At 39.0% G+C, this 140811-nt stretch overlaps 11 protein-coding genes and 1 long non-coding RNA gene across 22 annotated transcripts; 4 read left to right on the forward strand and 8 right to left on the reverse strand.

The window, feature by feature from the left end:
• Nucleotides 1-21777: 21777 nt before the first annotated feature.
• LOC121959500 (uncharacterized) lies at nucleotides 21778-27138 on the reverse strand. Of its 2 annotated transcripts, XR_015775245.1 has the most exons (6): nucleotides 26892-27138; nucleotides 26592-26794; nucleotides 25387-25496; nucleotides 25202-25304; nucleotides 24237-24347; nucleotides 21778-23827 (listed from the first exon to the last, which is right to left on the reverse strand). It is a non-coding gene; the product is annotated as an uncharacterized LOC121959500 (long non-coding RNA). The 2 variants fall into 2 exon arrangements; XR_015775246.1 differs by lacking the exon at nucleotides 25202-25304 and having other exon boundaries at nucleotides 26892-27133.
• A 6616-nt stretch (nucleotides 27139-33754) lies between these two features.
• Nucleotides 33755-38414, reverse strand: LOC121959649 (growth arrest and DNA damage-inducible protein GADD45 gamma-like). The gene is made up of 3 exons (XM_042509075.2): nucleotides 35054-38414; nucleotides 34743-34950; nucleotides 33755-34632 (listed from the first exon to the last, which is right to left on the reverse strand). Exons 1-3 carry the CDS (start codon nucleotides 35152-35154, stop codon nucleotides 34519-34521), a joined length of 423 nt encoding a protein of 140 aa, XP_042365009.2. The 5' UTR covers nucleotides 35155-38414; the 3' UTR covers nucleotides 33755-34518.
• A 30-nt stretch (nucleotides 38415-38444) lies between these two features.
• gadd45gb.1 (growth arrest and DNA-damage-inducible, gamma b, tandem duplicate 1) lies at nucleotides 38445-42205 on the forward strand. Its single transcript, XM_088071365.1, has 3 exons — nucleotides 38445-39959; nucleotides 40070-40277; nucleotides 40388-42205. The coding sequence occupies exons 1-3, from the start codon at nucleotides 39817-39819 to the stop codon at nucleotides 40499-40501; spliced, it is 465 nt and encodes a 154-aa protein (XP_087927491.1). The 5' UTR covers nucleotides 38445-39816; the 3' UTR covers nucleotides 40502-42205.
• Nucleotides 42206-42640: 435 nt separating this feature from the next.
• Nucleotides 42641-47641, reverse strand: nim1kb (NIM1 serine/threonine protein kinase). 3 transcript variants are annotated; one of them, XM_042509901.2, is made up of 4 exons: nucleotides 47525-47641; nucleotides 46420-46721; nucleotides 45026-45294; nucleotides 42641-43989 (listed from the first exon to the last, which is right to left on the reverse strand). In XM_042509901.2, the coding sequence occupies exons 2-4, from the start codon at nucleotides 46691-46693 to the stop codon at nucleotides 43228-43230; spliced, it is 1305 nt and encodes a 434-aa protein (XP_042365835.1). In that variant the 5' UTR covers nucleotides 46694-46721; nucleotides 47525-47641; the 3' UTR covers nucleotides 42641-43227. The 3 variants fall into 3 exon arrangements, with proteins under 3 accessions (XP_042365835.1, XP_087927489.1, XP_087927490.1); XM_088071363.1 differs by having other exon boundaries at nucleotides 47404-47558; XM_088071364.1 differs by having other exon boundaries at nucleotides 46420-46705; nucleotides 47404-47531.
• On the reverse strand, nucleotides 46708-55762 carry ccdc152 (coiled-coil domain containing 152). 4 transcript variants are annotated; one of them, XR_015775237.1, is made up of 10 exons: nucleotides 55520-55762; nucleotides 55179-55284; nucleotides 53701-53769; nucleotides 53329-53393; nucleotides 52313-52448; nucleotides 51888-52015; nucleotides 50974-51078; nucleotides 49633-49824; nucleotides 47525-47642; nucleotides 46708-46721 (listed from the first exon to the last, which is right to left on the reverse strand). XR_015775237.1 is itself a non-coding variant. In XM_042508756.2 (8 exons), the coding sequence occupies exons 1-8, from the start codon at nucleotides 55580-55582 to the stop codon at nucleotides 49696-49698; spliced, it is 801 nt and encodes a 266-aa protein (XP_042364690.2). In that variant the 5' UTR covers nucleotides 55583-55762; the 3' UTR covers nucleotides 49152-49695. The 4 variants fall into 4 exon arrangements, 1 of the variants encoding a protein (XP_042364690.2); XR_015775236.1 differs by lacking the exon at nucleotides 46708-46721 and having other exon boundaries at nucleotides 47615-47752; nucleotides 55520-55761; XR_015775238.1 differs by lacking the exons at nucleotides 46708-46721; nucleotides 47525-47642 and adding an exon at nucleotides 47763-48167.
• A 308-nt stretch (nucleotides 55763-56070) lies between these two features.
• Nucleotides 56071-75373, reverse strand: ghrb (growth hormone receptor b). Of its 2 annotated transcripts, XM_042509169.2 has the most exons (9): nucleotides 75140-75373; nucleotides 71382-71466; nucleotides 64927-65062; nucleotides 62659-62837; nucleotides 61134-61312; nucleotides 60834-60978; nucleotides 59619-59709; nucleotides 59261-59330; nucleotides 56071-57937 (listed from the first exon to the last, which is right to left on the reverse strand). In XM_042509169.2, exons 2-9 carry the CDS (start codon nucleotides 71455-71457, stop codon nucleotides 57080-57082), a joined length of 1734 nt encoding a protein of 577 aa, XP_042365103.2. In that variant the 5' UTR covers nucleotides 71458-71466; nucleotides 75140-75373; the 3' UTR covers nucleotides 56071-57079. The 2 variants fall into 2 exon arrangements, with proteins under 2 accessions (XP_042365103.2, XP_042365102.2); XM_042509168.2 differs by lacking the exon at nucleotides 75140-75373 and having other exon boundaries at nucleotides 71382-71481.
• A 2144-nt stretch (nucleotides 75374-77517) lies between these two features.
• Nucleotides 77518-86644, forward strand: LOC121960105 (complement C7b). The gene is made up of 19 exons (XM_088071200.1): nucleotides 77518-77547; nucleotides 78878-78924; nucleotides 79446-79507; nucleotides 79793-79868; nucleotides 80125-80266; nucleotides 80576-80720; nucleotides 80823-80961; nucleotides 81410-81538; nucleotides 82105-82348; nucleotides 82648-82761; nucleotides 82964-83130; nucleotides 83211-83439; nucleotides 84103-84274; nucleotides 84437-84524; nucleotides 84715-84847; nucleotides 85079-85270; nucleotides 85380-85476; nucleotides 85581-85762; nucleotides 86270-86644. The coding sequence occupies exons 2-19, from the start codon at nucleotides 78919-78921 to the stop codon at nucleotides 86440-86442; spliced, it is 2490 nt and encodes an 829-aa protein (XP_087927326.1). The 5' UTR covers nucleotides 77518-77547; nucleotides 78878-78918; the 3' UTR covers nucleotides 86443-86644.
• Nucleotides 86645-87439: 795 nt separating this feature from the next.
• c6.2 (complement component 6, duplicate 2) lies at nucleotides 87440-98039 on the reverse strand. Of its 2 annotated transcripts, XM_088071199.1 has the most exons (19): nucleotides 97742-98039; nucleotides 97420-97471; nucleotides 96980-97165; nucleotides 96533-96692; nucleotides 96171-96315; nucleotides 95808-95949; nucleotides 95062-95200; nucleotides 94403-94618; nucleotides 93874-94117; nucleotides 93075-93197; nucleotides 92800-92966; nucleotides 92479-92704; nucleotides 92225-92393; nucleotides 91799-91910; nucleotides 90849-90981; nucleotides 90488-90682; nucleotides 89580-89667; nucleotides 89135-89379; nucleotides 87440-88552 (listed from the first exon to the last, which is right to left on the reverse strand). In XM_088071199.1, exons 3-19 carry the CDS (start codon nucleotides 97126-97128, stop codon nucleotides 88371-88373), a joined length of 2835 nt encoding a protein of 944 aa, XP_087927325.1. In that variant the 5' UTR covers nucleotides 97129-97165; nucleotides 97420-97471; nucleotides 97742-98039; the 3' UTR covers nucleotides 87440-88370. The 2 variants fall into 2 exon arrangements, with proteins under 2 accessions (XP_087927325.1, XP_042365162.2); XM_042509228.2 differs by lacking the exon at nucleotides 97420-97471 and having other exon boundaries at nucleotides 97742-98038.
• Nucleotides 98040-98733: 694 nt separating this feature from the next.
• On the reverse strand, nucleotides 98734-105950 carry LOC121966177 (regulator of G protein signaling 7-binding protein B-like). Of its 2 annotated transcripts, XR_015775195.1 has the most exons (7): nucleotides 105452-105950; nucleotides 105038-105210; nucleotides 103708-103838; nucleotides 102042-102180; nucleotides 101845-101915; nucleotides 100078-100953; nucleotides 98734-99909 (listed from the first exon to the last, which is right to left on the reverse strand). XR_015775195.1 is itself a non-coding variant. In XM_088071201.1 (6 exons), exons 1-6 carry the CDS (start codon nucleotides 105581-105583, stop codon nucleotides 100862-100864), a joined length of 738 nt encoding a protein of 245 aa, XP_087927327.1. In that variant the 5' UTR covers nucleotides 105584-105950; the 3' UTR covers nucleotides 98734-100861. The 2 variants fall into 2 exon arrangements, 1 of the variants encoding a protein (XP_087927327.1); XM_088071201.1 differs by having other exon boundaries at nucleotides 98734-100953.
• Nucleotides 105951-106296: 346 nt separating this feature from the next.
• rnf180b (ring finger protein 180b) lies at nucleotides 106297-116781 on the reverse strand. Of its 2 annotated transcripts, none has more exons than XM_042508687.2 (8): nucleotides 116650-116781; nucleotides 114188-114284; nucleotides 113501-113596; nucleotides 112252-112995; nucleotides 111096-111218; nucleotides 110246-110465; nucleotides 109881-110006; nucleotides 106297-108898 (listed from the first exon to the last, which is right to left on the reverse strand). In XM_042508687.2, the coding sequence occupies exons 2-8, from the start codon at nucleotides 114242-114244 to the stop codon at nucleotides 108705-108707; spliced, it is 1560 nt and encodes a 519-aa protein (XP_042364621.1). In that variant the 5' UTR covers nucleotides 114245-114284; nucleotides 116650-116781; the 3' UTR covers nucleotides 106297-108704. The 2 variants fall into 2 exon arrangements, with proteins under 2 accessions (XP_042364621.1, XP_042364620.1); XM_042508686.2 differs by having other exon boundaries at nucleotides 113501-113599.
• Nucleotides 116782-118051: 1270 nt separating this feature from the next.
• Nucleotides 118052-119768, forward strand: htr1ab (5-hydroxytryptamine (serotonin) receptor 1A b). Its single transcript, XM_042509634.2, has one exon. It carries the CDS (start codon nucleotides 118317-118319, stop codon nucleotides 119559-119561), a length of 1245 nt encoding a protein of 414 aa, XP_042365568.2. The 5' UTR covers nucleotides 118052-118316; the 3' UTR covers nucleotides 119562-119768.
• Nucleotides 119769-133458: 13690 nt separating this feature from the next.
• LOC121960281 (uncharacterized) lies at nucleotides 133459-140549 on the forward strand. Its single transcript, XM_042509933.2, has 3 exons — nucleotides 133459-133581; nucleotides 135050-135484; nucleotides 135900-140549. The coding sequence occupies exons 2-3, from the start codon at nucleotides 135177-135179 to the stop codon at nucleotides 136363-136365; spliced, it is 774 nt and encodes a 257-aa protein (XP_042365867.2). The 5' UTR covers nucleotides 133459-133581; nucleotides 135050-135176; the 3' UTR covers nucleotides 136366-140549.
• The last annotated feature ends 262 nt before the right edge of the window (nucleotides 140550-140811 follow it).

Below are 140811 nucleotides of genomic sequence, written 5' to 3' on the forward strand. Positions count from 1 at the left end.
CTTTCATGTGGGGACTTTTTGTGTCCTCCTGTGACTCACTGCCTCCTCTATCTCATATTTCCTCATGTTTCCAGGCCTGCATTACCCACAGTGCAGAAACTGCTCTTTATGGATCGGCCCAAGCTTAACCAGAGCCATCAATTATAGGACAGTCAGACGCAGCCGATATTTGGCCATAACTCAGCGAAGCGGCCACGCAGGCAGCAAACTCCTCCTGCAGCATTTAGCCGGCTAATAATGATTTAATGGACTGGCTTCGACAAAGATAAACAGTAACCTCATTCTTGACAGGAGAAGCTTCTAATTACATCACAGAGCGCAGGCAGAGAGAGGCAGTCTGTCTCTGCATGAGCAAATAAGTGGTTGCATACTGTATGTCTTCCATATGGAGGGCCGAGCCCCCGGGCTGCAGCACTGCCTCTGGAAACAAGACTACGGCAGACCGCAAGAACTTCCCAGGGAGACGCGTTTGCACCGACTTTGATCATTATGAGCAGGAGGGGGGAAAAAAGGGCCGGCTGATGATCAACAAACTCATCATAATGAGCTCTGATTTCATTTATGATCATCAAAGGCAGCTCATCACAGCACGCCCATTGTGCACTTGACAATAAACTCAATGTCCTCGAAAAGAGGCACAGACAAAACATGCCAAGATCCATTATTTGTAATCTCCTCTCTGCTATTTTTGTAATGAAGCATTTCAGATTCATAGCAGGGGCAAATGCTTTGGTGGTAAGTGTAGATATCCGGTATAAATTTAATGATTATGCTTTGGCAATGATGACTGTATTATGCAGTTGACATCTCCGGATAAGTAATCTGCTCCATCTCTTAGTGCCCTGAGAGAAAAAATTTCACTTTGCACAGATGAAGACGATGATGCAGTTGGTAAAGTGCAGTTTGAATGTTGATCAGACAGCTTTCATTTTCAGCTTCTCTCTTTAAATTAGGGGTTCTCAACCCAGGGGTAGTGGCCCCCCAAAGAGTCACAAGATTTTATTTTTTTCTTACTTTTTCAATATTTTCTGTCTGTAAAACATTAAAACATGTTACCACCCTGAGACGATAGCTTTAGGGGAGTTCGGGGTCAGTTGGGACATTATATTGACCTGATAAAATCTTTCATTACTCACAGATTACTGTTTAAGTGATAAATAATTTAATTCTGAAACAGATACAGGTGTCTGCTGACAATTTATCACGTTTTTTTTAGAACCAAACCCAATTTGAAAGGCACACAGTACAAAATTCTAGCAGTTGGGACAAAAGGTAAGGTCAACTAGGATACCTTGTTCTGGGCTAGAAAATATAATTTCAATTAAAAATAACTGCAGTCTTAATTTGAAAACCTTACATTTACAATTTTTTTTTATGCATTTATTTTCAGACTTGACTGTTTTTTTATGTGTGTGTGTGTGTGTGTGAGAGAGTGAGAGAGAGAACAAGCGTTGTTTTGTATGGAGCCCGTCAAATGTCAAGTGTATTATTATTATTTTGGTTTTTGCCCAGATTTTGAGATATTGTGACCACCAGTTTGTCGGCTGTTTGACTCGTATTTATTTCTTTATTTGTTCATTCATTCATTCATTTTATGAATAATAAACTCTTTAATTTAAAACCATTTTTAAAATATTCATTTTTAAATGGTTTAAAATATTAATTTAAAAATGCTTTCCCTTTGCAAATATGTCTTATGAATTCAGGAAATATTTCTCTGTGAGGACATCTGTTACTTTTTCCCCCCTTCTATTGTTTTATTTTATTGCTTTGTGTAATGTTAGTTTTATTTTCCCTTTTTTATTTGAAATTTGCTGTTTAAATGTTGTTTCTTGAAGAAAAGGGCCTTTGTCTTGTTTCTGACTTTTTGTTCATTTGTAATGAGGTATAAACTATAAATAATACCGTCAACTGTCCCTGAGTAACTGTTCTAACTGTCCCAGGGAGAGCAGACAAACTTTGAACTCCTGTGCTTGCTACCAACAAAAATTTAAACTACTAACACTAGTATCAACTGAAAGACAACCAAAAAATCAGTTTTTTAATTATGTTTTTTTGTATGCGGCATAACTAATAACAGTATGTTAGAACAAAAATAACCAGTTGGGAACCAGCCCTCTGAGTCTAATAGAAAGCTGATGCAAAGTTATCTTAAACTGAAACCGTATTGTTAGTGTGGTTAAATCAATTCAAAAATATTACTAAACCAAGCACACTTTTCTCCCTGTGGCCATAATATGACGTTTCTTGTAAAAAATAAAACTGTACAAAAGTTATAGAAAGTGTTCCTTTTCATTTCATTTCTCTGGTCAGAGATCAGCGCCGTGCAGGCCTGAAGCCCAGGGTGAAGACGTGAGCCTCAGCGCTGCGGTTTGGAGCTCCAGTTGGTCATTTTCTCCTCTTATTTGTCTGCTCTGTAATGTTTCTGACATTTATACCACCCATACTGAGGGATTTTTTGAGCACTGTAGCCCTATATTTATTCAGTGTAGTGGCTGAAGGATTATCTGTTGGGATTTTGTTTGTTACGCTGACTTTGTAAACATGTAATTTAACACATTTTTTCTTACGTGCGTTGTGACTTTGTTTTGAGAAATGTATTTGTGTGTGTGAGTAAGATACTTTTTTGTTTTTATATGGAGCCTTTCAGGTGTCAGTAGCTAATTCTATTATTTTGGTTCATGCTCAGAATTTCGGTTTTCAGTTTGTCACCTTCTTGACACCACAGTTTCCTTTTAAGTTTATTTGATAAATGCATTATTGAACTATGAACTATTAAATAAAAACATAAATTTAAAAATATTTTTAAAACATTGATTTTGAAATGTGGTTTAAAATATTGACTTTAAAATGTGGCTTCTGTTTTTGTAAATATGTGGTCTGAATTTGAAAAATATGTCTTTGTGATGACATTTGTGTGATACTTTTTTATTTTACATGGTTATATTTTGTTGGTGGTGGTGGTTTTGTATAATGTTCTTTTTTGCAAAATGTTGGGCTTTTTTTAACTTTTTTTTTAAAAAAAAATGTGATATGTTTTGCTTTGCACTTGAGGCCACCATACAGTTTTTCACCTGTTGAGCTGAGTTTTTTTTTTAATTTTATTTTATGGTTTGTTTGTTTTTTAAATTGTTTTTGTGCTTTCTGTTTTTGTAAATATGACTTTTGAATTCATAAAGTTTTTTGTGAAGACATCTGGGTGTAGGTTTTCTTTTATTTATTTGACGTGGTTATGCTTGTTTTGTGAGTTCGTGTATTGTTATTTTACGTGGCTATGTTTGTTGGTTTTTGTATTGTTGTTTTACGTTGTCAAGTTTTACTTTTTTCTTCTTTTGTTTTTTGGCAAAACGTTGATTTTCCACTCTTTGAAAATAATCTCCTCGAGATGTTTTTGCTTTGCACTGTAAGGCCGCCGTATAATCTAAAATAATCAAATTTAACTTACCTAAACTTTAAAGCAGCAATAAAATTAACAACACCTGGAAGTCAGTGACACACAATATTTTACCAAAATGTATCACTCTGTTGAAATAGCCCCATGGAGACTGATTCATAGCAAGTGACGTATGTATTTATCAATGTGGCTAATGCGGTCAACAAACTGACTGGCCTTAGTCATAATTACAAGACGAAATACGGTGAGTGGAGCCCGGTCTCCGCTGGCTGCTGTGCTCACATTCCTGGTTAATCCCGTCATGTTGCAGTGTTTGCCTAACTAACACGATTTAGCCCGTGTGCACTGGGCCAGAGCCCTCACTCCGCGCTGCAGGAGCCTGAGTGGCATATTAAGTTATAAACAGACCAACACATGGAATTTGCCATTTTCCATTTTTTTGCCCTTGTGCTTCCCTGGAAGTCGTCCCAGACAGTTATGTCTTTCAGCAGGATTACCAAGGACTAAAAACACCCAGAAACAAGAGAGGAGGCCTGAGCGGGTGAATCAGACTTGCTCTATTAGAGAAGTGCAAAGGATATTTATTACAGCTTTAAGCAGGCGGCAGTAGAAAAAAGAAGAGGCAGGGATGTAGGGGATAACACTTTTTGAAATATTACTCTAAGTGGAATTAATTCCTGCCTGCTGAGCGCCTGGACATCCCAGGTGTTACTGTGAAAATACCATCTGGCTCATTAATTGGAAGTTATTCCAGACGATTACTGATACCCCCGAGGACCGCAGTCCACTCTCTCTGCACGCATATTGAATTGCATAAATAAGACACCGCCACGCCTCGCCCCCGGGAGCGGCTCAACCAGGTTTTTATGGGTGAACATTGATTATCAACAGTTCAAGGTAGTTTATGCACATTGAGCAGAATTCACAGGTGGAGGGGAAAATGAACCCTCAGAGAAAATATGAAAGAGAAACAAATTGAAGCTTTTGGAGAATCCAGACAGAGTCAAACTATTATTTTAATTAAGTTTACATTCACAAAGGTTTCTCTGCTGTTGCTGGAAATTAGTTGGGGTTTTTTTCAGCAACGTGAAACTAGGCAACAGAAGATCAGTTATTTTTAGAACATAATGTGATTGTGTTGCACCACAGATAATTGAAAAGTTGATATTTACATGCAATAAGAATATATAAATACCAATCAGTGCGCTGATTTAAAGTTAACTAAGTCAAGTCAATCAGTTTCTTTACTTTAGAAAAGTTAAAGTTCATATTGTGTGAAATAGTCGACAATGTACAATGTACCGCAAGAAAAGATTGGGATTAAAAATAGGACTTATTTTGCACAGCAGTTTGTACAGTAATCACTACTAAACTTTTTTCTTTTCTTTTCTTTTCTTTTCTTTTCTTTTCTTTTCTTTTCTTTTCGACCACTTGGGGCCAACACATCAGGCTTCAAACCCAATATTAATTTATTTTCACCATATAAAACTGATTTTTTGTATTTTGTAACATAATTTTAAACAAAACAAAATTTTAAAATATTAGAAAAATAATTTTCTGGACATTTTCCCAAATTTATATATGTATATATATATATATATATATATATATATATATACAGTTTATATATTAGAATCTTCCCCTCTTTTTCAAACTTCCCCTCTTTTTAGGTCATTTCCTTAATTTCTCAAAATTTCCTACCAAGTTGGTCAATTCCTTTTTGCACAAGAAATCTGATGTCAGTCTGGTTTCAAAGGGTTATTTATGTTATTTTCAGTTCACTTACAAGATTTTCATCTGGACAGCAGTTTTGAAGTTTGCCAATCATGGGAGCTGATTAATTTGAAAACACAAATGCTTGAAAACCATGAAATGAGCTCCATGTGAAGTTTGGGGAAAGGGTCATTAATGTCAGTTTGATCCTCATCTCAGTGGATCCAATGTGTTTGTGGTCTACACACTCATCCTGAGGCTTGTGCCCATTGATTAGAAGAGTCCTGCCCTCCATCGGCCCCTGACACTCGGGGCAGGGCATCGGCTCTCTGCACCTCTAACCCCGCCACTTAACTGTGACCCTGAGAAACCCAAAGAAACAGACTCACACTGTTATGTTTTAGCTTAGTTCACAAAATGAATCCATGTTTTTCTTCTTTTTGCAGACAAAGATGCTGGGAACGATTTTCATTTTTTCCTCCCGCTGTCTTCCACAATAGGAGGTTTCCAACTTTGGTTCAAACTTTTGTGATTTAAAACCCACACAGTGTGATCACCCACTGGAAACAATCAAAAGGCAAATGTTGTCAATATGGTGGCCAACTTTTCTTTTTGATGGCTGATGAATTGCAGATTTCAAATAGCTGTGCTTCCCCCATTTTCTCCCCAGTTGTATAGCAATTACTTACAATTAAGTCACAATTTATAAGAAATACAACTGACACCTGATGACTGCTGCTGTAATACCAATAACAGATCCATCTGGGTGTTACCTAATGTGACTGATAGAAAAGGCAACAGACAATTAAAATGTGTGCATAATAACAGAATGGATGTGAGGTAATGCTCATGAGGAAGCAATTAGAGAGCTTGAATAAAGAAAATGAAATGTGTCAGGTTCAGGCTGATATTTTGAGACTATCAATAACTAAATTTTGCGGTCGTAAAGGACAGATATCTGGAAAGGCTACTTTTTTCCATGAGACAAGATACACAGAGAATGAAAGGAAAACCTTTTGCCTATTGAAAGAAAAGACCGTCACATATCGCTACTTTGCATTGGATTCTGCATCAATATTACTCTCTAAGTATTCTTTTGCATCTGCAATTGACATTCCAGGATGCCGCTACCGTGGCGGGATCACGCTGCACGTAGTTATGTTTAGACAACAAAAGCACATGCATGCAGGGATGGTAAACATGTTCTCATCCCAACTTGTCACATTGTGCCACTCTGTTAGTGACCTTCAGCGTCTACTTATGAAGTTTTCGTTATCCTTCTGTTTCAGCTGTTTATGCTCACAGATGCCGTTACCGATTGTCTACAAATGCGGGATGACGCAGAACTGTCCTATGTTTACACAACAGCACATGGCAACCAACGCGGACTGTCATGACGGTTAGAATTAGGCAACAAAGTCATGGACAGCTAGGTTTCAGCAAAAGTGGCACATGGTAAGGTGTAGAAAAAAAAGACATTTACACAGGAAGCGAACTCCAGCACAAAAGTCAATTCTTTGTGGAATACGTCCACCTCCCCACCTAACGTATAAGCGCACTCACACTCCTTATTACATCATTACAGGCAGAGCTATTACCTGACGTCTCAGTGCTTTCTCATCTGACACCATACATCTGTGGAAGGCTTTGGCATCATGCTCATGCGCCGAAAGCACTGACAAAACAGACATATTTGACAAGTTTGGAGTGAGAAGGGACGGTCTATATCATGCTGCCACAGCAGGTGCTGTCTGGCCAGCAGTGTATCATAACACTGCAAACATTTCTGTCTGCAGACGTGAAAGGTAGCTTTTGGCGTCGGTCTCTTAAACTGAAAGCTCTGCAAAAGGTATTTGGCAACTTCAGAATGAGAAAAGGCTGGCTCGATAGACCAGAGCTCTCAAAATATTGGCCGTTTTCCTCAGAGGTTTATTGTCAGACCAGTAGGTTCCAGGATTGAGTTAGATACAATTACCCAAGTATTTTTATTGATGGGGCCAGCTGATCAGCATTTCCATAAATAGCTGTTGAAAATTCATAACCCTGACACAAATGCCAATGTCTATGTTCTTCCTGGCACATTTTGGTTCCTTTGTTTCTCCAAATGTAGATTCAGCCTCCAATATTACAACATCAGGTAGCTAAGAAGCCAAGATAGTGGGAAATCCCCATTTTAAGGTCTTCATTTTTTAAACTGAAGACTCTGTTTTCACATCGGTTGAGTTGTGTGGTTTCCAAAAATATGTTGTTTTTCAAACCCTGCGAGGAACCTGAAGACAAATATCCGGGGTCTACTTTTAGCATCATAGATACAGTCTCCTTCGGTTTAAATTTAGCTCTTTGGAGCCTCATTTGAGAATGAGTGATAGAAACTGTCGGTCAGAGCATTTCACAAATAATCGATGCGATCACCCCGCAAACAACCAATCAATCGTCCAGATCCCCGCATCATCCGCTCCATCCACCACCCTGAGTGATGGAGACACTTGTAATTGGATTCACTCCGCGAAACAACGGAACAGAGGAATGGTCCGGAAAAAATGAGACAATTATACACAACGGCAATGCTCCGCGCGGCGGATTTAGACAAACTCATATTTATTCTGCGAGGCAAAGTGAAGCAGAAGGAGCAGCGGGCACTCTTCAGAGGTGTTTTATTGAATTTGTCAGGCTGTTTCCTTCTCTGCGGCCCAATCCTTTCCTCTATCTGTTCTATCCATCACACGCACACACAAACAAACTCAAAATGATGGGTTTCTCCCTGCACCCCAGGGCTTGCTCGACCCCTGCACCAGATTAAATCTGACACTCATGACCAGTTCTGACAGGGGGAGAAAATACTGCGGGTGAGGAGGGGGGAGGTGAGAGGGGGTGGATGAGGTGGGTGGTGGGGGGTGTTGGACGGTAAGTTTAGAGTGACAGACTAATTAGGGCTTTCCTGCGTGAGGCTTTATTTTCATATTTACTCCAGAGTATCAGAAGGCCAAACAGCTCTCTGACCGGACCAGCTTGGATTACACTGAATGCGCTCAGACACACACACACATATACAGATACACACACACACACAGCGAACGCTCTACCATAGCTGTTGCAGAGACCCGACAAAAGCTGGCAAAGATAAGATCGACACTTGTGTTCGACCCAGAGAAGAAACTTGATATCAAACTGAAGAATGGCTCCCTCTGCTGGTACAGAAACAACAAACATCCTCACTGAGGTATCGCACATCGATGAGATATGAAAACGTGCAGTAAAACTTTTAAAAAAAATAAAATAAAAAAATCTAAAAAAGAAAAATCCAAACAGTACCTGGACTCAGAATAGCTGTCAGACTTGTGTTTTCTTAAATCACAAAATAGATGAGACTAGAGCTGTTTGGCACTTACATTTCTCAAGTTTAATATCAATGTATTTATGAAGACTGACAGTATCGCATTAAAGGGAAAACTTAAAGTCCTGCGTCAGCAGAATATATCTCTGCAATGCAGACAATTTGATTCAAGTTGACAGAGAGCATCGGTTTGGCCTGACTGTGTTCGCCACGATGTATACAGTTTTAATTTGTAAATCATGAAAAAATATTTTATATTATATTATGATAATAATAACCTGACTTAAATAGTTAAGTTACAAAGGGCTTTACAAAATAAAAATTAAAAAAAATATTCAATAATAAAAAAAAACAATTTAAAAACATTTTCAAAGTTATACAAAATTGGGCAAAAGGAGTTGCATATATTAGATCAACAAAATAAATAAAGAATAAAAATAATGGAAAAGAAAAAGAAAGAAGAATTTCATAATAGTATGTCACTGCTTGTCTGAATTACTAGTGCACTAAAGGTATACATATTTTAGTTCCTGCAATTGAGGGTCACCATGGGACATTTGAATTAAATACTGTTAAAATTATATCGGAGATACAAACATTTTCTTCAGGGTTAAGCCACTGAAAGATGAGGTCATTTTATTCGATATTTTTTTAAGCAGCAAATCCCATGAAAAGACCAAAACAAACACTGTGTTCGACCATCTCTCAATACTTTTTGATTTTCCTACTCACTCTGTGGCACTGTGGCCCAAATCTTAAAAAAAATGTTCACAAATAAATAGTTTGATTTTTAACCAGGGCTCTGTAATTGCTAAAACAGCTGGGCACTGTAATTTTGTGGGAATAAATAGTGCTTTTTTCGGGAACTACTTTCAGCGGTGGAATAATCCACTTTTGGAGCTCTAGTATTTACAGCAGTAGGATGGTGTATGTGGGATTTAGTCAAAATAAACTGTAGTAAATGAAGGAACATGTTAACCAGTGCAACAGTGTGTTTTCATGGCAATGTAAAATACAACCTTTTTGCTTTAACCAAATGTGCATAAAATCTTTGCTAGTGCATATAAATCAGTTTAAGTACTCTAAGGGTATCAAGACTCATTACATTAACTAGGGTGATGAAGTATATTTGGAGCCCAAATTTCAGGGTGCAAAATAACAAATTTAAGGAATGATTTATCAAAGACTCCTCCACCTTAACCAGGCTCCATAGTATAGCTACACGCAGTATTTGATCAAATGCTCATGTCACAGCATTCCCTGCTACAGCTGTAAAAACCTGTAGTCAACCAATCACAATCTCTCCTACCAGGTTTTTATTTCCAGAATGCTCTGAACGCCAATGCAAAAACATACCGATAATATTTTACTGCGCAGGCTGCCGCACACGGACCAAAGAATCTCACACAGTGCAGGAAAACAACGTATCAGGCGATACAATATATCACGCCAAAAACACTGTTTACATAAAACATTATATATGCATGTACGTCATGCAGTGAAGCTGCAGCTGCAGAGGAAACAGCGGTGAGTGACCAACAGCGTGCGGCTCAGTGTCTCCTGAGAAGTGAGATGAGGTCATCTGAAAAGTATATCACTTTAAAATCAAATCTCCTGAGAAAGCACACAAAGGGGCACAAGCACCTGAAGGTGGTATCACTGCGGAAAGTACAACATGTTACTTTACCATGAATCATGATACATCCATTTCCTGCATTGTAGTTTGTGACTGATCTCTCCCTGAGGATAATTACAGCCTCTACAGTTTAGCTTTTCTCCAGTGATTTCCTGCCCCGTGAAATTAGGCCTCGCTGAGTCCATTTATCATCCCATTACCACAGTCCTGTTCTCTAAATATAGATCCAGGTCTGGAAGAAGTGGAGAGTCAACGATGCCAACAACAACAGCAGCAATCACACAATCGGTCAGCGCCACTTGATTACAGCACTTTAGATAACCCGCATGTTTGGAAACAAGCTTGACCTTTGTCTAAACTGTGGTCTGAATAATCGTGCTGAGCTTAAAATGGCACAAACAACCATTCTGCAGAACCATTTCATTTACTGCCGTGACAAAAACTGCATTGATTCCTCATTAATTGATAAACAATTGCGCTCAGTTCGCAGTCTTTGTCATGTCTTGCTGGACCTTTTTAGACGCCCTTTTTTCAAGCTGTGATTGTGATCTCAACTCTACTTGTCATATTTTGACGCTTGGGCAGAAGCTCCTGGCATCATTATAATGACAGCAGAAGCAGCCTTCTGCGTTGTATCCTGACACAGGTGGTCAGCGGTTAAGTTTAGGCAACAAAACTAACCTGGTTAAGGTTAGGAAAAGATTGTGGTTAATGTTAGGAATGTCAGTCGACACAAATGACTAAATAACTCAAAGGTGTCTGGCTGTAGTTTCAATTCTACAAATGAGGATTTTGCACAATGATTGACAGCTGTGACAGTCAATCCATGTGCTTGTATTCAGTGGGGCTGCTTGCAATTGGTAGGACGGGTGTTTTGGCGGGAACTCCTGCACTGTGGATATTTCTACTGCACAAACTCTGACTCCAAATGACTTTACCAGAGCAAGATGGCAACACCCGTATCCAGGATATTCTAGCCTAACTTAAGCATAGGTGCGGTAAGTGGGGTCGTGTTGTCCATCTTTATCAACAGTCTATGGAAATCCTTCTCCTCAACACGGGCCAGTTCAAAGCTCAAGGTCAAACTTGTATTGACCCAAAAAAGTCAGAATTAACAAAGTCATAGGATTCATCTTCTAAGCATTACATATATATGGACCAATTATCATGACATTCAAGCCAATACCTCGAGATATTTCAGTCTGAAAAGGTGAAACCGACCAAAAGACCACTGTTACCATCCCCAGAGCTGTGCTAAAAACGGAGGCGAGGGAGACATTCTTTTAGTTGACCCTGTATCCATGATATTATGTGTGTACAGAATAAGAACATGTATGATAACATCTATAAGGTCTATACTTTTATTTATTTATTTTAACATAGCACCACTGTTATGAATAATGCAAAAGGGCAATAAATATTGTGAAAGAAAAAGCCCTAGGAGTCAATGTGATAAACCCTGTGGAGGCAGCACATTACTCAAACACGTATGATGGCCTGAAATGCATATCTGGGGACATGTTCTGTGCATCTCTTGAGCTTTTCTCTCTCTGCTTTATGGTTAAAGATGAAATTTCTCAGGCGTTTAAATTATACACCGCTTCATTAAAACAAGGGCTCTTATTCAGCCTTTTCTTCCAGGAAATATGTTTCATGAGCAGTCATTAAAACTGAGTTAACATGTACGACAAACTCTCCAGAGAGGTGCGCGCTAGTAGCATAAAATATGACCGTGGCATGTTTGACTTTTGTGGGGAAATGAGGGAACAAGCGCTAACACTTAGCGTGATGCTTATTTGACAAGGTTGTCACTCCAAAAGGAACCTCTGGACTGACCTCTAAACACACTTCACCTGCAGTTTAAACAATGTCGAAGCTTTAACACTTAGTTTTCTGTCAGAGAACAAGCCTTCCTTTCTGTTCTCCTCATTGTATCATTAAAACAGCAGGGGAAGAGTTTATTTTGAAAAGGACGAGTAGGAAAACATCTTTGAAATGACTTTGACCTATGGCTTTTGGAGGAGCTTAGATTGAATAAGGTGGTGGCGGTCGTATCAAAAAGGCCTCAGAGGCCATCAGGAATGCGTCATTATATCGGTGGGAAAATGCAGAGCGGGAAGTGAGAAGTGATGAGGGTCAAATCGGGGTCGTGACATGAGGAGCGGGGCCGATTGAGTGAGAGGGCCCCGGGGGCTTCTGTCCATGCATGAGCCTCCTCAACCAAACAAAATATTTCATCGAGTACCTCAAGACTTCTGTTCCAAAACACATACATATATCCAATATTTAGACATCCAAACAACATGCTAGTAAGTTTAAGGCATTTTCATCTTGAAAACCAAATATCTGCAAGTCTCCTGAGGAGAATACATTTTTCAACAATGAAATAATTACTTGCAGAAGACACACTGACATTGAATTATGATCTTGGTGGAGCCAAAGCGCAGTCAGAGAGGTGAAGGTCACTTTTCCATCCAAAAAGCTAGACTTGCGTCGAAAAAAGTTATGATCTTAAAAGGTCAAACAATTGGGCTTTCAGTCCAACGGTAAATTTTTTGGACTACTGGGGCTTCGGAATAATAAGTCATCGAAACAACGGACAGTCCCCATGTGTTTATGCTAATTAGCAAGTGTTACCATGCTAATGCACTGAAGTCAAATGGAAGATAACAGTAAGAACTTAAGTGTAAGGGTTAGGGTTGCTGGTGTTTGCACTGAGCTCAAAGTAGTGCTGCTATCATGACTGTAAACTCATTTTTGTCAATACAACCAGTTATGGCTATAAAAGTCTATTTTAAAATAAATAAATATATATATGGTGTCGGCTCTCACAGGTGAGGAAATGTTCTCTCTGACAGAGTCGTGTATGTGTTAGCTTACCTTAAAAGCCTCACTGTGTTTTGCCTCAGAGGAGTCGCAGCTGGTGTTGTGTTGTCCGGATCGTCATGTGAGGCCAGAGATGCTGGAAGAGATCTAATGCTTCTTTCTGCAAAACAATATGGATTATAGAGATGGTCTAAGTCTTTGGATCACAGAAGGAGAGCATAACAAACACTGTGACAATGTGACCAGGGAGACTTTTGGGGCCAAAACTTTCACATCTGAGGGTAACAAGTTTTACCACTGGATTAAAAAAGGGAATGGAAATATGATAACAAACATGGTGGATAGTAAACGTGGATGCAAGGGCCCAAAAACTTCTCCTAAGTTTCTGTCTCAAGCTGACAGACTTTCAAAATCATTACTTGTAAAATAAGTATAATCTGACAAGTAAGTAATCACTGGCGATGTATGAAGTACACTACAACAAAAAAAGTATAAAATAACTACAAAAAATATTATTGTTTTTGTCTAAGAAGAAAAATAATCTTGTCAAGCATGTTTTGCATCAGAAAAAAATATTTAATTTTAAAGAATGTATCTAACTTTGTCTTGATATAAAATACCTCAGCTAACATTCAGCCAGATTTAACGAGTTAGAAGCTACGGCAATGGTTTGCATAATTTGGATTTGGTTTTCCTTATTTTAGGAGTGAGATCTTTTGCACGATATCTTAATTAAAGAATCTTAAGAAATGATTGAACTTGTTCATCAGCTGGATGAATTATTTTCTGTGTGCTTGAGTGTTTCTGTGCATGAAACGGTATACTGTGGTTACCTGTAAATCATCAGCCCATCTCTCCAGCACTGTCCACTTCCTGTGCAGTTATTGTCCATTTGAACTGATCCCGGTCCTCTCAGTGTGAGTCCACATCAAATGCACACCCGTCCCCCCTTTTGTCTTCATGCGAGCGAGGGCTCGACCAAACCCATGATGTTCTCCTCCCCCGTAAATGTTATTCCTCCTCTCTCGGATTTCCCTGGCAGTATCTGTGTCGCCTCTTCCTGCCGAGAACTAACTCAAAACATGTTTGCCTGTGATCCGCCATACCGGGCCGGACCGTTATTTATTCATTAAACAGAGGGTTCAGTTTGGCTGGGAAGAAGATCTCGGAGGGTCCTGGATGGGATCAGGTATCGGTCATCCCCTGAGCACGGACGAGACTCTCCAGGGTCGCCAGGAGGGGAGAATTCCTGAGAGGAAAATAATGTGTCCATGTGAATGTCAGTCAAGTGTGTCAGCTGATGAGAAAGCATGTTTTCGGTTAAGTCTCGACATAATAAGCAATGATTAAAGGCCTACAAACAGTCCGACTATGACGGTTTAAAAGGAATGAGACAAATATTATATTTGTAATTAACTTTGAATAGCAGATACAAGGAAAAACGCCAACATTTAGCACAAGTGTACCACACTAACCCTCTAATAGAACCATGGTATCATATATCCATAAGTGCCATTAATCAAGAATATTACTTTGAATAACCTTTCCAGTTTTTTTCAAAATAATCAACTGAGTGAACCTGAAGTAAAGGAAGTTAAAGTTTTAAATCCTTTTTCATGGAAAACATTTTGTCATGTCACAGCAACAAATGCACAGTCATTTCATTTCCAAAACTGCTGACTTTCAGTGTGCTGGACAAACATTTGACAGGCAGAGGAGGTGCAGACATGGAGGGATTACCAGGCGGCTGAGACGTCACCATCCTTACTGGATCTGTGCATTGCCAGGTTACACAGTGACAGAAGGGGTGACGCTTAAAAATAAATTTTAAAAAAAGGGTTTCAAAAGTTTCAGGCCCCCAAAATGCTGTTGTTGTGAGAACGAAAGGCCAAACCGCAACAAGAGTTTAACATTTCATGTGAGAATTGCTGCCATGAAAACGGCCCCTTAGTCCAGATCGAGGACTGACAGAGGTGACCTGTTGTTCAGTCCGATCCTCGTTAAAAGAATGACGAGCAGCTCCCACAAATCCATTTACAGGTCTGAACTGAAGGACCACATGTGGAGTTGCTTATCCAGCTCACAGTTCACTTAGAAATGTACACTGGTCACAGCCTCTGCTGCAGCTGGACCTAAATGTTTTCTTATATGTTTAGTGTGTCTTGCAGGGTGTCAGAACTGATGTGACTTCTGTGTTGGCTGATCTCAAATGAGAGAACGTTAAAGAAATACTTCACATACCATCCAAGCTCTCCTCAGCGCCGCTACTTCCTACTCATGTTGCTGCATCTCGATAAAAAAAATAAACTTTCCGCCAGCAACTTATTTCCTTATAAATATTGCAGAAATGCTCTCTGAGCTCTGTGGCTTTGACCCTTACAGTCTCAGCATTCAGTTGTTATCACTGTACTTTTCTGTGGAGTCATTGCACAGTACGTCCTCAGAGACAAAGACATAAAGCAGAGCCGCACTGTACACTGAAATACTAATAATCATTAAAAAATCACTATAGAATACTTTCTTTGATTGGCTAGCAGGTGGGGCATTGCATGGTTCTGATGTTTAACCCTTTTAAACCTGGATCAACATGGTTTTTCTTGTGCTGTATTCAGACCTCTTCAAAAAGTATTTAAACCTTTGACCCCTGAGCAAATTGGTTTGGATTCTTTTGAAAACATAATAAAAACATTTTTAAAAAAGCAATAAGCAACTTGGCAAGAAATGTCCCACAAAACCAGACATTAGTAGATTTAGAAAAATCATTTTTTAAAAGCTAGAGGAAAATGTCCAGAGGACTGTATTTAGAATTATTACAATTGGACATTTAAATGTATTTTACAGAATTATATACAAATTTATAAAAATTTCAGGCAGTTTTCTTGTACTTTTTTAGAAATTTCTCTTTGCCTTCTTCTCATGTTTTTCAAATACATCATGCCAGATAGCTCAGTCCCTTTTTTTAATTTAATTTTTTTTTAAATTTTTTTTTGCTAATTTTCTTTTTTCTTTTTGTTTTTTTACTTTTTATTTGGTTCACTTTAGATTTGTTGCTCATCTGCTTCCCATGTTTTTTTTTTTTGGAAGAAGTCGAGCTAATCTGCCCATGGTTTAAATGGCTTAATAACCTCATTATTGGAAATAATAAAATATGAGCCCCAAGTATTAGTCCTGGGTAAGTATGACAATAAAAAGTCAGTCCGATGTAGTTATAATTCCCCAACAGCAACAAGCACTCTTTTTTAAACCCGACATGCAGAACAAACTCCAGCCTTCCTTCCTCGGGTCTAAAGGAGTGACGGTGCCTTGGGGCCCGACGCTCCTGGTCCTGATTGATTCTCTAATAAGGAATGAACAGCAGCGCCTGGTACTTTGGGTAATTGTCATATTTGTCACCCTCAGAAGCGAGCTGAGGCAGTGAGTGTGAGCAGCTTCTGTGATCTAATTGGACAGAGTTATCAGACGGTGAACAGCGGCAGCGGTGCGGCGAGCAGTAGTGATCCATATCCTGCTCCAAACGAGAATGAGGAGTCGTTAAGAGAGACAGAGAGACATTAGGAGCATCACACGCATGCATCAATTCACACACATCCACGTAAACACACACATACGCACGCACGTGCACACACACACACACACACACTCACACTCACACTCACACTCACACACACTCAGTGTATCATTTTGATTTCAGTGCCAATATGTCTGCTCAGATTAATAGCCAGAGCTGGTTTACAAATCTGCACTTATTCATTCAGTCTCACCTGAAATTCACACCAGAGGCAACACATCATTCTAATAAGCGCTACCAAACACTTTTGTTTTTGTTCAAGAAAATTGTGATTTCTTTTTTATGCACTCCCAAAAGTTTTTTTCAGATTTTGCAGGAAATTGAGTTTGAGCAGGGACGCAAATACTAAAACGAATGACGACTGAATTGTACTCAGTCCTTTCAGTTTCGAGGTCGTGGTGTTCTTCATGCTGCCTCGCTGTCACACTGTCATGACTTATTTAACCCTTTAAAACCTTGAGCGACATTAGTTTTTCTTGTGCTGCATTCAGACGCTTTTCAAGAGCATTTGCTTTAAAACCTGGAAAAAAAGGTTTTATTCTCTCCAAAAACATGGAGAAAAAACTTGCAATAAAGTGGTTAAAGGTGACAACAACACAGCAAACTGAAAATTAATGAGAGAGAGAGAGAAAAAAATATTAGAAAATTATCAAAAAAGGGGTAACATGTCTGGAAAATATATATTTAAAAAATAGAATTATATATTTACAATATGCTACAGAATATGTAATTTTATTTTATTTATTTATTTTTTTATCGCACTTTTTCGTGTCATTTCTGTGTTTGTTTTAGTGTTTTTACTTTCCTTTTTTGTGTGCTCATTTTCAGGTATGTTTGTGGTAACTTTTGACTAATTCCTTGCTAATTTCTGGGTCATTTCTTGTTAATGCTCTAATGCTAGCTCAACTCACTCAAGCTGATTAATCTCAAGTTTTAAAGGGTTAAACACTTGAATAGAAATTTGTATAAATTAAGAAGTTAGCGACCCATAAATGACATTATAAACTCAAAGTTACGAGTTTAACTTTTGATTTTTGGCGTCGTAATCTTACGCTAATATCCCGGAAAAAAACGTCTGTATTTGACAAATTAGGAATGAGATCGGGTTAATTATTCAGGAATTACCGGCTCATGTTCACGCCGGCGACTAAAATTTGTTCCACTTTTGTAAATTGTCCTAATTTTGAGACCGTTTGTCGGATCGTCTTACTTTTTCCGCCGGTGAAAGCTGCCGTTGTGCCGTTCAGAGGGATGACTGCGATGCGTCGTAGCTCTTTTAGAAGCCTCTCTGTCCAGCCTGGGACCCTGTTCGATAAATACATGATTATAGATCCGATATTGGGTGTCTTCCGTCCATACTGTATCCATATTTCGATGATAAAAATGCATTAGCATCGATGCTAAACGCCATATTGGTTTCCCATGGTTCCTTTGGAGAGGTCAGAGGTTTATTTCGGTCTTGTTAACCAATCAGAAGACGAGCCGACGCTTTGTATCCGTTTACGTATGCAATACGTCATCCGAAGTAAACTGCACTGTGATTGGCCGAATCCTACTGTATCTATCGCTCTGTGTGATTGGCAGCGCCTCGTGCAATAATAACAATAATAATAATAATAATAATAATAATAATAATAATAATAATAATAATAATAATAATAATAATAATAATAATAATAACAATAATAACAATAATAATAATAATGAGATAGTGTAACAAACAAAACTTGGTAAAAACAGCTTAGGGCTCAGAGGGTTATACACAAATTCTTGTGAATTACTTATTTTAGGAAGCCTTTATGTACAAACGCAACACTGACAGAGCATCACCTTTTGATCTGGCAAAGCTGTTAGCAAACAGTTGCTTTTACATATCCGGCAGTTTTGAAGCAATATTAACATTCACTCAGTGATGTCCTTGTGTCCAACTGATGAATGTGTTCTCTCACAGGCTGCATCGATAAGGAACTTTGAAACTTATTTTGAAGTCTTAATTAATGACCACCTTGAGTATGAGGGATGCTCACCTCTACATTTTCACTTGGGTTTCATCATTTATTTGCATTAGAGTAAGTTCTTCTGCCTATTTTATAATTTATTTGACACTGCACAAGCACTGAATGATGGGACGTTTAATTTCTGTTTGCTCATTTGCTGTACTGTATGTGTAACATTTTGCTGAATATTGATTGATTCATGCTCCAGAATTGCTTTAAAACACACTGCGGGTCTTAATTACCTTTTGCACTGCAATCTTCACATATTGTAAAGCTCATACTGAAAGCCTGCATACACACTGTAATACAGTAAGAGACGTACATGGTCATGGAGCGCCTCTTCAACAACATGCAGGGCAAGAGGAGGCTACCTTGTTTGAGAACTTGTGATGAAAGAGTTGAACTAATGTGCATGTGTCTATTTAAATAAGTTATGACCCCCTGCAGCTGTGCAAATACCAGTGTTGAGCAACATTCCTCACTGCAAATGACGGCCTGAGTTTCAGTATTATAATGACGGATCAGCGCTGGATTATTCATCTGAGGGCCCTAAAATATGCAATTACTCTGCAGTTTCTCCGGATCCATCCATCAAGGCACTCTGTGATTTGCCTAGAGAAGGAAACGCTTTTATCGGCACAACACTAAGTGATCGAAAGTTACAGACACACGTGTTTCGGTGTTTGTTCTCGCTGAGGAAGATCTGATCCAGGAAAACAACACTGAGGGAGGAAAAGTGTTCAGCTTTGACCTCTGACTCCAACAACAAGGAGTGAATGAACATTTTCCAAAACACAATCAATCCATCCTGGAACAAAGAAAAATTGTTCCCCAAAGAAAAATCTAATGTCCAGGTCTCTTAATGTCTCATTATTCTGTCAACACAAACTCTTGGCTCCTGCAATCTTTTGGAAACCTGCCGTGGTTTGATTTCATTTTTTATTGCTGTCTGTCAGGAGTCCAACTGCGCTAAAATTCCAAGGCTTTGAAAAAGAGACTGTTGCTGTAATAAGCTGAGGTATCAATCACCGTGTTGGCCAGAAGAGCTGTTTCTGCCTCCTCACTTCTGCTGGAATTAAGACTCGAGCCTGTGATTGAGACGTCTTTGTAGCTCAGTGGGACCTGCAAAATATGAAAGATAGTAGCGACTGATTGGTGTCGCTGACCAGCGTTTTCTAGGTCAGCAGTTCATGCACCACAGTTGGAAATAAAATTTAAAAAAACAAAAAAAAGCCATCCTCCCATCCCACTGAAACCGGTTTAACTGTGATCAGCTGTTAGCAGGGGAGACTGGAAAAACTAGTGACATCGTTTATCACTGAAATAGTGTTTTAATTATATTTCAAGTCTTTTTGAATTATATTATTAAGTCTTTAAAACCTGGATTGACATCAGGTTTTTTGTGCTGCATTCTGACGTTTTTCACAAGCAATTTAACCCTTTGAAATCTGAGCAATTTGATTTGATTTCTTGGGGAAAGGGCAATGACTTGCTTGGCCAGAAACGCCTGACACATTGCAAGAAATTAATAAAAGGTAACAAGAAAATGACCTGAAATTAGTTCAAGAAAAATAAATAAATAAATAGAATAAAATGAAATAATAAAAACCCTTTGAAATAATGTCCAGAAAACTATAGTTGTAATTACTATAATTACATATTTAAATCTATGTTTCAGAAACAAAACTATAAATATAGGCTTTGTTTTTGGTCAGTTTTCTGCACTTGTTTGTTTGTTTGTTTGTTTTGTTTTGTTTTGTCTTGTTTTCTTTAACCTTTTACTCATTTCTTGAAGGTATTACGTACTCTCAAGTCAAAAGACTTAAGTTGAGGAGCTGAGTCTTCTCGAGTTGAGTCTTAAGTAATCAGATTTGTGACTTGAGTTGAATTTTTCCCTTTTATTTGGCCAAATAAGGGACATATTTTAACACATGCCATGAGGTAAAGAAAATATGTTTACTTTAAAAGAATCTTTAAATTATCACATTGTCAATAGCTTAGAGGGAGCAGAGAGGAAAACAAGGGCAAATAATTGAAATCAAATCTGTTGAAACGATTGAGTCTTTTTCCATCCATCAGTGTGTGTGTGTGTGTGTGTGTGTGTGTGTGTGTGTGTGTGTGTTTCTCTGACCTCTGTAGCATTTCAGCAGCGCTGTAGGACAAAACCAGCTCATCAGCAAACACATCACAGTTTATTTACTCCTGCTAACCCACTCAGCAGCGTCTTTGTACGGCAGATGAAGCCTGCTCCTTTGATATCCATTACCATATTATTCACTAATATCTCTGCCAGCATTATGACTGTAATTATGACTGTCATTCAAGCCGGGCTTTTAACATAATTGAGTCGTAAGAAATTAGCATAAAGGCTAATTTGTTTGATTATGCGTGAATTTGGGGAATTATGGGGCTAAATGATGACGGCTGCGTGGCAGGTTAAAAATGAGCTGTGGGGAAATTGTTTAAGGAGCTCGGAGGAGGTGCAGCCAAGCAGCCGCTGTTCATAATGTGTCCGTCATGCCTGCACATCGCCGCCGTCCTGCCGAAAGCTCATAAATCCAATCTGTGACTTTCATGGTTTAATATCAGCTGAAGGATCACAATCTCCTCTTTAAAGCCAGCTGCTGTCAGAGGTCATCAGCTGACATTTTGTACACAAACATATGTTAACTGCCTCTAAATGACATGACCCTCTCAAAGACAAGGTGGCTCCTCTCAAGGGGTTTATCCTTTAATTTGACCTGAATAAAAAATACCACTAAACTTGCTCAATGTGAGCTTCAAAGCAGATTTTCAGGCCTTTAAAGACTTATGTTTAAATGTTTTTTTTTTCCGGGGGTGTTTTCTTTTGGCATTTTCGCCTGTATTCTCTGCACCTCTTGTGACACTGAGGATTAGCTGATTTGCCAGAATTTGTGGAAATTATTATTGAAAAGAAAAAATAAAATGAATACTTTAAATTGCTCTCATGTAGCACAAAATGGTTTTTTTTCTTTTTTTCTTGAAAACACGCCAAACCCACATATGTTTTCTTAAAATTTTAAAATTTAAAAACACAAATTATTGATGGATTTTCAAATTTAAATTGTTGGATGCATCATGCGTTATGACACAGGTTAGTGAAACAGATTTCCATGGCTTTTTTTTTCTCACTTCAAATGTCATACAAAGTGAAAGTTGTGTCATTGTTGTGCACTTTAGCCTGGATTTTCTGCACCTCTAGTGTCATTTTTAGCATACACTGAGGTTTAGCTGACTTGCCAGAATTTGTGGAAATTATCATCAAAAATACATACTAAATTTTTAAAAAAATACTCCAAATTGCTCTCATGTAGCACACCTGTTTTTAATTGTCAATACAGGATGTGAAGTTGTTGTTTATTTTTTACTTGAGCACACATTTTTTTCCTTTTTTCTGCATCCATAGTCCCCATTTCCTGAACAAAGATACAAATAGAGAAAGTAATACGTTTTCCTATACAGCTTTGTACCCATGTCTAATGTCAATAAGGACCATTTTACTGTACTACTCGTGTAGTTTAGAGAGAGATCGCCTCCAGTGACACCAAAGAAAAAGCACAAGTGTACTGAAGCATTGCCAATCCATGGATTATTATTATTTTTTATCTACACAAAATCAAAGTTCAGTTTCTTAAAAAAACATGCAAGAAACTTCCAATTCAATTACTTTGTTTTGTGTAGATGAAAAAAACGTTCAGTTCAGAAGGTCTATCTCAAACCCATAACGTGTGTTTAATAACTGCTGACATCGTTGGACTCAAAGAAATCATAAAACCATAATATCACAACACAAAAGAGCGACTGAATCTTCCTGACTTCGACTTCATCCACATCTTCGAACCAGAAAAGTCTCTGTCGCTGTGTCTCTGTTGACACAGAGGTTTTCTAACAAACTTAATTAACACTTGGGCTGCAGGGCAACAAAGTAATGAAACATATTACATTATTACAGCAATATGAGGTGTAAAATGGGGAATGAGCTGCTGACTTGGGTTCAGATGTAACAGGATTTTTTTTTACCTCAAGGGAGAATTTCCGAAAGTCTTTTTCTAAAGTGAGTTGGTATTTAGAGTTAGAAGTGTTTTGGTGCTTCTCTATGATTACTGTTAATATTTTCTTTAATGTATGACACACATTGGACATGTTTTATTTTACTTTGACAGAAATTCAATTTTACTTTTTTCTTTTTGTAATAATAATAAAAGAAGCAGCCATACGGAAAAACAATTCTCCAATCATATCCAGAAACATTTCACCTTAACTACTAATTGAATGCTGATGAAAATATAAGTGTTAACTCTTTACTTATCAGGAAAAAAATGCATTTATTAGAAAAAGCACAGTTTTTAAAGTTTTTTTTGTACTTTTTACTAATTTCTTGCTTATTTTTGGTCATTTTGTCTTGTGTTGCTCATTGCCTGCCCTCCAATGTTTAGTTTACTCAGGTTTCAAAGGGTTAATCATGTGTTACACTGTGTTTCATCTGTGTGTCACAGATTAGCTGAAAGGTGCCCTGTGTGTCACCATGAGACGCAGAGGGGCGTGACAAAGCGCCGGTATCTGATGACCTGGGAATAAGAATGGGTTGGCTTCACATCTGGCAAAGTTAAATGCAACAATATGCAATGTCAACAAGCCAAGTGTGTACTCTCCATCTGAAGGATGATTTTCATGTTTTGGGCTCTTTAGCTCTGAGGGGGAATCTAAATTTTACAAGCACGCAATAATAATTTAAACAAAAGTGCATTGTCAACTTTGGGGCTGCGGTTTAGGGAAGACACTTTGCTGTTTTAACACATACAGTGCCTCTATGCCATAAATAAATGATTTTTGTGGAAAACTGGTCTGCACAGAGCCTCAAACTCATCCAACACCTTTGGGATGAACCGTAACGCGACTGTAATCCAGAGCTCATCAATGTTAGACCCCGCTAATGCTCTTGTGGCTGAATTAGAGCAAATCCCTGCAGGCAGCTTCTAACATCCTGTGGGAAGTCTAGAAAATGGAAACTGTAACAGCAGCAGATTAAAGTTCTTACGCTGAGATGTCCACATACTTTTGGCCACAAAGTGTAAATGTGACTAAAGTAACAGCAAACAACTGTCCCATAGCAGACGCACGCTTCTGCTTTCAGAGAGTTCAGCCGTGTTGAAGCAGCGGCGTCTCTCCCCCGAGTCTGTCCTCCTCACTTGCTGCAGGAGGCTTTGTGTCCTGCAACACACTGATACTCAGAGGCAGTGAAGCGCACGAATCCAATTTGCTGTGTGGGAGCATTAGAGTATTAGACTCCTGTGTTAATTTCTTCCTGAAATGACTTCCAGTCTGTTCTGTGTTCACCCTGGGACAGAGAGAGAGAGACAGAGAGAGAGGGAGAGGGAGGAGGTTGAAAGAGGAAAGAGGAGGGGAAAAGACGGAGATGGACACAGAATCAGCAAAAACAACAGAGATAAAAATAGAAATTTGTGGGAGGGATGAGCAGAAAATGATTTACTTAAGTAAAATATTAAGTCAATTATTACACCGGTATGTGTGAATGGGCTATATTTCTCTTTATATTAATTTATCCATCAACACATAATGAAATTTATTGTAGTAATTGCAAATCAAATCTTTTTTTATGGAGGTTAATTAGGGTTTTTTTTAGAGGATTGTGCAGCCTAAACTCAGGGCCTAAAAGTCTACAAAGCACAAGCTGCCTTCTATTAACACACAGTAACAGTTGAAGGTCACTCCAATAACAATATTACCATTTTCATCCGCTCAGAGCTTCCCGTCTGGATTTTTGGCAGCTGGACAGTCAGCTAAGTGTGTTTCCACCCACTTGTTTATACGGGCATTTTCAATTTGCAGTTGAAATACTGCAAAAAAAAAAAAAAAGTTTTTTCGGCTTGGCTGATTATGAAAAGTTGCTGTATAAGCAAAGTGCAATGAACTGCAATGGAAACTGACTGTATAAATTACATTTTACATGAAGTGTGTGACTGAGGCTTCCACTGGATAAAAGAAAATATGGCGGCAGACAAAAATATCAAATCTGCGGAGCAACTGTTTCATGTATTAATCTGAGGAAGGTTCCAATCAGAAATGGCATATTTTCATCACATTTACCACATTGTTTTCTTTTGTTTGAAGTCCGACTGAATGCTTTTGTCTGTAATGGTTAAATTGCAAACTGCCTCCAGAGAATAAGTGATGGTTTCTCACAATGTGACCATCTCCTAATATTTCTAATATTCCTAATATTGGTGAAATGGACACAAACTCATAAACTTTTATCAATATAATATGATGTTTACAGTATAATATTGGTTCTGAAAAGCGTCAAGATTTACAGTATTTTACTGTAATTTGAAAAACTTTACATTACGATTAAAATTTGGTCGTTTTTTTACAGCAGTTTATTACTGTGTAGAATTTGACAAACAGAAGTTGTATCAGAGTTATGAGAACTTTCCCTCCTTTCTTTGACCTTTAGCCCGTGGGCCAGTGTGTTCGTTTCTTTGAGTAATCAAATTTTTGAAACTGGTTGAATAAATAAATGCCGTGACCTGATGTGTTTTCAGTGCATCTCTGTTTTCCCGGTGCTGAGAATCAATTGGAAGAAAAAGCAGACGGAGAAAAAAGTCGACAGCTCTTCAGTTTGAACTGTGTTTCTCAAGTGGAGCAAAACATGGCTGTAAGTCAGCGGAGTCTCATGGTGCTTTACACTCACTCATCCGTCTGTCCTCAGTCTAATGGACTGGAGATGGACTCAAGTGCTTAAACACGGACATGCCTTTCAGTTTGTTGCCGCACTTTTGCCCCGAACGGCAGATCTGTTTGAGAGAAACATGGATGAATCTCTAACATGGCCCTCCGACCACACACAGATCCTCTATTGACTCAGTAAACACTCACTGTGAGCTGAAAACACGGGCTGGCTGATGCCTCCTCACCTCGGCCTCGTGCGTGGGTGGTCTGCTTGTTGGAACGCAGCGAGATGCAGGTTTGGCTGCTTCCTGCAGCAGCTGACATCAGCAACAAAAACCAGAATTCAACTTTATTATACGCCCAGGGGAAGGAAAATTTCAGTTCATCTTTATAGCTCGCTGTTAAAGGAGAGTACACATTAAAAACACACAAATACTATAACTGAAAACTATGGTTGATGAAAAGTCTGTGGTCACTCTGTGTCGAGACATAAAAAACATCTCGTGTCTGTGCGTCTTATCAGTGTGGCTGGTAGGTATGTTTACCGAATGATTACTGGGAAATAACTGTTTGTGTTTGTGTGATGTTAACAGCTGGGAAACATCTGGAGAGAGAAGTAGTGCCAGATAAGGTCATGTGCCAAAAAAGATATTTTTGAAGAAAAGGAAGGAAGGAGTGTCCAAATATTTAATTGATATATGTTTGCATCATGGAGCTTAAATTTCTTAAAGGAGAAACACCTTAACTCTGCAGATTTTATACCTGTCACAATTAATAATAATAATAATAATAATAACAATAATAATAATAATAATAATAATAATAATAATAATAATAATAATAATAGCGAATTGGCAGTAGTAGTATCAGTAGTAGTAATATAGAATATTTTAAAAAATTGTATAAAGTAGTATAACGCTGATGATGTCATAGTGATGTCATCAGGGTAATCTCGATTTGGGCTTGAAAACCTCAGTTTTTACAGCGTTTATGGTGCTAAAAGATGATGTGGTGTAATTTAAAAGATGTGATTTTTCACTGGGAAGTTAGGATCTAATGACAGACCCTATTGCATGGCATTATGGGAAATGTAGGATCCAACATTCCTGGAGTTTAACTCAAGGATTAGCTGTCACGATCACACAGCCAAGGCTGCATCGATTTTGACCATAATTTCTTCAATTTTTCTCTCATAAGTCCTCCACTTTATGGAAATGTAATACTAAATTCTAAAAGTAGCCATTAAAAGGAATACTTACTTATAGAATACTATATCAAAATATCAGTTAACAAACTCTCATACAACTCATGGAGCATAATCCAAGTGAATACATAATCCAATCAAGGTTATATTGTGTGCTCCATGTTCAACTGAATACTAATATTTTTTAGAGAAAAAGTGTTCAGTTTACCTGGATTTAATTAAGATGCTCATCGTGGTCATTTGTTGCTGACATATCCAAATTCAGCAGGATGCAGGCGCAGCTCTGAGTCAGCAGGTGGAGCTGTTGCTCTGTGTTGCTCTGTGTTGCTCTTTGTTCATCGACTGAATGGAGCCATGTGATGATGAAGCATTACAGCCTGCAGTAACGCTGTTACACCACTGGATAGCACACTACACACACACACACACACACACACAAACAAAATCATTCATTCAACTGGATATTAGGGCTTTTTCAGTCTTTCATTCAATATTAATTCAAACTCACCTCTGACTCAGGCGACGCTCTCAACCTGGAGACCACAAGAGGAATGATGGGACTGAATATATACAAGAATTTGTGCTGTAGAACATTTTGCAGAAAACTTCTTAGTTGAATGCAGAACTTGTACTGACATGAAATGCGACTGTGAATGAACTTAATTAACACACTCAATGCAGCTGCGTCAGAGACTCAATCAGGACACCTGTGTCTGCTGCCTGCGACTGTCCTTCTGTCCTCCTCTGTCCTCCTCTGTCCTCCTCAATCCAACAGTCATGTGACCTCCACTTCCAACAGCCCCAATGAGAAAACTGCACTTTGAAGAGTTTTGACTGTTATATCATATATTAGATGACATTTTTTTAAAGACTGTATACTTTATTTATTCGTGTACTTATTCATTTTTTGAACTATTTAATAATAATTTATTGCAATTATTATTATTGTTGTTGTTGTTGTTGTTGTTGTTGTTGTTGTTGTTGCATGCTACATTAAAATATTTAAAGGCCTATAGAGTCATATTTTTTTAATTTCACTTATTTTTCGCGTAATTCTTTCTTATTTCATGAAGTCTAAACTGTTTCAGGTGCAGCTGTAATTTGAGAATTTCCTCCATGTGGATGAAGTAAGTTTTGTGTCAGCAGGGGGCGCTGTAACAGCACTGACCAGTCAGATGTGCACCTGTGTTTTCAGCATCTCACTGGCTCTTCACTGAGTTTGGAGACAAAGCTGTGAAGTTGAGTCATTTATGTGCTTTAGGTGAATCTAGTAACATTTTCTTTTTTTTAATATTGCAGATGTGTGCTGAGAATGTAAAGTAATAACGGTGTGCTGTGTATTTCAGAACTTTCTATTTTGAAATTAAACAAAAAAGTTATTTCTTATTAATCTTAGAGTCTGATAATAATCTTGCTAGATGCTTTGATTTTTTTGTTCCAATTATTTATTCCATTCTGTCAGGAATTGATTCATTTGTTTGGTATCTGAGGAAAAAACAGCTGAGCAAAAAGTCCTCTATTGACAGGAGAAAAACAAACAACAATAATTATTGCAAGAAAGGCCTTAAAAAAGAATTGAGTTGTGGAAATTTACTTTCAAAAACAATGCTTAAAAAGTGATATAAGACATTTTGGAGGCTTGAATGTAACCAGAGAGGAAATCCAAACACTAATCAGTTGGACACACAGAGCAATCAGCATCCTGAAGCAGTAAAACAATAAAATGCCGCCTCCTTCCTATCTGGCTAATTGAGCCACTGTGTTAATGACAACACCTCCTCGGCCAATCGGAAACCAGAGATGTGTTGTTGGGTAGAAAAAAGGTGCAAAGCTCGCTCTCCTATTGGCTCTGGCTGGATTTCTTTGAGTAATTTCTGAACAGATGATGTGGCTGCTCCATATGGCAGACCTCTGGGACTCCTTTGTGCTGTGACTGATGTGACTCACGTCAACTTTAAAGGTTTCCTCCTTCACTTTAGGACCCCCAACCCCCCCACCCCTGCTGCTGATCTGCAGGATGAATGGGGAGTCAGCTCTACAGTGATCAGGCAAAGTGTGCCTTTCGTTTTGTATACAGCCTCCTCCCTCCTCCTCTTCGCCCCTGCAGCCCTGCAGCCTGCACACTCACAGCTCCAGACTTTGTTTTTGGTGAAAGGGACCGTCTCAAATGTCCCGTGCAGCCAACAGCAGCTGCTCCTGGACCTTTCCATTCTTCTGCACAATAGACGGGAGAGGGCCGGGGTCTCGGTGCACCTTTGTGCAGGGCCCCTCCTGTCGTTTTCTGCTCTTTGTGCCCATTGAGGAGGGTGTAGAAGTGTTGGCTGGAGCTTTTGTCTGAGTTTTGTTTTGGTGAGGGTGTGCGGTGGATGAGGGGGGCAATACAAGCACATTTAGCCATCTGATGTGTTTCTGCAGAGCACGCATTGCATGCATGCACACATATACTGCAACCAAAACATCAGAATAAATAATGGTATTGTAACGTATCTGCGGTTTGCAGAAACAAACATCTGCACATTAGGTTGCTGATATGTCGAAACTTTGGTTATCGTGGTTTGGTTGAGGCACAGAAACCACTAAGTTATGGACAGGAAAAGATCATGCTTTGGTTTAAGATAAAAGCAGCGATGTTTCAGCAAAAAACAATTGTTTTTCGTGCCACTATTCTCGCTGGAAAAACAACTATGAGTCACTCCAAAACACCAATGTTTGGTGCCTAAAAACACACTGGAAACACTCAGTGACTTGCTAAATTAAAGCTGGTTTTGTTCTTTGGTCAGATCAGTGGTCTGCGGTTTGGCTCGCACAACAAAGTTAGCTCACATATTAGGTTACATTGATATGATGCACATAAAATGTGCAAATGTAGCGTATTCATTGTTTGCAGAAATGTACAATGCTGACACTTACTTCTGACGACTGAGCTGGTCTCAGTTAGATCTTTCATGCACAACTGTCTTACGAGCTTCCGGAAGTCAAAGCTGGTATTTTTTCCCATGTTTTGATATGCGATCAAAGCTCTGCAAAAAACTAACTACTAACTAAAGTGTACTTATTTTATTTTATTTTGTCCAACTTCTGTAACAATCAATACATTTTACACTGACAATTTATATTCTGCCATACTGGCTATCTCAAGCACAACACACACACACACACACACACACACACACACAGTGTTGCTGCTGTGTCTCAACGAGGCCCTTGAGGGCGGCTCCATCTATGAATGGAGAACCAGACCAGTGTTTTGGCAACAGCTGGCAGTGTGCAAGTGTGTGTGCATGTGTGTGTGTGTGTGCATGTGTGTGTGTGTGTGTGTGTGTGTGTGTGTGTGTGTGTGTGTGTGGCTCCTCTCTGAGCCCACTTTGTGTTTACAAGCTGCAACTGTGGACGTAAACAGATAAAAAATAGTTTATCTATTTACACTCTGATTTTCTTTAGAGATAAAATCGAACACGAACAGATGTCCTGCCGCCTCCAACTAACATCCGAGCAGCGTGCAATAATGCAGAACCCATACACACAAAAAACACAACTTGTATTTTGAAACTACATATACAAGTTCTCACTTAAATACCAAATCGATGATGATTGTTTTAAATATGCAAACAACAACAAAAGAATGATTTTAATAAAAACTACGACATCGTTCAGCGAGAGACGAGCAGCCTGAGGGGCTGCAGGTTTGTTAATGTAATTAGTGATTAGATTCATCATGAGCTGACACAGGCCCAACTGATGGCTATCAGAAGCAGAAATTAGCATCAACAGCTGATGACTGAGGGAATGGGCGTGCTTGTGTGTGTGTTTATACACAGATCTGACTGAATATGCACACACAGAGTTACACGTGTGTGCGTGTTGTTTGAACCACAGCAGCAGGCTTATGATAATGACCGAGGGCGACATTAGCATAGTTACAAACTGCATTAGCATAGCCATCAGACAGAGAGCCAGCAGACATTAACCTCTGAAACTCCTCAACTATGGAGCCGTCATTGCAAACCTAACTTGTTACGAAAAATATATATATATATTAAAAAAATGACAGAACCTAAAGATATAAAATCTAGAAGATGGAGGTTGAATATTTCAGTGTAAATTTGATGTGTGCCACCAAAAATAAATAGATCAATACAAGTCAATTTTAGCTGTGGAAGAGATGTTGATGCCTGTATCCAAGGCAACCTGCTCAACCAAAACACCAACAATAGAAACTGACACACACACACGCACACGCACGCACACACACACACACACACACACACACACACACACACACACACGCACACAGCCCACAGCCCGTCAATACCATCTGCTGCAGCTCTCCAGCACACAGAAAAGATTTTGGGAGGCGGAGGCTTTTATATTGAAAGGACACTTGAGAAGCAGCATGTGGCTGCAGCAGCAGAGCTTTTTATGACCCGGGTTGAGGCAGAGGCCAGCTGAGGTTGTTCAGGGTGACAGAGTTCAGGCTGGAAATTTAAGTATTTTTACTTTTCTGTTTTGGGCAGGTTTTGGAGATTTTACTGGGCTACTTTTTTGAAAAGTAAATATGTTTTGCTGAAATGCTTGCTTGCTTCCTCAGCACCATCCTGCAGGGACTCTGTTGTATTGAGACTTCAGATGTGTTTCTGCTGAGACGTTGTTGTGAGTCAGGATTTGGTGTGATTCAATCATGACCTTTAGAAATATTGGTGAACTTATTTTTCAAATTTGGGTAGTCAGGCTAGCTGTTCCCACTTGCTTCCAGTCTTTGTGCTAAGCTAAACTAACCGCCTGACTCCAGCTCTGTACTTCACACAAAAGCGTGAAATTGGTATCAATCTTCTTGTCTCACTGTCAGGCAGAAAGTCCAGAGAAAGGGGGATTGAAATATTGTATCATATGCTGCAACTGTGCTGAAATGTTTGCTGAGGTTTGCACCTTCAGCTCCGTCCTGCAGGGACTCTGTTGTGTTGAGACTTGTGACGTGTTTCTGCTGAGTGTTGGGGGATGCTGCTGTTGCTGGTCAGGATTTAGTCCTCAGTGAATGGCAGCAGGCTTGTGCCAGGCACACGGCCTCTTCCTCCTCCTCCTGCTCTCTCCCTTTCTCCTCATCATTAAATTGGACAGCAGATGGAGTGAGTGCTGGGTTGGTTGTCGTGGAGATTTAAAGGGGTAATTGCGTTTCAGCTGGTCCAGCGTGGACCTTTTTTTTCCTTTGACATGGAGGGTGTGTTTATGTATATGCACATGTGAGGGCGCAGCACTGTGAATGATGGAGCGAGTTCAAAGTTTATCATATGTTGCAAGTGTGCAGATTCAGAATCAGGCACTATTCTTCTATGGTCCATTTTGGTTATTTTTTTCTTTAAATTCTGGTTAAAAATTGTGCTATATAAAATTGGAACAAACTTAAATAAAAAGCGAGAGAAAAAGAAGCCAAGGTCTGAGGACATGCATTCTTGTATCTTTATCTTTTTTTAAAACCCTCATCCTCGCCCCTAACCCTAACCATTGCAACTAAATGCCTAACCCTAACCCTAATTCTAACCTGCACTGTAACACCAAACTTTAACTCTCAAACGGCCTTTAAAGAAGTGAGGACAGGCCAAGATGTCCATAGTTCAAAAAAAATGTCCCCATTCTCTTTTAAAAAACGAGCTTTGGTGTGTGTGTGTGTGTGTGTGTGTGTGTGTGTGTGTGAGTCACAGTGGGGCGTGGGGGCTGCAACAGCTGTTGACTGCACAATAGTTCACAGTGACAGGCAACATGCAGGTCAGAGTGACTTTGGAGTTCGAATCCAAAGACACAAAGGCCTCTCTAAGGTTCTGAATCACAAATGAGTGGAAAAAAGACGCAGCCGCGTGTGCCAGGAGCAAAAGATCATTTTCATTAGGCTTCAGAATGAGAGTGACATCAGAAAATAAAGCCATAACTTCTGTCTGCGATAACACGCTGAATCACTGAGCCACACAACTCCAGAAAACATCTCACCAGCTCTGAGTCACTAAGCCTAAAGAAGTACCCAGCTGGCAATACCACAACATAAATCAAATAAAACAAATTAATAATAATAATAATAAATTATTTTTAAAAAGGAATGACAACAATGTCTTATGAGATGTCAAGACGCTGCAGGTTTTTGCATCTCTGGAAAGTTCTCACTGCAGGATTATCTTTATAGACAGGAGAAGTAGCAAAATGTTTCAGAAAACATTTACTCAGACTGTGTGCATGCATTTGCTTTGTGAAAAAATCAACCTTTTTGCTCACATAAAAGCGTGTTTGTGCAGTTTTTGTGGCAGCACATCCACATCCCCACCAAAGTCACTGAAATGAACGAGCAGCCTGCGTTAAGCTAACATCTGCAGACTTAAACTGCATGGTGGCAAAGCTCGCTGCCTCTTGAATGCTTTAAAGAAACACGACTTTCTTGCCAACAGTCGCAAAAATAGCAGCTAAATCCAGCAGCTGGTTAGCTCAGTCAAAAGTCAAAGTCAAATTGTTGTTTTTTGCACCTCAGCTGTTGTATGTTTTTAACAAACAAGATAAAACGTGTTTTAACTTTAAATGGTAAATGGACTATACTTGTATAGCGCTTTTCTAGTCTTATTGACCACTCAAAGCGCTTTCACACTACATGTCACATTCACCCATTCACACACACATTCACACACTGGTGGCCGAGGCTACCATACAAGGTGCCACCTGCTACTCAGTAATCATTCACACACACTCACACTCTGATGACGCAGCATCAGGATTGCCCAAGGATACTTCGACATGTTGTCCAGAGGAGCTGGGGATCGAACTGCTGACCTTCCGATTAGAGGACGACCCACTCTACCTCTGAGCCACAGCCACCCCTTTAGAGGTGCTGATAGGTGGATTTTATTACCTTTGGGCAGAGCCACTTTAGCTGTTTACAGTCTTAATGCAAAACGCTGCATATAGAGACATGAGAGTGGCAGCAATCTTTTTATCCAACTTTCTGTGAGATGCCAAATCAGCACATTTTCTGTATAACTTTGTATAAAAATGAACCTGATTTTGCAACTGCACTGCATGATATTTAGACCAAATGCATGTACTGTAGCCTACATGTTCTAAACTACCAATCTAAGGGTCGTACAAGACACTTAACTCTCATTTAGATGCAGCAAATACCTCAGAGTATTTCAAATCAGAGCCTCTCCACATCTAAAGGGATGTCTGGAAGTGCATACAAATTTTGAAGTACAGGAAACTTTGAAGAAAAATGACCCAGAGAGTCAAAAAGTCAAAGAAAGTTTGCCAAAGAAAGGCACAACCTTAGACTTTGTTTGTGTTTCAGACAACTTGAACCAAACATTAAAAACCAAAATTAGAGTCATAGGCAGTACTGAATTCAACTTTTTATTTCTATGCTTTCATTTTACAAAAAAATCAGATATGCTTTTAACAGGTTATTTTATTTCACATCAACAAAGCTGAGGTGAAACCCTCAGGAAGTGCTACTTTTTTTCAGATTAACACACTTATATTTTTCCATTTTAACATTTTTTTGTATTTTTTTCAATCAAAGTTAAATTTCTAAAGTGAAACCTTTAGATAGTATTTGTTCCAATACTTTTTTAAGATTTTTTTTTTGTCATTGTTAAATTTCTAAAGTGAAACCTTTAGAGAATTAAGACAATTCTGGAAAGTGGGAAACATTTCCGCTGATTGCAACTGTTGTCGTGTTGCTCAGCAAAGAGGACGTCTTTAAAAAGTCCCTTTTTAATGACGCCTCTTCCTCAGCACCGCTTCTTCTCCTGCTGCGCGTGCTTCAACGTGCGACGTTTGGCTCTGTGGGCACCACAGGACGCACAACTCGCATCTCCTTCCTCTCCAAACCTCATCCGCACAAAGAATGAGGGTCGATGTGTCGCTCTTGTGGCATGCCCGACCTCATTCACATAAAGAATGAGAGTCATCTTGGCATGGACGGGACAAGAGGCGACGGTTCGCGGCGGAGCCCCCTCGGGCCGGCGCCGTGCTGCCTGGACGGGATTCCTCCTCAGGAGTATCCAGGGATGAGCAGAAACAGGGTCATCCTGTTCATCAGGATGAGTATTTCCAGATGAGAAGCTTTACAGCATCTGAGCAAAGAGAGGAGCCGAGGGCCCGGATCAGCGCTCGGGGAGGCTGATCTCAGGGACCCAGTCGTTCAGACGGCGGCTCTCCTCACAGAACAGGTGCAGCTTCTCCAGAGCAGGGTCCTCCCAAGACCCATCAGTTGGGTTCTGTTTAAAAAGAAGAGGAAACTGGGTTTAGTCTCATGTTTCTTTTAGAAAAAAACATCAAATATAGACTTGTGCAATGATCCAGAATCATCAAGTTGAGCTCTACATACCGTGATGAGGACGCAGTGCGCGTCTTCAAGCTGCTCCGCCTTGTCACCAACAATCTCAGCCAGATGATGCATGTCGCTCACTCTGACGATGCTGATGTCGTTGTCGAAGCAGAAAGACTGGATGAGGGTGAAGTGGATCTGCAGAGCGATGTCACACTCGAACTCCTCATCCATGGCCAGGACGCAGAAAGACACGCTGTCCGGGTCGCTGTGGACAAAGAAAAGTCTTGTTAGCTACTGCTGTTTCGATGATGAAAACTTTGGCTTTTCAGAGATGAAAGTAATATTTAAGTCATGTTAAGTTTACTTACTCAGTCATGATTTTGGCGCTCTCGTAGACTCCAACAGTGAGTCGATCTTCGCTCTGAGCACAGTTCAGAGCTTCCTGCAGAGCTTTTCCAGGAGACTGCATGGTGATGTTTTTGCTAACAGTTCAGCTTAGAAAGTCCAGAGAGAAGTGTTTGTGCTGCCTCCAAGTATCTGCCAGTATTTATACCGCTGACCCGGCACACGCTCACCTTCTCATTGGCTCTTTGGGGCACAATGGCTACAACAGGCCTGCTGCCCCCTCCCCACCCTCCGGGACGCGTGCCTATAGAAAGTCTTAGAAAGTCGGGGGAAGCTTTGGTTGAAAGGATCAGATGTAGAAACTGTCTGACCTTTAATTGATTCTTTCAGCTGGCAGGAATAATGAAAACCACACAGGAGGACCAGACTGTTGTCGTCAAAGTGCTCAAAGTTCTGGAAGAGTTAGATAAGACCAATAACTCCCATTCAAGAGGAGCGAAATCACATCGACAGTACTTTTACACCACAGCTGAGCTTTTGGAAAACCATGCCAGTGCTGCAGATTTTGATTTTCTTTCAACATTCTCAAAAAACATTGATCTCCATTCATTTCCTGTGATGAATCCTTCACCTCAAGCAACTTTCAAGAGTCTTTCTGATTTTCAAACTTTACAGAAAATGAATGGAAATCAATGGCTGCGTGGAGCAGTCCAAACAAGCTGATTTAGGAAAAAGGCTACAATTCTTGGTTCGTTGTTGTCCTCAAAAAATGTTTCATATTGCAAGATTCAAGCTCACATTTTAAAATATATTTTCCCTATCAGGGCTGTCAGCCATTTTTATTTGTGTTACATTATTGTAAGACCATGCAAGAAAGTATCAGATTTCCATTGATTTACACCATTTTTGCAGATTTAATGCTCACTGTTAAGGATCCTTAACCTCAAGCAACGTATCAAGAACCTGCTATTTAAATTTTCATACTGTATAGCAAATGAATGAAAATCAATGGCTGCCTGAAACTGTACAAAACAGCTGAAGTACCATTTCAGAAAACACTAAAGTTCTTGTTTTGTTGTTATCCCTCGAGATTCAAGGTCAGAGTTTATATTTTCCAAACCAAGTCAGTCAGATATTTTCATTATTGTAACACCGTACTTGCATCGCTGTAAAATTTATGTTATAATTTCAGCTTTTTATTTGTAAATGTACTTCCACAAGCACTCCAGTCATCCACTGACTTCCATTCATGTCAGTGCAACATCAAAATTAATATGCAGACTTTTGAAAGTTATTTGAGCTGCGTAAACCGTAACAGTGAGCATGTATTTGCATTTATTCTGGTAAAAGAAAAAAAGTAAATAATTGTGATGAGGTAATGCAGTGTAGATATTCTTAAAAATCAATCTGCACTTAAATGTTTAAATGGCTTAGATTTAAACTTATACCATGTTAATGGGTAATGATAATATGACTTAATGTGACTAAAAATATGCACAAAACCAAAACAAAATGTAACACTTCTTAAAGGTATTACTTCAGCTATTTTCATGTCACAATAATTTACTGCCTTGTTTTCTTTTTTTCTGTAGCTGTTCTTGAAAGACATAATTCAAGATTAGAGCTTTTAAAATTAAATCAAACCTGGACCATTTTTCTGTCAAACCTAACATCTATTTTGAGATTTTCAGGTCTTTTGGGGATCATGTTTCAAAGTATGATTTGACCTCTGAATGCCTGCTTTCTGTACACCTTTACTAAAATGTGTAAAACCACTGGCATGGACCCTCAAATGCTTCTTGTGAAGTAACAGAATGTTTGAAAAGGCAGCCTTTTTATTCATATTTTGTCTTTAGAGCACAAAAATAAAAACATTTTGAAAGTTTAGAATATTTAGAAAAAGCATTTGCACACTGCAAACTGGTACTATTATAAGTTTCATAATGCTAATATCAACCATCTTAAATGCGCTCAGTACTTTCATAACTCATGACCAGTTTCAATGCATGAACTGTTTATTGTAGATTGGGCGGTGGCACGCGCCGCTGCTTTGCATGCCTAAAGCTGGGTCTCACTTGAGACGCGTGGCATCTGGAGATGCCTGCGTGCTGTATCTCTGTGTCTGCATCACTCTCCATAGCAACCGAGAGATACCATCTGTCCCCGAGGGAGAGGTGAGGGGAGGAGTGGACAAAGGAAGTCAAACAGCACCTGCTGGGCGTGATAGTAGTTTTTCAATCTGCTGTAGATATGATTTTTAAATGTTGACGTTAAACAAAATACGAACGCATACGTTTGGCTAAATCACACTTCAGTTTACTGAGTTGTTTTATTGCTTATTTGATCAATTAAAATAACCAATTCTTGTACTTATGTGTATCTACTAAACGGCTTGCTTATTATATATCTAAACTTAAGTCATGTTTGCGCAAGAACGCCAGAAGCAAGATATCTACAAATCTTACCCTAAAGCTTTTGACACGTTCTGGTTTTACAAAGAGGTTCAGGGCTTTAGTGAGTCGCCGCAGGTCACAAAAAAGACAGCTTTGACCACCAACACCTGTCGCGCGCTGCCGGAGAGGCCTCCGTCTGACAGATGTGCTTCAGCAACAATAGGTCGGTATCGATTTGCACGCGCCTGCCCTGTGGCCATGCAAGCTGATCCTTCCTAAAATAGCTCAGTGTTTGATTCTCTATCAGCTGGATCCGAATAAAACCTTGGCCTAAATGTGAGCCTCGCGCCAGCTGATGTGCTAATGAGTATGCAGCACGCGGACAGAAAGTCATGCAGAAATACACACATTTTGTTTGCTGTACTAAATGCACCGGTAAAGGTTTTGTTGTTTAACAAAACAAACTTTCAGAGTTTTATGGGCAGCATACTTGCACGTTTTTACATCTCAAACTGAAAGTGATTTTTATCTGCCTTTACGCGTCTGGCATCTTTTGGAGATAACACTTTTTCACTGTCAAAGTTTAGACCATAAGCGCTTCTCTTTTGGCATTCAAATTTAATCAAAACTCAGACAACAGGCCGGCGAATGTGGAGACTTGTAGACAAAAGATCGGCGCGCCCTGGGGTCGGGGCTGACCTGGGTTTAGGAGAGAGGAGAGGAGAGGGGGTCCCCTCATAGCGACAGTTCTCCATCTGCCGCTCTGCCTTCCGCAGAACAATAGCGCTGAATCAATCACCGCCAACCTGTGTCTCCTGCACGGCCTCTCCACTCTCCAACCCCCCACTTCTATTTACGCAGCAGTGGCAGCAGGCCTGACCCGATGCAAGATGTGTTTTGAATTATTATGCAGATAGAAAAGAGCCAAATAAGCACGAGCTGTTCGGGAGAAACTGGAGCAGATGACATATAGCCGTGCGTAAAAGTTCTGTCGTGCCGAAATACTCATCCGTGCAGTGATCGGAAATTAATGGATGGTTGTCAGACACAAGTTTATTTAAGAGCACAGATAACTTAATTTAGTAGAACCGCATCCCACATTCTACATATTACCAAATATAGTCGTGGGTAAAAGTTTTGTCGTGCATTAAAGTGGTCGAAAATTAAGAGATGGTTATCAGTTGATTTCAATGCACAAATAAATACATTTAGTGGACCTACACGCCTAAATAAATACTAAAAATAACAAAATGGAGTCGTGCATAAAAGTTTCGCTATGCTTAAAGGTGATCAGAAACCAGGAGACAGTTGTCAAACAAATTTGTTTGACAGCACAGTTAAATCCATGTTGTGGATCCATAGACACACAAAAAAGTTTCTCCATGCGTAAAAGTGATTGGAAATCAGCAGAAAGTTGTCAGAAATAGGTTTAAGGATTCACAAACTGTAGGATTTACGCACAAAATACCAAACAAACGTGCAACAAACTTCAAAAGTTCTACAGAATTCGGCCCGTGTGGGCCCTGACATCCCCAGGGTAAATAAATAAAAACTGAGCAAGGATTTTCTGGACAGCTGATGGCCACGTGGTCAGCATGGGCCAGCAGTGCAGATTGCGCAGCACGCACAGCGTTCTGGCACGCGCTGCTCATTTGCATTTGTATGGGGGACTGTGATAATAGAGGGCTTCTGCGCGCACAATGGGGCCGTTTTATGGCCAGCCTCTAGTCCACAGATGGCATCATCCACCTGCCCTTTCTCTGAGCTGGAGAGGGGGAGGGGGCGCTTCACACTTTCTCTATGTTGCTGCTGAAATACTGTCACCAAAATAAATAAATAAAATGCGTTAGACAGTTTTGAAAGTTTGAGTTTTATTTGAGTTCATATCTAATGTTTGGAAGTTTGAACGGCGGCTTAACTGGTCTATAAGTCATTAAAGTGTTTTCAAAAAAGAATAGCTGAAGCTTTTCTGCGTTTTCCGAGTTCTTATAAATGCATGCAAAAGTGCAAAACTGTTCTGCGTGAATCTCTGCTTTTAGGTTCACTAGCTGTGCTTCTCGAAATTGCACAAAAGTGCTGCACAGTGATCAAACTTTCTTCTTTTTTTAATGAAGCTATTTTTAGTTTCAGGCTGGGCTGCTGCGCTCAGAGGGAGAGCGTGCGTGGCTCCATGACCCCCATCAATCTGCCACGAGCCGGAGTGTGACAATAGCATTATCATACCAATACACCATTCAGCTCTGGCCAATCAGGGCGCAGCGCTTTCACTGCGCCGCACGAGCTGGAGAGTATAAAAGGAGGAGGCTGCAGCTCTGCAAGACACTCTTCTGCCTTTCGGATTTACTCTCTGAATCTCTAAAGATCTCCCTTTGCGGAATATCTTCATCTTCATCATGACTCTTGAGGAAGTTCTGATCCAGAAACCCACCGAGCGCGATCAGTGCTCCGGCAAAGCCTTAGAGGAGGTACTGGTGTCCGCTAAAGACAACGACTCTCTCACCGTGGGTGTCTACGAATGCGCAAAAGTTATGAATCTGTAAGTATGAGACTCTCAGCTGATCATTATTAAGGTTTCATCAGTTATGTTGGGCAGATATGATCATTATTGGATGAAATCTCATGCGCTCTTTTGTTTTGTCTCCACAGCGACCCGGACAGCGTGTCTTTCTGCGTCCTGGCCATGGATGAGGAGTTCGAGTGTGACATCGCTCTGCAGATCCACTTCACCCTCATCCAGTCTTTCTGCTTCGACAACGACATCAGCATCGTCAGAGTGAGCGACATGCAGCGTCTGGCTGAGATTGTTGGTGACAAGGCGGAGCAGCTTGAAGACGCGCACTGCGTCCTCATCACGGTATGTAGAGCTCAACTTGATGATTCTGGATCATTGCACAAGTCTATATTTGATGTTTTTTTCTAAAAGAAACATGAGACTAAACCCAGTTTCCTCTTCTTTTTAAACAGAACCCAACTGATGGGTCTTGGGAGGACCCTGCTCTGGAGAAGCTGCACCTGTTCTGTGAGGAGAGCCGCCGTCTGAACGACTGGGTCCCTGAGATCAGCCTCCCCGAGCGCTGATCCGGGCCCTCGGCTCTTCTCTTTGCTCAGATGCTGTAAAGCTTCTCATCTGGAAATACTCATCCTGATGAACAGGATGACCCTGTTTCTGCTCATCCCTGGATACTCCTGAGGAGGAATCCCGTCCAGGCAGCACGGCGCCGGCCCGAGGGGGCTCCGCCGCGAACCGTCGCCTCTTGTCCCGTCCATGCCAAGATGACTCTCATTCTTTATGTGAATGAGGTCGGGCATGCCACAAGAGCGACACATCGACCCTCATTCTTTGTGCGGATGAGGTTTGGAGAGGAAGGAGATGCGAGTTGTGCGTCCTGTGGTGCCCACAGAGCCAAACGTCGCACGTTGAAGCACGCGCAGCAGGAGAAGAAGCGGTGCTGAGGAAGAGGCGTCATTAAAAAGGGACTTTTTAAAGACGTCCTCTTTGCTGAGCAACACGACAACAGTTGCAATCAGCGGAAATGTTTCCCACTTTCCAGAATTGTCTTAATTCTCTAAAGGTTTCACTTTAGAAATTTAACAATGACAAATATTCTAAAACATTAAAAAAAAAGAAAGAAAAAAGTTCATTCTCTAAAGGTTTCACTTTAGAAATTTAACAATGACAAAAAATATAAAATGTAAAAAAAATGGAAAGTTTATTCTCTAAAGGTTTCACTTTAGAAAATGGCTCAATTAATGTTAAAATAATAAGAAATTGTAAAATTGTCTTACAAACATTTAACTATGTATTGAAGACAGAAAATGAAAAGATTTGACTGCATATGTTCTACAAATGTTGGAAAAATAACTAACTTATGTAACAGTTTCACGTTAGAAATTGTTTGAAATGGAAGATTCTTAATAAAAGTCACAGAAAGTATTTTTGGAGTGTTGTGTTCTCACTTTCTCTTTGCAAAACTCATGTCTGAGTTGTGTGTTTTGGTGCAGGAGGTGGTGAGGGGTCATGAGGGAGGGGGGAGTTATAAAACTAACAAAAGTTTCAAACTCAGCAGATTGCATGGAAGGCGCTCTGGCCTGTCATCTGCTGGCTGTTGTCCTGCAGGGAAAAAAAAAAAAGAAGCTGGGTCCCTCCTCCAGCAGACCTCATCTGCATGTGTATAGCGCCGCGCACAATAGCAAAGCTCCGGGCCTGTCAGCTCCAGCGGTCCGCACAGAGCGCCTATTGTTCGGCCTGCAGATGTCTCCGCAGCCACGCCGCGCCATCTGCCGCTTCCTGCAGGTGGGGGTCGGGCAGGGCAGGGCTGGGAGGAGCTCGGGGGGTGAGTCAGTTCTCCAGTGCCAGAAAGGGGGGAGCGGGTCTGTCTGGTTTGGACCGGTTGTGGAGATGGAGAGGGGGTCCCGAGTATCATCTGGTGTCCTGCCAGCTGCTGTATTATTTACTCGCAGGCACTTAGTGAAACTTTGGTAAACAAGCCACAGAGACGCGAGCTCAGCACTGTTTGGGTGCCTCGTGCAGCCACCTGCTCGTCAACAATGTGTGACGCATGACTTTTTTTTCGAAACTTTATTTAGTTTTTCATAAACAATAGCAGTCTTTTCAAGATACAGTATTTGTTTAAGTGGGTGTAAACTTTCTCCGCTCTCTTTACAATCATATTTACTAACCCATGCCGTTCACTCAGCAGGACTGAAAACCGAAAATGAGGTGCGCAAATATATATTTTGCATGAAAAAGCTATTGGATCAGTTGAAAGTAATCATTCACCAAAGCAGTTTTTTTGTTTGTTTCAAAGCTTGGCTCTGGAAACTTTGAGCATTTGTTTTATAATTGAAGGGATCCCAAGAAAAAACAAAACACGAAATTGTCTTTTTTTTGTAAATTTATCTTAAATTTAGCTCATCTTCTTTCTCTTTCTAATACTGGATACTTCACACATCTACTGCATGTCTGTCCATCCTGGGAGAGGGATCCCTCAGTTACTTTTTCAGTTTTCTTGTGCTGCATTTAGATACCTCTCACAAGCGATTTAACCCTTTGAGACCAAAGCAAATTGGTTTGATTTCTTTCAATAATATGGTGAAAAAATCAATGACCCACCTGGAAAGAAATATCCTTGAAATTAAAAGATATTAGTTAAAGGTGACAAAGAAAATGACCTGAAAATTAGTTTTTTTTTTTTTTTTTAACTGTAAACATTATAATTCTGTTTTTAAACTCATGTTACAGGGGGAAAAAATCTGCACTTATTTTGGGTCAATTTCTTGTTTTTGTTTTTTTCTGGCAACTTTTTACTGATTTCTTGCTATTTATTGGACAATGTGTTGCTCATTGCCTTTCCCCTGTGTTTTATGAGAAATCAAATCAATTTGCTCAAGTTTCAAAGAGCTTTCAGGGTTTTTTTGGGAGGAGTTTTATCCTCCGGTAAGGGTCCAAGGACATAGGAATATTGTAAGTTGTTAAGCCCTCTGAGGAAAATTGTGATTTCGGGCTATAAAAAAAAGGAATTGAATACTTTCACCCCCCAACGCCTTTTAAAATAATTAAAATCAAACTTGAATTTACTTTTAACTTCATCAGGCACTTTTAAAAATAGCTTAAGCTATCCCAAAAAGCTGCACTGGGGATATAAAACCCATTTATCAAGAAACTACAAACTGTGAAAAAGTCAAGAAAAACTGCAGTCACTTTCCCATAGTGTCAAATTTAAAAAAATCACTAAAGCAACTAATTTCATGTTTGTATAAAATAACTTGTATAAAAACTGTTCTGAAGCGTCTCTATTAGTCTTTTACGAAAGCACACATAATTTGGATGTGTGTCTGAGGCCCCTGTAGGCCCGGAGCCCCTCCCTTTTGGGGTCTCTCACCATCCCACGGACCACCGGGGGACTGTCGCAGCCCCTCCTTGTCTGGGCTCGATGCAGCAGGATTCGGTAAACCCCGGTGAGAGGGTTGCGGCTGTCTTTGAGCTGATTGTTTTGCAGGTGCTCTGCGGTGAAGCCGAGCTCCTCCAGGCCGCTCCTCACCTCCTCCTCGATCTGCTCCTCCATGTCTCTGCGCTCCGAGTCCAGCAGGCTCTGCAGAGTCGTTGTTGGTTCGGTTGGCACCAATGACCAGGGGAACTCCACAGGTAAGAGCCAATCGCAGCCCAGCATCTGGTCGACAGCGTAACGGTCAGCGGGGACTACCTTCAAGATGCCCTTGATGAGCCTCTGGCAGGGGCCGGCCACCCAGGGAGGGAGGGTGTACGCGCCTTCGATGATGCAGCGGCGCAGCTTCCCCATGGTCTCGGCGCGGAACGGCATAGTGCCAGTAACCATGAAAAAAAGCAGGACCCCCATGGCCCACACGTCCACTGGGGGCCCCAGGTAGCACTCGTCTTTAAAGAGCTCTGGGGCGGCGTAGGGCGGCGAGCCGCAAAAGGTGTCAAGGGCAAGGTTGCGGTTTGAAACCCGAGTGCTGAATCCAAAGTCTGCCACCTTCACAGAGCCGCTGCTGGTGAACAGAACGTTCTCAGCCTTCAGGTCTCGGTGAATGATGTTGTTGTTGTGCTGCGCAGCAAAACATAAAAGCTGGTTGGATATCAAAGTGATCTGAAATGATAGACTTAACTGTGGGATTTTTTATTTTTAACTCGAGACTAGGATCATAAGCAGTCCCTCTTAATCATCACTTCAGACGCACTGTAAGTGTGTGGCAGTGAATATATCTGCAGAGACTCTGCCTTCTGCCTGTATTTTATTTTGCTGTGTTTGGGACGTTCCTGGGGAAGGCCGCGGTGAGGTCAGGACTTAATTAAAAGGTCGTAACCAGGTGCAAGACAGCACACAATAACGTGCACAGCACCAAATAAAACCAAAATACAGCAAGACGAAACGCCGGAGCCCCCTGACTTTCACTATTGCTGCTGATACTGTTCACAAACAGTAACCAACGATTCCTGCATAGTGTACCTTTCAAACAAATCAAATCTATTCAGAAGTGAAAACACATGCAAAAGTTCCCAAAAAGTTTGACAAGAATGGACGTGAAACTGTTTGCATGAGCTTATGGTATCACGTGTTGATCAAAACCCTCAAAAATGGACTTTTTAACCAAGCAGGGTAAAAATTTAAAGTCATTTTTGTTTTTTCATTTCCAAATCAGCTTAAAACCTGACAAACTGCAGTGCGTACTGTATTTATGTATGATTGCAATATTAGAGGTAGTGACCATGTTTACATCATTAATCTCTTTTTCATTCACAAAACATTAAAGTAATTAAGTTTTAATTATTATATTTAAATAATTAGATAAAATAATTGGGAGTTTTTTTCAAGGATTTGTACCAAACAAAGATGTTTGCAGTATGCAGTATGCAGAATATGATGTGTAAGCTTTGACATCTCTGCATCACAATATTTAATTTAAAATAACACATTTCGCCTTTTGCAAATATCGCACCTCCTGCAAATTGATTGCAGTAGGCCATATTGGGATTTAAAAAAAAACAAAAAAACTTCAGCCCTAACTTAAAAGGAAAATTAAATAAAACTTGATGTTGGGGAAAATAAACAAAATTTGAACTCATGGTTCCATGTCACTCACCATATATTTGATGGCAGAGAGGATCTGGGCGAAGGTGATCTTGCAGGTGTTGTCAGAGAGTTTTCCTTCGTTGCAGATCCGGTTGTGGAGGTCTCCTCCTCCTGCGTACTCCAGCGCCAGGTAGACGCGGCTCGGCGTCTCCACCACCTCGTACAGGCACACCACGTTCGGGTGCTGCAGGAACTCCATGTTGCTGATCTCCTTGGAGAGCAGACGCTGAGCCTGACTGTCCAACCTGGCCTTGTCCAGGATCTTCAGGGCCACTTTGTCTACAGGAAAGACATGGAGACATTAAACAACAATCTGGCTGTCAACACATCAACTCCACTACAAAACAGGACTTGCTTACAACATTAAAAGCTGAAAGTCGAACAGAAAATACAAATAAAGACTAAAAACTCATGCTGAAATTATTAGCCAGTGGGGAAAAAAAAATCACTGGCCAATTTTAATACTTTACCATATTTCATATTATTGACAACTAAATACAACTGGGTCTTTGGATTGATGAACAGACACAAAGAAAATCTGGAAATGGAAATATCTCTCCCCAGCCTGTCATCTTTGTGCTAAAACTTTGTGGTAAATATAATTTATTATTTATCAGCAACAATTCTGATAACTGGTTTATCACAGCAGTTACCCAAATGTTGGAAACAGTCAATTTTCATTTATAATATTTAATAATAAATATTCTACATTTTTGGTCATTGACTGGCCTCTGGTGTCCTGTCATTTTGACATCACAGTCAGACTGGCCTTCTGGAAAACTTGGAGTTTGCAATGCAAAACATACATATAAAAATAACTCACTGCTGTCTGGCAAAAAGTCACTTTTCGTGAACCGACCAATCACAGCCTGGATGGTTTGGGACATTAAAAACAGGATGAGATGCTGCAGCAAACACTCAAAATATTGAACGAATATTTTGCATGAATAGCTATGATTGCTGACAAGTTAGTACTTAGCACTAACGAATTAGACTAACCACCAATGTAGACCAAACATGACTCAAAAATTCCACGGCCAGAGCTTGAGGTTAGTTCCAAATGAAATGTATTTGTTTGTGATTGCACCAATCGTTTGGCACATGCAATGCCCAGCGAGAGACAGCTCATGCAGCTAATGCATTGCATAAGTCTGGCAAGCAGACGTGTGGGTGTCACTATCAGGCTTGTGCAGAACGCTACTCACGAAGGTGTGTAGACCTATGCTGATTAACAACACACTGCATCCAGTTTAACTTTGTATGACCACCCTCTGCTGCTCATCATTTCACTCAATATATTCACAAGGTGCTCTACGTACGTCTCATTTTATAGAGATTAACATAAAAGATCTCAAGCAGAGTTAAGAGTAAATAAAGGGACTTTCAGACAGCATGTACACCTACCTTTGGTCAGAGCATGGAAAGCTAGTTTGACCCTGGAGAAGGTCCCCGAGCCGATCTCCCCACGGACCTTGTAGAAGCCCACCCTGCGGCCTATCATCAGGTCCTTGATGGTCTTCTCGTCCTTGCACATGTTGGTGGTGAGCTTCTGCAGCGGGGTGAGGCGCACCGGGGCGTCGTCCACCTCATCGTCTGGGCCGAGCTCAGAGCTGTCCGTCAAACTGTAGAGGCTGTGGTGGCGCTTTGTGTTCTTCACCTGGTACAGGCCTCCCGGCATTTCTGCAGCAGGCTGAAGGTACGGTCATCTTCAAAAACATAATGGTGTCAGTACCTCTCATGGTTTAGACACATATAGCAGTTACTTGTGCAGCAGTATCTTATGATGTCATAGGGAATAAAATCTGGAGCTCATAGGCAGGAGTTTGGAAAAAGTAGGCTTAGTCAAAACATGAATAGCATGACTTTAGTGTCGACAAACTGCTAGAACACGACAACAATGCCTCAGTAAAGTCGGTGGTGGCAATATGAAACCTCAAAAGGAATGGTTACAATCTGCTATGAAACGGAAAGAAGCAATATGTATGGTTGAAGCAGGAACTATCACATTTCCACCTGAAATTGATGTAGAAAAGGCAAAAAATAGTGCATCAAAATTCACCAGAATGCAGGTAACGACGCTCAAAATTTCTCGGAGAAATCCCAGACCAATTCTGAATTCATTGTCAGTGGAGCTGCTCAATTTCATTCCCTATGACATCACCAATTTGAGTTTAGCACACTAGTTTACTGATATTTCTCAGCAGTCTTAAACCATATACAGAATAACATGTATTACATTCAAAGCAAATTATTTAGATATCTTATGCAACAGTTTCTACACATCATACTGTAAATTTACACAACTAGAAACATGTATCCCTTGATGGCAGCAAACATTTGAACAAAAAGATATCAAGAACATAGAAAACAAGACTCTTGTTTTCTTACCAAGTTCCCAAACTCCTGCTGTGCATCAAAACACTGCTGTAGAATCCACTGCATGCAGCTATATGACAGAAGTCAATCTTTTGGCCCAATAGGACCCAGGAAATGAATTTTTTTCACTTACATGCTGAAGGATGACAGTTTGAGCCAAAATCATTGCCAAAGGTCCCGATGCACCGAGCAGAGCGGTGCAGGCATCTCTCTTTCTCTGTCCTCTCCAACAGACAACTGTACGCTGGTGGCTGAGAACACAGAAGGGGAGGGGGCGCGTCTGTCAAGTGGACAGTCAGTCAGTGTCTCTGGCCACACCCCTCACAGCTCACCTCTGCCTATCTTCACCCTCTCCTCCTCACTGCAAAAGGATTAAGGTGGTGTCATGAACTCTAATCCTGCTTCAATTTAGGACTGTTCCAATCCCCTCAAATGGCTAACATCAGTTAAGGGCAGCAAAAAATTAGGCCAAAAAGCTGCAACTGACAAAAAATGTGCACATGTATTGGTAACCACAGCATATAAAAGCAGTCTGGTTTGCAGGTTTAGCAAAGCACACCTGTGTGAGACGCACGGCCGTGTTGTGCAGCTAAAGTTGATCTCTCGGCTTTTGTGAAGATGAAATGTTATGCAATGCTGTTACCCAATGTTCCCATAGGGATTAGCTCTCTGTCCCCTTTAAACGCTGGCTGAGCTGAGCAGCACAGATAAAGAGATTACAAAGCATGAGGTCAGTGCTTCACCAGGCAGGGCATCTTCATACAGGTGTGTTGTCCCTGTGAGGGACAGTGGAGGGGCAGCAGGGAGACACAACAATTAAAGGACACGAAGACAGATATAAGTGCACAGTCATGTCTGCTTTCAATCATTACAGCTTGATCGGGACAACTTTTAGCTTATAACAGATGTTGGTACAGTTTGGCATATAAGCAATAAGACACTGCAGTACGGTGAAACTGAAGAGTCCCGCTTGGTAAATATTTTGGTCAAAATTCCTTTAAAGGAGCCTTATTTTTATTATAGATTGATCTATTTCTATTTTGCTTGTTTTTTGTTTCTTCCAAGAAAGAGTCTAAAACCAAAATACATTCAGCCTTCTCCTGTATATGACACAGAAAAGCTGCAAAGCCTCAATTTTGGGCAGTCCAGTCGCCAGAAGAAAATGTTAGCATTATTATTTTCAATATCATATCAACAATTCTAAAGTGACATAGTGTACGACCTGACTTTTGGAGGTGGAGGGGATGGTGGACGATGTGTCACCTCGGCGCGACACTTGCCAAGTTGCAGACCACTGCTCAAGATCAACAAATGAAACTGTTTATTTTAGCAGCTATTGCTGCTTTTCCAAAGGCTTTTTAGGGACAAAACCTGGGTGGTTTTTAGCGACCTGTTGCCATTTTGCAGCCACATATAGGAGTTACTTTTTACCTACATGGTGCTGTATTTCCTTCTGCAACCGTCTCTAGCAGTTTCTTATTTTTAATGAGACTTGGTTACAATTTCTGCAGGAATAGTGCAAAGAAAAGTTTTTTTTTTCCAAGACATCACTCCCATAGCAGCATTGTTGGAATGGTAAATTTCAACATATCCCCATATAATGATATATAAATATAACATACCCACGGTTTGCAGAAACATGTAATGCAAACATTTTTTCTGCCAATTAAGCCTATTCTTAATTATTTGAGTAAACAGGCACTGAAAAAAGCAGATCTTTCAAGTTTTTTACTTTCCCAAACATCAACAATGGGAAATCGTTGAACAAAAATGACCAGAAGTAGAGTTCAAAAGCTCTACTTTTTCAAAATGTTAAGATAAGTAGAACACAAGTTTGACTCAAAGGAATCCAAAATAAACAGGAGAAATGAGTGGGAGTTCAATAATATCTGATTTCTCTGAATGAATGGAGATAAACAGGTTTAACTCCCTGAATGGGATTGGCTTTACAGCTATCTGATTCACTCAGAAGTGCGCTCCTCCTGCTTCAGCGCCTGCCGCCATGCAGGCGTCTGATTGGATTAAAGCCTTAGACAGGAATACAGCCTGTGTTTACATGTGCTCTCTGCACACTGGTCACCTGCAAGCAGCATGGTACAACTGCAGATCCACTCAAGTACAGCAGTCCACAACAAGCAGTACAGTTAACTAAGCAACCTGTAAAATAGGTCAATAACTCTGAGGAACTGAACTTCGCTTTGAATTCAATAGAAATCTGAAAATATAAAAACACTTTGCCACCTGGGAAGTCAGGAGATTCATGCAACTGGTGACAGGTCATCAGATTTTTAGCCTCCAAACAAACTAGATCTTCCTCCTCTTCAGACGGCTGTCACTGAGGCCGCCGACGCGCTGGTTCTCTTCCAGCTCTTTGATTCTCTGACGCAGAGCCACAATCTCCTTGTTCTTCTCCTCCTGGAAGAACTGCAGCTTCTGAGGACACACACACAGATAATCCACACACACACACACACACACACACACACACACACACACACACACACACACACACACACACACACACACACACACACACACACACACACACACACACACACACACAACACCAGAAAGAGGCAATGTAAACAAGACAAGCAACACAATCCTCAGAACAGAGCGGCACTATAGAGAGTGATGACCTACAAAAAAAACACCACCCGCTAATTCTACATCCGTTGTTCAGTGTTTCTCGTGAATGACTGCACTGCATAAAAGTTTTCTATTTGATGAATTCTAATCAAATATGTTCTGGGACTGGAACTATTGATTCTTATCGTTATTATTATGATTTCTGAAATTATTTTCTTGATTAATTTGGTGTTTAAAATGCAAATCACAATTTTCCAGATCCCAAGGTGACATCCTCAAACTGTAAGTCAGTTAAAATGAAAAGAAAACAGAGAAAGACAATAAATCTCACATTTGGGAGGCTGAAACAAGAGAATGTTAATGTGATGTGACGCAGATGCTGAAAACTTTGAACAAAACACTAATATTAGCGATTCTGGACAAGTATTACTTGAGATCAGATCAAAACAAAATTTTGCTGTATTGCCCACGCCCACAAAAATCATAGAACAAACTGGAATTTCTGGCAAGTCCTGTGTGCGCACTCCACACTCGTGATCTGTGAGTTAGTTTCAGTCTGGCTATGTCTGTACAGTCAGTATACTGGCTGTTGGAATAAATAAACACAATCACTGCAGGGGGGTAAATTTATGAGAGTAACATCGTGTGAAAATTAAGACTAAATGCCCTTTCAGGCTGTCTTTTTCAGACGTTTGTCCTTCAGACAAAGCTGGTGGGGCATGCTGGGAAGTAGACTGACGCACTTAGATGGGGACTAACAGGATGAAACATCCAGGTCAAATGTAATAAAATTTGCTTTGCTCTCAGCTTAGGTTTGCATGCCAAGGATACAACCTGTGAAACCACCTTGCAGGAAACTCCATGAAATACTGAATGCTCCTGCACTTCACGACTTTAAGATACAGACCAATAACCATTTAAATCTTTTGTACCTTGTTAGTTAACCCTTTTGATGTAAAAGAGAGAATGTAAAAGGTAGTGTGTGCTGCTCACCCTCTTGAAGACGCTCTGTGGAAGGAGGCTGGAGCTGTGTTGTTGCTGCTGCTGTTGGCTCCACTGAGCTGCTGTACTCTGAACTCTGGCTAACTTTGCACCAAACTGCCAAAATGTGCAAAGCAAAACACCAACGAGTTTAGAGAGAAGCTGACACTGGTCTTCAACAGGTCGTTTAAAGATATTACTGATTGGCAGGAATTTCATATTAACTGCTAAATACCAATCAGCTTATGTATTATTATTCCTGTGTAAATGTAGTTATTAACCCTTAGGGCCCCATTTAATATTACACAAACACACTCGTATTGCTGTGCGCACAAAATGCTCTTTTCAAAATCAAGCTTTAAAAAAAATCATACGTTAATATTATTTTCTATTGTCATTTTACTCATTTTTAACATCAGTCCTAATCATGAATATCAATTATTCATTCATTTTCAGAATCTTAACCCTTTTAAAGCCAGGTTTTTGTCATGGTGCCATTGTAGTTTTAGATGAACAAAAAAACACATAAAATGAACTATTTTCAAAATACTACATGTAATGCAGGTTTTTTTTTTTTTTTTTTAAATAATCACAGCCTAGAATACGTCAGTGATTAGCAGCATATTGTTTGTGACAGATATGGTCAAAATGATGTCATCAGGTGGAAAATAGTAAAAAAAATGTCAAATTCCAAAGCAAAAGCCCAGAATAACACCCAGAAATAAAACAATGCATGTTTTTATGCTTTGATGTCTGTGGGATCAAAAACTGCAGTTTGAATGGATTTCTATGGTGCATTTTTTGCACTTAACAGTATGAACGAAACAGATTTTGTTTACACAGTGTATTTTAGACTTATTATAAGAGCTGGAAATTCCAATAGGAAGTGCGTAAATGTGCCGAATAGTCACTAAGGGTTAATTTACCTCCATCTGTAACTTGAGGAGCTCGCTCTGCCTCTCTCTCTCCTGGTCCTTCAACCTCGTTTTCAGCTCCTCTAGATCCTGATCCTTTTTCTCCAGCAGGGTCTTCACTTCAGCATCTTTAGCTTCCACTGTCAGGAAATAAAACATCAGTTTCACACTGTACATATTTCTGTTCTCTTTTGCTGTGGGCTGATATCATCATTATCATAATCAAACACTTACTATTTGATTATGTTTCACTGAAAAATGAAGAGGAAATGTCTTATATTTTTGCTTACATTGCTGCCAAAACTGTAAAATATAAATTTCAGTCTACATCTGATCCACTGTCTTTCTTTGGGGGTTATGTTACACATTCCCTGAAAAATCTCATAACATCAACACAGTCACTGCTTCATTGTACTGAGTGTATTTTTTGGTCTTACACTGTTGGAAACTCTCCCTGTGGGCGTCCTCCACCTCTCTCCTGCACTGCTGCCTGACAGTCTCTAGCTCCCTCTTGTGTCTATCTCCTTCTGCTCTCATTTCAATGACGAGCCGCTGAAGCTCAGCCGCTCCATCCTGATAACACATTTCACGTTGAAATCACATTGAAGAAAATGTTTGGAATTGCTTCCTAGTTTTAAGGCTTTAAAAGGCAAAACACAGCTTTATAATGCTGGTAAAAGGGCATACTTATGAAGAATCAACTCAACATAATTATGTCAAATAACTCAGTAGCCCAAGTTACATGCCAGAAAAAAACTAAATAAGTGTCACTATCTAGCATTTTTTCTTCAACCAGACAAAACTAATATGTCGATGCTGTTTATTAACAATGAAAAATACACATTATAATTTAATCTGTCTTCAGAATTGGTAAACTCCACATGTGGCCTATTTTTTCATGATCATGATAACACTAACCTTGCATAGTATTGTAATACTTTAAACAGCAATATTGTATCGATACAAGGACACCAAGTATTTCTTTTTAATTATTAACATTTCAACTTTTCATAGCCTACTAGAATAATAAAATCAAGTGCTTTTTAAGTCCACTAGATAAAATTTGCTGCAATAAAAATAACTTAAGTCTCAGAACAGACTGAAAACATATTTAATAAAACAAATTTTGTCAAAGTTTTCCTTTAGGAACATAATTTGCAGTTGGAAAAAAGGTAATAAATTGCAATATATTCCAGTGCATGTTATTACAATACTCAGTATATTGCAAAAGGTTTGAAATTACAATAATATTGTATCACAACTGAACTATCGTGATAACATCGTATCATGGCTCTTGTGGTGATTCTCACCCCTAATAGAGAACATTGCTGTGTCTACAGAGCAGTTATAAGGAAACTAAAACATTCACATTTTAATGAAACTTCTTGATTCACTGCTGTGATTAATTTACATGATAAATTCTGCTAATGTTCCCTCCTGCCTCAGTTCTTACCTCTGCTGCTCTCTCATTCTGTTGTCTCAGGTCCACCATGCCATTCTTCAGTCTCTCATTCTCCACTACAACATTAATACAGGATTCATCTGTAATTTTACTACATGCAAATGTATAGTTATAGGATCATTTCAGGATTGGGATCCCACATACAAGTATATTACATGGACATCACACAGAAAGTAATATGTATTCACTTCAAAGCAACACTATTAGATGTACAACTGGACCAATCATATTCTTTTTTAACTGAAATCTGCATCTGAAGTGTTTAGGACTGGCCCTGTGAATATTTATTCATCCTGACAAAGACTTATTTAAGCACTGTCTTGCTGTATCTTTAATTTTGACACAGTGGGTTACTGTCATTACCTCTGAGGTTGCACTGCTCCTGCAGAGTCTGCTGCAGTCTGTTCACTGTGATGAGAAGGCTGTCTCTCTCTTTGAAAAGTAGATCAATAGGGTTAGCAACTTTTTATGGTTTGTTATGGTTTTAGACGCCATACAAACAGTATAGCTTATTGGGATCCCCATAAGCTAACACCGAAGCATCAGATGGTCGTCTTGGGGTCCAACACATTAAAAAAAATACAATTTAACAAACATTTACGTACACAACATGCTTTTGAATATCACATGACATAAAAAAAACTGGCCCTGGTATTTATTTTAATAACATGATTTGGTGAAAAAAGAGATCTTGAAATGGCTCTGTAAATTACAGTCGATTTGAGAGATTTTTCTGCAGTGTAGGTGGTGATAGATTTCATAAACTGGCATCTCTTGTCAGACACTTCTGTTCTTCACATAAAGATTACACAACCAATTTAAAATAACCATGTTGTATGAATTGCTTGCTTACACTTATCTAATACATTTTCCAACATGAATCAAAAACTCACTCATCCAGTATTTTCTATACAAGTTAGATACTGTGTGAGCAAATTAAGAATCTCTGCTATCAATCTCACTTGTCTTTGAATGTTGAACTGAATGAAAATGTATCAGAAATTATATATATATATATTATTCTTCTGTTCTACATTGGCTCACCTACACATTTTCACAAATTTAGGATTTAATTTCCTTAATAGGAAAAAGAGCGACACGGTCAGCAGGACTGTCATTAGGCTGAAATACCAGCAGAGGGAGACATACAAACACCAAATAAAGCGCCACATTGATCTTAAATCTTGGAAAACAAACATTGCAGTAAGACATGAAATTAACTATTAGGGACTGTTTGGTGCATTTCTAACTCTTTTCATTCTTCATTTATCGATCACTTTGATTGTATCCATGCATATGGCATACATTTTGGCTTGATATATTGTGTAATTTTGCTTAATCTTGGGATTCCCAGCTCAGCTCCTTCAATAAAGTCTAAAATACACTGTGTAAACAGTGTAAAAAGTTTTACATTCATAATATTAAGTACAAAAAATATTAATACGAACCAACCAATGAAACCGATTTAAACTGCACTTCTATATCCCACAGCCATCAAAGCATAAAACATGCATTGTATTATCCCTGAGCGTCATTCTGGGCTTTTGCCTTGAAATTGTTGTTGTTTTTTTCAACTATTTTCCAAGATTATGACATCTTTTACCATATTTGGCATTAGTATAGTGGCATCCAGACAAAAACCTGGCATTTAAACGATTAAAATTCTGAAAATAATTGAATATTTGATATTTATGATTAGAACTAATGTTCGTTTAAAAAATAAACTCAATGAAAGTAGAAAATCATATTAGTGTATAATATTTTTATCCGAGTGTATACAATAAAAAATAGTCCCCAACTTAATGTGAACCTCCAGATCATGAAAAAGGACAAAAACTCACCCTCAATGAGACTTTTCTCCTTGGTCAGAGAGAATTTCAAGAGTCTATTGGCATCCTCCAGCATTATTTCCAGCACGTTGTTTTTGCCAATAATCTCTGTAATTTTCTGTTTGACACAAGTAAAGGCAAGTGGAAATAACGCACAATCGCTACTTAAAAGTAACTTACCTACCACTGTGTACATCCACTACATCCCAAATAATATGGTTTAGATGTCAGTTCAGTGTCTATTTAGTGAAATTCATAAGCACAACCGGAAAAACAGAAAAACAAATCAAATGGCAGACATCCATATTTAGCCAATGAGTTAGCAGAGCTAGCTAACGTCGACGATACCGCACCTGTTCTAGTTGAGTAAACTCCCCCGTGAACCTGTCGAGATTAACACAGTTTAACTTTATCATTTTACTAGTCTAACGAGAGCAAAAGACTGTATTAAAAAGTTACAATGCCGTATTACTAGTGCGTATCGTCATGAACGCAGACCAACGTTAAAACTGAAAAATAAATCTTTAGCTGCTAGCTACAAATTTCCGTTGCTGAAACTAGTTTACAATGTCCGGCGCGCGCTATTTTGAAAAAGCTCGTGCACCGAGCAGTTTCCGGTCTTTTATAAAATAAGAGTTTTTGTTTACATTTACAGAAAATATTAGAAATATATATAAATGTATAAAGTTTTTGAGTACTTTAGTATTTTTATTTGGTGCACTTGGGGCACAATCTGTCAATCCCTAACTTTTTTAAAAACATGTTTTTTTTAAAGAAATCACACCAATTTGCTGAGGGCTCAAAGGTTTAAATAAATGCAAACGGCATCTGAAAGCAGCATGAGAAATGGGATGTCGCTCCAGTCAACTTTGTGGTCGAAGACTAGCTAAAAACAGACGAAGGCAAAAGTATGAAAGTTTATTTGTAACACCTGAACAGTTAAAAGACAATAACTGCACAAATTCAACTATGATAACCCCCAACTTTTGTGTATAATAATGCACTGCCACCCAGAAACCAACCTGCAAAATAGTCCATGCACTCATAGAGAAATACTGACTGAGCATAAGACTGACAATCCAAACTATCTTGGCTGTCAGCTTTGAAGAAAAAAAAGTTCAGAACACAGCTGAACATATTTTATGTTCCAGTTAATCCTTTTACATAAGTACAGCTCATGCTTTAATGTTTTTGGGGGTCCATATGTTGGTATGAACCTCAGTAAGACTGATTGGTTAAGTAACATCTCCATTATTTCAGTATTACTTTTAAATTCTGAAAAGGAATGACAAAAAGTTGGATTCATAAACATGATCTTTCACCAATTACAAAAAAACTGATTTTATCAAAAAGAAAGCTTCTGATATGTACAAAACGACAGGAAAACAGCATGTGACAGTGAATTAAATGTACTCTTATTTAAGGTCAATATTCTTATTAACAGTGAATGAAAATAACTACATTTAATGTGAACTTGAAGTGACAAAACCACAGGGATTTACCACCGACTCTGCAGTGCTTTTTAGTGTCTTTTGGCAGACACACAAAAGGCAGTGGAGCATTTAGCTGCAAAACAGCAAGATATTTCCCTCAAGAGCTGATGGAGACCCAGCTACAGAAGATATGAGAGAGAGTAAACAAGAAAATGAATGATTACGTTTCTCTTTCACAATTGCAGTAAAACACATTCTTGTGTGCTCTTCCTCTCTCATACCAAACTTCCAGCTTTACCGCCCCGTCAGAGGGAGCAGTGGGAGGTCAGAGGTGGTGGCGGGACAGGCACGACTATTTTCGGAGACCTGATATTCAACACTTGAGACCCACAATAGTCAATCTCCAAAACTGTCCCCAAGGTTTTCTGTTCCTGTGTTTTAAAGTCAACTTACGTAACTTTTGCTCAGTTCACCGCTGATCTATGGCGTGATGCTTCCCAAAAGGTCAGGGGTCAGATAGCCGTCTGGTGTCGGCATGGTTTTTGGGATTATCAGCTGTGGGGCCGGTGCTGAGTTTGGTGTCAGTAAGAGGCTGTTCTGCCTGTCAACACCCTCTACCATGGTGTAGACAGGCGCAGGGGAGAGAGGGGACACGGGGGTGGGGCCTGATTCGTGGTAAGGCGACGGGGAGGGGGAAGAGTCTTCTCCTGTCTGGCAGGGTTCACTCGTGTCTCCCGAGGACAATCTTGGGCTCATTTTTCCTGCGTTGAGCTCTGAGGTGTAACCTCCATGATCTGGATTCACCACCAGTAGTTGAAACTCTTTCTTTTCTTTCTCTTTCTCCACCATGATGTCTTTCTCAGTGTCTTTGCTCGTTGTTTTCTCCACCTCTTCCTCAGGTGACAGCAGCACCTTGCCGGATGACCTCACCTCACTCACTTGGGTGTACAACGCCTCTCTGCCAGGTGCTACAGAAGGCGGCTCCACAGCGGCAGGGCTCTGGACCGGGGAGCTTGGCTCGCAGGCTGTCGGCTCCTTACTGTGGGATTGATTTGGGATGAGAGGGAGAAAAGGTGACGGTTCAGGCTCGCTGGGGAGATCTGGGTCACAGCAGCTGGCTCGCCCAGAGTCGTCGTCTCTGAAGCCGATGGTGAGGGGAGAGCAGTTAGAGGACAGGGACCGCTCCATGAGGCAGTCCGTGTCCAGGTCTGTCAGTCTCTCGTTCTGCTCCTCAATGTCCAGATCGATGAACTCCACCCAGGGGTCGTTGTTGTACAGCTCCGGCCTCAGATCAGGGGGGCCGCCCAGGATGGACGTCAGCTCCCTCAGCTTGCCTTTCTGTGAGATTAAGAAAACAGAGTTGCTGCAGTCAAGAGGCCACATTCACATGCAGAGTTTCCCACACATTCATTTATTTGTTGACTATAGCTTGTCTGCACTGGCTTCCTGTGATACTTTGAATTTATTTCAAGGTCCTCCTTGAATGTAAAGCTCTTTATGGACTCGGATCAAGCTAAATTGCTGACTCTCTTGTCAACCATTTACCTTCAAGAAAACTGTGATCGTCTGCTGCTGGCTCATGAAGTATTTTAAAAGAAAGCTACATCTGTGATACTCTTCTCTTTAACACTAAAACTCTTCTTTTTTTACACTTCACACTGCCTGTTTTATGTCCATTTCCTCTGTTTTTAGGTGAAGCACTCTTATGTTTTTGTTATTGTTATTATAATTTCATCTGCTCAATAACAGAGTTTCATTACATTACTCTATGCTGATGATCTTCCCAATTGATGTCACAGTTTGTTTTTGCACTAGCTGTAGGTTAAGGTTGTAGAGTTTTACCTAATCATAATGTTTTGCCCTAGTTTACGTATCTTTTTGTTGTTTGGTGATTATTGTTGGCTATTTTTAGGTGTTAGATAGGAGTACTTTTCCACTGACAGGCCAAAGAAAGTGAAAACATAACTTCCTGCAACAAAATTAATTAGTTAGTGTGGACTTTACACAGAAGTAGCTAATTTGAACCTTAGTCTCTGTAGTGCAAACTAACATTGACACAGCTTTACCATCAAACTAACTAATCTGAAAATATTGTTTAGAGCTTGCATAAGGCTGGTGCAACAAGCTGCTGTACATCCTGAACTTCTTTCAGGTTAACCCTAGGGAAGGGTACAAGAAGTAGTTTAAGTGATTACTAATATACATACAAGATTGATCTGTTTTTCTTATATTTGAATTTTTTTCTTTATGGATTGTGTGCACAAGTGAAAAAATGTGGTGTCACAGCCATGACATCCTGAAAAACTATGTTAGTCTGGAAATATTACTTTCTGAAAAATTACATTTGAAATGCAGGGGTTGTACTGGCATGGGCAAGATTGGGCGAGATTCTGAACCCCAGTTTACTCCTGTGTGAGTGGCTGTAAGTGTTTCAAAAAACTGAATAGCAGGTGGCACCTTGTTCAGCTGCCTTGGCCAACAGTGCATAAAGCCTGCGTGTGTGTAAGGGGGAATGTGACCCAAAGTGTGAAAGCGCTTTGAGTGGTTGATTGACTAGAAAAGCGCTATACAAATGCAAATTAATTTACCACTCACTTTTATGTGTAGTGTGCTGGTATATAGACAAATCATGGTCTGGCAAAAAAACATGTTACTCAATACCTTGAGCAGCTCAGGGTCAATTCCCCTGATTTTAGGTCCAGGAACAGGAGGCAAAAGAATCACCATCAACCTTAGTGAGGAAAAAAAAAATGAAATTTGACATTAACACATGACTGTCAACAGCAAACAAAAACGCACTTGACTTTAGACCTCAGATTTAACATTGAAAATCAGATATGCAGAATGTCTCACAGTTCAACATTTTTCAGTGACATAGAAAATGAGTTAATTTGTTCAAGGTTGAAAAGGCCACACAGTGTGCTGGTCACTGAGCAGCATTCTTCACTTTCTCCTTTCTAAAAGCTTTTCAAAAGCTTCTAGTTCAACAAAGACACGCTGATGGATGTAAAATACTTACTTTTGCTGCTGCGATATGATGACTAACATCAAGATGGTCACAAGACACAAGGCACCAAAGACAAGCAAGGCCACCACCGGGAATCTGGACACTGTGGGAAGAAAATACAAAATTCACACTGTATAACCATAAAAATAGAAAAATGAAAAAAAATGTAATGTTTGTTAAGGTTTTATAGTGAAAAATGTATAAATTGCAGAAGCCCTTTTCAGACATGAAATACATAACATTGCCAGTTTTATCTATCTGTTTTGGGGATATTTTGTAAATTTTCAATGAGCTAAAATCTGCTAGATGACACAAAACGTGTATTTGCACATAGACTGTATATAAAGATACATATCCAATTTATGATTTTGTAAATTAAAAAAAAAAAATCAGATTTGCCTGTGTATCCATTTGTATCTACTCTCTCTAAATTTGGACGTTTTTGATGCAGTGCAGCCGGCAGAGCTCTTCATTTGTTCATTATTTTTTCCACAGCAGCAGTTTGTCACTCACGGGGTGGATAATTGCTTTGTCAGTTACTTTTAAAGTACTTTTAAATATATATGTATTCCAGTAACACTCCTAATAAACAGTTGACCTCCAATCTTATAGAGAAGCTAGCATAGCTGTAGATTCTGTCCAAAATAAATAAAACCTTTGAGCTAGAAAGTCATTTATTTTAGTTGGCCGTGTTCTTTTACAGCTGCCATTTTTGTTTGGGCAAATAAAAGGAAGCATGCCTTATCAAACAGTTGAGCTTTTACTGTTTGCCAGAGGGAATCATTTCTATAGCAGAAGGACAGAAGAGTCTTTATGCAATATGTATGTCTTCAGAAGATAAGAAATACTGAGATATTTGTAAATGATTTGTAAGTAAAATGGCACACTGTAGCTCATGACTGCAAAATTCTCAAATATTAAGGCATAAAATTGAGCTGGATTCATGCATGGGTACTGGTACACTTTGATAACAGCCTTAAGAGGATCAAACAGGTATAAACTGGAATATAATTTATTTTTTCATACAGTAAAGCTGATGCTCAGCAGAAGAAGGGAGGAGCTCTTAAGTGAACTGTACGCAGATCTATTCACAGTGACAAGGACACTCAGCTGCAGCCTCTTCAGATACCATGTGAAATTGAAAAACCTCTCTGACAGCATGAGTAACAGCTTTGTCCACCCAGCCTGTAAACACTACAGTGAGTGTTTACCTTTGTGAGTGTTTACCTTTAGATGGAACGTGCACAATTACAGAGTCGCTGAACTCTCCAAACTCTTTTCCACCAAACCGTTTGCACCGGACCCGAACCTCGTGATCAACGTTAGTTTGAAGCCCATAAATGGAGCGATGTGTGCTTTTTACAAGCTCGGCCTGTGGCGAAGAGAACAAGGTTCAAATCCAGACGCAGTTCTGCAGAATCACAGTGTCCTCTATGACACATTCAAGCTTCCTTTGGCAATAGAAGTGATGACGCAATGATACTAAAATGTAACTGCACGCTAAAATAAAGCTTTAAAGACACCAACCGTTTCCCACAGGTCAGAGGTGACTTCGCGGTATTGAACCTCGTACTGCAGCGTCATCCATCCCATCCGCACGTCTGCAGACTGCGGCGGCTTCCAGCTCAGCATTATGTCATAATAAGTGCCAGTCAAACTCACATTCAGCAGAGTCCAGTTCACGCCGAATGGAGGATCCGGTTGCACTGCAGGCCAGAAAATAGTTCTATCATCAACAAAACTGTGTTTTAACTCAACAGTGTGTTAATACAATTTACACACATGGACTCAGGCTGTAATACATAGAACAATCCAGACTGACCCTTGTGTCAAGATCACTGAACTTTAGACTACATGGACAAAAGTATGCGGACACCTCAAAATTACATCCACATGTGATTGATGAACATGTCATTCTAAAACAATAGCTAATATGCTGCTATGAAAACCTTTACTGGTTTTATGCTTCTAGTTATAGCGATGTCACAAGAACCGAAACTAATGCTACTAATCTTGGGGTCATTATTTTATATACAATATTTATTTTACAAGATTACATAAAATACACATAACATAGCATTCATACTCGCAGTTCTACCAAACACATTACAAAACCAACCAACACACAAAAAATACTAAAAACTCAAAGACTGTCTAATATATACAGTAGCTCTACATTATTATTTATCTCTTTAATGTTTGAGAAAATAAACTACCAGGAAACTTATTGACAAAATCACAGGAAAAATTAGATAGCTAGCTCAAAGTGGATTTCATATCTCCAAGACCATTAATGATTAAAGATTAAATTCTTCCAGACCTGATGGGGCTGTAAAAACGCCTAAAAGTGTTGTAATCTGATGATAAATGCCAAATGAAGAGAAAGAGCGCCTACCAGCACAAAGAAACATATTTCATTCGGAAATTTTGAGGTCAGAGCTAAAGGGACCCCTTTGAAATGGCCATGCCGTTTTCCATCGCTGAAATTTAGCCTAACTTTGGAGCATTTTTCTGCCCAATACCTGAGAAGCTTGCATGACATGGGTCTTCTAGTGTCGTATGATACCAGTATCATCACTTAAAACTTAGCCAATCATCAGCCAATTAAAGATACGAAAGTCAGCCAGCACTTAATGTGATTTTAAAAAATCAACACGTTCTGATCTTAATCGCATCGTGATGAACGCGTTAACGCTGACAGCCCTGCAAATATATCATTGTGACAAATTTACAACATCTACAGCTGCCATGATGCTTTGAGAACGTCCAAATAAATTAGACTCATGGGATATGTTGTAGCCGTACATATTCATTTATCTAAAAATATGGACAAAAAAATCTCAGAAAAAGCTCTTCAGACAGGTTGCAGAACAGGAGCTAAATCTGGAAGTTGGGGAAGAGCATTGCTACTTTTCTAGGTTACAAACAAATCCTGTTTTTAAACTTTTGAGTGGAAACTAAGTGGAATATGGGAAAACCTATCGTGGATTTTTTTTATCAACTTTTTCTAATCTCGATCATAACAGCTGGTCAGCGGGGCAGTTAAACTCACCGATGTCTTCAACGAGGAAAACGATCTCATCATAGAGGACGGTGTCATCCCTCGAGCGGAGCTGGACATTGTAATTTGTCCAGACGGACGTGTGGTTCTCATTGAAAAAGCATTCATTGGGCCTGTCGGTGCTGTAGTGCGGACACTCGCTCCACTCTTTAAGATTAGCGAGGAGGCGTCTGAGACAGAAGGAAACACAGCAGCATGAATGAGAGGAAAGAGGCGACAGGAAGCACCTGTGCATTTATTCAAAAAAACCTACTCAAAGCAGCTTCTAAACATTTTAGATCTCTTCACAGCTATTAATATTAACAGGGTGTTGTAGCTTTTCTAAAACCAGTAGCGGGCCTTAAAAATTTCAAGTTTGACTTGAAGGTGATACTGAAGTAAAACTAATTGGGTTGGTTAAAATTAAAAGTGTTTATCCTCCAGGGTGCATGAATGTGGTCAGTAAATTTACTGCCAAATTGCCAGTTAGATTCTGAAATATCTGATTGAAAAAGTCCTGATTCGTTTCAATTTAATTTAGGGCTGGACAATATATCCATATTATATCGATATTATGAGACTAGATATCACACATTTTGGATACCGTGATACAGTGATGTAATTTCTGAGCTTATCAAATAATCTACAAATTAAACAATATATAACTGTGGGCATAATATTTGCCTTCATAGGAATTGGTGGGTTCGGGACCAAATACCAGACAGGGTAGGGAAGCTAAAATAACTAAAATATTGAAAAATAAAGAATAATACAATAAAGAATAGTGCCATGGTAAATCATTCAACCAGCATCTTTATGCAATTTCATAGCCTTTTGGTGTGCCTTTATACATTCACTAACCCAAGTTATTTATTGTTAACGATTCGATAAGAAAGAAACATGACTATGCCCTCAAATATACTAGTATCTAACAACTAAGTGTTAGCCTGACCTGGACTTTTGCCTTGTCAACACAAAGTGAGCAGGTATGCTGTTTGCCAGATAAGGCTCAGACAGGACCATGTGCAGGTTTGAGTTGTAAAGGCAGCGACCCTGCTTGACCTTGAAACTGTGGGTGAAGAGGGACTTACGGGTTTACGACTCTAACCTAAATTCACTTGCATTTTGTAACAACAAACATTTGTTTCTTTTCTTTCCTTTTCAGACACAAAATAACTACACATGTAATCCAGTTCTTTCTCTTTTTGTTTGTTCGTAAGATTCATCTTTGTCTCTTTATCTGCAGTACAAATGCTTCGTATTGCAGTGTATTAGAGCTGCAGTAGTTAGTCGTAGTTGTCATAGTAGTTGTCTACTAATGAAATAACTGGTACTTAATTAATCTGTTTGACTAATTTAAATTCTCTGATTCCAGCTTCTTCCATGTGAATATTTTCTGTTTTCTTTTCTTCTATGTGACAATAAACTCAGACAGACATTTAAAGACATCATCTTGGGATTTTGTAAACACTGCTTGACATTTTTCACCACTTCTAACATTTGATAGACCAAACAACTGATCGATTTATTTACAATGAATTGGATGCTATGATCAAAACTATAGACTCCTGTGTTTTACAATTTACAATTTACAATTTGTTACCCATGATTTATTTACTATGACTTATTTATTGAGTTTGCTTCTTTTATTATGTACTTTTTGTGTACTTTGTATGTACTATTTCTGTTGAAGTGTTCACTTTGTTGGGTACTGGGGTTGAAAATTCAGTTATACCAATGTGTAGAGCATCAGATTTCACGGATTAAAATGTGCGTTGATTTTACATGGTCGCTGTCAATTAAACAGGTAAACAGAATAAATACCTATTCATTACATGTTTTTCATACATATACTTTTTATTTGATTTTCTTTTAAATTGTACTCTCTTAGACTTTGTATTAGTTTGAATTATTACGATTCTCTAATTTATGTATATATATTTCAATTATTATTATTCTAAGATTTTAGATAAATATTCTTATAAAAGTATTTATTTATTCATATTTTATTTAACTTATTTATATATTTACATATTTTCTTCATGATTTTTTTTCCTTTTCTTCAATGGAAAATGTTTAAAAAGCCTGGATAGTCAAGGCTTTTATCTTTTGTTGTTATGACTTTTTTTGTCTGGTTGTCTGGTTGTATCTACATAAAACAATAAAAAAAAAAAACTAGCCTCTTCTCATTTTTTGCCCCTTTTTGAAATCTGTCATCCTAAGTTGCTTAAACAGACAGAAAAAGCAAATTTCTGTCAGTAAGCGAAGTTTCCAGCTTACTTTTTGTTCCAGTAGAATAAGCGGAGATCTCCTGGCTTGGAGACACTCGGGGAGGTGCCGACATTCCATCTGCAGTGGAAAGTCTCCATGTTGGCAGAGACGCAGCCAGTGAGGTGTGGGAGTATCTCAGGGGAGACTGGAGTGAACACAGACAGAAAGGAAAAAAGACGGAGAGCAAAATAATTACATGTCTAATCATCATTTACTTTCTTTTCTTTGCCACAACTGTTATGACTCATTGCTGCCTTTAAGGGTGGGCTGGGCTACCCTTTGAGGACACGATAATATCTGTAACCTAAATCCAGCGAGCAGCCCAGCCGCAGGGCGAACATCAGCTTTTTCCTGGAAGTCATTTTATTGCTCTTCAAGCGAAAGCTGCAGCTGGAGAGTTCACTGCCACGGCTGTCGGGGAATGAGCTGTTTGCTTTCTCAGTACTCTGTGCACACAAAGTACTACTTGGATCCTGTTTGACTTGCTGCATAAATCCAAGCTATGTGTGCACAGAGCACGTTTCTACAATTTTCGTGCAACAGATCCTAGCCGTGTCCCATTTCCCACCTGAAGTGTTCTCTGTGTCAATGGGACACAATGAAGTATAATGAAAATACTCTGTATAAATACAATAAAACTACTTTGGGTGTGCTGGGGATGAAAACTATTATCCCACAGAAATAGTTGCATTATGAGTAATGTAGGCTCTGGCCTAAGGAAGGAAAATGTGTGTGAAAAAAAGCAGAAACATCTACAATCTGTGGGAAAATACTCATATGCTACTAGTGCTATCTAACCATGCAGGTAGAACTGTTTTTTGTTCTATTTATTATAGAATTTATTTTAAGGTGGTCATAACATTGAAAAATGACTTTAAAAAACTCAACAGCAACAAAACACCACTCAGGTCCCTCCACAGAACATAGATTTACGGTTTTCATGGGTACTATTGCTTCCAGTGGAGCAGTGGGGTTTTTTTTGTGCAGGACGTTTTGGTCTTGACTTTCATGCTACTCTTTGGAACAATAGCTGCAGACATGCAGAGACTTTCTGCTTGGAGGTGGTGAATTTACAGCTCACAGCAACTAATATTGATGCAGTTTTTGGCTTTTGTTTGATATCTAGTGTCTGCAAAAAATGTTGCACATTTATAACCTGTCATTAGTGCTGTTAGCTTGTTTACTATATTGAATGCTGCTGTCACATTAAACATCTTGTGGAGCCCGTTTACACTTTAAAACTTTTTCTTTTTAAATTACTGAGCGCAAAAGGTCAGTACAAAAAAATTAACAAAAACAGAGTATTGACTGGCGATGCATACATGGGGTACATGGAGACAGAAGACAAGACCTGACAAGACAGGACAAGACAGGACAAACAAACAAACCAAAAAAATATAAATAAATTATGAGGCACGGTGGTATTTTTATTATTAATATGCAAACCAGTTATTTTACTATGCTATGAGTGGTTATTGAGTCATTCGTGTATATGTGTTCAAGTGCATGCGTGTGCGTGCAGCTGATATGAATAATGATAATATATAATACTGCATAAAACCAAAAATACATCCTCTCATATTTGTATATGATTCGCATGGCACAATTCTTGAGTTGAGTAAAGCCCTAAAAAATAATATGCATTGCAAGATTGGCCATTTTGGTGGAACACAATTGAAATACATAAATTAATAATTTTTGCAACTTGCCAGGTACATTAATTAGCAACACTTCCTCAATGTGTTACTAGAAAATGTATTTAGCTCTGCATCAAGGTTCTCTCAAAACTAGTTTGTGGTTTCAAATTAATTGTATATAAACATAATTTCTTGGAGACAGGGATGATTTTTCTAGAGCATTTCACAGTCTACACAAGTGGATAGTTTTCCGAGAAATCTGTCTGCACGATTAGCGACTTTACCACTAGTGTTAAGTGAGGAAATACATGTTTCATGGATGAACGGGCCCTTTAAACAAAGCGCTGACGGCGCCTTTTGCCTTTCTGTTAAGTAAACACTGCTGATTGTACTGCCAAGAGGCTTCGTGATCAATGATTCTGGGGACAGCCGCAGCAGGCAGCTGACCACATCAACATGTCAGAGGGGGACAACACATGAGCCCACGCTGGCTGAGAGACGTGCGAGGACAAGATGGCTCCCTCACAGCTAAGAGGCAGCGCTCGGAGCCGTTGATGAATACCTCTGGCCCGCTTAGGGTGCTTCAGGGAAGGGGAGTTACGGGTTAAAAATAACCTGTTTACCAGATCCCGGACTCCTCCTCGGAACTCTGCTTAGCTCAGGATTAACAGAAAAATCAATTTGACACTCAGCTATGTGGCGCATTTGAGTGGCTCGCTTCAACATGATACATGAGGACATTTGGATGGTTTGCAGGTTGTGTGTGTGACAGGGAAAATACATAGTACTGATTTATTGCACATTTAGGGTGTGTATTTGAATACTTACAGATGCTACTTTTGTGCTAAGTACCATTTTGACATACTTAGAGTTGTAAGATATGACAATTATCTCACAATTTAATTTTCCCTTCTACAGAGGATGCTATTTCTTTTGTATCTCTTTTTCATAAATGAGGGCAAAACAAAGGGCAGGACTACATGGAAATCTTAGAGCGACAGGATTGCATCAAAGGGATGAAATAGCTCAAGCATGAAAATGTATCTTTTGACCTTGGGAACAGAATCATCTCATCTCAAAAGCTCACCGCTAGTAATGAAACAGTTTGTCTGGCTTTTCATTTGTGGGGTTTTTCAGACACAGACATTCAGATCTGAGCTCTTCATCAGTACATGGACGTGTCACCAACATTTGTAGTTGTGCTGAATGAGATATCCCAGGGACATTTATCCGCTATTCTGTCTTCAACAAATGACATTTATATACGTGGCAATGTTTTTTTCTCTCTTTCTTTATTTTGATGTGCCCTGTTTATTTACTGCATGGCGATGGTGGGTAGGTGGAGGGCGTGAATGGTGGGCGTACAGAGAACAGCGGTTTGCATCCGGAGACCCACTTGTGGTTTGGCTTAGCCAACAAAGCACTTTGATTCAGGGACATATTGTGGTTTTGGTTAGGGAAGTAAACGTTGCTTCTGGTTAAAGTTAGTGTTGACATTTTCTGTATCAAACCAAGACCTTTATATATCCCTTACCTTTAAGTACAGTGAGGGCCTTAACATCATGCTTTAGCTGATATGAGCCGAATGTCAGTGAACATTTACCGAATACATTCTGCATCAACATTTAAGACCTAGTGTCCTGCGATCGTCCGATCTTTTAATTGTTTAATTGTTGCAGCTCTTAATTATAAATGAAGTGTTTTGGTGCCCCGGCCCACAAAATCATATCCCAGATGTACATGCATGATTTGTACAGACCCCAGCAAAAATGATTTTTCTTCTCTATATTTTCAGAAAAAAAAATGTTTTTAATTGTTCAGACTTTTGCAGCCCTAAAATGCAGGACTTCTACTTATGAGTATTTTCATATTGTGATGTTGCTGTTTTAATTAACTATTTGATCCAATTACTTAACCCACCACTGAGGGTGAGAAAGGTTGATAAAGAGAACCAAAAAAAGTGTATTGCTCATGACACCTAATACTGACCAAGACGAGTCCACTTTAACACTCTAGATCAACTTGCACACCTTCGTTTTTGTGCTTATCAAAGTAAGTGCTCTTTTGTTTGCTCAAGAACAGCCATGCAGAGTTCACTCCGGGTGTAAGCAAACATGTGAGCTGTAGACGGCGAGCACTTTCAGAACACAGCCATCAGAGCGACAAAACACACAGTTTACAAGATGTATATCAATTTACAGCATATTCTCATTACAGCACTCCTCCTTCTGCCGCAAGCCTATGAGGTAAACATGTTTACAGCATGATCTTTCTCCGAGTGCCGCCAACAAAATCTATTTCAGAGTGAAACAAAACATCCTCCCTCAATCTGTTATGATAAGCCGAGAAGCACTTCCTTTCAGCTGTGATTTCGAGGGGAGCAGGAAATAGCAGCTAGTATTATAACCTTTAAAGGACTCTCTCAACCTTCAGCAGACCCTGTAAATGATCAGGTAGAACTCAGCTTGTTGTCTTGAGTGTGTTTTTTTTTTTTCTTGCATTATAGCACCTACTCGCTTGTGCACAGTTGGTGGGAAGCTTTCATTAATGTCTTTCCTTTGAGTACACAAAGGCAAACGGTTATTTAGAGAGTCACGTGTTTGGACATCAATCAGTACACTCTCAGGAGGAAAGACCTCATCCTCTGCATTTAGAAAAGGCCATTTCCTTCCTTGGCTAAAAGCCACAATGCTCTCAAAAATCATTTCTAAACCTTTTACTCACCTAACAAGCCTCATGGGCAAAACATAGATGGAGAAAATGACTGTGTATGGCTCAAAGTATAAAGCGACAGTATGGCCTCGTAATCACATCAAGAACCAATGTCCTGGTTCTGAGTGATATAAACTGTGGTGCTCAGATGGGGAGGAGAAGAAACACGTGTTCACCCCTGCAGGGACCATTCAATTTGTGGAAGTTGTATCTCCGGCGATTGGTGCTCCAATAAATTTGAAGGTGAGGAGATTATTTTGAGCAACAGGTGCTCCGAAAGTCCCAGTCACTCTCTCACAGACACCTGCAGCTGACTGAGACTCCCTGGTTCAATCGTTAGTACAAAAGATACTTTACAAAAGACCTGCTTTTTTGATAAAAAAAAGAAAGCCTGTGCACATATAAGAAGAGAGCACCACTTCAGTTAGAGACATCCACTCACTAATCTTAAAAATCCTGTTGCCTGCACCACTAACAGTGAGCTACAAAATACACTTTGCAGAAACCTGATAAAAGATTTAGAAGTTTAAATCAGTTCACGTCAGATTCTGGGCCAATTTGGAGTAATTTAGCTAAATAAGTCATACTAAGAGCCTTTTTGAGTACGCTGAATTATGCACATCTTTCTGTTCCAGCAGAGAATAATCTTTTTTTTTTTTTAAAAAATGGTCTTGGAGCAACATGAGCCCTAGATTACTTATACACAAACCGCTCTACTTAGTAATATTAGCTACAAATCACTCCATTAAGCTTGCACTATAGGATGCAAATTGCTCTAATAAATGTGTACTTATAGGTATACATTGTTCTATTATGTTTGTGCTATACTTTAGAAACTGCTCTACATGATGAGTTTGAGTAGTTAGCCACCAGCAACTTGTGTGCCGTCGGAGGTATCCAATCGCTGGTAGCTGCGGTCACTGGGTTTTGCCTAGTTGCCGCCCATTCAAAATAAAGAAGGCAGTAGCTGAAACCACCACAAGCACATTATAATTTTAAAAAGAATCAAATAAAAACATTATTATTACAAAACATTCAACTTGCAAGTAAGAAATTTGTAGCCAGCAAGCACAACTAGGCTGTCTTTGAATACATCACTCAGGCAGATACCTCTTCTTAAAAAATACTGACATCATGAGCTTATTGAATTTCTGTATGTTCTTCAGTTACATGTAGTTTTTCCCAGCAGGCAAGCAGCCATTAATCACAGCAAAACCAGTCCGGTTTCAATCACTCATTCATAAATCTGCAGGCTGTTAAAGTCCGCAAACTTGCCACCAAATCTGCATTTAAAAGGCACTACACAAACTTAGCTGAGGCACCATTGATTTCAATGAGCCATTTGGCAGCAAGTTGAAAGCTTTCACTCCCGTTATGCCACAGGGGGAAAACATGCCACAACACGACAGCCTTGTCCATAAAAAACAAAAATAAGTGGCAGGATAAGAGGAGTGGAGGGGAACGCTCTGTCCACACTTCCACTCAAGTACTGACAGCGTTACGTAACAAGACGAGGCACAGGATGTCCACGAGTGACTTAAATGGTTAGTGCAAACTTAGTTTCTATGTGTGGATAAAATACAACCCATGTATGCAAATACGCAGCCTTTCTGCTGCCACTGAGGGGCTGTTTGGTGGAAAGGGGGGCCTCTACACACTAAACAGCTTCCTATTGTTCTGCGGTGGAGTACTCTCTGCACTCCAGAATTCCTGGGAAGCCACTTCACTGGAAATCTGCTTGGTGTTCTCTCCGGCTGCGTGCTGAGTGCTTCGCTGTTGTGCAACACTTTTCATATTCATTTTAATGCCAAAACAGCGCAGTAACCATGCAACTGTATATGTTTATATCATTTTTGATTGAAACATTGTCCTGTGGCCCACTGAAAGCAGATTTATCTATAAACAAACAGTTCCATCTGGTGTTGTGTAATTTTGATTACAACCCAGATAAATAAACAAGAATTGAAAATCTGGCTCCGAGGAGGCAACAGATGTCAATATCAAGCATAAAAGTTGCAAACATAAAACATGTTAATGTATGTCATATAAAAACATAGTTTAAAATACCAACACATGGTTTAGGTGCCAAATAAATATCAATATTCATAAACATACCTTGCTCAGAGGCTGATTCCAGCGCTAAGGCAGTGAAGATGTGAAGGAAGAGGAGCATGGTGGGAGCGGCAGCCATGGTGTTGAGCTGTGGAGGAAACATGTGGCGAATGTTAGTGCTGTCCACCCATTTAAACCACACAACTCCTGCAGGCCCAGCCCACTACCACCATTCAACACTCCTTAAGTTTCTTCAGGAGAGAGGCTGGGAGCACCCTTGATTAAATTGTGTGAAGTCCCAGACGTATGAAGTGTTTCAGATAAAAGCAGTCATCAAATGACTGAATGTTGAAGTTTGTTAACCACGCTCCAGTGCACACACAGCAGCTTATCACTTAGATTATTCTATATCGTAGCATTCAGCTGGAAGTTCCCGCTTTGCAAATATTTTGCTGAGGACTTGAAATATGAACTCCTTATAGGACAAAAACCCAAGAGACCCCTTTATGCCTTCTAAACCCGTTAAACCTGTTGCGCTGAACAACAATCACTGTTGTACTGCTTTAAGATTTTCAGGTTCAGAGCTTGCAGTTTATTTGTCTTTTGTATTTTTAGTCATGCCTTTGGTTGCTTTAAATAGGATCTATTTTTAGATTTCGATCAAAGTCACTTGACACTAACTGAAATCTGGTCTCCGTTTTTATACTCAAAATGACACAAACTCCTTTCAGGACTTCACACTGGCACTTTTAACTTTTTTCATAACAAATAACCTTTCTTTTGTCACCAAAATTGGCACATATGCATGTTTTAAATTCTGCAACTGTCAACTTCTTTTAGCATCACTTCAACTGCTACATTACTGCAACTTCACTTCATGCTTAAGCTGAAATTGTCACTTCAGCTTCATCGGTTCACACTTTTAGACTTTTCAGCACTTTAATTTTAACTGCCACTTCAACTTCTTTGAGAAGTCTTTTTCTCAATCTTTTTCAGTGTTTACACTTCAACTGGCCTTCTTTATGCTTTCACTTCAATAAATACTATGCTTCAACTACATTCACTGAAATTTGCACTGAAAAAAATGGCACTTCCATTTTAACTGTAACTTCAGATACAACTTAATCTTTATTATCTTCAGTTTTTAAAAAATTAAATCCCCAGTGACTCTCTGCCTCAGAATAAAAATATTTCGAATGTTTTAACATCTACATTTCCTTCAAATAAGATAAACCTGCCCAATGTTTCACATCTTTTCCCATGTAATGTAAAATCACATTGAAAAAAACAAGAGATGAGTAATAGCACACTGCACTTATTGAACAGCGGGGAGCAACAGCAGGTCTAAATAAAATTGCAGCATGTTTTATTCATATTTTCTTCGTGGTATTCACACTGTTTATCTTTTCTGGAAAGAACATTTTTCCTGTAAATGTGACTACCATCACCAGCCAGCGTTGCAGGGTTCCTGCCAGCACACGTGAAATCCATCTCTAGTGCATTCTCGACCTCATATAAATCTTGTTTATGGCTCCTTGTACGGTAATGTAATTTGTACAGGATTCATATTATTTTCATTCTGCAGAGCAGAGGTTTTTTTTAGTTGGACGCGTTGCGATTACAATTTCCAAGGCATTTCTCATCCTGATTTATCATTTAAATTATCTTTAAAAACAGTATATGTAACAGGTGTATTATTTATAGTCGATTCTCATATTTCTTAATTTATAATAATTTATAATTTAGATTAATTTATTTCTGTAATATTTGTGATTTGCTTGATTTAAAACAGCTTGATTTACAATGAAGCTTTCGCTTCAAACTCTCATCTTATGAAAAATGTGAAACACTGTTGATTTACACACAGTTAGGACCAGACAAGTGTTTACATTTTGGGATGTCTCATGCTGATAAGACACACTAACAGACTCAACTTGCTGCACATGGCAAAAACTGTTGATACGAACATGTGTGAACTCTACATATTCAAGGTCGTAACACAAAGTCTGGGAAAACCTTGTGGTGAAATCTGGAAAATGTGTTTCATTCCCAGTTCGTCCTTATTACTTTTTATTTGTTATCTGTACATGCTTAAAGAACCCTTCCAGTGAAACATTTAAACCTTGTTAATGTGTCCATATGTTTTTTTTATATGCTACAAGTCATATGAGCAAAATAAGCCCTCAGCACCATAGCTGAGCAACCCAAAACTGTTCCTGATAAGTCAACTTTATAAGCATCATGACAATTTTTGGAGTGAAAACTGAGGGAATGGGACATAAAAAAGAGAAACCCTGCTGTAAGATGACATAAAACATGCTCCTGTTTTAATATTACATTAAAGAAAATTGTACAAAATGTACATAGATGCCACGCTGAAACCATTGTGATTATGTGTGTGTATTCACCGTCTCATTGGTTGTTGATGTTTTGGAAAAGAAAACTCAGATACACAATGATGAGAAAAAAAACGTTTTTGTATTAGGCTAGATGTGGTTCACTGTGAAGACAGGGGAGCTCCCTCTCAGGTAAAAAGCATGCCAACGGTTGTAAGTTTTTCAGTTTCTATGTAGCTCTTTGTTTTTTCTGTTTTTTTTGCAGAATTATGTGCAGTATTTATGAGACCATGGTGGAATGAGTATGCACCAACCACAAGAGAATATTATGTCGAATTCGGATGTCGGATTATGTTGGTCAAAGGTTTAAATGTTTTCATTGTTATGTTTTGTTTTTGTCACAAATTCATCAATTAAGGTTAATTAAAGGCATGGATAATCATATCTGAGAGAAGGCAGACGATCTCCAAAACTCTGCAACTCAAAACAATCCAGACAATCCATAAATAGCACAACAGGTAAGAAAAAAAAACATGTATTTATGATTTGGGGGTGTCCCCTTTAAAAAGCTGTTACATTACTTTGCCACCTGTAGATTTGGCAAAAGTAAACCTCACCTAACCCTTTGAAACCCGGAGCGTCATCACTTTCCTTGTTCTGCCTTCAGACACCTTTCAAAAATATTTAAATGTGAGCAAATTGGTGCCTTTTTTTTCCAAAAACATTTTTAAAAAGTGATGAGCCACTTGCTAAGAAATATTTGACAGATTAGTAGATTTATGATGTAGATTTGTGAATTGTATTTTTTCTCCTTTTGTGTCTGCAACTTTGTGTTTTTCACTGCCGACTGTGCCGACTGTCTTGGCTAGGTCTCCCTTGAAAAAGAGATACTTCATCTCAATGGGACCTGTCTGGTTAAATAAATAAATTGAAAGAAATTATAATGAAAACATATTCTTAAAAAGCTTTGGAGGTCTGTCTAGGGACAAAAGAAAAGCAAATATTTATAATTATCATAATTACATACTTATAATTGTTAAATAATTAAAAATGTTAAGCACTTGTCCATAACACTCTCCTTTGCTTTTTTGTAATGAATTTTCAGGTCATTTTCTTGTATTTTTAAGTTATTTCTTGCCAATTCTGGGTCATTTTTCGTGGTTTGTTGCTTTTTTTCCACGTTTTTGAAAGAAATCAAGCCAACTTGCTCAGGATTCAGTGGTCTAACCTTTTCTTTACATTAGTTTCAGCTTAATGAGTTTGTTTCACAGCCTGTTTTTCTCAGTGAGCTCTCTGAGATTGTGCAAGATTTGTGGAGGCAAACGTAGATACAAATAAAAAGCTCTGGCACGATAACACGCAATAAAAAGTACGACCTGCCTGTACTGTAGTACTTTAAGGTACTTCATATTTCAGTGTATGGTGTGTCAAACGCAACATACAGCTGCACAAACACTAAAAAAACACGCAGGAGAAGTAACTCACCGCTGAGGTGAAGTGGACAGCAGTCTGCTCTCTGAAGGTCTCACAGGTTCGCCTGACAAAACAACAACAACACCGAAATCTCACAAAAACTGATCAACTCCACGTTTCCCCTGAACACACCGCGACACACTCTTACAAACGCAGCCGGGAATGTGTTCAAACGAGCTCCATTCAGGGTGCTAACGCTGTCGAAGAAAGCCAGCCCCTCTGCCCGGAGGTGTGTGTGTGTGTGTGTGTTTGGAGCTGCAGCAGCACAGCTGTTACACACACACACACACACAAACTGTGAAGATAGAAAAAAGGCGCCATCTGTCGGTGGAGTCTGGGTACAGCAGGGAAAACTAACATGAACTTCACTAAGAGGTAAGAAGGTAAAAATAACGTTTATATCTTGAAATGAGCTGTTAAACTGGTATATTATATTAATAACTATATTTCCATTTGTTTATACTTACCTGTGTTTTTGTTGCCTTAGAATGAGACGTTTCTGTCAGCTGTCTACGTCCTCCATAGCTGCCATATTGTATCTACAATAACAAATTAAAAATGGTTTATTTGCGTTTTTGCTTCATCTTGCCTCTTCATGCTCTGTTTCATGTTTAATCTTAAAAAAATCTGTAAAAAACAGAAAGTAGAAAAACAACACCAGAATCCTTTTTGAACTTATTCGGTAAACAAACATAAGTGTTTCATGTCCAAAAAGGAGAAAGAGGAAATTAATTATCGAATCCTTCCTCTTTTCTTTATTAATTATTTAGGTCCTCCATGACTTAACGTGTTTAGAAAAGCATTTCTTCTGTGTAAATTTGTTAAATGTACTCTGACTTGTACAGTGCAAGTTCTTATTTTTCCATGTGTGGATGGAAACTACAATCAACCCAACAAAGGATAAATAAAAAATGGAATAAAGCTCAACTGCTGCATTTCTCTACTTCACAGTTGTAACTACATGAAATGAACGTGTTTCTCAACGGTTTTAAGGGCAGTATTTCTCAGCCTGTGGAGTCACATTTCAGGTCATTCACTCTTTGGTACATGTGAGTCTCACCCACTCACATGCCAGCAACTTGTTGTTTTAAAGACTCTTGGGACCTCCCACACGCTCTCCACATACTTTGCATAGCACACACACACACACACACACACACACACACACACACACACACACACACACACACACACACACACACACACACACAGAGAGAGAGAGAGTCTTAGCTTTGGTAAATAGTATTTACTGTAAGTGTATTGTGAAAGGCAAATGTTTTTTATTGATTTTCTTAAACTTATGGGGGTATGGGAAACAAGCTGCAAGCACAATGTTAGAAAGCAAACACTTCCCAGTTTAGACATCCAGCAGACACGGGGCAACATTATCATTAATTTGGAGTCATTTTTTTGGCAATGTGGTGTAGTGCAATATTCAGACTTCATAAAGTCGCCATATCTTATCAGTCTCAGAGTAGGAGATCCTGCAGGTCATGTTTTAGACAGGAATGTAGAATTACTGGGGTCATGAGGTCAAATTCCCCCTTGCTGAACCTCACCTACATAAGAGACTATTCAGTTTCTTTAATCGTCTTAATTTAATGTTTATTACATATCAGAATAACCTGTAAAACACCTAATGCATGTTATTTGTGTAATCAGAGAACTCTTCCTTGTGTCATAAATCCTCTAGTCAGGGGGGAAATTAGGCAAATTGGTCAAAAAAGTTTCCTAGAAAACAAATAGTGATAGGAATGGAAAAGAGAAAATAGATAAATAAATAGAATAAAATAATATAAAATGAAGTAAAATAAAAGTAAAATGAAATTAATGAATAAAATAAAATAAAATAAAATAAAATAAAATAAAATAAAATAAAATAAAGATTCAGAGGCAATCTGGGTCTTGTGGGAATGCAATTTACAAAACAGGCCAGTGGCAAACATTCCAAACGGCCCAGGTGTCTAAGGAAGAATTTGATGTCCCAAAACTAGAAAGTAATGAAGGTGTGTCAGTGGTGTCATCCTAAAAGTTGTAAAACTGGTTGAATCACTCATAGAGGAATAATCACATAGGTTCATCATCATTGTTGCCGGAAAAGAGACCTGCCTTTATTCTGCACATGTGCATCTCCCAATCTGTGATTTAACAGCACACAAGTCTCTGCGCTTCACACTGAAGGAGAAAATAAGTCACCACTAGATGGCAACCATAACGAACGATGTATGCAGACCCATGTGGACTCACTGCTCTCTGGCCTCAGCTCAGTCAGACCTCTCTGCTCATGACTTTTCAAATTGGAGAAGATCCAGATCTGGATGTGACGTTGGTCCTGTTCTCTGGAACAAATTGCATGATGACCTGAGATCTGTGTCCCTTATAAGAAAACATTTCACTATTTTCTGTGGACTGGATGTGAGGTTTGTCAGCATCTTTTAAAATCACCTTTTTTGTTGATTATGCATTTTCTTTTTTTTTTATAATATTCCTCTGGACTATTCACTTGTTGCTGTATTTGTTTGCATTCAAAGAACGTTGAGTTTACTTGTAATGAAAAGAGAATATGGATTAAATTTTGTCCAATATGAAAACAAATTTCCATAAGATACTGGATTTGTACAGCATATTTTTGAGATATTTGTTTGTTGCAAGGTTTATGTAAGGGTGACTGGGACAAAACAGCAGGATTTAACAGTTCAACAAAGAAAAAAGTAAAAGATGGCAAGAAACTTAAAAATTATTAGATATTATTAAAGAAAAAACTAGGGAAAATATTCAGAAAACAATATTTGTAAATTTCCTAACTAGATATTTGAAATTATGTTAAATAAAGAAAACATTTTTTTAAATCATTTTCCCTTATTTATCTTTAGCTCTTTCTTGATGCCATTTTCTTGTTTTTTTTATTTCTTTTTTTTGTTGCTTATTTAAGGTAATTTTCTTGTAAATTTTGACAAAATTCTTGCTATTTTTTTTGTCCTCTTCTCACGCTTCTGAAAGAACTGAAGCCAATTTTCCCTGCATTCAAAGGGTTAATGACAAGGCTGTGCACAGTCAGGCTAAGGACAGATTAATATTATTTATCTATGGAATTTATTTTTTATTTTCAAATGCAAAACAGACACAAAATTAGAATTTGAAAAAGCTTAGATGACTGACTCGATAAAAAAATAACAGTTTTGAATTAAGATACTCTGTTTTGGGCTATACATAGGAAATGTGGATTGAATTAATACTGTCATGTTGGCATAAATACAAAGCTGGTTATCACAAATGAAGATATGGATGTTATTTCCACACGTGGTTTGGATTTACAGAGCAGCAGAGACCGTTGCATTCAAATATGGGCCGAATTGACCCTTGCCCAAACTCAGCTTTGCAGATCCAGGACAAACAATTGTGATGCAACAAGCCCTGTCACACAGAGGCTGTTTGCAAAAAAACAGATTTTTATCACATATTTTTTTGTACCCTCCAGCACTCAAAAAAACAAAACAAAACAGAGCTATCAAACTTTTTACTGGAAATAAACTCAGTGTTGCTGGAAACAATAAAGTGCAGTTAAAAGAGCAAAACTCCTGGTCTTGGACTGAAGCCGTGGAAAAGTACGCTCTGTTCGTGACTCATTGAGTGAACAGAGGCGGTAAAAATCTGCTTGTTCAGATTTGATAAACGAGTTTCTTCAGCATGGGAATTCCTGAACTGTTGAGTAATCTACACCCCGATGATTATATGACCCCTGTGTTACAGATGTGGACCAGACGAGAGGTCTGAACTCTGAGGAGAACATCATGAAGGTACCCACAACTCATTTATCATTCAGATTTAGTGCCACTATTATATATATAAATATATATATATATTAAAAAGTATTGTTTTGATGCTGTAAAATTTGATGCTGGCAACTGGTCAGGTGATTTATATTAACTTCTGGCTTTTTAAAAAAATAAAGTTATTGCTGATTTGTATATGAAATACATGGATTATCTTGATTTGATGGAATAATTTACATTTTTACTTTAAATATTGCAAATCTAAAATTCTATGGGCAACCAACCTGTAATTTTTACTCAGAATGTAAATGAGTATTTTTACAGCGTGCAGCCTGTTAATGACCAAGAATAATTTGATATTCTTAGAGAAACTAGTACTTTTATTCATGGTGAACATGTCAAAATTGGACGTTTTAAAGTAAGTTCCTTCATGTCACGATAATTTGTTGGGAATTGAACATTTTTTAAAATTGTGCTTTTGTGTTCTGATTTTTTAAAAACACGATTAAGATCGAGTTAATGATTTCCTTGCTTTTTGTTTACAGTTGAATTTGGCTGCAGCTTTGTCTTCTTTGGCATTGTTGGTCGTCTGTCTGTCTCCAGTTCGGTAGGTGCGCACGTAAACCACACAAGCTGCCTTTACATCTTGTAACATTGAGAATAATGTACTGAGGGTATGAAAAAATGTCTTTTTCCACGTATCTATACAACGTTAATGTAGCTTTTTTAAAAAAATTGTTGTCAAAGGACTGTTTTTTTCCCTTGTGCTTTACTGATCTTATGTTATTTCACTGCTTTAGTTACCATAAGATGGATAATAAGTTTCAGTTCATTCTTGAGAGAAATATAACATAAATGTTTATTAATAATATCAATACCCATTTCCCCTCAGCTGTGTGCAGCGTGTAAACTGTAGATGGGGCCCTTATGGAGAGTGGTCTGAGTGTGACAGCTGTTCCAATACACAGGTACTTCAGAGGACACACACACATACGCTATACTTGTGGGGACCATTGAATTGTGGTTCTAAATTGAAGCCAAAATAAAAATTAAAAATAATAAATAATTAATAAATTTAAAAAAATGAAATAATACATAAATAAATGAAATAAAACAATAAAAAAAGAAATAAAATAATAACTCAATAAAAATAAATATAATTTCTGCAATTTTTATTCACATCTTTAAATTATTTAATGTTTGTTATTGTTGCTTCTTTTGTAGGTGCGAACTCGCGGTGTACAGGTCTATGCCCAGTTTGGAGGTGTGCCGTGCTCAGGAGAAGCCACACAAACACAAACATGTGTCTCACAGAAAGGATGTCCTCTGGCAACAGGCTGTGGAGACAGGTTCCGCTGCACCTCTGGTATGTTAAGACATTGTATTCAACAAAACGTGCCTAAAACTTTTTTTCCCCCTAAAATATTACTAGGAATTTCTATTTTTAATCAATTAACCAAAGCACCATGATACCAGTTTATGCATTTATAGTTTGGGCTGAGTGTTTTAGGGTACATTTTTTGCTCATGATTTCACTCGATATGTCTCACTTGTCCCCATTAGTCAGTTATGATTCAAAAAAGGCTTTACGCATATGAAAGAAAGTTTTTTTTTCTCTGTCTAAATACATTCTCCTGCAATGTGAAATGAAATCTTTAATTAAATCTTGATGCAGGTCAGTGTATCAGCCAGTCTCTGTTGTGTAACGGAGACCAGGACTGTGAGGACGGCCTGGATGAGAGAGTTTGTGAGCGAGACAGCAGCCAGTACTCATGTGATCTCGACAAAACACCTCCCAACTCTGACATCACAGGCCGAGGGTGAGTAGCTACAATTACACCAAACATAAACTTGTAAAAAATAAAAGTGTCCCCTTTCAAATAAAAGACCATGAAATTGATTTTTCATGTCACATTTTGCAGGTACAACGTGTTGACAGGCGAACTGAGGGCAGGTGTGATCAACACTCTGAGCTTTGGAGGGCAGTGCAGGAAGGTGTTCAGTGGTGACCATAAAATCTTTTACAGACTGCCACAGAACATCCTCAGGTACAGCTTTGAGGTGAGTCAAACATGAAAATCACGTGCACAGATGAGGAGCAAATTTGATCAGATTTTTAGGCAGTAAATACTTTAAAACCTGAGCAAATTGGTTTGAATTTTGGTTTGAGAAAGCAACGAATGACAAGATATGGCTAAAAAATTACCAAGAAATTATTAAAAAAATAAATAAATAAAATAAAATAAAATATATTACAATTTTTCTGTGACATGATTTCAAATATAATATCATAATAATTATATTGTTTTTTTTGATAATTTTCTAATAATCCTCCCTCCTTTACAAAAAACAAATTCAGGTCATTTTTTGCCACCATTTACCGATTTCTCCCAACATGTGGATAATATCTTGTCATGTTGATCTTTGCCATGTTTTTGAAAGAAATCCAAACTCAGGCTCAACTCAGCTGCTCTAACAATACCAAATGCTGATTGTGTTTGTGCTGCAGGTGACAGTAAACAATGAAGAGAGCGATGAATCTTACGATAGCTCCTGGTCCTACATGCAGCACATCCAGAGCAACGCCTTGGTGGGACACGACCGTCGCACTTTCCACAAAGAGCTCACTGAAGATAAGGTAACCGTCTCCTTCACAACTGACTTATTTTAGACTTCTTTCAGCAAGTGTTGTACAAACTGACATAAATTGATATTGCAGTTTGTGACTTTGTTTTTCTTTTATGCTTCCGGTGATTGAAGACTTAAAAAATTGAGGGGTGCATGTTAACAGCAAAACTACTCAGTTGGTAGTTTGTTTATCAAGGCAGCGGTAGACCAACAGCTCCAGTGTTCAGTGAGGTAAAATTACCATTTTTGTCAGTGGAGTCTTGCTTTGAAGAGAGCACTTAAGCGTTTCACTTTTAGTTAACTGACTGGATAAATGAGACTCAGCCTTCACTGTTCAATGTTTTGATACAGTTTTGCTGTTGTTGATCACTGACCCCTTTGACTTCAAGAACTTTCTATGTTTTTTGATTCTTCATTCACCAGAAAAATATGAAAAAACAGTTTTCATAACAAATTAGGCATTCACAAGGTGTATGCTTAATTTAATTGATATACAAATGGTCATTTGAGGGGTAAAATACTCATTTAAAGATTTCTGTTCAGTATCTCTCATATTTTTTCATTTCTATCATCCAGACATCCAGAATTATAATCCTGAAGAATAAAGTGGAGCTCGCCCAGTTCCAAAACTCGGCCCCTCAGTATCTACCTCTGGCTGAAAGCTTCTGGAAGGCCTTGTCCTCACTGCCGTACACGTATGACTACTCTGCCTACCGCCGGCTCTTTGAGACATACGGCACACACTACCTGTCCGAGGGCTCGCTCGGAGGCGAATACCAAGGCTTTTTGGAGTTAGACCGTCAAAAGCTCGAATGGAACAGTAAGACCTTTAAAATAATAATGTTGTTGTTAATAGTTCCTTTAATTTTGATTGAGCGCTTAAGGGAATGTGATGACATATTTTTAAGGAATATTGTTATTTTTTTTATTGGATATTGGCTAGTACCACACATGAAACTCATTTTAGTTGAGTTTAATACCAATAAAAGCTAATTTTTGCACCATCTGTATCACCTACATTATGTTGGTTTTCTTTACTTACTAACATTTAATGCCTGTTAGCTGATAATTTACAAATTTGGAACTTTTTTATATCTCTTGCTTCTGCTTTGTGTAAAGGTATAACAGAATCCGAGTACCAGAGGTGTTGGAGAAAAGTGAAACGCCGTTTCTTCAGGAAGAAAGTCAAAACAGTCTGTGAAAAACTGACAAGCTCTTCATCCGACAGTGATAGTGAGTGAAAGCAATTTCATTGTCAAGTTTGGAATTACATACATGAAATTAAAACTTTTTACCAAATGATAATTTTATCATTTTTCAATAACATAAACCTGTCAACATACACTCAATTAACTATCACAAACACAAGACAGCAAAAAACATTAATTAAATGTGACTTTCATGCAGCCTAAACTCTGTTGTAATTTGCCTTCAGGACAGAATGTTAACAAGTTGCACATTAAGGTCAACGTGTACGGAGGGAATCCAGCCCTGAAAGAGGTTCTGAGTCCCCTGGATCTGGAAAACCCAGAAGCCAACGGAGCGCACTACGACAACTGGGCTTCGTCTGTCAGAGACTTCCCTGAAGTCACAGACCAGAAGGTTAGCAGATGGTTTAAGTGTCCAGTTTTCTGTGTGTCTCTCTATAAATGCATGTAATGAAGTTTAATCTTGTTTTCCAGCTGCGTCCTCTGTATGAGCTGGTGAAGGAGGTGCAGTGTGCGGGTCTGAAGAAGCTCTATCTGAAAAGAGCCACAGAGGAGTACCTGGCCGAGGAGCACCCCTGTCACTGCCGGCCGTGCCAGAACAACGGCCAGCCGCTGCTGATAGGGACCCAGTGCCGCTGCATCTGCCGGCCGGGGACGTCAGGACAAGCCTGCGAGAGGGGGACTGTGATCGGAGAACAACCAGGTACACAACAAAGGAGGGGATCATGTTGGGTAAAAGGTTTAGTTTGTCTTAAAAAGTATAAAGATTGAATCCAAAGATTTAAATGTCAAGATAAATGTCATTGTCAATAAATGTTCATCCGGAAAAAAAATTGTAACAAAAAAGGAAGTAAATAGATAAACTAAACAGATTTATTTGCTTTAAATTACATCCATAAAAAAACCAACTGATTGAAGCTGTAAATATCAGCTCAAGAAGTACACATTAACAAAAACAACTTTTGTTTTCTTGAGAAAAATCTCAAGAAATCTGCCCTACAAAATATCACGAGAAAACAAGTTTTGTTACCTTGAAATTACAAAATAATGAACTTGTGAAAGAGAATTTAAAATAGTAATGGCAAGCACAGCTTTTCTCAGCCTCCGTAGCTTAAAAACCAATGAAACCAAATCTAATAGTGTCAAGTGATCAGTCATGAGACTTTGACGTGCCGTAACAAGGCAGCGTTCCTAGAATTTGAAGATTAAATAAAGACAAAAATTAAAGAAAGGGTTCCAAATAATCATGTTTAGTTCAAAATGTGTTGTATGAGAATAACAAAATAAAAAGGATATTAAATCCAGGTTTTAAAGTAATACCAGTTGCTTTAAAACTTTCATTTTATTTTTTTTGCATCTCTTTTAGGGTTGGTCCATGGTGGCTGGAGCTGCTGGTCCTCCTGGGGATCCTGCTCTAAAGGTCAAAGGTCGAGGACCCGAAGCTGCAACAACCCCGCCCCCAGCAGAGGTGGACAGAGCTGCACCGGACTGCAGGTGGAGCAGAAGCCTTGTGAGGACGCAGACATCCAGTACTTACAGTAAGGACACATGAAGTAGTTTTTCATGTGATTCAAAAGTGATAAATTAATGATTAGGTCCTCAATATAATAAAATCTAATCCACACACTTGTTTGAAATATTAGAGATGCTTAATAAGCAGAAGGTTTTTAGTTTTCTCACTGTTAACTGTTTGTGTGCAGGACTATGGAGCCTCAGTGCTTCAGTCTCTCTGCGACTCCACCAAAGACATGTGGAACTCCTCCAAACCTCAGGAACGGATTTATTCAGGTGAGTGTGCTGATTGATGCTGCATTTCCATCTGTCGAAACTTCGGAGACCACCGGGCGCTTTGTGTTTCAAAAGGTTGCAAAATTGTTGTAAAGTTGCAGCTTTTTTAAAAAAATGTCATGGCTCATGGTAAATCAGTGATTACATGCATGTTTTTTTAGCTTAGCTAATGTTTTATTTTTGCCCTCAGAATCCCAAAGACGTTTACGTGGTTGGAAACACGGTGCAGTACTCCTGCATAGACGGTTATTACCTCAGTGGAGATGCTGCAGCTGAATGCACTGAAACCCAGAAGTGGAGGACAGGAGCGATGGTTTGTAAAAGTACGAATTCACTGCACTAATTCTGAAAGGGAGATTATGTATTTGGTATTATGTATTACTACAAAAACATCTTATTGTTAAAATTAAAATGGGGTTTGGTTGAAGGTTGGGCTACTGACCAATAAGGTTTTTTTTCTGATTATACATCAGTGTGTTTTGTCTCATTCTTTGTTTCTGGATTCTTTAGTTCAAATGCCAAACACATTTTTCACTATTTCTAATCCCATCCAGGTTCCACATGTGGGATTCCTCCACTCAGTGGTAATGTGACCGCCACACTCACCAAAACAGCCTATCAGATTGGAGACAAAGTGTCCCTGTCCTGTCCTGCGGGGTCGGTGCTGGATGCTGAGGTGTCAGAGGTCATTTGCAGTCCCAGTCTGCAGTGGTCTCCTTCGCCTGCCAGTGCTAACTGTAGAGCCGGTACAGTATTTTTACTCTAAGTATCAAATGTAAAGATCTGCACATTGATCAAGTTAAGATTCTTTCTGTGAGTATACAAACATCAGTTGGGCTTTTATTTTCTTTTCAGCGCCCACTGCTCCGTCTCCTCCATCTGGCCTGAAGTGTAAGCTGTGGGAGAATTTAGGACAGACGGAGTGTGTGTGTAAAAAGCCGTTTGAGTGCTCGTGAGTGTGATTTTTACATTGCACACAAAGAAATGGTTTAAAAGGTAAAGGTAAAGTACAAAAAAAATGAACACTGCATTTTTCTGTCTATTGTCTTCATGTAGGACTTCTCTGCAGTTGTGTGCCGGAGTCAGCTCAAGCCGAACTCGTTTACTCAGTGTTTGTGCGCTTGGAGCTCTGCGGTGTTTGGGCCGCAGCTTCCAGCTGGCCAATGACAGCGACTGTAGCTGGCCAGAGGAGACGACCACGTCCTGCGAGGACTGCAAACCGGGGACAATCTGTCAAGGTTAGTCTGTTGGGCCTTCTTCTTAAAGGATAATTCCTATTCATTACATTTTAATCTTGTTGTTTTGAGCTTCATATCTACACTGTATTAATCTTAACATCAGTGCAATGGGACAAGAAACACAGACAATGGAGCTTCAGTTTACTTGTTTCAGCTTTTTTTCCCAATACAAGTACAGTTTAGGTTTAAATGCCAAATTTTAAAGTCGCTGTTCCTCTCTAGATTATTCATTAGCCAAACAAAGTGAGAAAATTGAACCATGAATCCTTCAGTGAATCAGTCTGTAAACTGCTCTGGTAATACTTTTACTGCTTGCTTTTGTTTTGATTTTCCATTCAAGTCTAACTAATTTGGATGTTTGTTTACATCCCGTCTGATCATCTGACTGCAAGTGTTTGCTTGCTCAGTTTTTAGCATGGTTGGCCAACTGAGGTTTTTATTCTTTAACTCATATATGGTGTCAATATGGCTGCATCACTTCATATAATTGTTATTTTATCATTACAGAATCAAAATGCGTCTGTCAGAATGCGTCAGAATGCCCTGAAGACTCCGCTCCGCTGTGCGTCAGCTCTGGTGCGGGCGACGCTGCCACAACGATGAGCGAATGTGAGGTGGGAGCCAGACGGTGTGCCGGGGAGCAGGTCAATGTCATTGGTATTGATGCTTGTCCAGAATAAAGATGGCAGCTTATTTTACTGTCTCACAGTGTAAATAAAACAAGGGACGAGATTTCTTTTGATGACTGAATTGTAAATAGATGTAAATATGTTCCTCTGCCATCATGTTATATTTGTCGTGGAGGGCTAAACAAAAAATATTGATTCCAAAGTCACTGATTGTTCTTGTCATAGAAAGTTAATAAAACACGTTCTTGGATTACATTTTTGTCCGTTTGTTTTTAAAATCAGACAAAATCTATAAAATTTTAAATGCAGCAATTTGTTTTACAAAGAGAGTACAAGATCTGAGACAAATATCTCTAAAATTTCGGTGGAAATTTGTTAAAATCTGCACTGACTCTACATGAAGGTGAATGGTGGTCAAACTAGCTGGTCTACTTAGTGATTTTTTGGGGTATTTAGACTTAGTGCTCCATGTCCAAGACTTAAAATAAAAAGAAATGAGGCTCAGGTTTCAAAGGTTCGACATTCCCCCCACATAGGTTTTGGGATCCACAGAGTAACTATCAGGAAAGCATAAGACAGCACTGGAGTCTCAAAGGGCCTAAAGTTCAGAGTTTCTGGCTCACAAGATCTGCTAAAATGAGGTTTGCACTCGACTGAGGAGGAGAGGAGAAATGCACCAAACTGCTTTCAATTCCTAATTAGGAGCCAGCCCCCCACCAACACACACATCCTGTACAACAGGTGATCTGAATCACCATCTAATCAGCTGGAGAACTGTGACTTTCTGCTAAAGTGAATTTGGAAAAAAAGAAATGACAGCAGTTACCAAAGAATAATGAACTGATACAAACTGAATTCTACAAATAACTGAAAAAAAATCTGCCAGTACTAAAATTATTTAAAGTTTTTCTTTTTCTTCCACATCAGGGAAGTTCTTAATGTTTTGTGCAAGAGTTTTTGCATGGTCTACAATCACCCAGTGCTTTATAAAGGGATTCTATTTTTTGGTTATTTTAATGGAGACCAATCAAAACCTCTACTCCCCGTATATAAACAATACATCAATCCTTTATTTCAGACTCAGGGTCCATATAAAAGAGACAAAACATCAAGTAAACTAGAGACAAACATGGTATAAAATCATAGTATACAGACAAATCAATATATAAATGTCCTACAAAGAGACAACTATACCAGTGTCTCCACAGCTGAGATTGGTAACGTGTAGTGCTACTCCTTATAGTATTATTTCATTCTCAGTCATAAAGAAGGCAGGTAAATTTATACATGAGATTCCTTAAACAGCTTGTATTAACCCCTGCAGCTACAATCACTTTTCTCATGGTGTTATTATATGCCACCTGCAACATGTGTAAACTTGCTTTTTTGTGCTTTGACCATTAGTGAGCAGTATAAAGTGATGCACAATATGCTCTGAAAAGAGACATCTTAACTAGATTTACATAAGAAAATGTTCATTTGAGCATACATCACCCAGCATTGGCTGTAATATTGTAATTTTCTCAGTTATAAAATATACTGTATGTTATAAAACACATTTGTTTACCACTAAAGAAGCATTTGTTTACAATGCCAATTCCAAGACAGTTGGGACACTGTAAAACCTAAAAAAAAACCAAACTAAAATGTAATGATTTATAAATCATTTTTGACATACAAAGGATTTATGAATACAGGATGTGGATCAATACAGTCCAAAACAATATTAAATGTTATAACTGAAGCGTGATCGTAAATACACACTTGATGCCTGCATAATATTTCCAAAAAAAGGTTGGGACAAGGGAATGTTTATCTCTGTACCTTTCCTTTTAACCCTTTGACATCAGTTTTTTTGTGCTACATTCAGGCATCAATGATGGGCTTTGTGACAATATTTAGACTCAAATGACTGACTGCTGCTAATGAAACACAGCAGGAGCAAATAACCAATGCAGTATATTACCATTGATTGAGGATCATCTGGATGCACAGACGCCTTCATTGACAATCTCAAACTGATAACTGGCACATTTGAGGGCGGCCATAGAGCACAGGTCCATGCTGCGAGTCCTCTGGGTCCTTGTCAGCTTCACACAGAACATGTGCGTGTCAACTTTGGGGCAGTTTCGAGCCGCTCTGCACTCGCACTTCTTAGATGCTGAGGACAGATGAGTGAACATTAGGAAAATCATTTGTGTTAAGTCTTAAAATATTCAAGCCTCCATTTGTGATCATTAGTGTGCAGGATTTAGTGGTATTTAGTGGTGAGTTTGCAGAACTGAAACTTGAACTTTGAAGTTTTAATACTATGATCTGATGAATATAGAATTGGTGCTGACAAGTTTTAAGGGACTGCAAGTTCAAAAAACAGCCAAAGTTTAGAGTAATGATGACAGTCTTTCTTTTGCATTTTTAAAAAATCCGCATTCATGTGATAACACTGTGAGAACAATCCTCTTGCACACAGATCCGCAAAAACATCCGAAAACGCTGTACAGTGAACCAAGTCCAGCTGAAATGTCATTCTCAAAGGATTTGCACATTGCCAGTTCACACGGAAACAGGAGGGGTTGCATTTTCAAGAGATTACACTCTGGAACCCGGTTTCAGAAAGTTTGTCTCATGCACAAACTGTTGCCATGTAAACAGCCCCTTTAAATGAGTGCAGAAAGTATTTTTGGCTATTCATTGACTCAACATTTTAAGGACCATTTCATTGTTTTATCTGAATCAAACTCACCAGAGCAGGTCTCCCATTCATAACACGTGTCGAGATCACAGGACTCCTGAACAGAGCTCTTGGAGGACATGTTGGCTCTGAACATGGCCCACTCCAGTTTGGCCAAATCAGCCGCGTCACATGCGCCATCGTTGACAAAGAAGATCGGATCACCGTGGCAATGACCAGCATGGAAGGAGCACAGGGACATTGGCACGGTGACACCGACATCTAAGTTCAGGATGCAGAGACTCTCTGGTTGAGAACTGCAAACACACACAGGGACAAAATAATTGTTTTGAGATAAACGTGGACAATTGTTTACAATTTGATGTAATGAAAATATCCATTTTATATACCACAACAGATAAAATTCAACTGAAAGTGCTTCACATAAGTGACTTTTTATAAAAAATGACATGCTCGTAAGATGTAAAGAAGAAACAAGAAACTCATAAAAACTTACAGGCAGCTCTCCCGTTGTATACAGACACATTTAGAGCCCTGCATTTTCTCTCCTGGACCGCACTGACCGTCGGGAACAAACGGTTCCTCTACACACAGGAAACAAACAAACACTTTAGTCTTTTTCTTCATTTAGACTATTTTCTATATAACACACTGGCTGTCTCATCCACTGTTACCCCTTTTCCACCAACATGGAACTTGCTCTGTTCACAGTCCCAAACCTAATTTTGAACCCTTTTGAATATTTTGACAAAAAACAAATTGGTTCTGAACCCGAAACGTTGTGTGTCATGTTGTACAGATTGGAAAGAGGATAAAGAAGAGAGCTATGGAGAAGTCAAGTGAGAAATGGTTGGATAGAAAAAGAGCGTACAGTGGTCTTATTAATAGTTGTAACAAATGTTTGTTTATCTGGAAAAAAAATCTTAAAAAACAGAACAAAAGTCCACAGGATCCATGTAATCCGCGATTTTGCTACAAACTTTTTTTACTTCAGTTGTGCATTGCACCTTCCGTTGATGAAACAACCTTGTTTAAAATGGTTCTGTGCAAAACCAACCAAAAATTAAGAGTAATATCTATCACGTGCATGAAGAAAAAAACTGACATCCTTAACTCAAACCTGTGAAAAATGGGAGCAAAAATAAGTGTTGAATTTGTGTTCAGTGTATTAATGTTACACATATTCATACACAGATTCACATATGTTTGTACCTAAAAAAAAGGTCTGTTAAAAAGAAGTTTGTCTCATGAAAACCCTTGTGAACTGTAGGTTTTCAATGGGAAATTTACCTTTTATTTAAGACTAGAGCTCCTCTGTGATACACCTGCATGAAAAGTATTAGATATGAATTTTTTTCCTAATTTCTCATGACTGTGGGAGAACAAATGAGTATTATACTGTACCATCAGTGCAGCGGAGGTCAGCAGGTAACGCAGGCTCCCAGTTGAGACTGTTGCCACATTTGTATAAACCTGGTGGCTGCGGCAACAGTCCTGCCTCGTCACAGTTAAAACCCACTGACTCCCCAACTTTGTACTCGTCTTTGTTGGGCGTCAGCGTCATGCCATCAGGGATCTCAGGAGGAAGGCACACTTTCCCTTAAAAAATAAAAGCCAAAAAAATAAGATGGATCTGAATCTAATGTATATATCAGGTGCAGAAACAATATAGTTGTGTTCATAGAGAATGAGTATTGAGAGATTGTAGAGCTGTGGTTACCAGATAACCAGGGTTTTCAGTTCACTCGTCTGGTGATAAACTTACTGATGCATTTTCCGCTTGGTTGACTCCACGTCCCATCAGGAAGACAGTTGATGTATTGAAAACCCTCCAGGTCAAATCCAGTATAGCACTGGAACTCCTCATCCTCGCCAAATTCATAGTACTGCTTTGCTTTCTGTCAGAGGAGAAAGTTCATAAATACCAGTTAGGAAATTACACAGTAGCATAAATCCTCCTGGACATCTTTCTTTTAGTTTTCACAGTACTTGCAATCCTCTTTTCATTCTTCTACTATTCATATTCCCATTTGTTGCTTTCCTTTTCCTAGATGTTTTTGTCTTTTTACTCCTACATGTCACTCCTGCTCTTATAAGGCAAAATTGTGATTTATATTGGACTATTTCGCCAAAATGCATTTGACTTCTTCTGCAAATGATATGCTTTTCTTTGAGAATTAATTGATAATAGCTACCTAATGTCACAACTGTGACATACTGAGTCATATTTTTGATACAATAAGTGGAAATTCATAATTGAGAGATGCAAAGTGATACTTTGTCATTTTGAGATGCAAATTGTTATTTTGGACACTTTTTTTAACTTGATAAAGCATAATGAAGAGATAATTCATCATTATTTAGATTAAGTATGCTATAAGATTTGTAAATTTAAATGCAAATTTAATCTACCCATTCTCATATGTATTAAATGAATTATTATTATTATTATTATTATTTTTTTAAAAAAAGGGGGTTTAAAAGACTTTTTGTCTGAGTTTTGATATTTTATTTTTCATATAGGTATTTATTTTCTTGGCAGTAATTAACTTCCATATCACACAGAGACAAGACTAACAGAAGTGAATGTTTCTCATTTTGGTCAGCTAGCTGACACTTTTATCAGTAATAAGCAATAAATCACTCTCTCTGTTTTGCTCTTATAATGCATATTTTCATCACTAACTGCATGCTGGAGGGTCTGGTAGTGTTTACCCTGAGGAAGCTGTTGGCGGGAATCTGTGGCCTCAGACAGCCCTGCACACCAGGAGGCAGCTCATCCTTCCAGCCTACAGTGAAGTCATCGTCATTATCACAGGTCTCCTGTCTTGACACAAAAACATCAATGCAGAATATAAAGCAAATCCACATGTGTATGAAGACAAAATCGAACCTACACATTTTGTAAATTTGATTTTAAAATGTTTGTAGCAGTGGCAGTGCTTCACTGGTTGCAATATCTGAATAACAATGTGATAATGTTGAAAAACACCAATATTTTAGTGACAAAATAAAGTTTTTTGTGATTATTATGAGTTAAATTGCCTTCTTTCTTGGGATGTATGACTCAAATTGCTGTAAAGGCAAGAAAAATGAACTGACTTAATTATCAAGATTTGTTAAGCAAAAGGTTTGCCCTACTTTTTAAACATGGAGATGTGACATGGCTCCTCGTGTCTCCCAGGACCACTGCAGGGTCGGCCTCCTCTGAGGGGGGCGGGGTTATCACATCGCCTCGTCCGATGTCTCTTCATCGAGCCATCACAGCGAGTCCACGGCCCCCAGCAGCTCCAGTAACCATCCACCGCATCTGTGGATATCACACCAAACCACATTTCCAAAAAACCCGTCACCCCTGTAGCACTCTGCTGTGTTCAGCAGTTGTCCTGCTGTACCTGAAGTGTAGTCTGGAGCTCGTGTTTCACAGTTGGTGCCATATGTGCCAGTTTGGCAAATACATTTGCACTCTGTGCCGGAGAGAACGGGCTTGGCGTTGTTGGGGCAGGGAGAGCACTTGCAGGTATCGAACTCCTCCTGGTACTGCAGCAGCGCCTTCCTCAGGTGTCTCCTCTTTGTGACAGCACATGGGATCCCCCGAACCAGATCTATGATGGAAAGCACCTGGACGAACACACACATACATGAACCCAACATCAGCTTTTGGTACGTTTTAAAAACATTTCAAAGGATCAAAGACATTTCAGTGATTGTTGAACCTTGCATTCGACCACAACAGGGTTGTCTAGAAGAGACTTGGCCCAGTTCTTGAAGGATGTTTTGTCCGGAGTGGCGCCCTGCCTCTCCCAGGCCAGAGCTGCTGCCTCTCTGGTTCGACCTCCTCTAACCATGGAGAAAGACTTCTCTGCTGCCTTAATGTATGAGCCTGGAACAAAGAAATTTCAAATACATGAAAGCGGTTGTAATACGATCTTCACAATCAGTCATCCATAAACAGTTAAAGATGTGCTTTCTGGCAAATTTTGTAATAAACCTTCATATTTCTGAGTCATCCTGTTGTCGCCGCATCGTATTGTACTTTTGTGTTGGGAGTAGAGGATGACGGTCCAGGTCGTCTCTTGGGCCAGGCAGCCTTTGATGTGGTTTTCTGTTTGACCTGTGGGAGTGTGTAGAGCAACATGATGCAGAAACAAAACAACAGACAATAAAACATTGTGGGTGTTGGTTGGTCTTTTATATTTAAATGACAGGTACACTACATTTTCCTCTTGTTCTGTTTATTCAACAACAGTCTACTTATTTGGGGCTTCTGGTTTCCTGGAGGACGCCGGTGCAGAACTACTGGCTGTCGTCTTTGTGGTGTGCTCAACTGTTCATCAAAAAATGTTAAAGACTCTTTGATATTATGTTACATTTGCATGGCAAAAATTAGGTGAATATTTAGTTTTATCTGTAACCTACACACTCTTGAGGAAATATTAAACATTGATTTTTTCTCTGAGAACAAAGAAAACATGCAGGATCAGATTACCTTTAGAGATACAACCTTCTGACAAATAATGGGTAAAAAAAACCCCAACAACTTATAAATGTTTCTGCGAATCCTTGCGTAGGCAATGCTATGTGCTGAAATCACGGTCTAATGTATGGAGAGAGAACTCTGTCTCTCCTTTTCTTTTTCAAATGTACTCAGAATATATTATCATGAGTTTGATGTGTAAGAGAAGTTTTAACATCTTACCAGCATCAAAAAGCACTGTTCAGACTTTTGGGTTACCAGTGCAGTTCAGGGTGTCATTTTGAAATCTGACCACCAGGCTGTGCTGTTGTACCTGAACTGGTGAGCACCTCTCGGCTGTATTGGTACCACAGGTCATAGAGGCCTCCCAGTTTCCCTGAACTGTAGTAGTGCGTCCCGAAGCGCTGAAAGATGTCCCTGTAGAGGGCGTAGTTGTACTCAAGAGGAAGAGCATTAAGAAACTCGAGGAAGGGCTGTGTCAGGACAAGGTCCTCGGGGTCCCTCACCTTGAACGTGGACACAGGCAGAACCTGGTTCACCCGGATAAATTTGGAGTCCTACAAAAGGCCAAAAAGGAAGAGGGCGGGAGAGATGAAGGAGGACAGTTCAGCTGAAACCTGCTTTGGGTGTGCATTCAAACACACGTGTGTACACATATTCTTGTATCTATACCTTGTGGGGACCATGTTTCAGACCTTGAAAGTGAGGACTTTTTTGTCAAATGATATTTTGTTTGGTCCTTATGACTTTATGTTAAGCTCAGAGGATTAGGGAATGTATAATATGAATAAAGTTCTCACAGGTATATCACTACAAATGTGTGTCTTTGTTTAGCCACTCACTGATTTCTTTGAAGCTTCAAAAGCCGCCTTGTTGGAGCTGATTTGACTCATGTAGGTCCTTCTGTAGAAGAATAAGGGGTGGAAAGGGATGGGGAAGAAAAGGACTTGTTCATGTCCATCTTGTTGGCTGGTTCCAGGAGAACTGGTTGGATTAACGTTGATTGACTCAGTTTCCAGCGGCTGGGGATCGGTGCTGAAGTCCTCCACCTGTCCAACCTTTACAAACACAACTACATCTGTTAATCAAGGTTTATAACAGACAGAACAGTAACAAAAAGCCAAAACTAAGAAAACATTTTTTTTTTTCTCAAAATTATTACATTGAAGCCTCTGAGCAGGATGCGATGTCTGGCCATAGCTGCTCCTAGTGGTCAAATATATACTAAAGTAGACTGAAATGCTCATAACATTGGGAATTTCTATTAGTGGTATTTGGAGATTTTGCTGTTCACAACACATTAAGGCCTGAAGGAAAACACAACTAATGTTACTGTTCCCATTTTTTTGTCACTATGATTCTGGCCTACAGTTAGTTAGTGAGAGCAACACATCTCAAATCACTGAACAATTCTGAGATGTATATGTTGAAGTCAGAAGTCAGGAAGTAGGCTAACTTTACTAAAGGGGCTGTACAATTAAATATTATGAAATAAAAGTACCTTAATGTCAAAGCTCTCAAAGTTGTGGGGGATTCGGTGGTAGAGCAGCGTGGACTGCGGCCTTCTGATAATGCAGCTTCCTCCCATAAACATGTTGTCCAGTACAGCTCCCCTTGGCACCTCTGCCAGAGCATCAAACCTTCAATCACAAATCAGAGAAAACCAAATCTCAGTGACTTTTCTTGCACAATAAGCACTACAGTCCAACAAAACATTAGCAAAGTGATATTATTGGCCAATATTATGATTATCTTTATTACCATTATCATTATTAATGTCAGATAATGAAAAACAAAATTGCAGAGCAGTAAAGTGGAGCAAATGAGTATTTTTTGTGTGTTTTTTTTTTATTTATAATCGTGGTAAATGTTTGTAAAATGAACTTTTGTTTACTGATAGATGTAATTCATTAGCAAAGTTTTATAAACAAATTAATTCTGTAGCAAAAAGGTGTTGTAAAATGAATTTTTCTTTATAAAATAATAATAAAAATAAATAATAAAATATTTTTTTCCAAAATGTATACATGCATGTTGACAAAAACAAAATTTAGTCTTTAAAAAGTAGAGCTGGACACTTTTCAAAGAATAACAAATTCAATGCAACATGCAAAATGTAAGACTAAAAATGTGTTTTAAGTGGGGAAACAGTAGAATACTTGTAAAAGTAATCTAATTTACAAACCCAGCAGGGGTGGGATGGGAAGGGATGTTAAAAAAGTTGTAACCTTTTGACCTTTAGCTTACCCATTTCCCACCAGGTCAGCCCCGGGGGCCACTCTCTTCTCCGCTGGACACACTATCTTGAAATCACCACAGTCCTTCTCATCAGTGTTATCTCCACAGTCGTTTTGTCTGTTGCATGTTAGTGTTGAGTTGATGCAGCGTCCTGCAGCAGAAAGAATGTTTAGAGAAAAAGAAAATGTTATGCGTCTTTATTTTTGTGTTGTGGCAGCAGATCAGAGGTTAAAAAAGTGTGCATGTAACTGAAAAGATGTTAACTTGGTTCCCTCAATAGGCTGGGATACTTAAAATTAATATAAAAACAACAGAGTATTGCACATTTTCCTTGATTCCTTAACACATCGGTAATGTAAAAACACAACTTGCCATTATCACACTTGAAGTCGCCTTTGCAGTCGATGGGTGGTAACTTGCACTCTGTGGAGGGGTGACAGGGTCTCTCCTCTGTCAGCTCCACGCTGCAGGCCGAGCCACCAAACTGGGACGGCCTCTGGACAGACCGCGTCCGTAACTGGCGACAACATGTGAGAAAAAGTTTATTTGAATAAAAACTTCACACTTTTTAAAAAAATTCTAGCCAATTACCAACTTATTGATCAATGGTTGAAAGAGATTGCTATAAAAACAGTACAGAGAAAAGAACAGTCATGCATTGTCACATAAAATTAAAACACAGCTGTGACAGGGAATCTGTCAGGGTTTTGCAGTGTCATCTGTGTGTTTCTTGCCTGTTTCTTGGCGCAGGGAGAGCAGTCGGACCAAGGCCCAAACTCTGTCAGCAGGCAGTTGATTGGACAGGTCTGCTCATTACAAGCTCTGCTGTCATGTTTGTCACACAGCTGCTTGCAGCTGCTTTTCCAGAAATAACCATCATCATAAGTAAATTTTCTGTTTAAAAAGAAAAAAAGGGTGAGAAAATACTTACAGGATCTGTTGGCAACATCTGCTTTAAGTGTTTGTATTTCACAACAATAACTGAAAAACGGCAGAGTAAATAAGAATGAAATCACTCTTGATTTCACAATGACTGGCTCTATTTTGACAACAGTTTCGACTTGCAAAATTTACAACACAGCATGCTATACTTCTAATTCTGGCCTAAAAGCCTAAATATCTGTGTGTATCTTGTGTCTCACTTATTTGTACAGTGTCTCATCTGTATCAGAGTGTCCCACCTGTGTCTGTGCTGAGTGCCGTGGTTGCAGGTCTTGCTGCAGGCTGACCAGGATCCCCAGGGGTACCGGTCACAGAAACAAGCCAGGCCAACTGATATCCAGCTGAGGAGCTGGAGCAGCAGGACCAAACGGCTGGAAGGAGCCATCATGGAAGTTTGCACTGGTTTTACCACCTCTGAAAATAATCTGATATACAGAATCAGTCAGATTTATTTAGATTTCTATTATACTGATGCTTTATTGTACTTTGAATAAACAAAATGAAGCATCACTAATAACAGATAAAATCACACCACTGATTCTCAAATGCACACGTCAACATCAATAATCTACTCAAAATTAAAAAAGTTGATGCTCCTGCAGATTCTCTGCAGAGAAACATCCTAATATGAACATGGCGAGTTGGTACATCAATTAACCGTAAATTGTACTATACTCACTTCAAAATGCAATATGCAGCACTTCACTGCAGCTGATAATTTTCTGCATTCCCTAAAAAAAAGTTCTTAACATTTTTAAAAAATTCTCTAAACTCCAAAGTTTTTCATGCAATCCATATTTTCCATCCATATTACAAAATATATTTCTGATACACATAAAAAATAAGCTAAGGCAGCACATTTCATTAATAGATTAATTCAGTGTTTTTGAATAATGCATAAAAAAGAATTTAATAAAAAAGACCCCCCAAAAAGGGAATAAATAAATAAAATAATACAAAACAACAAAGGAACATGCATAAAAAAGCTACATCTGACTCACCACATATACAGATGTCCTCTTCAGCAGATATTAATGCACACAGTCTGGCAGCTTCTGTGTGTGACTGTATATTTGGGCAGTTAGTCCTCTCACTCAGGGTATTCTGCACTGCAAGCAGAACTGAATCTGACTTGAGTTACCAGCAGCAATTTATAACCTCTGTGTTTTTTTTTAGAGTTACATTGCCTAATCTGTGTCCGAAAATAAAAACTACTTTTTGTTAATAATGACACTAATGAGAAAACAGCAGCAGCGCATTTTACATAACCTTCTTGTTCCTCGTCGTTACGGGAAGTTAAGAGCTCTGGAGTTTCCCAGCTGCTGAGACGTAAACCAGATGTTTTGTGTTTGAGACTTGACAGTTCGAGATACTGAGGGGGAGAACACTTCAGTTATCCAAAGATTTGCACAATCTGGCACTACACATGATTGCAACTGGTCCATGAATGTGTTATTGCCTGGTAGATGACTGGAACATTTTGACATATTATATTAACGGAATGAAATATTGTTATTTGGTTTGGCGTTATTATTTTTTCCAAGACATTGGGAGGGAAATAGGAGAAAAGAAAGTATGCAGTGTGTTACAAGATATATATATATATATATATATATATATATATATATACACATACATATAATACATATAATAAATGAAACCTTGCAAAATGGAAAGCACAATGTCTGCACAAAGTGTCTAGATTTTTCAAAAAATAAGAAGAAATCTTCCAAATGGGAAAAAAATCCAAACAATTGGATTTAGTAGAATAATTTTAAAAACATTAGATATAAATTAAATTTCCCAGCAAATGATATTTTTTTTGTGTGTAGCCGACTGCCTATTTGATTACTTAAAGGAATAGTTTGTCTTTTTTTTTTTTTTTTTAAATGTGTAATGTAACAACAGAATTTAAACACATTATGTACTTAAGATGATTTACAGACTGAGGCATGCCCTGAACTGGTTAAGATAAAGACAATAAAGAAAGAAATATTATGTTACTTGTATATAAAACTTTATTCACATTATAAAATGTCCTAAGCTGTACATACGTTTAGCTGTGGATTCTCTACATTGCAGGACACACTTACTACATGGCATACTTTGAGTCATATACATGCCCAAACAAAGAATTTAGCAACTTAGACATCACCACTTTAGATTACAGTAAAGAAATAAAATAACACCACAAACACAAATTTACAAATTACACTTAGATTCAATGGGAAAATGGCTCTATGAATGAACAGATTTTAACTAGGTTTTTTTGTATGTTTCCGGCCTTTTCAATTCTGTTTGTTGTATGTGGATTATCTGCAAAGCCCTTGTGATGGAAAGCTGAAAGTTAAAATTGTTGTTTTTCAGGGAAGACTGCTAATGACAAACTGTGCGTTTGTATAAAACAAGTCCTGCAAGTTAATTCGACTACTATTTTAAAGGAGTATTAGAGAAACTCTACAAGTTAAGCTATGCAATTACAAGTTGCAATTTTCTAAGACATATTTTTAATTTTATAACTCTGGATATTATTAGAATGAAGTTGTGGAAAAATGCTAATTTTTGAGAACAAAATCTGTTTTGGGAAAAAAAAAATAGATTTGGTAGATTTGTTAACATGCCCTAGAGGAAACATTTTTTGTAGTACTTTTTTTTTTTTACCAAAAAAGTGTTTGAGGAGTTCTATTTTTACATATAAAGATTTATCCTCTGGGGAGTAGGCTTGTGATTGATACTTTTCATATGCAATCTGCCCACTTATGATAGGTTTCTTGATATTTCATGGTACATATGGAAGTTTATAGTTGTAATATAATGCTAATGTCAGTAATATTAGCTTTCATCCTCTGGAGACCATAAATATCCACAGCAAATTTCATAAAAATGCCATATAATATAAATCAAATCTAGCCAATAGTTTTCAAGGCTCCCTGCTGTGAACTAAAGTGTTGGTCGTCGGAAATTTTCACCTTGAATTGGTGCAAAAGGAGTTTAGGGCTTACCTAAATGTTCACAAATCATCCTCTCTCCAGACTACATTTCATAATAATACATCCAGTAGTTTATGAATATCTCTGTCTATGCCAAAGTATTGAAAAGACTAACTTACCAACATCATCATGCATCATCATCTGCTATCTGGGTGAGAGCAGAAAGGCTGAAGATCTGCCTAAGATGTGTAAAAGGCAAAATTTAGGCAAAGCTTTGTAGCGGCATTTACTTATCTTTCTATATGAAAAATAAGTATTATAATTAATGGAGCCAATTAAGTGTTTGCATCTTTCAACTGTATATGAATTGCTTTGTCTACAGGGCGTACAGGCAGATAGAGACTCACCTGGCAAGAGCCTCTACTGAGTGATGTCCGGATGAAATACTACAGGAGGTTTTTGGCACTAAAACATCTCACACTGCGACACATTCAAACATGGAGGTGTGACACGAGCACAGTGAGACAGCTGAGAAGCAAAGATGCCAGTGCATAGCCTGAATATGTACATTTTTTAAATTATTTCGTTATATAAAAATGGCACAAAAAAGAAAAATAAGGAGGTATGGCTGCATATGTAAGAAAAAAAAGATGACTGAAAATGACAGAAAACAAAAACATTTTTCAAAAGCCTAAAACTGAACCCAAACCCGGCCTGTATTTGTCTTTGGGGTCCGACCTGTTAAAACACTTATGGTATCTTTTTTTTTTTTTTTTTTAATCTAAGACTGACTGTTAGGTCATCAAGCTAATGAAACACTTTGGCTTCACTATTTTCCCCTTTCCACTGGATAATTGTGTATGTATAATCCACTTGGAAGGTTTCTTAAAATACATGAAAATAGCCAAACCAGACCCAAAATGTTATGCCACTAAGCCAACCAAACCTAAAAAGGGTGAGTCGCAGAACTCAAAACCGATCAGCCAAAAAATTTAGCCTCAAGATGAAAAAGACAAATGGTGTAGAATTAGATAACAAGTACTACAATATTACAATTTCAGATAATATTGGGGAAAATACTGTAACTAAATAAAGATTATAATGAAATAAGATTCATAAATCTCTTATTTAATATACATCATAAATTAAAATGACAGTCCTTTCCTATGTGTGGACCGTAGTGCTGTCCTCTCAGCCAGACACCATGCAGCAGAGTCCAGGGAAGCGTCTCTTCCTCTGTCTGATCAGCGGGTGAGGAGTCAGATTCAACAAGCTGCTGTCGTCTGAAACAAACACAGATGGATGGAAACACAACTTTACTTTTAGCTGATGCTTTAGTCCAATGCTTCTTCCAAGTTCTAAGTTCAATCACGTAGGAACAACCCTAAAAGTGCAAGAATCATGCATGTACATCATCAAAAACACTGATCTTCTTCCACTGGAGCAAATAGTTATAAATTTGGAGGCTTTCATATCAGGGGCCTTGGCCTGGACCCAACTGACCCTTCAGTCCAGTTCATCTATTTAGTCTGAACACTGTGTACTTTGCCTGGGTCAACTTGAAAAATTTGTCTTGAGTACGGTTCATGCGTAGGGTTATTGAATTATTTTCAATATACTACATCTAAAGTAGATTTATGAACACAGCCTGGGATATGTCAATGATTAGCAGCGACATTGATTGTGAAAGTGCACCTGGTGGAAATAGCATGTATTTTTTCCATATGCCAAATATGGTAAAATGACGCCACGAGGTGGAAAACTGTAAAAAATTACAAATTTCGAGGCAAAAAGCCCAGAATGACACCCAGAAATAATACAATGTGTATTTTTATGCTTTGATGAAACCCATTGGCACACTTTGTGCACCTATCAGTATAAATGTAAGATGTCAGTTTTTTCCAAGAATAAAAAGTATACTTTATTTGTTGCAAAAATAAAGACGCACCTGACAGTTAAAACATTAAAGGTTAAAATGTTATTACAATGACAGTCAGGACATTTAAGTATGTTATTGGTCTGTTACAACATTGGGTTTAAGCACATTTTTGACGGGTTAAATGCTGATTTTATTACATTTTCAGGAAACTACTGTAATACTGAGTGCAACAAGGTGTGTCTGGACTGTAACACTACTAATGTTTTGAATTTTATCAGTCACAAACATGTCATACCTTGGTTTTTCAGTGGCAATGGCATCGTGTCCCTGAGTTTGCTGAGAAGGTTTCGCATCTCTCGCATATCTCTGTGAAAACAAACACCAACTTGTTTTTAATTTGGATGAAAGATTCTGAATTCTCAACGGCAGAAGAATACAGTTCATCACATCAGTGCAAGAATGCCTTTTTAAAAGCAGGTGCAGTCGGTGTACCTCTCTATATTCTGAATGTCCATTCCCACCAGCCACTGCTCCTGCGGGAAGTCTATGGGCGAGGAAGATCGGTCTTCCAGGATGGGAACGTCCGAGCTTTCATCCACCCTCAGGTCCAACCTCGGCTCAGAGTCTGTTCCTTCAGGTCCAAAAAGAGACGGCAGAACTGAGGCATCGTCGACAAATAACTCAAACACATTCAAAGCAACTAAGACACCATTTCTACTCATGATAAAGAAAGTGAATAATTTGAATATTCTGTGGGCCTGCGGGGACTGGCATGTTTTTTTGCAAACATTTTTTTGTATGTGCAAAAGAAATGATCCATCTGTATGATCTCTTATTTAAAAATATTAGTAACTCTGTACTGCCCTCTGCTGTTTAAACAGTGAACAGACTCTGATCTTCAGATATGACTGAGAAACCCAAATGAAAAAAATATGTAAGCAGAGGTTTTATGCATGCATTTTAACCATATTTCAATTAATTCATTATTTTTACTATGCATTCAAGAATACTAAGGTGGTTTATTCATTTTAAGAATGGCTCTTATGTTTTTGCAAATGAGCTCTTCATTAAAATATGTATTTAAAATGAGGATTTCAAGTAGAAAAACAGAAAGTTTAACAGACCTGAAGAGCAGTGAAATTTGTAACGGATGCAATTACGTATGCACATGCACCAAAGTGTTTACATGTTCACACATACACAGCCTCACAAATGCTCGTCATAAGTCCGCTGATGTCTCCCTGCAACAACTAGTGGCAAAATGGTGAATGTGTGTGTATGTATGTCTGTACATCTGTGTGTTTGCTTAACTTAACCAGACTGACACTGGAAATAAATTTAATTCTCTCCCTGCTCTCTATTATTATTACCTGTGTGTGTGTTAATCTCTCTATGAAGTTATGTGAATTTCTTTCTTTAAAGTTATGTGAATCCACGAGAAAGTTATGCACCTTTATGTTACAGGGCACTCTTACTGCTTCGTCATTGAGTCAACTGGCATGAACATAAACACACACCTTTAAACACACACTCACTAAAAACACTAAACACTAAACACTTAACTTTTTTGTTAAATGCATTTTTCATTACTTGTGTTTTTAGTGTCGTATTTGTCTTTTTAAAAGAGGAATTAAACGTGTTGTTATCGCAGCGCCGGGCCTGTCTCTCAGCAGACGTTTGGACTTGTCCCAGCAGGAGGAGCACAGGTGTTACTGATAACATTAACCATGCTCAGCTCTGTTCAAATGTCCCAGTGAGCCAAGACTGTGTGACAAGCTGAAACTGGAGCATCTTGATTAAATTATTTCATTATTTACACCTGTGTTTGTCCCACTGTCACAGGTCAAATGTCTTCTGTGGTGGGAAAAAGCCCATTTTAACATTTTACTGGCTTTTTTTCTTATTAATGGGCAGACATTGAGTATTAAAACCAAACAAATACAGATAGTCGTGTGATGCATATGTAGGTTTTTATGTTGAACGAGTCACTGCTTGTTTGATTTACATCAATCCCCAAAATGTTGTTCATCTGACTGACACTTTGTGTGTGTGTGTGTGTGTGTGTGTGTGTGTGTGTGTGTGTGTGTGTGCCTTTAAAAATGATGGTACTGTGTGTGTCTGTGTGTGTGCGTGTGTGTGTGTGTGTGAGAGACGGTACTTTTTCTGTGCAGCTGCAGCACCCCCAGCAGGCACATGGATTTGAGCATCTCTGTTATGAACATCTCGAGGCAGCACTGCAGCTGGATGAAGAGCCGACAGATCTCAGGGTGGATCTCCCCGTCCTCGAGTCTGCAGCGAGAAGAGGTGGAGGAAGAGGAGGAGGGAGGAGAGGACAACAGAATGAAAGGGAGGAGGGAAAATAAAGAAAATATATGATCAGACAAACAGGCAAGAGGGAACTTTACATTAAAGCTGACCAAGTTCAAACACACTTGCTGCAAATCCAGGTTTTGGGACATGAATTTCCACAATTTTTCCTTTATTTCATTAAAAGTGATCAAAATTAAATTGCAGAGTGAACTTTTGTCAAAGTTACACGACAGTAGCATCATTTATTTGAACTGCAGTACCAAACAGTGATATCATTACATCCACTTTAATAAATTACTTCAGTTTTTAAGGGCCAATTTTCCAGTGTTTCTAACAAAAAAGAGGAACATCTGCAGAGGCTCGTAAAACTAGACAAGCTAAACTCAGTTAATCTCTGTGTTTTCAATGATGTCCCTTATGCAGATGACCTTGGCCTGTTTGTGGTGTAGTTTGTTGATGAATACTGTTACTTTCATGGGCCTCAGTCTTTTCACATTTTGTTTATACTGCAACTTTCCTGCAGTACTGTTTTATATGTGCTGAAAACAGGATATCCTTGTTCAATAAAGCCTTTTCTCAGTGGCTTTCAAATTTTGTGAGGAAGTGGTGGCTTCATGGAAGTTAAACTGTCCACTTCCCTTTCCAGCTGTGCCCATTTGATCATTGTTGTTTTTTTAGTGTTTTGTTTTATAAACAATATACAAATAGAAAAAAAAACATAAAAATAAAATAAAATAAAATATTAAATATATCAATACATTAAATAAAATTTCAAACATTAATATAAAGAAATTAATAAAATACAAAATAATGACCTTGCATGTTACACAATACACGAAAAAAATACATACAAAGAAAAATAAATAAATAAATAAATAAAAGAGAAAAATGTGACAAAATGGCAACCTATTAAGTATATATATAATAATGGCAGCAGCAATAGAAAAAAAACTAAAAGCAGAAAAATGTGTTGCTTCAATAACTTAGCTACTGTGTGTGCCATTAAAATGCTTTTTTTTTTTTAACTGTTTAAAGCATGATAAGCCTTTAATAAAGGAGGTTCAAACGTGCGTGGAAACAAACAAGTGGGGGCAGGTGTGTGTGTGTGTGTGTGTGTTAATGTCAAATAAAAAAAAAAATTCTTGTGTCATAATAATGCGTCTTTGTTTGCTTCCTACCCTGAAACTGAGATGACGGTGAGGTCCTGGTGTGCAGCCCGGGCCATGGAGCATCCTTTGGACCGCGTGTGGTGCATCTGAGCCCGCAGAGACGGACAGTCGATGGAGATCTCCCCGACGGAGATGACCTGCTCCCGGTACAGCGCGACCAGGGTGTTAAATTCCTGCACTGTCTGGAGAAAAAAAAAACAAACCACCGACTGTTAGTTAAGGTCGAGAAAAGCAACCTCAAATCTCAAATAAAAAAATATAGCAATAAAAATTGTTTGTTTTTTGTCCATTTTGCGCAACTGCTGCTGCACCTGCACATGATAACATCGGCTCTATTTGGTAAATAGAAGCTGTCCTTTGGTGCAGAGCTAAACACGGAGCTCTTACTAATGATTAACAGCGATGACTTATCTCGGCACTCACCATCCTGCTGCCGTCCACGGCCCCCTCCGTGCTCTCTCTGCGCTCCAGCTCCGTCTGCGCCACTTTGCTGACGGGAAAAATGCTCCCTGCAGACCTTGGGCGCTTCTTCCGCCCGTACGGTGCAGAACACATGCATGCACACCCACCACCGGAGCCCAGACAGACGGACACAGATGTCCTCCTGTTTCCTGATCAGCAGCTGTGTCCTCTAAAAAGCAGGAAAAAATGACCCGCTCGGAAGGTTTTTTGGTTTAACGCGTAAAGCCCCCCGCTGGTGTGTGCGTCGTTATTCCCGGAGCAGGAGCGTGTCGCGGGCCGGTCGGACCCCCAGCAGCTCGCTGTGCATCTCAGCCGAGAGGAGAGTCACCTTCAGCCCCTCCTGAAGGCCGAGAGGGAGGCTCCTCCGTCTTCCGCCGCGCGCTCACGTGTGAGGAGGATTCAGCACGAGCCAACAGCGAAACAAGTCGTCACCTCCTCGACTAACAATTAACTGTTTAGGAGCATCAGAGGGACAGAAAAATCAACAACTGTGGTTTCTTGTGTGTGACATTAAGGAACACTCCGGTGTTTTTAACCTGGACTCTATTGGTTTTTTATTTGTATTTTAATTAAATGCACAAATACCATATAGACAGTGTTACAATAAAAAAAACTTTATTTTTTAACCTGGACTCTATAGTATTTTCCTTTTGTTAATGAGATGCTAAAATATAGGCTGTAAAATCAGCTGTTTAATATATTAAATGTCCAGTTGTGATAAAGTTAAATTAAAGGAGAACTGTCTTTTTTAACCTGAACCATATTTTCCGGCGTTTTTGTGTTTTAGTGACTTGTGGGAACAACAATTATTGATTTTTTAAAATTTTATTAAATTATTTTTTAGCAAAAATACTGCAGCCACAACATTGACATGTTATATTCAGTCCATTATTTGCGCGTGTTTGAAGAAAAATATCTGGCTGTTAAGGCGAGTCGCTAGCTTTATCTGTCAAACAGAAGCCCACTTTTACACTGCATGTTCAAGGTGGGAATGTCATGCTGTTATTCCACCTTTTTTACTTTCACATTACTGGTTAAAACTAAAGAGAACCAATGAAAACTGGTCAAGAAAGCAGTGAAGAAACAGACTTCATCAATCTGTAAAAGTTTCTATTTAGAGACATTTTTATTCATGAATAATTTCCACAAACTCATCCATGTGGCCTGACCTGTTATTATTTTTTGTACTGACAAATAAAACTTGAAATGATTACAGCAAAACAAAAAAAAGATACAATATGTAACCATTTTTTTTCCTTACAACAATACATTTATATTAGATTTACTTGGCTAAAGCCCTTTAGGCCATTTTTTTAAATAAAAGAAAAAGATGCTGTGAATTTATTCTTCAATTCTTCTTAAGATCACAATGACCCTGCTGAAAAAAATGCAGATGTGTAGTTACACAACATGAATGCCATTTTTTGCCATTTTTGTTTTCAATTTTGCTAGCATTTTGAGAGAGAGACACTATTCGTGTTCACTAAAACGTAATAATAAATTTATGGTTTTCTGGCTTCCTGTAAATACAGTGTATTTTGACAAACACCTAAAAATTAAAGCTACTTGATTCCAGCTTCATATTGTTATAGACGGAAGGCACAGACTAAACAAAGGCACCGTACTGATAATAGTTTTGAAATTTTAGCCCATTTTTGTTTCTCATTCTCTGTCTGTTCTTTCTGCTCCTGTCAGAATCAGTCATTTATTAATAACTGCTACTTGCTTTCATTTTTAAATATCTAATTCCTGAGCGTCTCTCTACATGTACAAGTAGAAGCAAAACTTTCTTGGAAGTGCATCTCAAATGTTATCTTAAATCTACACAGTTTCAACCAGTATTGCTCAACAAAACACAAAAACTCAATGTCCTCTCCCTTGTTTTTATGTTTTATTTTTTGTAAAAGTCCCAGTTTGTCTCCTACTCTCCCACCTGCGCTACATTAAAGAAATAGTTTAATATTTTGGGAAGTAAACTTGTTTACTATCATTTAGAGAGTCAGATGAGATGCATTACTAATGCCTGTATTAACCCTTTGAAACCTGAGCAAATAGTCTTGATTTCTTTCAAAATCATGGTCAGAATGCAATGAGCAACAAGAGATAACCCATCAATTTGCAAAAAAAAGGTAAAGGGTTGCAATAAAAGAAAAGTAAAAAACAACAATTAAAAAAGGAAATGACTTTAAAAAAAAGCAAAAATAGAAAAAAAACATACAGAAATATATTCTGTGGTATAATTTTAATAATAGTCATAAATATAGTTTTCTAAACATCTTTCATTGTTTTTTTTCTAATTTTCTAATAATTTCCTCTATTAAAAACTACTCTTCATTTCTTTGCCATTTTCTTTTCACGTTTGACCAATTTCTTGCTCGTTGCTTTTTGTTCATAATTTCAGAAGAAATCAAACCGATCCACTCATGTGTTAAAGGTTTTAAGGTTGTGAAAACTGATGTCAATCCAGGTTTCAGACAGAGCTGCATCGTGTCTTATTTACATGCGTATGCCTCTCAGTGTGCAGCAAATACATTTGAACTACCCGTATCTCCATATCTCCAGTTTGCATGCTACTGTCACTGTCAGATTTCGTGGGGATCTTCGGTGGCTGAAAACGTTTGTGGCATGAGAGTAGTATCAATCTTCTACCTCTATTAAAGAAAAGGAACCAGCATATTTCCCCAAAATGTTAAGCTATTCCTTATTGAACAAAAGCGTCAGATTACATCATGCATGATTGACCAATCATGTTCTTCTTCTGTCTGATCGTCACTACAATTTTACCAAATGAACCCAACCAGCACAAATTTGCGAGGTTTTCCTAATGTCCAAAGTTAACGGGATTAACAGACTGCTTCAAGTAGCGTCATTTTTCAGTCTTATTCATTGTATCAGGACACCTTAGAGTGTATTATTGCACTTACAACATTGGTACTTAACACTGGAAAAAAGGAGATCTCGTCTACGTAATCGTAAGCTTTTTAAAGTTACTTTTTAAAGTTAGCTTTTTAAAGCAACTTTGTTGCCAGTTAACGGACTAAACTTTTCAAACAATTTGTGCAAATTTCAAACCTGCAAACCTGTTATTTTTACCACTGGTAAACAGGTTTCACGTGTGAATTTCTCAGAAACCTGAAAATCGCACATTATCCACTCTCTTCAAAGAAAATAAAGATGAACCTGTTTTACAAACTGTCGAGCGCTCCTCTGCGTCTCAAAAGAAGAAGTAGTACATGAGGAAACAGAAGAACAGGAACGCCAGGATCCAGTTGACTGAGTGGATGTAGACGATGACCAGGCCGATGTCGAAGAGCCAGCCGCGCATGTCGGTGAAGTCCAAAGCGTCCAGCGTGAAACCTACGTGGCCAAAGTGCCAGCGTCTTCCTGCCGCCGCCTGTCTCTGCTCTCCTGAAGTTATACAGACAAAATCACCGTCAGTATTCAAAGTGATTTTAGATGGCTGCTGCTGGTTGTATTTGTAGTGTTGTGTACATTTTTTACACCATACTCCTTTAACACACAGTAAGTTCACGACGTAATAATGTTTATTTTACCACATTTGTATTACTGCTGTTTTACTCTTCGTAAAGTGGATTTTACGGTTGAATTGTCAATTTTAAAAGTGTTTTCATTTGTTTTTCAATTTTAGTTTTTATGTAAATCTTCATTTATATATATATATACTTTTTATTTTTCATTTATAAATAACTAATTTTTGCATATTTTATAATATATATTTTGTAATTTATAATATAATTGAAATCACAATTAATTCATTTATTATTATGCAGATATTTTTTCTCATTTTCCCTACTTTCTTTATTTTTCCCTCTTGCGAAAGTAGGATTCATGTGTGCAGAAAGTGCCTGCTCAGCCTGGGCAGAAAAGGCCCATCAAAAGCCTGTTGATTGGCAGCTTGGCCCTTTAATGAATAGCAAAAGTAATGAGGGGAAGTAATAGGGAAAATAAGAGAAAAAAAGGGATAAAAATAAATAAATTACAGTATATTAAAAAAATTCAATAAAAAGTGAACAATTTAATAATTGCTTAATAATTTACAAAATAAATAAATATATAAGTGAACAAATAAATATGAGAATACATGAACATGCACATTACAGTTTTGCTTTCCACATTTATTTATTCTTTAAATTAATTCTCTTCATATTTCAACATTCATTTGTTTATTCTTTTACAGATTTATTGTTTATCGCACTCTTATGACTCCATAAAACTGAAAAATATTTTTTTTCCAGAAGCAGCATCCTGGTTACTCGGGATAATCCAGAGATTTCACCATCAAACACTGGAATTACTTATTAAACAAAAAATGAAACAAAAAGAAAAACAAAAAAACATGCTGATACAACAATTACAAACATTTTCTCACCCCAGAAGGTACGGAAGCGCTTGCGACAGCTGGGCAGAGGCCATTTTGCACACGAAGCGTTCTGGAAGTTCTGCTTGCGGGCGTAGTACACTTTGGGGAAGAAGGTCTTTGCTGTTTGGTTGAGCTCTGAAGAGGAAGGAGAATAGCGACGAGGCATTTCTGTTAAGTCCAGGGCTGCCATTAATGTGAAAAATATGTTTTTATTCGTCTGTGATCTTTACCCACTTCTCCTGTGCACAGCACACACGGGATAAGAGGTTGTTTTTTATAAATTTTCTGTCTATTTCCTAATCTATTGGGACATTGGGATTGGATAGAAAAAAGAGTCAATCTATATTCCAGTATTGTGTTTTGGCTGATCTCACCTCTGTGGAAGTCAGTGTGTGAGATGAGGGTGCGGCAGAGAGGGCAGGGCGTGTTTGTCGGTCGGTTCTTGGCGATCGTGCGGAGACACGGCTCGCAGAAGATGTGGCCGCAGGGCTGACAGCTGTACGGGCTGAAGTAGACGTCGAGACACACGGCGCAGGTGAGGCCTTCTCTGTCCTCCTCCTCACTGTCCAACAGGGACCCGCTCACACTCTCAGCCTGGACACACAAAAACACACAAACAATCATCTGTTATGAAAACCTCACATAAGTATTTATGTCACAAATGCTGTGATAATCTCTTTTGATTTTTGTTTGTTTTATGGCTAAATACCTTTCTAACATTACATTTTCCCATATTTTTCTTGATTTTCTGCAACCCGCTACTTGATAATCATCCCTGAAAAACTATTACAACTGCAACAAATCCCTCCACCTTGTCGTTAAAATAAGACGCTTTAACTTTTTACAATTTACTGTACTAAGTGTTTTATTTTCAATCCAATTTGCAGATTCAATTTATGGGACTCTTTTTTATGTTTGACTAAAATATACAACATAATCCTTAAAGTCACACTGAAAAGAATTTAAAAAAATAATAATAACATATTTTCCGGTTTGTAAATTTGAGTTGTTTTAATCCATAACCGATACAAATAAAACTCATCTTGATATCTTCTCTAAATTGCCTGGAATCGTATTTGAAACAGTTAAGATGCACATTGTTTTCCATGAACAGAAAAAGTCTGGAAGTTGTAGGTCTGTCATAGAGCTGTTATTACATTTCTTTTTTTGTTTAATCCCAGCTATTCAGAGCCAAAACTGTACGATTAAATCCTTCTCTCTCACCTGCTCCAGCTGGCTGTGCAGCCATCGCTCTCTCCTCCTCTGTTTCCTCCTGATACTCTTCAGACGGTTCTTCTCTCTTTTGCTCAGTCTGTTTGAGGCCGGGGAGGCCATCGATGCCTGGGGCTAAGAAGACACATACATCAAGAGTTACTTTTGTTTATTTCACATTTGCCTTTTTCTTTTTTTCTTTTGATTCTTTAATACTCTGAATCACTACAGAGGTGCCGCTTTGAGTCCTGATCTCTCTTGTCGCGGTGTAATATGCTGCCTGTTTCTTATATATTTTTTGGAACATGAGGGAAACTGTGCAGACGAAGTGAAAGTCCACCCAGATCCTGACAAATCCTGTTTCATATCAATTTAGAAAGTAAGAAAAGTCACCGTTTGACAAAGGCTCTGCTCACATCTCTGCACAATCCCACTCAGGAAAACTGCCTTTAGCCAGGCTGTTTTTTTCCTTCAGAGCGTCTCATCAGTGGAACATAGTACCACAATTAATAATGGAGTCTCCATCATGTCATTAATTTACGCGTAAAGAAATGATTTATTGAAAACCAACAATGTTGGCACTGATTTAAGGCTAATTTTACCTCATTTAAGAATGACTATACTCATACTGCATCATGATCCTGCATCACCTGCTGTTTGGATTTTGTCCACTAATATTGTGAAATTGTGTTGCATATTCTAAACTATATAGTGTGCCTTTTTATCTTAATGTGTTCACAGTGGTACATACTGTATCTTCATATCTTCTATCATCATCTTCATTTTCTGTCTTTGTGTCTTCTATCTTCATCTATTGTATTTTTACATTTTTCATTATTATTTTAGGATGCCTCTTAACGTCAGGTATGGGACTACCAATAAAAATGAGCTCCCCACTTATATGTCATAAAATGTATATATTTTTCATAATATTAGCAGAGGGGATTTTTGTTTCAGGCCAGATGACCCACCTCTGCTATAAAAAACTGCAGGAGAACCTGAGTGAACTGGTTTCTGGGCTCCTTTAGTCTATTCTGGTCCTATATGCATAACAAATCTTCCTCTGTATGTCACTATTTATTATGTACGTATATTATGTGTAAAAAAGAAAAAGAGTAGAATAGTTTTTTTATATGATAAGAAGCTTCATTTCCAATCAGCAACATACCAGTGCTTCCCCGTCTGGTTCGGCCACACTGTCAGAGATGGACCTCCCTCTGAGGAACAGCGCTGAATCAGACGCGTCCTCGTTGACAGCTGTTGTCTCTGGAGAAGACTCGACGTCCTCCACAGTCTGCAGCAGCTGTCGATCCAGAGGTGACCGTGTCCTTCCAGAGACAAATGAATGACGGGCGGCTGCATTAACTGAGGCCTCACCGTCAGAGTCAGTCTGCTGACTGGTGGGATATGAGACAGGTGTGCGTGAAGACTCGTGTTTCCTCTCAACAGAAGAACTGACCGAAGGTCCTGAAGGACAAAAACATGACGACCTGATGGTGGCATCGTCCTCCAAACTGCAGCGTCTCCTGTGAGAGATGCAGTACAGAGGACTGAAAGAAAAGGAGGTGTTTTCACCGTCAGTCAGTGAATTAGACGCCTCAGCAGGGCTGATGTGGGACATGACAGCTGCACAGTTGAGCTGTAAGCTGTCCAGCGGTGTCCGGTTATATTCAGCCCTGTGCTGTCTGTCCTGAGAGCCGCCTGTCAGCAGCACAGCCGGACCCTTCCCAGGCCTCGTCCTCCTCGGCTGGACGATGAGAACGTAGTGTTTCTGGTCACGATCCACGCGGCTTTTGCTGAGGTGGACGGTGGCGTCTCGGCCACAGGGACACTCGCTGCGGTTACTGAAGTTGAAGCCGCCCAAACGAGCTCCGCAATACTGGCAGTTGAGTTTTCCGACAGTCCACTGGGCCTGGACAGAAACCACAGATACAGAAATCATCAATGTCCTGAAATCATTTAGATTTTAGGAAAGGAAACAGCTAATCCATTTGACTCTGTAGTATAATAACTGGGACCGTCACTAGTTTTGATGGTCTTGTCTTCTCAAGAGACCAAAACATCCAACCATTCACTTTATATTTAGATTTAACTAAAACCTATGCATATAAGGATGTCTCACTTCCTTTTGATCTACTGATCAACAAATGTTTTTCATTAAAAAACCCATTTATATTCAATTTAATTTAAATTAACAAAAATTGGACTTAAACACATTATATGCAGGTTTATTGCATAATTCAAAGAGTCTAAAACTAATTATGACTTCATATATATAGACTGAAATACACATAATAAAGTGTACCTCAGTAAATCTACAAGAGAAAAAGTGAACATTGTGAAGACATTTACTCACCACTAAATGACTGTGTTGACCGTCAGCAGGACACACTTGATTCCTGAGCTGAGACACTTACCTGGTGAACTGAGGTCAGTATCCACTCTGGCAGTGTGTCCACGTTGACGTGCCAAATGCTGCAAACAGCAGCTGAGCTCTCATCTGTGTCCTCAACCTGCTTCCACACAGAGGGCACACAATCAGCGAGAAGAGCTCCCATCAGACCCAGTTTCCCCGACACTGATAGCCAGCCATCTTTTTTATGACTGAAACCCAAGCTGTTATCTTTGAGTTTATCCAGCCCTAATGTCCCCTGACAACTTTATAGAATATCAGTTATGATTAGGGCTGCAACTGCTGATGATTGCAATCATCACATAATCTCTCTTTTTTGGAGAGAGTTATGGATTAATCATTTAAAATGTGAGAAAAACAGTGGACTGATACAATGATACACAATATAGAACAGTAAAGCAGTAAATCCTCACATTTGAGAAGCTAAATAACAAAATGTTTGGAGTTTTTGCTGATAAAATGTGTTAAACAATTGTCAAAATCATAGATTTATTTCCTGATAAGTAGCAAACTGATTACTTATCAACCAAGTGTTTCAGCACTAGCGATAACTATGTAACTAAACTGAGCAAACACTAAATTCCTCACAAATAATGTCTGCAGCAGCTCACTGGGTGAGAAAAAAACAATACATGCAAAAAAATGAGACCAAAATTGCTCAATACATCAGATACACAAACTTTTCACCAACCATCGACAAACATGTTGAGTCTATGATGCCTTTCCGACACCTCCTGCAGCGAAGCATGATTCTCTCCCTTCAGGCTGTCTTTGGGTTTTCAGTCCAGCTGTTGATGATGATGATGATGATGATGATGATGATGATGATGATGATGATGGTGTGGTAAAGACAGTCAAAAAACATGCCTGCACTATACTACACACTGGGGCAGAAATTACTTTGTTTTGTTTAAGTTCAGGTCGGTTTTAATTTGAAGAAAAGTATAACAAAGATTTTTTTTTTTTAAATGGAGGCTTAGTATAGTATTATATTTCTGTATACTAAATGTTTCCAGAAATGCTCACACACTGTAATTCATCACATCAGATTCTGTTATTCACGTGTCTCTGCCTAACGTATAAATATAGCCAAGACTATCTGAGTGAAGCATATTTAAATATAGATCTGTTTTGTGTGAAACGTCATGCTTCATGGAAAAAGAGTTTTGTTATGACAGGTATAAATGAAGCCAGCAATATGTCAATATTATATCGATACTGTGATATAAGTCTTTGATCTTAGATGTTGAAATATCATACATGTTTGTCTTTTCCTGTTTTATAGGCTGCATCACAGCGAAGTGTAATTTGACCTTACTGGACTTGATACTGGTTTCATGGCAGACTATGATATGAAAATTAACAGTTATCATACTGTGTACACTGCTTATCTACAGTATTGAAATTAAATGCAACCTGACAGAGATTTCATACTTTTTGCTCATACTTCTAGTAAAAATGGCTTTGAGTATCATTACAATAAAGTCTTTGTTCAATCAGAACAACCATCTGTTTTCAGTTTTTAAGGGCTCTGATAATAATAACAAAAATAACAATTGTGTGATTGCATATACTACGATATTTTCTGTTTATTGTACAGTGAAAATCCAATAAAACCACAAACCCGCTGTTCTAGCTATTGTTATAATTTTGTTTTACCCACTTGATCATTATGTTCACAATACTACACAGACAGAATGATGACAAAGACAAATAACACTGTGTGGGACCAGAGGCATTCCCTCGCCTCTTCACTTAATCTATAGCCATCGGGGTAACAATACTACCCTCCTCTTTTCACAAAAAAAAACATGTTGTCATTTGTTCCATGAGCCATTAAATTTTTAAATGAGTAACGCACTTGCACCTTATCCCCATATGCACTGTGGCTACCTCTTCCTGGTCTCAGATGATACCCAGCTGGTCTGGTCTGTTTCCCACCTCCAAGTGTTATATATTAAGCGTGTGAATGAGTCAGTCTGTTGTTTCTGCACAGGTCTACTTGTGTTTTTTTTTTGGTATGTGTGACTTTCATGATGTTGTTATGTGTATGTTTATGATGATTTTGTCATTGTGTGCTTATATACCTTTGTGATATCCTGCAAACCAAATGACCCCCACAGGAACAAATAAAGTTTCTATCTATCTATCTATCTATCTATCTATCTTACTGATAATTATTTATCAAAAATCTCATTGTATAAATATTTATGTAAAAGCACCAATAGTCCCTCTACAATATTGTTGCAGTATCGCTGTTGACGTATTTGGTAAAAATATTGTAATATTTGACTTTCTTCATATTGCTCAGCCCTAATAGAAGCTTTTGCAGTGTGGCAGTTATTTATATATGTGGTAACCTGATGCTGCAGGCTGTGTTTATATTAATGGAGCTATCTTTAGAGTGGACCTCATAAGAACTCAGAAAGAAAAAAATCCTGCAAGTGAATGAGACACAGGCTATGAAAACAGCTTTTGGATACCTGGACATTACTTCCTTATGATTGCAGTGCAGAACATTATAAGTCTAAACCTTTCTGTAGGTGAATTTTGGACGCTGCCTGCAGAGATTTGGTCCCATTCAGGCACAAGAGCATTAGTCATTGATGATGGATAATAAGGCCTGGCTTCAAGTATTTCCTCCAGGTCATCCCAAAGGTGTTTAGGTTGAGATCAAGGTGCAGAATTTCTCGCCAAACTGTGATTGTGCTGACTGTAATAACATTTGATCAAGAACTAAAGACCTCAAACCCGGAAAAGACCTTTTTGCCTTGAAATTCAAATACTTAGCCGTATAATCATGCTCTGTTGACCCTCAGGCTATAAAGTGAACACAAATTAGGCTAGTTTTGGAGTGTAACGTTAAATTCAGGTGATGATTCAGCTGCAGGTGGAGAGGATAATCCCGTCTATCTCGCAGTGTTCAAACTGTAACAGCGTAATAACCATTTTCTCACGTTATAACATGTAACTTACAGTCATTAACTAGTCAACAAACACGGTGTCCGAATCAAAACAATGTTATGCTAGCTAACTTAGCTCTGTTCACCACAACAACAATAGTGTCTCTTGTGGTGTTTTCGCGAAAAAAATGACACTACTAAAATCATGGCACTCGACAAGTGAGTATTTTCATTAAATATACTCGCCTACCTGACAGCTGGGAAGACTTTTTGGGTCGCTGTAGCGACGAAACCCTGAGCTCAAAAACAAGAAAACTTTAGCAGCCTTCTCGCTTTAAGGGGAACTGTGACGTCACAAAAACTGGGTCACTACGGAGAGTCGTATAGACCAAAAAATGTAAAGGCGTTTCGTTCTCAAACGCTGAAAGGGTGAAGATTGTCGAAGAGACAAAAAAAAAAAAAAAAGAGGAGTGAATAAACGTGAAAATGAATTAAATAAAACAATGAAAAATAAACCCACTAAATTAATCAAATCAAAAGAGAAGACAAAAACGATAATCAATCCAGTTAAAATAAATTAAGTGATGGGGCAAAAACATAGCTAATGGCATGATTTAGGCCTACTTGCATGCTTAGATTAACGGGCTTGTCCTGCAGACCAGAAAATAATGTGACTTTTATTAGCACTTTTTAAAAAAAATTACATTTTAGAATTGTTGCCTCTCACATTTTTTTCTGTAATGTATGAAAGTTGTCATAGCACGAGTAGTAACTGCCATATCTTACTTATAAATACATAGCTTAGATTTAAAGGAAAAAAAGTAAATTGAGCATTCATCTGTGAATTGTGAAAGACAAAGGATAAGTGTAACCCTTTTTGTCGTGGTTTATTTAAATTTTCCATCACCTTGTCAGTTTTCACAACATTGCATATAATAATTTGACACAGTGATCCGTTTTTTATTCATATATTTTCAGCATTGTGTAATTGTTATGTAAGCGAACCATCGCCAGGTGGCAGTGTCACACCCGACGGCTCCAGAGCTCTGACCATGGTGCTGAAGAGATGGGAAAGAATATTATTTCGCTAAAACAGTTAAGTTAATTAATAGTAATAAAACTGTAAGAATACAGCAATACAAAAACAATAAATTATGTACTAACGAGAAAAACGTTTCACTCGTATTATACATGTGTTTGAAAAAAAAGTAGTTCTGCACATATAAGACGAAGTTATAAAAATTAATATTTGTATTGTTATATTAATATTGTTATTTTTATTGTTGTTACTATTGTATTTATTACTAATCTAAATCAAAATCATTCAAGAAAAAAAATACAATGCAGTTTCATTTATTCTTTAATATAGCCTATAAACAGTGTAGATGCAACGCAGATCATTAACATCAATAAGACTCGAAAAGTGCAATTTGATGCAAAGGAAATTTTCGAAAGCTTATTTTCTCACCGAAATTCCAAAACAATCCACTTGTTTCGAAAAAAAATCACATTCAAATAATTACAAAAGATAAAATTAAAACGAAAACAGCACCTTGATCTGAGTTGCAGCCTGAACAGCATACAAAAATAAAGGAAACTTATTTAAGTTTTTCTTTGTTCATGTCTATTTTAAACTATGGCCTAACTCCCACATCTTCACTGTCTGAGCTGCCGACTAAAAAGACAGAAGCAGGCAGCCTCTGTTACATCTTCACAGACAAATGACGCATTCTCCATCACTGGTATAAATACGCAGCATCATTCTCCGTCAGTAGCCGAGACTCGCAGTTCAGACTCTCTCTGCTGCACGGTCCACAATGCGCTCTTGGAAGTGCGACGGTGTGATGCGCACCAGGCTCTCCATCAAGTAACAGGAAAGCTCTCCAAAAAAAACGAAGCACTTCGAGTTTACCAACTATGGAGGGAACAAACAACACGACAGCCTGGTATCTGTTTGAAAACTCTTCCAACACAACCCCAAAACCCGAAGAGGTGAAGCTGAGTTACCAAGTGGTCACATCCTTCCTGCTTGGCGCGCTCATCCTGTGCGCAATATTTGGGAACGCGTGCGTTGTTGCAGCCATCGCCTTGGAGCGCTCCCTCCAGAATGTGGCCAACTACCTGATCGGCTCTCTGGCGGTCACCGACCTGATGGTGTCAGTGCTGGTGCTGCCCATGGCGGCGCTTTACCAGGTGTTGAACCGGTGGACTCTCGGGGAGATTCCGTGCGACATCTTCATCTCTCTGGATGTGTTGTGCTGCACGTCGTCCATCCTGCACCTGTGCGCCATCGCTTTGGACAGGTACTGGGCGATAACCGAGCCCATTGAGTACATGAAGAAGAGGACGCCGAGGAGAGCTGCGGTCCTCATCAGTGTCACCTGGCTGGTCGGATTCTCCATCTCAGTGCCGCCCATGTTAATCATGCGCTCCCAGCCCAGCAGCGTGGAGGAGGACACGCCGGACCCCAAGCCGTGTAAGATCAGGCAAGACCCCTGGTACACAATATACTCAACTTTTGGGGCTTTTTACATCCCCCTGACGCTAATGCTCGTTTTATATGGGCGGATATTCAAAGCTGCCCGGTTTCGCATCAGGAGGACTGTGCGTAAAACAGAAAAAAAGAAAGTTTCCGACTCTTGCTTAGCATTGTCTCCCGCGCTGTTCCACAAAAAGACTCCCGGAGACGCGCAAGGCAAGAGCTGGAAGAGGAGCGTGGAGCCGCGGCCGCTGCCGAGCGTCAACGGCGCGGTGAAGCACGCGGAGGACGGCGAGTCTCTGGAGATCATCGAGGTCCACAGCAACTCCAAAAGCAACCTGCCGCTGCCCAATACCCCGAGCTCCGTGCCGCTGTTCGAGAGCAGGCACGAGAAGGCGACCGAGGCGAAGAGGAAGATCGCACTGGCACGGGAACGCAAAACGGTCAAGACTCTGGGCATCATCATGGGCACCTTCATCCTCTGCTGGCTGCCCTTCTTCATCGTCGCCCTGGTCATGCCTTTCTGCCAGGAGTCGTGCTACATGCCCCGCTGGCTGGAGGATGTCATCAACTGGCTGGGCTACTCCAACTCTTTGCTCAATCCCATCATTTACGCGTACTTTAACAAAGACTTTCAGAGCGCTTTTAAGAAAATAATCAAGTGTCATTTCTGCAGACCGTGATCGTCATGCAGGTGAACGGAGGGGCAGCCCCTAAAAAGTGACATAAAGAGATTGTTCTGAGTGAAAACAGGGCTCACAACGATTAATAATGTCGATCATCACCATCGTCCTGAAATATTCCCACAGGTGTCTGTAGCCTATGCATAGAAAACAACTGTGATCGTTTGATTGAAGCTCCATGTTCCTCATCCTGTTCTGTAATGTTCAATAAAGAAATACTTTTTCATACATTTTTCAGAAGTCGTCATTTGTAATTTTATATCCAAATTTAAGCTTTCAAATTCTGCAAAATGGTTTCTAAAAAAACTGTAAAATGAGGGAAAGAGTGAACGTGCATCTTATGTGTCTGTGTGACTTCAACATATTGTAGCCTTCTCAATCAGCAGACAATTCATCGATTAATGGCAAAAAGAAAGAAAACACAAGAAAAGAAAAGAAAAGTAATGCTGCATTTCTTTGTTTTACACTTTTTATTTTAATTTCACTATTTTAAATACTAAATAAAGCGGTAAACTACGAAAAAAGGTCATGTGCATGTGGCTGACTTCAACATTAGTACTCAATAAGCAAAAAATTAACCAATAATTGATTCATCATTTAGGGCATTTAATGAGCTAAAATGTAGCCAAGAAAGAAAGACAGAAAGGCAGAAAAACAACGTATAACACTTTTTTTTTTTTTTTTTAGCTGAAACTATAGTCTATTAATTGAAACAATAAGGAATTTCTGGATAATAAAAATACCATTAGGTGCACCCCATCTTTAAATTTCAACATATTTCATTTCACATGTTCCAATACTGATATTGTGTAAGTGGCAATAAGAACATTGAAAATTAATTATCCAGATTGAAAGCAGTCGGCAGCATTTAGCTACAGCTCTTATCCAGGAGACACAGTTCCATTTTTGTCTCATTAGAAAACTGTAATGGGCTCTTTAACATCTGCACTGAAATATAAAAAAAACACATCACATCACATCTATGGATATGATTTTTCTTGTCACCCAGCACCTGCAAACTACTTATTATGCATTGAAATTATTACATTAACCATCTGGTCTCCACTGCAGTGCCAGGGCTGTTCCTAGGATGTGAGGACATTGGGGGCTCAGCCTGGACTTCTGTAGGAGTTTTTCATTGAAAAAGCTCTATTTCAATGGTTTTTAAGCTTCAATCTAGCATCTTATTTACCTTCTATTTTTTAAACTTTCTTCATAAATAAGAATTGCAATGTTAAAATAAACATAGCTGTTATTTATACTGATATTGAGGAGAAACAAAATTTGCAACTGCTATGATCTACAAATTTCCATATATTCACTATTCCCACAGGGAAATATTGTACTTTTTAGTGCACCACATTTATTTGTCTTCTTTAGATACTTATAAATGTTAAATTAATGACACAAAATATAATAAACTAATAAATGATAATGTATTATGAACAACTTAATGACCCTGCAGTATATAAATTTGCATTTAAAATGAGGTCCACATTATGCTCTCTTTCTCTCTTTCTTTTGTACTTGCATACACAAAATGCACTGCTTAAATGACACAGAGGACCCAAAACTTGTATTTTTGATGTACATCATATTATTTTTGAAGACTTTAATGCACGCAATGGTATGACAGATTATTACAGATTATTTAGAGATTAGATTTAAAAAAAAATATTTGGTTTATTCTCTATATAAAAAGGCTATATATTTACATCCATGTCTATTAATAAGATGCTCTGTGCTGCAGCCTCAGAGACCCAGACCTAACAATGCCATTGCTCTCAAGCAAGATACGTAATGTGACTCTTTTCCAGTGGAAGCTGTCAACAGAGGGAGGATGTAATGGTGTAGCTTTTAAGTATGGGTTTGCTTTTTGTCTCTCTGTCTTTGTGTGTGGCTAATTAATCTCCTCATCCCCACTGACCGATCAATGGCATTAAAAGAACTGTTTAAACCCACATTATATTGGTGAAAATTCAAATTGATGCTCATTACATCTAGAATATTTAAATAAGATAGAAAGGTGCAAAACATTTGAATATTTAATGCTATGTAAACATCATAAAACTTCAATGAAGAGCTGGGGGAAAAATGAAATAGAATATTTTATGTGATCTTGTCAGAAAGTGTGGGGAAAAATATGGTTTATTAACCTTAGAGTTATTTAAAGGGGAATTAAAAGGAGAAAATGTCAATGTTAAGGGGTTAATACTGTCTTTGTATAATATTTGTGAATTGAAATTAATCACAGTGGGATTTTTGTGTTAAAATCTTCACAGAATGAGCAATAGAAGATGTGCCATCCTCCTCAAAGTGTCTTCAAACAGCATCCCGAGCCCCCAAAGTGTTTCCCCTGAGCTCCACCTGCACTCTGATCCTCTCATAACATGCGTGTGTGGCTCTGCTGTATCTCAGGGCTGACTGTGAAACAAAGACAATCCTTATTACAGCGTGAAAAAAATGCATTTCGTCATTCCAGGGGGTGACACTGACATGGAGAGCGTCTCGAATGTGGTGGGCGGACAGACACACACACACACATTCATCAGAGAGACTGCTGCTGAAGTGGTCGGGGCTCTTGCAGCACCACTTTGCCCTTTTCCTCCATCACTCACAGCCTCATAACATATAAGTCCATCTTAAAAAGGATGTGAAGGGGGCACACAGATGGATGCTGGAGAGGTGGTCGCCATAGCGACATATGGTGGATGCAAACTCCGGGGGCCGAGGGGGCAATTACCTGATCAAAGGCCTGGTGCGACACAGGAATACAGAGGTGTGTGTGAGGGGCCCACAGCTGGCGGCCACTGCAGACAATAAGCAGGTGTGTTTTTTATTCTTAGGCAGACAGTGAAACACGCTGACGTCTACTGTACAGTCAGGTCTGAAACAAACTTTTTTTTCTTTTTTTTCAAGTTTTCTCCTTTTGTGTCCTATTAGATTACCCCAAGGTTATTTTAGTGATGTTTTGAATCCTGTTTGAATGCGGCTTCCATTAACCCTCAGAATTCACAAACTGAAATTCTGAATATGAACTATGTCTCATGGAAATTAAAAAAAAATAAAAAAAATCGCAAAGAAGTTTGTTTTTTTCACGAGGTGATATTTCAGGTGATTTGAAAAAGCAATATTTCGCAAAACTGCCATTGAAACACTTTTTTCACTTTTACAGGTCACATGATGCTAAGAGGAACTGGCTCCATCAGGCGTGAAGCAGCAGGCGCTACAAGAGGTGTTACTGCATCAGATAACTCTACAAAAGTTGAGTCCACAATTCCCTTGAGAAGTCGTGGACTATCATCTTCCAACATCCCTCATGTGTGGCAGCTCCCACATCTTTGAATCCATTCATTACTTCACGGGAAATAAAACAGAAGTGTGTGCTGATATCTCCTGTACGCATGCACTGATAGATGTTTTACTGCGCATGTGCTAATGGAGGTCCATGTGTTTGCAGCTAGGTGGTCTTGGTAAAAGATGAGCCACTGATTGTTCATTTATCTTTTTTTTGCATGAGCACCTGTCCCCTGAAATGTCTGTGCACAGTCTTGCTGTTGTGCTAGATCACCCTTTTAATGTTTTCCTGGAAAGCAAAGAGTTCATTAAATATTCTGCTTCGCTGTTAAACAACATAGTCTGTAAGATAATAATAACTAATAACTAACTGTCTGCTCACATCCAGTCGTCTGTTATCATTGCATGTTTCTGCAAACCACGGATAGGTTACATTTGTACGTTATTATGTTGTTGACATGGTGAAACTTAATGTTTCAATCAGGCTGGGGTTTAAGTTTTGGTTCAGTTTAGGCAGAAAAAATGCTTTATTGTCAAGATTCTGGCTCTCTGTTTGCAGTCTTTATCTTCAGGACTTCAGGTTTTCTGTTTGTGTTTTTCCTTGCATGTTATTCATCCATGTTTAGTTTGTTTCCTGATTTATTTCGTATGTTAACACCTCGTGTGTCATGTCTAGTTTTACTTGTGTGTTTTCCCACCTCAGTGATTGTCTGCCTTGCCCTGATTAGCGTCACCTGTCCCTCGTTAATGCCCTGCTCTGTGTGTATATTTGGACTTTGTGCTCCCCGTGCACTGGTTTGTTCTCAGCGTAGTTTTTGTGCTTTTTTCATTCATTTTTTCATGCAAACTTGTTTCTCCTCAGCCTGCCCCATTAGTTTTGTTGCCTAATGCTGCTTTTGTCTCTTTGTTTTAAAATCAGCTTAATTTCATTAAAGCTTGCTTTTTGTTCTTCTAACCTTCTTGCTTGGTGTTTTGAGTCCTCTTTCAAACTATTAAATGTGACAGTGATTATGAAAATCACCTGTTTTTCGCCTAAAATACCTGGTTTTGATTGCACAATCATTGCCAGAGAAGCAAACAAACAAACAAACAAACAAACAAACAAACAAACAAACCTGCTTCTCATGGCACTTGTCCTGGTGGAAAAACAGCAAAAGTGGGCTAAAAATGCTAACATTTGGTGGCTGAAAAGCCGCTGTAAATAGCAATAGCTCATTAAAAAACAATACTTTTGATATTTGATGGTCTGAAACAGTGGTCTGCAGCTTGGCAAATTCCATGCCATGCATACCCCACACCCTTCACCTCTGATAAGACAGATCATACACTGTGTTACTTTAGAGACGTTTATGATACATATAAAACATATGAATGTAACATATTTGTGTAATGTAACATTTTCTTTTGGCAACTTGCTGGTCTGCTTACACCTCCAAGCATCTGTAAATCCTTCAATATCACAGAGAAATCAGTAACAAAGATCATTTTCAGGCTTGCATTTTGTGCTTATTGTTAATCCAAACTGCAATAAGGCACCATGTTGCAGTGGGCTGCCGCATTGGGACAAAAAAATAAAAACATTTAAATGTGTATTGATGCTTTTTCTCCACAACACAGTTGTTCTGCTTTCTCTTCAATGCCCAATTCATGAAGTTTCATTCCCTCCAAACAACAGGATTCATCTGTAGCATTTACGTTTTCGACAGAAGACACTTTAATAGGTAATTTGTTAATACATCTTTAGTATAAACACAACTTGCTGACTACAGCATAAAACTTTTCAAATTTCACAAAGTTCCTTTAAAATTTGCAAGATGACACTGAAACCTCTGGTGCCTTGTAACAAGGTTTGAATGTATCACTGCAGATGCTTGTGTATTCTCCAGGTTTGTTGTCAGTGCTTCCTCCGAGACTGCCGCTGAGTGCACTTGGCTCTAAATCAGCCTGCGTATTGAAGGAGGTGAAGAGTGTGGATTAAATTTCATCCATACGCTCTTGAACTGTTCAGTTGTGTTTCCCTTGCAGGGGCGCCGGTGGCGTTTTGCTGTCAGAGGAATTACGTTATGGGCTTTCACAGCCTCGCAGGGATAAACCCTCCTCGTCTTTTCTGGGTTTCTTCTCGGAGCTGCTGTTGTTAACAAGCTTAAAGGAAAAAAGCAGAACAGGAGCTGCAGATGATTTTTCCTTAAATATATCTGACTTATATATATTTTATGGACATTATAGGGAGCCCCTAAAGCAGAGGTGCAACTTCTTTCAAGTTATTCTGATGGCATGAGTCAGTGCAGTCTGTATTGCTTTCAGCCAATTTATTTAAGTGCCTTCATTTTAATGATCCCATGGTTTCCTATAATTTACTGGAAAGAGACTGATTTGTAACGGCAAACTCATAGGGGCGTGCATCACAATGACTATTTAATTTGGTAGAAATTACAGGGAGAATATAATGGAGAAAATATATCAGCTGGACATGGAAACTGTCTATTGACAAGAATGTAATTCAACTTATATGTCAGATAAAGGTTCTAATGATATTTTTTTCTACTGGAAATGAACAGCAGCATATACACTTTGCAAATCTATCAACTTTCTATGTCAGACCCGAGTTTAACCTAAGAGACTGAACTATGAAGACATTATGGAAGTAAAACTGCAGTTCCTCTAATGATCACTTGAGGCTGGCTCCAAAACAGAGACAATCTCAAAGATCATTAGTTATCAATCTAACGTTAGTTCCTCACAGTTAGGATTACTCTCTCATGGCTCTTTTAATCAAGACAAGAAATACTTTGTTTCTTCAAGATATAATATTAGTATCTTTTAGTAACTCAGTCAACTCAGCAAACTTCAGATTGTCAATTGTAACTTGTTGTGCTGATGGGATCATGTAAAACATGGATTGCTAGTCATGCGCGAGTGTCTCTACAGGAGCTAAAAGCAAACAAATGAAATCTCTGCTGTGAGGTCGTGATGTTTCACAGGGCTCCTCCAACAGTAATGAAGTCACGACTGATTTCCTGGACGTCTTTATTAGGTGAACTTCATCAACCCGAGGGCCACTTTGTCTTGTGCTGCAGTCCTAAAAAGTAATGGCAAAATTGAAGGGACTTGTGAACTTCAGTGGTTATAGTCTGGTTCCTCACATGGCTTTTCCATTTCTTTTCAGTTGTCTCCTAAATCTTAATGCCTGGTGTGTTTTTTGGCTCCCAAAGTGCAACCCTGCTGACCTTGTTGCTGTTGTCAGTGCTGTCACTTTGTTTGTGGAGTCATTCTAAGTGGGACATCAAACAGAAGCTTATTGTTTGTTGTCTTGCTGTTTGATACCTTCTGCAGGTGTTACTTCTGTTTTCCAGCTGATTCAAGCACAAGAAGATTAAAGTTAACTAAACAATGTCATCTGGACATCAATGAACATTGAAGCATTTTCTAGCTGGGACTGGGCCCTCAAATTGGGTATTTTAAGACAAAAAATGACCTTTTACTGATCAGAATTGGATTTTGTGCCTGCCCACATATTAACCACAGCGTTATTGAAATGTTATGTGCAAATCTGATGTATTGGTGGTTGAATATTGCAGCTTCTTGGGACTCTACTGGGATTTAAACACTCTGGTCTTTTTGACTTTATTTAATCTTAGTTCATACATGCAAAAGAATATTAATTTCAGCATTACAGCAATTTTCCAATTATTGTGGTCGGTTCCTAAACTTTAAAGTGAGACTGCATGTTAAAAATACACCACAACACAGCACTTTAAAATGCCGAAAGCACAGCACCATTTGAAAACAGCGAGATGTGTGTCACTTGGCAGAGCAATTTCCAGGCGTCCTCACTCCGAGTTATTAAGGATGGATCAATCCATGACATTTTCCATCTGCCTCTTAAATCCCACTGTCTGGACCTTTTGAGACACATATAAACATTCTGAAGTTGGAAGTCAAGGTTTGTTGTATAAAGTTCAGTCAGATCAAGGTTTTGCCTTCCACTGTGATCCTAGATTTGCCTTTCCCTTATGGATTAATACAGCATCATGTATATTGTTGTTGGGGGCATTGGGAGAACTACATAGGCTACAAAGATGGCACTATGTCAAGCTTAAATAATGTTACATTACGATAATGTTGGACTGGCCTCAACGAAACTCAAAAGTCAAATCCTAGAGTAATAAATGCCACCCAGCAAGACTCTGTTAATGTAATGGTAGCATCAGCAAAACCTCTTTCAGCACCCACTACAAGTATTGAGAAGACGGGTTGTATTAAGGAGATAAGATACTTATCACGTATCACTTCTGTGTCAGCTGTTTATGCTCCGGGATGCTGTTATGGTGATGTTAACGAATGCACATGATGGGAAGAAGCAGCATGGTTGTAATGGTTGCACAACAGCGCAGACTGTCGCGATGGTTTGGATTAGGCAACAAAGTCACTGACAGTTTGGTTGAGGCAAAGGAGGCACATGGTAAAGTGTAGGAAAAAAAAGCACGCACACACAGGAAGTTAACTCGAGACTCCAGCGCGAATGCCAGTTGTTTGTGGGATCTGTCCACCTCCCCACCCACCCGATCAGCACACTCACATTCCTGATATTACTTGGTTACCAGCAGAGTTATTACCTCACGCTGTCCTTCAGCATTTTGTGCACCTCCGACTGGTTTTGTCCGGCTACATTCTCAAGTGACACCGCCCATGCGTGTTGCATGTGGACACGCCAGATGCCATCCGGCCGCCTGCCAGTGTTTAGTAACAACGCCACTGGTTCTGTCCTCCCGTGTTCTCATCTGACGCCATTCAGCTGCGTTCTGGTTGGACGCTGAAGGTGGTTTTTGGCATCATGCTTGCATGTGGAAGTCACTGACAGAGCAGCGCTATTTGACGAGGTTGGAGTGAGAACTGGCTGGTATATGATGACCGATGGCAGAAAGGGGTAACAGAGTGGTCTTGCCTCCGAATCGGGACAGGAGGTAGTAACAGCCCTGAAATGAAGTCTGTAAAATGTAAAACCAGAAAGACGTGACCATGGGTGGCACGGGTGTGAGGGTAACACCTCAGGAGCTCAATATCTCACGCTCAGCACTGACTGACTGCAGGGTCTGAACTCTTGACCTGCTGAATGTGTCACACTCTCGCCTACTCACCGGACTATCTTTGCTCTGCCAATTCAAAAGAAAAAAAGACAGCACTAATTGTTTAATTGACGAGCAAAGCGTCGTTAACAGCTCGACGCCTCCCAGTCATCACAGTCTTTCTGACACCACATCTGTCCGTCAGTAAGCCTGCGTCCTGGTGGCTATCTGTGCTCACCACATGTGTGTTCGCGGCCTCGGGCCTCATGCTGTCAGATCAGCTTTCCACGGCAGACAGCACAAGGTCATCAGACGACGACCCTCGGCCGGGGCTGCCCCGCGGTCGCTCAGCTGTCCACATTCATTCTCAGTCAGCCGTCGTCCTGCGCTCACCAGCCGTCAGGGTGGCATCGCTCAGCAGCCAGACAAACACACTCACTGCTAAATATCTCCATTGTAAACCCCTCCTGAAATTTTGGGAAACTCGCTGATTTGCTGTCGTACTGACAGTGAGGTATCGATATTTAGATTCTTCCCGAAGCATTCAGCGCAAAGGCAGCTCAGTGTATTAGGAGCTGAGTGAGTATGGAATTACCAGTTCTCTTTTAAAGGGCTAATTAGATTTGTTGATTGTTTTCACTATTTGATTGATTTATACTCAGATTGTACCCTCAGTTAATTGTTTGTTCTCAAGTTGGTCTTAAATGTGAAATTATTTCTTTAAGGGCTCCACGATATATTACATTTATTTCTTTTTATGGTTTAAAATGGTACTACTGTAACCATGCTATTTTTATTCATAAACTGCAAGTTATTTGATGTGTTAAATTGTTGACAGACGTTTGCACTGGGCTGTTGTGTGAATAGATCTTCTGTGGTAGCCTCACCGGGCCTGCTCCTCCACCAGCTGATATTCATCTGACTAATAACAACCAAGGTAACGTAGTGATGTTGCACCTTTTTCTTCGTCATACCCTGATGAAGACTGTGTGTGGCTGAAACATGTTGGCTTGGTTTTATCTCTTCCAACATGAACTAGCCTTGATAATAAAGCTTTGTATTATAAGAGGAGTGCCTTGGTTTAGACTTTTTTTCAACTATTTTCACAACTTGTTATTGTTTTGTTGCCTCACCTGTGTAGAGAATGTCGAAGCCCTCATACTTTGTCTCCATTAGTCTTTAATATGTCAGAAAAAAATTCCCCCAGCCTAGTTTTTCCTGATGCTCAAACTGATGTCTTTACATTGCTTATTTTTTCCGACCAACAGTCCAAAATACATCTCTGTTGATGCAACTTTTAATACGCAACATGTGATACATTTTATAATTATAATTAAACATATTGATAGCAAACAAGATATATTTTTTTTGATGACTCAGCTTTTGAGTCAGATTTTTTGGGATTTGTTGATAATAAATGCAATGCAGACTATTACCAGCCTAATTATAACCAACAAAGTACCATACTAGAATTATTTCTAAATTTTGGGCCAGAATATAAAATCTGGAAGCCTCACAAAAATGCATTTATTTCATTAGAATGCACTTTTCAATATTTGGAGTCCAAGAGGATACGTAAAGGAACTCCTTACTTTATGTAATTAATAAAACTAATCACAGTTTTCCTATAATTTCTCATAGTCATTTAGGTTTTACAATCAATAATGTTTTGATTAAACAGGTGGCATGTTGTCCTGTCGGGACAACAATTTAATTTATAAATCCCTCAATCAAGATTTTGCCTCAGATGGCTTTAGCCCCCAGATATTTATCTGTTAGCCCTGTGCTGTGTTATTGAGCTCAACATTAGTGGCCACTTTGCTCCTGGGCTGTCGGAGCTCCAGCAATGGCTTCAATTTCCTGATCTCAATGTAATAAATGTATCACAGAGTTTATAATTTCCTTCCACAAACACATTCTCTATCTATGAAGTGTACTTGATATTATTAACAATTAAAACTTGGAGCTCAGTCTCGGATGCAGTCGCCGCTGCAGGTTTGCCAGAGTGGATGCTATTTTTGGGTGGAATTTACATCAGTGCTGGTCAGTGATCAGTAAAGTCATGTTACCCTCTCATGGTAGACTGGACAGATAAGGCCTAATCACTCCATTGAGACTTTGAAGGAGAATGAAGTACGCTGAATTACACATTGAATTGAATCCTCTTTAATGTTAAATACTTGTATTAATAAATGTGGCAGATTATGCATTCAGCATAAAAGTTTTCTGGAGTAATTGTCATAGTCTGATGTGAAAGATGAACATTTGTTTTTAGGAAAAGAGAGCTGAACCTACAAAAGTCTCATTAAATGTTCACACCAGCAGTAATAAAAGTAATGTCAGATGAATAAATACATACATTACATTATATTCTAAGTAAACCAAACATCAGCATTTTCTCTGAGTCTTTTGTGTGTTAGACTCAGTGCAACCCCCACCCCATAAAGAAATCTTTAACTAACACCAAAATTACATTTTTTTTCATTCAATTGTTTATTTATACTTTGTTTTAATTTTGTGATTGTCTCTCTCTTGCCTTGAAACAATTGCTTTTAAAATGATCGACTCTTAAAGCACATTGAATCCTTCTCATTTCACAGACATACAGTACACTAAAATATGTTTCTGTAAACACAGGTGATCAATAGGCAATGCAATGACAGATTATTGACTAATATTTGATCAGTGCTGCCAAGTTTTACAGTTTGACCTCAGTTCGAACATGTTCTCATCCCAAGTTGACATATCACCACTTTGCAGTGGACTTACGCGTCTACATATTACATTCTAGGCATGTTTTGGTGTCTGTTGCTGCTGATGTTCCAGGATGCCACTACCATGATGTAAACAAAAGCACATGGTGGGATTACACATGTGGTTAGGTTTTGGCAACAAAAAGACATGGCAACCAACAACTGGACATCAACAGATGCACATGCTGGCACAAATGGTTAGGTTTAGGAAAAAGAGGTATATAGTAAGGTACAGAAAAAAAAAAACATCCCACTCAGACAGGAAGCAAACACCGGACTCCTGCATTAAAGTTTGGGGTTAGTTGAACCCATACGCTGCCCCTCCCGCCTGCCCTATAAGGACCATTGCACTCCATATATAATCTTGTTAACCAGGAGTGTTTCAACCTGTCACCAGGCAGTGGCGAATCAGGTGGACGTGACATTTTCTGTCTGGCTGCGCTCTGAACTGACAGCAGTGTATCATAAAGCCACAAAAGGTGGCTTTTGGAGTCAGGATCTCATGGCGAAATCACTGCAAAAGTGGCGGTATTTGACAACTTCAGAAAGAGAACGAGCTGGCAGTTCACGAGCAGTGATTAACAGCTGCAGTAGAGATGCCTTGGCTCCCATTGGTAGTTATCCTTCAGATGTGGTAGGTTCTAAGCAAATGAAATTAGAAGCACTACGAGTAGTAAATAATGTCAATTAGTAAGTAGTGACAGTTTCAGCAAAAAAGGTAGTTATTTTTCAGCTTTCAGCTGTTTCATAACAACACATTGATGACTTATGATTGTTTAAACTTCCATATACATTTTAAAGGCAGATGGTCTAATGTATGATTCTATATGCGCACAAGCACCAGCATCCTGTCTTTCTTCCTCCACACTCCATCATACTTTGAAGACGTTTGAAGGCGGCTGTAGTGAGCAGGATGCGATGAACAGTCTCTTATTTAACCGTGTAGGTTAACAGTGGATGGCCATTTGAAGAGCACTCGACAGCTCCTGGGTAGTCTTTAGTCATACACACAGAAAAAAAAAGTCCAATCACTGAACTCCGTCAGCCTGTTGGAGCGACAGCTCCACACTCTTCACATGAGGAGCTCATGAATAGATTTACATCTCTGGGATCATTAACTGGATGAATTTCTCCATGGTTTTTCATGCCACGCTGTCTTTAATACACTGCCATCCTCCTCATCATCATCAGCTTTCTCTTCATAATCATCATTCTCATCTTCATTATCTTGTTTAATATTAACATCATCACAATACAATCGTTATTACAGCAGCGACGTCATTGTCATTACCATCAACATACTCTTTAGTGCATCATCATTCTTTTGCAGATCAACATCGTCACTATCACCACTCAGCCCATTTGCCAAAAAAATAAATACAAAAATTTTGGAGTGGAGGGGATGGTGCATGGCATGATGGGGTAAATATATATATTGATTATTTTTACTCACCCATTTACATTTTGCTAAGGGTTAAAGTTATGCATATTTAAAGGTGGAGCAGCTAAAAAGACAGGCTATCTGTGAGGCAGTCTATGGGTCCAATCCATTCCTTGCTCCTCCACAGCTCCAACCTCTAGGGTATATGGTCACTTCTGGCTCCAAATAAGATGGCGACAGCCAAAATCCTGCACTTGAGGCTTCAAAATGAGAGTCTACAGTCCATTGGGAGATATCACGGTAACTTGAAGGTTGTCTGTCCTAAGTTCGGTTTAACAAAGGGAAAATAACACGGACTGTTAATGCAGGAAGATTTTATTTTGTCCACTCCCTGTAGTTATGAAAGTCCTGAAAAAAACTGAATTTGAGAAAAGACATTAACAACAAATACACTAATGGAAGGTATCACAATGAAGACACGGTTCCATTATCGTCTCTGTGGTTTTAACAAACAGTACAGCTCCTGAATCCTTCTCCAGCAGGTTGTCTGGGCGGATCGCCTCCACCCACCGAACTACAATTGGGCCTGTGATAACGGATCTTTTAATATTACTCTCCTCTTCAATATCGGAGGATTGTGAGGGTGCCAGGCAGGGATATTGAGTGAGAGCTAAGAGTTTCTCCCTTTCGGCTTGGCCCGCCGTCAAAACTTATTAGACAGATAAATGAGAGCTGGACTTGCAGGCCTTTTTCTGTGCCTGTGTGTCATTTATTCGTCCCCTGAATACCGACTCAATCAGATAGTGGCCAGCCTTTCACGGCAGCCACCGTCTCTATGCATCTGTTGACCTGCACTGGCACAACTAATGCAGGCGGCTTAGGTGGCACTGAAACAGCCGTTTCCCTTTCACTCTGAAACTGCTTTTGTTCAATTTGTTCTTTTTTCCCAGATAAAGCTGCAATCTAAGGGTCAGACTGTGTATATGTGACTCTACTTTTCTATTTGGTGTTTTGTTCCCTGATTTATCAAAATAAAGACACCTCGTAAACCCCTTTAACACAAGACTTCTTTTTGCGCTTCAAGTTTCGTGCTACTGTTCCAGCTTCAATGATAAAATGTTTAATTCGCTTTTTTATGCTACATGGATGGATGATGTGCAATAATGTAATCTAGCAGAGATTAGAGCTCGTCTATAAGACTTGCAGAATAACAAGTATCTCTTTCCTCAGCAGACCCTCTGTGAGCTACTATTCTGAGTTTGTGTGTTTTGTTCAGAAATTAAATACTTAAAAAAAAGACATCCTTGACCAGTTTCCTGTAACCATGGTGATAGGAAGTGCTCTCCAATCACATCTCTGTATCGTGTGTCAGGGAAGTGCACTGTTTCCTGCTGTTTCCACAGCTTCCTCACATTGGTCTGTGCTTAGGAGTTTGGTCCTGGAAAGCTGCATAGTTGTTAACCAGCACTCTGGTTGTGTTCGGTTCTCTAACGAATGTAGGAACGCCATCAAATTTAAATGAAGTAAGTTCCAAACTTTTTGTTTACATTTCAGACAAACTTTTAAGAGTAGCATATTTTTTTGTCTTGTATTTGTCCACTTGGTACATAGTTAATCTTTTTGGTTTTTATGTTGCCACATGAAAATATTTTTTTTGGTTTTATGATTTCACTTGAATAAAACACTTGTTTGAAGTTGTCATCTAAAAAACTACATTCAATTTTTTTAAGAATTTGTCATTATTAGTTATTTCTTGCATGGTTGTTATGCCGTGTAGATTATTATCTTATTTCAGCTATGGAGCAGGGGCGTTGCTAGGATTTGAGGAGACTTGGGGCTCAGCGCGGACCTCTGAAGGAAGGTCCCAGGGGATAACCCCCTCCATGATTTTTTTATGCACAAGCTCTATTTTTATGCTTTTTATGCACTTTGGCACCTTATTTACCCTTAAAGACCTTTTGGTATCTTTCTTTTCAGTACTTAAAAGTATTAAGTAAAAAACTGCTTTTAAAAAGTACTTTAAAATCGTTAGATGCTTACGTTTACAGTGGTGGAATGGCACTACTAAAGTTTTTTTTTAAATTACTTTTAGGCTTATTTTTATTTTTGAAATCATATACCAAGGCTATTAAAAACACAAACACTAAAAGGCACTAAGCTCACTGCTTTAGAGCACATTATGCAGATGATTTTATGCTTTTCTTTTGAATAACAGTTGCTTGTCTTAATGCACCAGGAAAGTTATAATACAGGCAAGGAGATTAAAAGGAAATTTCTAACCAGGAAACATGGATGTAAACAATGCAGTTTGTTTGAAGTGGCTATAATAGATACTTTTATGTGGCAACAATGTATAATGTGGGAGGGGTTGGTCATAGTGATGAACCTGCAGAGAATTATCACCCAAATACATGGCTGATCTTGGTTTTAGGAAGCTTTACTGTGGGTTTCAGCTCAATGTTTAGCTTTACCGCTGCAACTTTACTGTTTTTGTTCACTTGTTCACTCAACACTCCCAGTGTCATTTTCATGTAAATAAGCAACTGTTTGCTAGTAAGCTCAGCATATTGGGTGATAAGATGTCAATATTGTGTTCACAACTTGCAAAATCATCAGTTATTGCAAGTTCAATATAAGACATTGCTTTTTCAAATAGGTCATTAGGAAGGAAATTAAGTCTATGCATGTATATGCTAGACTTTAGAAATACACATTGCATACAAACACACCCTTAACTACGCCTGTTCATAATTTTAACAATGTGAGGAGTTAAACAATTGGTGGCTGTGGGGCTCTTTTTGTAGGTACTATTCGATTTTATTTATATTTTTTGCGTTGTTTGCATCCTAAAAAAAGTAGTTTTGAAATACTTAATTGGGTAAAGGATGCAGGAGACACAAGAAACATGAATGGAAAATGACACAAAGACATTGTTTGTCTTTATTTCATGATTTGAATCATGTAGTGATTGAGAACCTTTTTATTTTACAGAGCATCCGACACTTCTGACGTCTAAAGCCAGCTTCTCAGAGACATCTCGTCACACTTCTCAGAGCGAATTCAACATGTGAAAATAATTAACATTTAACAACACTCCTCTGGACAAATCCTGGCAGCAATGCAAGTTGGTCATCCGGTAACTAGCACCACTTCTCTCCAGTTCCCTCCCCAGCCTGACACTGCTGGACTCCAACACCCAATCCCACTGGACACTGTGCAGCCCGTCCTGGCCCAGGCCATCATAAATCCTAAGCGAGGTATGGAGGGACCTGTCCAGACTCCACAGCCGCCCGGGACCTGCAGCTCACCTGGAGCTGCTGGGAAATCATGCTCTGGCTTGGATGCGAGGGTGGCCGTGCTTCTGGTGACTGTGGCTGGAGCTGTAATCCTGCTGCTGCTGTACAAACTCTTACAGCTGAGACACAGGTGTGTAGACATGTCGCAGATGTAACAGATGTAACTGTGTGGAGTTTGCATGCTCTGTTTTGTGGGTTTTCTCCGGGTTTTCCGGCTTCCTCCCACAGTCCAAAGACCTGCAGGTTAAGTGGTAACTTTTAATTGGCTGTAGGTGTGAATGTGAGCGTGAATGGTCATCTGTCTCTATGTGTGTCAGCCCTGCGATAATCTGGCGATCTGCCAACGGTGAACCCGCCTCTCAGCCAATGACAGCTTTGATAGGCTCCAGCTGCCCTGCAACCCTTAAGAGGATAAGTGGTTACTGCCAATAAATGAATGAAGGATTAAGTATTCATTCATTCTCAATCAGACTTTACCTGATTAAATAAAGGAATAAAAGAAAAAAGAACTTTGTGCTGACTTGTGTCATGTTTGTGTCCTGCAGGCTGCGGTTGGCGCAGGCGAGGCACGCTCTCGAGTACTACAGTTTCTACCACACCGCCAACTACACATTCAAACATGCTGGATCATGTCAGGACCTGCCAACAAAGAATGGGACTGTCCCTGAAGCCACATCGCCAGTCCAAATTGTAACACCAGTGACACCCACTATCACTGCCCCACTTCCGCCCCCACCGGTGTCTTCTCCACCCCCTCTGCCACTCCCGCCACCTCCTGTCCTGCCACCACCACCACTTCACCCTCCACCTTCTCTCACCCCAACACCTTCTGTCCTGGCCTTCCCTCTCCCCCTGCCTGTGATCCATACCACTCCACCCAGCCCTCACCTGTCGTGGGGCGCCTGCTCAGACGCTGAGGTGTACTCTCGGATTGGAGCTTTCAGACCCTCCAGGCTCTCCAGCCTCTCCAACCAATCAAAAGTCATCCTTTTTGAACACTCGTCTCTCTGACCTCTGATGATGTGAGAAGATTGTGGTGAAAAAACAAGTTCTTCTGATGGAAGTATACAGTGTACATGTGTGGCGCAGACAAATATATGAAGTTCAGATACTTTCAGGGCACTCCAAAACTTCAGAAATTGAAGGCTGGGTTTTGTGGGGCACTGATTCTGATTCATTTACTATCCTCCGAGATTTTGTGCCAGACCTCTGTGAAAAAGTTGCAGTTTGGAGTGAAACATCTCAACTATAATTATATTTTGTTTCATTGCAGAGTGGTTTTGTCTCCATTTTTCAATGTTTCTACTTTATTGTACAAGAATATTGTTGGGCTGTCGAAGAACATCCATGTCTCTTTTTGCTGCGGTAGTCCTGCACTGGTGGCCGTTTCCGGTGCTAGTCTTCTTTTTTCCCCAACTTATCATTGCCAAACAGCGGGTGTGGAGCCCATCGCTGAATAAAGTCACTCTGATTGGCATATCAGCTCAGTGCACAAGGAGAAAAATGAAAGTAAGGAAGTTTTTTTTATGAGCTAACTGGCTTATTAGTGTCAAGATGTTCTTCCAGTTTCCTTTTTGAGTGATGATTATAGACTGCTGTCTGCTGGTACGGAGAGGTATTTCCTATTATGCAAGTGCAAAACATACTTGCTAGTTAGCCCTTGGGTTGGTATGTTAATGTGCAACTTTCTGGCCAACACATGGCAACATGAGGCAATGCAGCATGGTGCTTTTGTTGCCACTAGTTCTCTGATGTTAATTTTGTTGCAGCTGGACCTCAAATGAACTGGAATTTAAGTTAGACTGACTTTTAAATTCACCAAATTAACAACAGATTAATTGCCTTGACAGGAGTTTTTAATTAGGCAACATTTCCAGTCACACTTGGCAGAGGCTTTTCTCCAAGTTTATAAGTGCAACAAAAGACATTTTTCTTCAAAATGGGAGGTGCATCCCTAGAGCTAAATAATCATGCTTAGGAGAGTTATGATGCAATTGCTCGGGGCTTTTTATTAAGACAGAGGATTGAGTTAAGTGCAAGCATGGCGTTAAAGTGTGGTCTGTAAAGCTAGTTTTTAACCTGTGGTGGCAGACGGGCGGCTGTCCCCAAGTGACCCTGCTGTCCTGACTTCAGTAGGTAGTTCATTCCACCCCTGTGGGACCTGAACAAAGAACAGGGTTTGACCGTGGCTTGGAGGTAGGATGGGGCAGTTACTTTGATTAGCTGCAGCTGTGTGGCTCACACAGGGATTGTATCAAGAGAGGAGATGCAGTATTTTAGGTAGGAGATGAAAAGCACCTGGATGATCACCTGGACTGACTCCCAGGGGAGGAAGTCAAAGTTGGACGGAAAGCGAATGAGTTACAAATTACCAATAGTTACTGGTAGGGTAATGTCAAGGCTGATCCCCCATGTCCTGATGCAGTAATTCGAGTTTTCTGTTAACCATCACACTTAGACCAGGATCACTAATGTTCGATATGGCACCTGTGGCTCAAATGCAGGGAGAGTAGTGGGAATGGTTGAAGTGAATGCTGAACTTTGTAACCTTTGCTTTAATTTGGATCACAGTTAAAAAAAAAACAGAACTCTCCATATACCTCTCTTGGAATTAGAAAACAAAAGTCTCAAGTCTCAAGTGGCCGTTAGAGGAACTGCAGTTTTGGGTGATTTCACATTGACTTCATTTTTCAGCTTGGATTAAAAAAACTATTGATCTACAGAAGTGCTTGTAGGCAGATTTCATAACCATCTTACAGAGCTTGGCTAGCTGGTACCACCTGTTTCTGGTCTTTTTCCGAAGCTAAACTAACTGTCTACTGGCTGTAGCCTTAAATCTAATGAACAGATATGAGCGTGGTGTTGATCTCATCACATCTAATTCCCCACCAGCACACACAGATTTTGTAATATGTCCAAATTTCATCAGCTGAACTCATGAAAAGAAGTAAATGGCTCTTAATGTGAGGATGAAACAATTGACAGGACTTAAAAGTAGCAATCATATATAATTCATGATAAAAGATGAGTTGGTTAAATTAACATGGTGTAAACTCTGAAGGTTTACAAAGCTTTTCACTGTGAGTGAGTCTTGAAAAAAGTTTGATCTTTTGGCATAACATAATTTTTTATTCTTCAATGTTGATAGTTTTTTATTTGACAGATATAATGTCCTCATGTTTAGAGTGTACTTATTGTAACATAGCCCATTGTTTTCCTAAATGGGAGGCATTTCCTGAGCTGGTTTTCCATGGAAGGGTCCCTCCCTGTTTCACACCATTCTCTGTGTTTCCTCTGACTCTCTGTAGAAATCCTACTTTGCATTTCCTTCACTTACAGTCTTAAATTATGCGTCTGAAGATGTCCTGTTATTCAAACAAATGTCACAACTTTAGATATGAATGTTAAACAGTTAATTCATCTCTTTAGCACATTCAGAATCACAACAAAGATATAATTAGTACAGACTCAACTTAAAAAAAAAATGTTCCTTAGCGTTTAGACTAAGAAATGATTCATTATTCTCTAAAGTAGCCCTGTTGACACTCAGGTGACATCTGTCTATGGTTGATATGGAAACCTGAGCAACCACCTTGGCCCTTAACAAGCTGTTAAGTTTTCTTTCAATATTTAACCACATTTTCCCAACAAGCCTCTCATTTATAATTCAACAATAGTTTGTAAATTCATGAGGGAAGCTGTTTTAGCTTGTTTGTTGCTTTCTGCTTGCCGGGTTGAAAACCGAGACCTTGTGTGACATGCCTCCTTAGTCTTTTCTGTATCCAAGTCTGCTGGTGGGGACGCTGTCTCCATACTAAAAGCCAGTTAATTCAATCTGTGCATGTACTGCAGAATTGTCTCTTAATTGGTTGTAAGCTGAGCAGGAAAGACATTTGTAACAATATACTGCTGCTGCAATTAAATCAAACGAGGGACTGTCATGCAAGGATGAATACGAATGTGTTTGTGTCCTGGATCTGATTAATATTAATTGAAGGTTTTAATCTCAAAATGTAATTTATCCATTTTGAAGTGCACATAGGGATGCTTCATACAGTGGTAAAAAAAACATACATTAAGCCATTGTCATTGTGTTGTTTCTTACGTGCAAATGGTATCTTTTGTGTTTTTCATCTTTTTTTTATCCTTAAATCATGGAGTGCAGGTTGGTGCTACATTTTTGAATGCAACATATGCATGTATAATGTAACTTAAAGCACCTTATAGAACTGATTTGTAACTTGGTAACAAACTCAACCTTTCACATTTAGCAGGCTGCAGATTCTCCACCAGAGGGAGCTCTTCAGTCTGTATCTAATCTGATCCTTTTTCTTATTCATAGCTCGACTGGACAAAAAAACCAGTAACACACACCAATTTCTTGCTTTTGTCTTTAGTGGGAAATGTTCGGCATTCATTTCCAGGACGAATGACTCTGCAGTGGTCATGGATATTTATTGGCACCAGCTCTGATCTTCTCTGATCAGCAGTGATAGACAGCCCAGCCCGCTCTCCTTCCAAAGTCATCAAATACTGCCGTTTTTGCAGAGATTTAGGCAAGATCATGACACCAAAAGCCACCTTTTGTGTTCGCATGATACGCTTCTGGATGGCATCAACAGAATGGACAGAGCTATTCGTGGTGTGATTATATGCCTGTGGATAGCATCTGTTATGGCAGCATGATATGCAGACAGATGTTGTCAGTTTATAACACGGCCTGAGGGAACCAGGCTAGTCTGCATAATACGCCGCTGGATGCTATCAGGGTGAAACACTGCGGGTAGCAAGAAAATATAAGGAGCACAAAGGTGCCTACAACAAGTCCAACAAGAATTTTATGCAGGAGTCTGGTGCCTCTTGTGCCTAAACCTAACCAATCATGCCCTTGTTGCCCAGGCATGTGCTTTTGTTGACTACCCGGCATTGGTTGCCATGTGCTTTTGTTGACATCATGGTAGCGGCATCCCAGAAAGTCAACAACAGACATAGAAGGACAGAAATGGAAGTCCACTGCAAAGCGTCAATATGTGACACTAACATGAAAATGTTAGTTAGTTCAATTGCTGCTAGGCTCTCTCCTCTTATTGTGTGCTTCTTTTACATAGTCACAATACTATTACAGTACCATCTCTTGTTTGTCTTTTTGTTGTGCTGTATTGTAAGTTAAAAATAAAAATCGAAATTGCACAAAGGTTACCTTTATGGAGCCTAGTTATTTGTCCACTGATACAACACCATTCCTCATAATTTCAGTGTGTGTGAATAGATGCTCGTCCCACAACATGATGACAGTAAAGAAAAAAGTAACGGCTAGGTGTATCACTCGTTTGCAGGTATTTCTTATGTACAGAAGCATTTGCAGAGGACATCTACATGTGCAACTCTGCAGTTTCAGGTTCTTACTTAAAACTTTGTGTCCTTGCTCCTGAAACAAATGTAAACACAGTTTTGCTT

The sequence above is a fragment of the Plectropomus leopardus genome, chromosome 20 (assembly GCF_026936395.1).
Source record: "Plectropomus leopardus strain MGB_pleo_1.0 chromosome 20, ASM2693639v1, whole genome shotgun sequence".
NCBI classification, from domain to species: Eukaryota; Metazoa; Chordata; class Actinopteri; order Perciformes; family Serranidae; genus Plectropomus; species Plectropomus leopardus.

Excerpts from the sequence above, each read along its gene's own strand:
- LOC121959649 (XM_042509075.2), bottom strand. The coding sequence starts at position 35,154 with ATGCAGTCTCCTGGAAAAGCTCTGCAGGAAGCTCTGAACTGTGCTCAG. Across the intron at positions 34,951-35,053 it reads AGCGCCAAAATCATGACTGA|CGACCCGGACAGCGTGTCTT; the intron begins GTAAGTAAACTT and ends CTTTGTCCACAG. Across the intron at positions 34,633-34,742 it reads CGCACTGCGTCCTCATCACG|AACCCAACTGATGGGTCTTG; the intron begins GTATGTAGAGCT and ends CTTTTTAAACAG.
- gadd45gb.1 (XM_088071365.1), top strand. The coding sequence starts at position 39,817 with ATGACTCTTGAGGAAGTTCTGATCCAGAAACCCACCGAGCGCGATCAG. Across the intron at positions 39,960-40,069 it reads TGCGCAAAAGTTATGAATCT|CGACCCGGACAGCGTGTCTT; the intron begins GTAAGTATGAGA and ends TTGTCTCCACAG. Across the intron at positions 40,278-40,387 it reads CGCACTGCGTCCTCATCACG|AACCCAACTGATGGGTCTTG; the intron begins GTATGTAGAGCT and ends CTTTTTAAACAG.
- nim1kb (XM_088071364.1), bottom strand. The coding sequence starts at position 47,457 with ATGCAGTGGATTCTACAGCAGTGTTTTGATGCACAGCAGGAGTTTGGG. Across the intron at positions 46,706-47,403 it reads AGCAGGAGTTTGGGAACTTG|CCTGCTGCAGAAATGCCGGG; the intron begins GTAAGAAAACAA and ends CCGTACCTTCAG. Across the intron at positions 43,990-45,025 it reads TCTCTGCCATCAAATATATG|CACAACAACAACATCATTCA; the intron begins GTGAGTGACATG and ends TTTGCTGCGCAG.
- ccdc152 (XM_042508756.2), bottom strand. The coding sequence starts at position 55,582 with ATGATAAAGTTAAACTGTGTTAATCTCGACAGGTTCACGGGGGAGTTT. Across the intron at positions 53,394-53,700 it reads GGAGCAGTGCAACCTCAGAG|TGGAGAATGAGAGACTGAAG; the intron begins GTAATGACAGTA and ends TTAATGTTGTAG. Across the intron at positions 52,016-52,312 it reads CAGGGAGAGTTTCCAACAGT|TGGAAGCTAAAGATGCTGAA; the intron begins GTAAGACCAAAA and ends ATTTCCTGACAG.
- ghrb (XM_042509168.2), bottom strand. The coding sequence starts at position 71,481 with ATGTTTCCTCCACAGCTCAACACCATGGCTGCCGCTCCCACCATGCTC. Across the intron at positions 62,838-64,926 it reads TTATTCTACTGGAACAAAAA|ACGCCTCCTCGCTAATCTTA; the intron begins GTAAGCTGGAAA and ends CTTCTGTCTCAG. Across the intron at positions 60,979-61,133 it reads CCTCTGACCTGTGGGAAACG|GCCGAGCTTGTAAAAAGCAC; the intron begins GTTGGTGTCTTT and ends TCTTCGCCACAG.
- LOC121960105 (XM_088071200.1), top strand. Across the intron at positions 80,721-80,822 it reads TCTGACATCACAGGCCGAGG|GTACAACGTGTTGACAGGCG; the intron begins GTGAGTAGCTAC and ends CACATTTTGCAG. Across the intron at positions 85,271-85,379 it reads CAGTGCTAACTGTAGAGCCG|CGCCCACTGCTCCGTCTCCT; the intron begins GTACAGTATTTT and ends TTTTCTTTTCAG.
- c6.2 (XM_088071199.1), bottom strand. The coding sequence starts at position 97,128 with ATGATGGCTCCTTCCAGCCGTTTGGTCCTGCTGCTCCAGCTCCTCAGC. Across the intron at positions 94,619-95,061 it reads TTGAGAGCTTTGACATTAAG|GTTGGACAGGTGGAGGACTT; the intron begins GTACTTTTATTT and ends GTGTTTGTAAAG. Across the intron at positions 89,668-90,487 it reads TGACCTCCGCTGCACTGATG|AGGAACCGTTTGTTCCCGAC; the intron begins GTACAGTATAAT and ends TCCTGTGTGTAG.
- LOC121966177 (XM_088071201.1), bottom strand. The coding sequence starts at position 105,583 with ATGTGTTCTGCACCGTACGGGCGGAAGAAGCGCCCAAGGTCTGCAGGG. Across the intron at positions 103,839-105,037 it reads ACCGTCATCTCAGTTTCAGG|ACTCGAGGACGGGGAGATCC; the intron begins GTAGGAAGCAAA and ends TTCTCGCTGCAG. Across the intron at positions 102,181-103,707 it reads GCTGCAGCTGCACAGAAAAA|GAACAGACTCTGAGCCGAGG; the intron begins GTACCGTCTCTC and ends TTGGACCTGAAG.
- rnf180b (XM_042508686.2), bottom strand. The coding sequence starts at position 114,244 with ATGCTTCGCTGCAGGAGGTGTCGGAAAGGCATCATAGACTCAACATGT. Across the intron at positions 112,996-113,500 it reads TACTGACCTCAGTTCACCAG|GCCCAGTGGACTGTCGGAAA; the intron begins GTAAGTGTCTCA and ends GTTTCTGTCCAG. Across the intron at positions 111,219-112,251 it reads AACCAGACGGGGAAGCACTG|CCCCAGGCATCGATGGCCTC; the intron begins GTATGTTGCTGA and ends GTGTCTTCTTAG.
- htr1ab (XM_042509634.2), top strand. The coding sequence starts at position 118,317 with ATGGAGGGAACAAACAACACGACAGCCTGGTATCTGTTTGAAAACTCT.
- LOC121960281 (XM_042509933.2), top strand. The coding sequence starts at position 135,177 with ATGCAAGTTGGTCATCCGGTAACTAGCACCACTTCTCTCCAGTTCCCT. Across the intron at positions 135,485-135,899 it reads CTCTTACAGCTGAGACACAG|GCTGCGGTTGGCGCAGGCGA; the intron begins GTGTGTAGACAT and ends TGTGTCCTGCAG.